This window comes from Nerophis ophidion, linkage group LG17 (assembly GCF_033978795.1).
Source record: "Nerophis ophidion isolate RoL-2023_Sa linkage group LG17, RoL_Noph_v1.0, whole genome shotgun sequence".
Taxonomy (NCBI): domain Eukaryota; kingdom Metazoa; phylum Chordata; class Actinopteri; order Syngnathiformes; family Syngnathidae; genus Nerophis; species Nerophis ophidion.
In genome coordinates this window covers 47,284,078-47,409,560 of record NC_084627.1, presented here as the reverse complement: position 1 = coordinate 47,409,560, position 125,483 = coordinate 47,284,078, and the positions used below count along the sequence as shown (strand labels likewise).

General features: G+C 39.8%; 4 protein-coding genes across 7 annotated transcripts; 2 read left to right on the top strand and 2 right to left on the bottom strand.

Moving 5' to 3' along the window:
• Positions 1 to 3,894: 3,894 nt before the first annotated feature.
• LOC133536499 (retinoic acid receptor RXR-alpha-A-like) lies at positions 3,895 to 31,929 on the top strand. The gene is made up of 3 exons (XM_061877077.1): positions 3,895 to 3,992; positions 22,356 to 22,461; positions 25,811 to 31,929. Exons 1-3 carry the CDS (start codon positions 3,926 to 3,928, stop codon positions 25,956 to 25,958), a joined length of 321 nt encoding a protein of 106 aa, XP_061733061.1. The 5' UTR covers positions 3,895 to 3,925; the 3' UTR covers positions 25,959 to 31,929.
• Positions 31,930 to 33,243: 1,314 nt separating this feature from the next.
• On the bottom strand, positions 33,244 to 58,312 carry LOC133536498 (WD repeat-containing protein 5). Its single transcript, XM_061877076.1, has 14 exons — positions 57,908 to 58,312; positions 55,737 to 55,841; positions 52,744 to 52,852; positions 52,602 to 52,675; positions 52,269 to 52,358; positions 48,060 to 48,149; positions 47,882 to 47,965; positions 44,080 to 44,135; positions 43,947 to 43,993; positions 43,366 to 43,441; positions 38,065 to 38,098; positions 37,916 to 37,990; positions 37,758 to 37,845; positions 33,244 to 33,677 (listed from the first exon to the last, which is right to left on the bottom strand). Exons 2-14 carry the CDS (start codon positions 55,812 to 55,814, stop codon positions 33,577 to 33,579), a joined length of 1,002 nt encoding a protein of 333 aa, XP_061733060.1. The 5' UTR covers positions 55,815 to 55,841; positions 57,908 to 58,312; the 3' UTR covers positions 33,244 to 33,576.
• A 6,145-nt stretch (positions 58,313 to 64,457) lies between these two features.
• On the bottom strand, positions 64,458 to 86,739 carry LOC133536627 (uncharacterized). The gene is made up of 10 exons (XM_061877249.1): positions 86,708 to 86,739; positions 86,526 to 86,617; positions 80,233 to 80,614; positions 73,087 to 73,148; positions 72,945 to 73,013; positions 72,804 to 72,872; positions 69,008 to 69,167; positions 68,815 to 68,922; positions 68,689 to 68,737; positions 64,458 to 65,035 (listed from the first exon to the last, which is right to left on the bottom strand). The coding sequence occupies exons 3-10, from the start codon at positions 80,545 to 80,547 to the stop codon at positions 64,938 to 64,940; spliced, it is 930 nt and encodes a 309-aa protein (XP_061733233.1). The 5' UTR covers positions 80,548 to 80,614; positions 86,526 to 86,617; positions 86,708 to 86,739; the 3' UTR covers positions 64,458 to 64,937.
• A 6,138-nt stretch (positions 86,740 to 92,877) lies between these two features.
• LOC133536497 (bromodomain-containing protein 2-like) lies at positions 92,878 to 113,358 on the top strand. 4 transcript variants are annotated; one of them, XM_061877073.1, is made up of 12 exons: positions 92,906 to 93,032; positions 93,775 to 94,016; positions 101,529 to 101,846; positions 104,486 to 104,623; positions 104,692 to 104,824; positions 108,313 to 108,374; positions 108,465 to 108,770; positions 109,709 to 109,837; positions 109,924 to 110,067; positions 112,527 to 112,648; positions 112,718 to 112,977; positions 113,064 to 113,358. In XM_061877073.1, the coding sequence occupies exons 3-12, from the start codon at positions 101,652 to 101,654 to the stop codon at positions 113,162 to 113,164; spliced, it is 1,590 nt and encodes a 529-aa protein (XP_061733057.1). In that variant the 5' UTR covers positions 92,906 to 93,032; positions 93,775 to 94,016; positions 101,529 to 101,651; the 3' UTR covers positions 113,165 to 113,358. The 4 variants fall into 4 exon arrangements, with proteins under 4 accessions (XP_061733058.1, XP_061733059.1, XP_061733056.1 ...); XM_061877074.1 differs by lacking the exon at positions 93,775 to 94,016 and having other exon boundaries at positions 92,878 to 93,032; positions 112,530 to 112,648; XM_061877075.1 differs by lacking the exon at positions 93,775 to 94,016 and having other exon boundaries at positions 92,878 to 93,032; positions 113,069 to 113,358.
• Positions 113,359 to 125,483: the final 12,125 nt, after the last annotated feature.

Genomic DNA, 125,483 nt, shown 5'->3' with positions numbered 1-125,483 from the left:
CTCCGCCTTTTTCTTTTTTTTTTTTTTTTTTTTTTTTTGTCAGCCGTGTTGTTCCTTGTAGCAAATTGAATTACAATGAGCCGAAAGTCACAATTGACTCTATTCAGAATGAGACCTGGAGGAAATGGAATGCAATGCAATGGAACTTGCAAGCACAGGATGGCTCTGTGGCTTTAAAGCGACCGAATGCACCAAATTTTAGACGAAAAACCTATTTTTACATATAGTACAAGCCAAAAGTTTGGACACACCTTCTAATTTCAATGCGTTTTCTTTATTTTCATGACTATTTACATTGCAGATTGTCAGTAAAGGCATCAAAACTATAAACCAAACAACCTTCCCTAGTCATGTTGCAGGAATAAACAAAAATGTAACAAGCACAAAAATTCGACAAACATGGTCACACGTAACACAACCTGCTCACTGAACTTTGTTGATATTATAAAAATCAAAAATAAACGTCCTATCACCATAAAAAATCCAAAATACACTATTTTAAATCCATACAAGGGACTATAGGAAAAATGCACAACACTCTCTCCACAGTTGTCCATTTTTGGTGCATTTTAGCCGCTTGATATTTCTGATTGATTACCAAACTTTAAGAAGGTCATCGCACTAGTAAACTCGGTTGCATTTTCACATTCTCTTAATAACCAGTTATAAATTAATTATTTATCCATTATATTATTATAATATGTACACATATAAAGTACAAGCCAAAAGTTTGGACACACCTTCTCATTTCAATGCGTTTTCTTTATTTTCATGACTATTTACATTGTAGATTGTCAGTAAAGGCATCAAAACTATAAACCAAACAACCTCCCTAGTCATGTTGCAGGAATAAACAAAAATGTAACAAGCACAAAAATTCGACAAACATGGTCACACGTAACACAACCTGCTCACTGAACTTTATGGATATTATAAAAATCAAAAATAAACGTCCTATCACCATAAAAAATCCAAAATACACAATTTTAAATCCATACAAGGGACTATAGGAAAAATGCACAACACTCTCTCCACAGTTGTCCATTTTTGGTGCATTTTAGCCGCTTGATATTTCTGATTGATTACCAAACTTTAAGAAGGTCATCGCACTAGTAAACTCGGTTGAACTTTCCCGTTCTCTTAATAACCAGTTATAAATTCATTATTTATTGAATATATTATTATAATATGTACACATATATAGTACAAGCCAAAAGTTTGGACACACCTTCTCATTTCAATGCGTTTTCTTTATTTTCATGACTATTTACATTGTAGATTGTCAGTAAAGGCATCAAAACTGTAAACCAAACAACCTTCCCTAGTCATGTTGCAGGAATAAAAAAATGTAACCAGCACAAAAATTTGACAAACATGGTCACACATTACACAACCTGCTCACTGAACTTTGTGGATATCATGAAAAATAAAAAATGTGTCCTATCACCATTAAAAAAAAAAAAATCAAAAAATACACAATTTAAATCCATACCAAGGATGATAGGAAAAATGTAAAACACTCTCCACAGTTTTCCATGTTTGGTGCATTTTAGCTGCTTGATATTGCTGATTGATTGTAAAACTAGGTAGGCATTGAACTTTCACATTCTCTAATAACCAATTATAAATTCATTATTTATCCATTATGTTATTATAATATGTACACATATACAGTACAAGCCAAAAGTTTGGACACACCTTCTCATTTCAATGCCTTTTCTTTATTTTCATGACTATTTACATTGTAGATTGTCACTGAAGGCATCAAAACTATAAACCAAACAACCTTCCCTAGTCATGTTTCAGGGCGAAAAAAAATGCAACCAGCACAAAATTCGACAAACATGGTCACACATAACACAACCTGCTCACTGAACTTTGTGGACATTATAATTTAAAAAATGTTATATCACCATAAAACTAATCAAAAGTACACTATTTTAAATCCATAAAAGGGATAATCGGAAAATTTAAGCTGCTTGATATTTCTGATTGATTACAAAACTTTAAGAAGGTCATCGCACTAGTAAACTCGGTGAACTTTCACATTCTCTTAATAACCAGTTATAAATTAATTATTTATCCTTTATATTATTATAATATGTACACATATACAGTACAAGCCAAAAGTTTGGACACACCTTCTCATTTCAATGCGTTTTCTTTATTTCATGACTATTTACATTGTAGATTGTCAGTAAAGGCATCAAAACTATAAACCAAACAACCTTCCCTAGTCATGTTGCAGGGGGGAAAAAATGCAACCAGCACAAAAATTCGACAAACATGTCACACATTACACAACCTGCTCACTGAACTTGTGGATATCATAAAAAATAAACGTCCTATCACCATAAAAAAATCAAAAATACACTATTTTAAATCCATACAAGGGATGATAGGAAAATGCAAAACACTCCCTCCACAGTTGTCCATTTTGGTGCATTTTAGCCGCTTGATATTTCTGATTGATTAGAAAACTTTAAGAAGGTCATCACACTAGTAAACTCGGTAAACTTTCACATTCTCTTAATAACCAGTTATAAATTAATTATTTATCCATTATGTTATTATAATATGTACACATATACAGTACAAGCCAAACGTTTGGACACACCTTCTCATTTCAATGCGTTTTCTTTATTTTCATGACTATTTATATTGTAGATTGTCACTGAAGGCATCAAAACTATAAACTAAACAACCTTCCCTAGTCATGTTGCAGGGGGGAAAAAAATGCAACCAGCACAAAAATTCGACAAACATGGTCACACATTACACAACCTGCTCACTGAACTTTGTGGATCTTATGAAAATAAAAAATGTGTCCTATCACCATTAAAAAAAAAAAAAATCAAAATATACACAATTTAAATCCATACCAAGGATGATAGGAAAAATGTAAAACACTCTCCACAGTTGTCCATGTTTGGTGCATTTTAGCTGCTTGATATTTCTGATTGATTATAAAACTAGTTAGGCATTGAACGTTCACATTCTCTTAATAACCAATTATAAATAATTATATATCCATTACATTGTTATAATATGTACACATATGCAGTACAGGCCAAAAGTTTGGACACACTTCTCATTAATGTGTTTTCTTTATTTTCATGACTATTTACATTGTAGATTGTCACTGAAGGCATCAAAACTATAAACTAAACAACCTTCCCTAGTCATGTTGCAGGGGGAAAAAAATGCAAAAAGCACAAAAGTATGTATGAAACAGAAAATACATGTTGAATATGAACTCGTCCTGAAGATCTAGCCAATTATAAATTAATTATATATCCATTACATTGTTATAATATGTACACATATGCAGTACAGGCCAAAAGTTTGGACACACCTTCTCATTTCAATGCGTTTTCTTTATTTCCATGACTATTTATATTGTAGATTGTCACTGAAGGCATCAAAGCTATAAACCAAACCAACCTTCCCTAGTCATGTTGCAGGGGGAAAAAAATGCAAAAAGCACAAACATATGTATGAAACAGAAAATACATGTTGAATATGAACTCGTCCTGAAGATCTAGCCATAAAACAAACCATGAAACACCCTTTCAGTGCCTCTGTCGATATAATATGAAAAAGATTATATAATATTTATATTATACATTATGGCTGTTAGCGAGGAAAATTCTATAAATTATCTGAACCATTTTATAAGCCGGGGGAGTCAAAGCGTTGGAAAAAAAGTAGCGGTGAATACAGAACTCAACGTAATTGCAGTGATTATTTATCTCAACATTGATTTTGGAGTGATTGTGTTTCCCTCAGGCACTCATTGTTGGAAAACATAAGCATTATGGAAAAAAAACATTCAAATCGCGTTTATTGACTGAAGCGCATTTTCTTCATCTCCGTCTTTTTTTTGTGTCTTTTGTGCAGAGTGCTCACGGAACTGGTGTCTAAGATGCGGGATATGCAGATGGATAAGACAGAACTGGGGTGCCTTCGAGCCATTGTCCTATTCAACCCAGGTAACCATGACAGAGGATCTTTGAACAAACTGTAGATAATAACGTGCTTCACTGTCAACGTGCTGTATTCCTCATGCTTGTTCCTTTGAAACCTGTTGGACGACGCAGCTGGGAACTAGAAATGACTACAGACCGTCTGTTTGCTCAAATGAAATCAGGGAAATTATTAGAAAAAGTCTAAAAAAATGTGACGGATGAGTAAAAATATATAGGGAAATACAGTAGTACCTCAATTTATGGGATCGTCTTTTAATTTGCACAAGTAAAGGACATGTTAGAGCACAGGTGTCAAACTCAAGGCCCAGGGACCAGTTCTATATGTGGCCCTGGAAAATAAATGTGTCAATAAGCAACCGTATACAATGCTTACTAATATATGCTATGTTTTTGTTCTTTCCGTTTTGACGGGAAAAAAATTGTGCGTACTGCATTAAAAATGCACATTTTTTCAACTTTGATATTAATCAATATTGCAGCAAATATTGTATCGTCAATCAATCAATCAAAGTCATACTTTCCAAACAAGTTTTGGGGTTAAAGTTACAACAAATGCTGGAAAATATCTGCTTGAACTAGGATTTCAAAGCAAGTTAACCATCACATTGATCACTGTAGATTTTAGGGGTTAAATACATTGTGTTTTTACAGCATATTAACTTTAAATTAAAAAAAAAAAAAAAAAGTATTAACCTTATGGCCCAAGCTATTCGTTTACATGCTTTTTTTGTATATTTCTTTGCTATTTGGGCTTATTGGACCCTAATTAGAATAAAAACTAAGAATCATCTTTTGATATGATGTACTCAGTCCATACGTACACAAACGTGTACTTCATGTTTAGTGACATGCTAATTCTTATTTTTACACATTTTTCCCCCAAATTCCATTGTATGTTATACTCATCTGACACCACCAGATGGCAGTATAAGTGTCCACATAAGTGGCCATAAGGCCCCAATTCTGTAGTGTACACAATTTTGGAAATAATAGCTAAAAGGTGCTGTCCACGCATGTGGCCACTAAGCCTTTTAGAGTACAATTCTGTCAAATGAGCGTTTTTTTCATCGTAAAATCTACGCTCGTTGTTTTTAAACGTTTGATTGATTGATTGATTGATTGATTGATTGATTGATTGAAAACTTTTATTAGTAGTTTGCATATTTTCTGTACAATTGACCCCTAAATGGTAACACCCGAATAAGTTTTTCAACTTGTTTAAGTCAGAGTCCACGTTAATCAATTCATGGTAGTAGTAACCGTGTGATATACTTCCATATCAGTAGTGGCAGCCGGTAGCTAATTGCTTGGTAGATGTCGGAAACAGCGGGAGGCAGTGTGCAGGTAAAAAGTTGTCTAATGCTTAAACCAAAAATAGACAAAAGGTGAGTGCTCCTAAGAAAAGGCATTGAAGCTTAGGGAAGGCTACGAAGAAAAAAAACTAAAACTGAACTGGCTACAAAGTAAACAAAAACGGAATGCTGGACGACAGCAAAGACTTACTGCGGAGCAAAGACGGCGTCCACAATTTTTTGAACTTGTTTAAGTCGGGGTCCACGTTAATCAATCAATATGGTAACATGTATTATTGTAAACGGAAAAAGGCTTGCACATTTTTTGACAATAAAAAACTGGCAAAATTTTAACAAAAAATAACAGTGGGGCGGTTTTTTCCATTTACAGTAAGACGTTACAGGATATTTTACAGTGAAACGTTTTAAAAAAAAACAACAAAAAACTTTTTACTGCTATAAATTCCGGTGAGTGAGTTGCCTTTTTTTACTGTAAAATACAGTTTTTTTTTTTTTTACAGTGTGCTTAAACGATAAAAACAATATTCAAATGTATAGGCAAATTCATATATTATTCACCGTGACAAGCCTAACTGCAATGTGACCCTTGACGGAAAAAATGTGTGACACCCTTGTGTTAGAGAGAGGAATAGCACGATAGACGAAAAATGAATAATAAAATATTTTTTTAAACTTCAAACCACCGTTAACTTCGGGCTCATAGATACAGTAATATACATATGTATATATATGGATGTATGTATATACATATGCATAATTGTAATTTTGAAGAATTTATCTGAATGTGCATGAACTATTTCTGTTCAAAATTGTTTGAAATGTCACATATTTAAATATTAACTGTCAGTTTAATGTACTATTGTTTCATTGAAAATAAAACAGCAAAGTCCATATGGCTGTCATCTGTTTTAATTATGAGACACAATTGTGTCAAAGTCACAATTTTTTATATTTCATGCTTGAAATAAGAAATTATTACTCTGAAAAAGCAGTTTTTATAATTGTTAATGTTGATGACACAGCTTTGCAACAACTGATATTCTAGTTTCAAACATGTTTTTACTCAACATAGGTCATCAAATTCTTGGACCAACACATTTAAAACAAGTAAAACACTCTACATAAAATCTGCTTAGTGAAAAGAAGTATCTTATCAGACAGAAAATAAGCAAATATCTCAATATTTGAGATATTTAATCCAACATAGATTTCAGTTTTTGCATTGCAAAGCTGCTAATCGTCAACTCCCGGTTTTAATAACATGACATGTTCGTCGTGGCGTGTTTTTGAGGTGGAACAAAGGCGGACACGGAACTTGTCTGACCTGAGCTCCATGATACAAACTCACAACATGCTGACGCTGCACAAAGTCACTCATTAAAGCAAACCACCAACATGACCCAGTGTGGGACTCTGGGTTCTCTCTGCGTCCGACTTAAGACCACCACCACACACACATGGATGAGACCACCACCACACACACATGGATGAGACCACCACCACACACACATGGATGAGACCACCACCACACACACATGGATGAGACCACCACCACACACACATGGATGAGACCACCACCACACACACATGGATGAGACCACCACCACACACACATGGATGTGACCACCACCACACACACATGGATGAGACCACCACCACACACACATGGATGAGACCACCACCACACACACATGCATGAGACCACCACCACACACACATGGATGAGACCACCACCACACACACATGCATGAGACCACCACCACACACACATGGATGAGACCACCACCACACACACATGGATGAGACCACCACCACACACACATGCATGAGACCACCACCACACACACATGGATGAGACCACCACCACACACACATGGATGAGACCACCACCACACACACATGCATGAGACCACCACCACACACACATGGATGAGACCACCACCACACACACATGCATGAGACCACCACCACACACACATGGATGAGACCACCACCACACACACATGCATGAGACCACCACCACACACACATGGATGAGACCACCACCACACACACATGCATGAGACCACCACCACACACACATGATGAGACACCACCACACACACATGGATGAGACCACCACCACACACACATGATGAGACCACCACCACACAACATGGATGGACCACCACCACACACACTGGATGTGACCACCACCACACACACATGATGAGACACCACCACACACACATGGATGAGACCACCACCACACACACATGCATGAGACCACCACCACACACACATGATGAGACCACCACCACACACACACATGGATGAGACCCACCACACCAACCACATGCATGAGACCACCACACACACACATGCATGAGACCACCACCACACACACATGGATGAGACCACCACCACACACACATGCATGAGACCACCACCACACACACATGGATGAGACCACCACCACACACACATGAATGAGACACCACCACACACACATGGATGAGACCACCACCACACACACATGATGAGACCACCACCACACACACATGGATGAGACCACCACCACACACACATGGATGAGACCACCACCACACACACATGGATGAGACCACCACCACACACACATGATGAGACCACCACCACACACAGGATGAGACCACCACCACACACACATGATGAGACCACCACCACACACACTTGGATGAGACCACCACCACACACACATGGATGTGACCACCACCACACACACATGGATGAGACCACCACCACACACACATGGATGAGACCACCACCACACAACACATGCATGAGACCACCACCACACACACACATGCATGAGACCACCCACCACACACACATGATACACATCTTGTGCATGAGACCACCACCACACACACATGCATGAGGACCACCACCACACACACATGGATGAGACCACACCACACACACATGGATGAGACCACCACCACACACACATGGATGAGACCACCACCCACACACACATGGATGAGACCACCACCACACACACATGGATGTGACACCACACACACACATGGATGAGACCACCACCACACACACATGATGAGACCACCACCCACACACACACATGCATGAGACCACCACACACACACACATGCATGAGACCACCACCACACACACACATGATGAGACCACACACCACACACACATGCATGAGACCACCACACACACACATGGATGAGACCACCACCACACACACATGGATGAGACCACCACCACACACACATGGATGAGACCACCACCACACACACTGCATGAGACCACCACCACACACACATGGATGAGACCACCACCACCACACACACATGGATGAGACCACCACCACACACACATGCATGAGACCACCACCACACACACATGATGAGACCACCACACACACACATGGATGAGACCACCACCACACACACATGGCTGTGACCACCACCACACACACATGGATGAGACCACACCACACACACATGGATGAGACCACCACCACACACACACATGCATGAGACCACCACCACACACACACATGCATGAGACCACCACACACACACACATGGATGAGACCACACCACACACACATGATGAGACACCACACACACACATGGATGAGACCACCACCACACACATGGATGAGGACCACACCACACACACATGGATGAGACCACCACCACACACACATGCATGAGACCACCACCACACACAATGGATGAGACCACCACCACACACACATGCATGAGACCACCACCACACACACATGGATGAGACCACCACCACACACACATGCATGAGACCACCACCACACACACATGGATGAGACCACCACCACACACACATGCATGAGACCACCACCACACACACATGGATGAGACCACCACCACACACACATGAATGAGACCACCACCACACAACATGGATGAGACCACCACCACACACACATGGATGAGACACACCACACACACATGGATGAGACCACCACCACACACACATGGATGTGACCACCACCACACACACATGGATGAGACCACCACCACACACACATGGATGTGACCACCACCACACACACATGGATGAGACCACCACCACACACACATGGATGAGACCCACCACCACACACACATGCATGAGACCACCACCACACACACATGGATGAGACCACCACCACACACACATGGATGAGACCACCACCACACACACATGGATGAGACCACACCACACACACATGGATGAGACCACCACCACACACACATGGATGAGACCACCACCACACACCACACATGCATGAGACCACCACCACACACACACATGCATGAGACCACCACCACACACACACACACATGGATGAGACCACCACCACACACACATGCATGAGACCACCGCCACACACACATGGATGAGACCACACCACACACACATGGATGAGACCACCACCACACACACATGCATGAGACCACCACCACACCACACATGGATGAGACCACCACCACACACACATGCATGAGACCACCACCACACACACATGGATGAGACCACCACCACACACACATGAATGAGACCACCACCACACACACATGGATGAGACCACCACCACACACACATGGATGAGACCACCACCACACACACATGGATGAGACCACCACACACACATGGATGAGACCACCACACACACACATGGATGAGACCACCACCACACACACATGGATGAGACCACCACCACACACACATGCATGAGACCACCACCACACACACATGGATGAGACCACCACCACACACACACATGCATGAGACCACCACCACACACACATGGATGAGACCACCACCACACACACACATGCATGAGACCACCACCACACACACATGGATGAGACCACCCACCACACACACACATGCATGAGACCACCACCACACACACATGCATGAGACCACCACCACACACACATGGATGAGACCACCACACACACATGGATGACACCACCACCACACACACATGGATGAGACCACCCCACACACACATGCATGAGACCACCACCACACACACATGGATGAGACCACCACCACACACACATGGATGAGACCACCACCACACACACATGGATGAGACCACCACCACACACACATGGATGAGACCACCACACACACACATGATGAGACCACCACCACACACACATGCATGAGACCACCACCACACACACATGGATGAGACCACCACCACACACACATGGATGAGACCACCCACCACACACACATGGATGTGACCACCACCACACACACATGGATGAGACCACCACCACACACACATGGATGAGACCACCACCACACACACATGGATGAGACCACCACCACACACACATTGCATGAGACCACCACCACACACACATGGATGAGACCACCACCACACACACATGGATGAGACCACCACCACACACACATGGATGTGACCACCACCACACACACATGGATGAGACCACCACCACACACACATGGATGACACCACCACCACACACACATGGATGAGACCACCACCACACACACATGCATGAGACCACCACCACACACACATGGATGAGACCACCACCACACACACATGGATGAGACCACCACCACACACACATGGATGAGACCACCACCACACACACATGGATGAGACCACCACCACACACACATGGATGAGACCACCACCACACACACATGCATGAGACCACCACCACACACACATGGATGAGACCACCACCACACACACATGGATGAGACCACCACCACACACACATGGATGAGACCACCACCACACACACATGGATGAGACCACCACCACACACACATGGATGAGACCACCACCACACACACATGGATGAGACCACCACCACACACACACATGGATGAGACCACCACCACACACACATGGATGAGACCACCACCACACACACATGCATGAGACCACCACACACACACATGCATGAGACCACCACCACACACACATGGATGAGACCACCACCACACACACATGGATGAGACCACCACCACACACACATGGATGAGACCACCACCACACACACATGGATGAGACCACCACCACACACACATGGATGAGACCACCACCACACACACATGATGAGACCACCACCACACACACACATGGATGAGACCACCACCACACACACATGGATGAGACCACCACCACACACACATGCATGAGACCACCACCACACACACATGGATGAGACCACCACCACACACACATGGATGAGACCACCACCACACACACATGGATGAGACCACCACCACACACACATGGATGAGACCACCACCACACACACATGGATGAGACCACCACCACACACACATGGATGAGACCACCACCACACACACATGGATGAGACCACCACCACACACACATGGATGAGACCACCACCACACACACATGGATGAGACCACCACCACACACACATGCATGAGACCACCACCACACACACATGGATGAGACCACCACCACACACACACATGCATGAGACCACCACCACACACACATGGATGAGACCACCACCACACACACACATGCATGAGACCACCACCACACACACATGCATGAGACCACCACCACACACACATGGATGAGACCACCACACACACATGGATGAGACCACCACACACACATGATGACACCACCACCACACACACATGGATGAGACCACCACCACACACACATGCATGAGACCACCACCACACACACATGGATGAGACCACCACCACACGCACACATGCATGAGACCACCACCACACACACATGGATGAGACCACCACCACACACACACATGCATGAGACCACCACCACACACACGTGGATGAGACCACCACCACACACACACATGCATGAGACCACCACCACACACACATGGATGAGACACCACCACACACACATGGATGAGACCACCACCACACACACATGGATGAGACCACCACCACACACACATGGATGAGACCACCACACACACATGGATGAGACCACCACCACACACACATGGATGAGACCACCACCACACACCCACATGGATGAGACCACCACCACACACACATGCATGAGACCACCACCACACACACATGATGAGACCACCACCACACACACATGCATGAGACCACCACCACACACACATGGATGAGACCACCACCACACACACACATGCATGAGACCACCACCACACACACATGGATGAGACCACCACCACACACACATGCATGAGACCACCACCACACACACATGGATGAGACCACCACCACACACACATGGATGAGACCACCACCACACACACATGCATGAGACCACCACCACACACACATGGATGAGACCACCACCACACACACATGCATGAGACCACCACCACACGCACACATGCATGAGACCACCACCACACACACATGGATGAGACCACCACACACACATGGATGTGACCACCACCACACACACATGGATGAGACCACCACCACACACACATGCATGAGACCACCACCACACACACATGGATGAGACCACCACCACACACACATGCATGAGACCACCACCACACACACATGGATGAGACCACCACCACACACACATGCATGAGACCACCACCACACACACATGCATGAGACCACCACCACACACACATGGATGAGACCACCACCACACACACATGCATGAGACCACCACCACACACACATGGATGAGACCACCACCACACACACATGCATGAGACCACCACCACACACACATGGATGAGACCACCACCACACACACATGCATGAGACCACCACCACACACACATGGATGAGACCACCACCACACACACATGAATGAGACCACACCACACACACATGGATGAGACCACCACCACACACACATGGATGAGACCACCACCACACACACATGGATGAGACCACCACCACACACACATGGATGAGACCACCACCACACACACATGGATGAGACCACCACCACACACACATGGATGTGACCACCACCACACACACATGGATGAGACCACCACCACACACACATGGATGAGACCACCACCACACACACATGCATGAGACCACCACCACACACACATGGATGAGACCACCACCACACACACATGGATGAGACCACCACCACACACACATGGATGAGACCACCACCACACACACATGATGAGACCACCACCACACACACATGGATGAGACCACCACCCACACACACATGCATGAGACCACCACCACACACACACATGCATGAGACCACCACCACACACACACACACATGGATGAGACCACCACCACACACACATGCATGAGACCACCGCCACACACACATGGATGAGACCACCACCACACACACATGGATGAGACCACCACCACACACACATGCATGAGACCACCACCACACACACATGGATGAGACCACCACCACACACACATGCATGAGACCACCACCACACACACATGGATGAGACCACCACCACACACACATGAATGAGACCACCACCACACACACATGGATGAGACACCACCACACACACATGGATGAGACCACCACCACACACACAGGATGAGACCACCACACACACATGGATGAGACCACCACCACACACACATGGATGAGACCACCACCACACACACATGGATGAGACCACCACCACACACACATGCATGAGACCACCACCACACACACATGGATGAGACCACCACCACACACACACATGCATGAGACCACCACCACACACACATGGATGAGACCACCACCACACACACACATGCATGAGACCACCACCACACACACATGGATGAGACCACCACCACACACACACATGCATGAGACCACCACCACACACACATGCATGAGACCACCACCACACACACATGGATGAGACCACCACACACACATGGATGACACCACCACCACACACACATGGATGAGACCACCACCACACACACATGCATGAGACCACCACCACACACACATGGATGAGACCACCACCACACACACATGGATGAGACCACCACCACACACACATGGATGAGACCACCACCACACACACATGGATGAGACCACCACCACACACACATGGATGAGACCACCACCACACACACATGCATGAGACCACCACCACACACACATGGATGAGACCACCACCACACACACATGGATGAGACCACACCACACACACATGGATGTGACCACCACCACACACACATGGATGAGACCACCACCACACACACATGGATGAGACCACCACCACACACACATGGATGAGACCACCACCACACACACATGCATGAGACCACCACCACACACACATGGATGAGACCACCACCACACACACATGGATGAGACCACCACCACACACACATGGATGTGACCACCACCACACACACATGGATGAGACCACCACCACACACACATGGATGACACCACCACCACACACACATGGATGAGACCACCACCACACACACATGCATGAGACCACCACCACACACACATGGATGAGACCACCACCACACACACATGGATGAGACCACCACCACACACACATGGATGAGACCACCACCACACACACATGGATGAGACCACCACCACACACACATGGATGAGACCACCACCACACACACATGCATGAGACCACCACCACACACACATGGATGAGACCACCACCACACACACATGGATGAGACCACCACCACACACACATGGATGAGACCACCACCACACACACATGGATGAGACCACCACCACACACACATGGATGAGACCACCACCACACACACATGGATGAGACCACCACCACACACACACATGGATGAGACCACCACCACACACACATGGATGAGACCACCACCACACACACATGGATGAGACCACCACCACACACACATGGATGAGACCACCACCACACACACATGGATGAGACCACCACCACACACACATGGATGAGACCACCACCACACACACATGCATGAGACCACCACCACACACACATGGATGAGACCACCACCACACACACATGGATGAGACCACCACCACACACACATGGATGAGACCACCACCACACACACATGGATGAGACCACCACCACACACACATGGATGAGACCACCACCACACACACATGGATGAGACCACCACCACACACACATGGATGAGACCACCACCACACACACACATGGATGAGACCACCACCACACACACACATGGATGAGACCACCACCACACACACATGGATGAGACCACCACCACACACACATGCATGAGACCACCACCACACACACATGGATGAGACCACCACCACACACACATGGATGAGACCACCACCACACACACATGGATGAGACCACCACCACACACACATGGATGAGACCACCACCACACACACATGGATGAGACCACCACCACACACACATGGATGAGACCACCACCACACACACATGGATGAGACCACCACCACACACACATGGATGAGACCACCACCACACACACATGGATGAGACCACCACCACACACACATGCATGAGACCACCACCACACACACATGGATGAGACCACCACCACACACACACATGCATGAGACCACCACCACACACACATGGATGAGACCACCACCACACACACACATGCATGAGACCACCACCACACACACATGCATGAGACCACCACCACACACACATGGATGAGACCACCACACACACATGGATGAGACCACCACACACACATGGATGACACCACCACCACACACACATGGATGAGACCACCACCACACACACATGCATGAGACCACCACCACACACACATGGATGAGACCACCACCACACGCACACATGCATGAGACCACCACCACACACACATGGATGAGACCACCACCACACACACACATGCATGAGACCACCACCACACACACGTGGATGAGACCACCACCACACACACACATGCATGAGACCACCACCACACACACATGGATGAGACCACCACCACACACACATGGATGAGACCACCACCACACACACATGGATGAGACCACCACCACACACACATGGATGAGACCACCACACACACATGGATGAGACCACCACCACACACACATGGATGAGACCACCACCACACACCCACATGGATGAGACCACCACCACACACACATGCATGAGACCACCACCACACACACATGGATGAGACCACCACCACACACACATGCATGAGACCACCACCACACACACATGGATGAGACCACCACCACACACACGCATGCATGAGACCACCACCACACACACATGGATGAGACCACCACCACACACACATGCATGAGACCACCACCACACACACATGGATGAGACCACCACCACACACACATGGATGAGACCACCACCACACACACATGCATGAGACCACCACCACACACACATGGATGAGACCACCACCACACACACATGCATGAGACCACCACCACACGCACACATGCATGAGACCACCACCACACACACATGGATGAGACCACCACACACACATGGATGTGACCACCACCACACACACATGGATGAGACCACCACCACACACACATGGATGAGACCACCACCACACACACACATGCATGAGACCACCACCACACACACATGGATGAGACCACCACCACACACACACATGCATGAGACCACCACCACACACACATGGATGAGACCACCACCACACACACACATGCATGAGACCACCACCACACACACATGGATGAGACCACCACCACACACACACATGCATGAGACCACCACCACACACACATGGATGAGACCACCACACACACACATGCATGAGACCACCACCACACACACATGGATGAGACCACCACCACACACACATGGATGACACCACCACCACACACACATGGATGAGACCACCACCACACACACATGGATGAGACCACCACCACACACACATGCATGAGACCACCACCACACACACATGGATGAGACCACCACCACACACACATGGATGAGACCACCACCACACACACATGGATGAGACCACCACCACACACACATGGATGAGACCACCACCACACACACACATGCATGAGACCACCACCACACACACATGCATGAGACCACCACCACACACACATGGATGAGACCACCACACACACATGGATGAGACCACCACACACACATGGATGACACCACCACCACACACACATGGATGAGACCACCACCACACACACATGCATGAGACCACCACCACACACACATGGATGAGACCACCACCACACGCACACATGCATGAGACCACCACCACACACACATGGATGAGACCACCACCACACACACACATGCATGAGACCACCACCACACACACGTGGATGAGACCACCACCACACACACACATGCATGAGACCACCACCACACACACATGGATGAGACCACCACCACACACACATGGATGAGACCACCACCACACACACATGGATGAGACCACCACCACACACACATGGATGAGACCACCACACACACATGGATGAGACCACCACCACACACACATGGATGAGACCACCACCACACACCCACATGGATGAGACCACCACCACACACACATGCATGAGACCACCACCACACACACATGGATGAGACCACCACCACACACACATGCATGAGACCACCACCACACACACATGGATGAGACCACCACCACACGCACACATGCATGAGACCACCACCACACACACATGGATGAGACCACCACCACACACACATGCATGAGACCACCACCACACACACATGGATGAGACCACCACCACACGCACACATGCATGAGACCACCACCACACACACATGGATGAGACCACCACACACACATGGATGTGACCACCACCACACACACATGGATGAGACCACCACCACACACACATGGATGAGACCACCACCACACACACACATGCATGAGACCACCACCACACACACATGGATGAGACCACCACCACACACACACATGCATGAGACCACCACCACACACACATGGATGAGACCACCACCACACACACATGGATGAGACCACCACCACACACACACATGCATGAGACCACCACCACACACACATGGATGAGACCACCACCACACACACACATGCATGAGACCACCACCACACACACATGGATGAGACCACCACACACACACATGCATGAGACCACCACCACACACACATGGATGAGACCACCACCACACACACATGGATGACACCACCACCACACACACATGGATGAGACCACCACCACACACACATGGATGAGACCACCACCACACACACATGCATGAGACCACCACCACACACACATGGATGAGACCACCACCACACACACATGCATGAGACCACCACCACACACACATGGATGAGACCACCACCACACACACACATGCATGAGACCACCACCACACACACATGGATGAGACCACCACCACACACACACATGCATGAGACCACCACCACACACACATGGATGAGACCACCACCACACACACACATGCATGAGACCACCACCACACACACATGGATGAGACCACCACCACACACACACATGGATGAGACCACCACCACACACACATGGATGAGACCACCACCACACACACATGGATGAGACCACCACCACACACACATGGATGAGACCACCACCACACACACATGGATGAGACCACCACCACACACACATGGATGAGACCACCACCACACACACATGGATGAGACCACCACACACACATGGATGAGACCACCACACACACATGGATGACACCACCACCACACACACATGGATGAGACCACCACCACACACACACATGGATGAGACCACCACCACACACACATGGATGAGACCACCACCACACACACATGGATGAGACCACCACCACACACACATGCATGAGACCACCACCACACACACATTGATTCTCTGTGTTTCACTTTTGTTCGTTGTTCGGGCCTCCATTGGACCAACTGGCCTTGCTTCTCTCTCCCTGCCCGAGTCTTTGTTAATTAGAGTCCAGCAGATTGTTCTGACGGAACCATTCTCGCTGTGTGTCATCTCGAGTTCAAGCATAATTGTGTTTTGTTCATGGCCAAAGTTATTAAGTGACGTCATCAAAGAGGGCGCGCTAATTGCACCAATCTTGAATGCGGTAGCACAAAAGTCCTCAACGGGCCAGCGAGGTTAAAGCTCAACTTGTTTATTACAAACTCCCGCCTCCACGTCAAGTATTCGCTTGAACGCAGTTCCCTTGCCTTGGTACGGTACCTGAAACCATACTTGCCAACCCTCTTGGATTTTCCGGGAGACTCCCGAAATTCAGCGCCTCTCCCGAAAACCTCCCGGGGCAAATTTTCTCCCGAAACTCAGGCGGAGCTGGAGGCCACGCCCCCTCCAGCTCCATGCGGACCTGAGTGACGTGTCGACAGCTTGTTTTCACGTCCGCTTTCCCACAATATAAACAGCAAGCCTGCCCAAGGACGATATAACTGTAGAATGAGTTCTTAGGCAGTTTCATTAAAGGCCTACTGAAATGAGATGTTCTTATTTAAACGGGGATAGCAGGTCCATTCTATGTGTCATACTTGATCATTTTGCGATATTGCCATATTTTTGCTGAAAGGATTTAGTAGAGAACATCGACGATAAAGTTTGCAACTTTTGGTTGCTAATAAAAAAGCCTTGCCTGTACCGGAAGTAGCAGACGATATGCACGTGACGTCACGGGTTGTGGAGCTCCTCACATCTGAACATTGTTTATAATCATGGCCACCAGCAGCGAGAGCGATTCGGACTGAAAAAGCGACGATTTCCCCATTAATTAGAGCAAGGATGAAAGATTCGTGGATAAGGACTTTTAGAATGAAAAAAAAAAAAATAAAAGGCGACGGCTCCAGGCGGCGTTTCAGATGTAATTAGACACATTTACTAGGATAATTCTGGAAGATCCCTTATCTGCTTATTGTTTTAATGGTGTTTTATTGAGATTGTAAAGTCATACCTGAAAGTCGGATGGCTGCGGAGAGAAGCCGAGGAGCTAAGATCACAGCTGCCTTTTTGAGCTGCCTTTTTGACAGCTACAGGAGGAGGTCGCATAATCCACTGAAGTCTCCGGTAAGAGACAACTTAATATCACAATTTTCCCATCCAAAAACTTGCTGGTTGATGTAGAGAAACATGTTCGCTTGACCGCTCCGTGTTAAAGCTTCACAACAAACAAACACCGGCTATGTTTCGGTGCTAAAGGAAGCTGCAATCCACCGCTTTCCACCAACAGCATTCTTCTTTGATGTCTCCATTATTAATTGAACAAATTGCAAAATATTCAGCAACACAGATGTCCAAATTACTGTGTAATTATGTGATGAAAAGAGACTACTTTTATCCGTGTGTGGTGCTGGGTTAAAATGTCCCCTCCAACCAATAACGTCACAAACACACGTCATCATTCCGCGACGTTTTCAACAAGAAACTCAGCGAGAAATGTAAAATTGTAATTTAGTAAACTAAACCGGCCGTATTGGCATGTGTTGCAATGTTAATATTTCATCATTGATGTATAAACTATCAGACTACGTGGTCGGTAGTAGTGGCTTTCAGTAGGCCTTTAACGTCCTCCCAGCGCGGTAACAACACACAACAACAGCAGTCACGTTTTAGTCTACCGTAAAGCTGTTCGTCCGCCGTAAACAGCAATGTTGTGACACTCTTAAACAGGGCAATACTGCCATCTACTGTACACGCATATGTGACAATAACAACTACAGCTTTTCGAGAGTGCAGAAGAATGAGGAAGATACAGCCATTGCGACGCCGACGACGAGTAAGACGAAGAAATACGCTTGTAAGTTCCAAGCCGCAGCTGCGATTGGACCTGGATAGCCCCCGTGAAGAAGTAGTGGACTACCAATTGTTTGGCAGTGAAGATCTTCCTCAGGAAGCAAAATATTGACCGGTTTTGGGCCATACTAGGGAGAGATGGAAGATTCCAGACTCTAGTACATTTGATGAAAGCACTTTTGTGCGTGCCACACAGCAATGCATCGTCAGAGAGGGTGTTCAGCATGGTTAGAAAAAATAGTTACGGAGAATAGAACAAGGATGGACAATTCAACCCTTAACTCAACAATGAGTACATGAGTGTTATGTGTGTGTTTCAACAATAAACTCCGCGAGATATGTAAAATTGTAATTTAGTAAACTAAAGCGGCGGTATTGGCATGTGTTGCAATGTTAATATTTCATCATTGATATATAAACTATCAGACTACGTGGTCGGTAGTAGTGGCTTTCAGTAGGCCTTTAACGTCCTCCCAGCGCGGGTAACAACACACAACAACAGCAGTCACGTTTTAGTCTACCGTAAAGCAGTTCGTCCGCCGTAAACAGCAATGTTGTGACACTCTTAAACAGGGCAATACTGCCATCTACTGTACACACATATGTGACAATAACAACTACGGCTTTTCGAGAGCGCAGAAGAACGAGGAAGATACTGCCATTGCGACGCCGACGACGAGTAAGACGAAGAAATACGCTTGTAAGTTTCAAGCCGCAGCTGCGATTGGACCTGGATAGCCTCCGGGAAGAATTAGTGCTTGGCAGTGAAGATCTTCCTCAGGAAGCAAAATATTGACCGGTTTTGGGCCATGCTAGGGAGAGATGGAAGATTCCAGACTCTAGTGCATTTGATGAAAGCACTTTTGTGCGTGCCTCACAGCAATGCATCGTCAGAGAGGGTGTTCAGCATGGTTAGAAAAATAGTGACGGGGAATAGAACAAGGATGGACCATTCAACCCTTAACTCAACAATGAGTAGATGAGTGTTATGTGTGTGTATACTGTATGTATGTATGTGAAATACTTGACTTGAAGTCTAGCTATATACTCCTCCCCTCTTAACCACGCCCCCCCCGACCACGCCCCCCCCACACCTCCCAAAATCGGAGGTCTCAAGGTTGGCAAGTATGCCTGAAACCCCCGTTCAAGTGCATGTTACCATCATTCCTGACTGTGTGTGTTTGTGTGTGTTCCCAGACTCCAAGGGTCTGTCAAACCCAGGCGAGGTGGAAGCTCTGAGAGAGAAAGTCTACGCGTCTTTAGAAGCGTACTGCAAACAGAAGTACCCTGAGCAGCCCGGCAGGTATGCAAACAAGCGTCACCTTCCACCAAAATAGACTGAGCCTTGGTTAGTTCACTCAGTTTCTTTGAAGTTACAAAAAAAGCAGCACTTTTTGTGAGACCTCTTCATCCACAAGATAATTGTGCCTCGCCTACAGTTAAGCATAGTGGTGGTAGCATCATGGTCTGGGGTTGCACGAGGGCTGCCGTCACTGGGGATCTGCATACAGATTCAGATTAGGCCGCCTGTAATTTTTCCCAATTTAATATTGTCCCCAAACGCACCCCAAAGCTGAAGGTGATTGAGTGGCCAGGTGAATCGAATAAAGAGCCTTGATCATTGGTACTTTAACTTTGACTGTGCAGAAGACCACAACATGTACGACTTGCTTTCCAACGAATACCGGAAGTCAACCAACAGGAAGTAATTTAGCGGAAGTGACATCATCTAACTGCTGTTTACCGATTATAGCAGGGGTGTCCAAACTTTTTCCACAGAGGGCCACACACGGAAAAATTATATTTTTCATTTTAAAACCATAACAAAATATATGGATTTTTGTTTTAATCCTTAGGGCTCCTGGGGAGCATAGAGTGTCTCAGTCACTAAATTGTTAAAAATAAGTCAAATTATTATTATTATTTTTTATTTAATGCTTACAGTAAATCTCTATATCAACTTGAGGTTGATATAAAGTAAAACATATAAGGTTTTATGTCTTTTCTGTCAAAGATAACTTTGTTTTTTTATAGTAAAACTGAAATATGGAGTATTTAGATAGATAGATGGATGGATGGATGGATGGATGGATAGATAGATAGATAGATAGATAGATAGATAGATAGATAGATAGATAGATAGATAGATAGATAGATAGATAGATAGATAGATAGATAGATAGATAGATAGTACTTTATTGATTCCTTCAGGAAAGTTCCTTTATTTAACAATTAAAGCCCTCAAAGATCAATAATGCAGGACACCATTGATTTTAATTATTTAATATTTTTGAGTAATCACAGTGAAAAGTTAAATAAAATCCTACTAAATATATTTGAGATCCGAAAGGTTCACCACTCATAAAGTGATGCATTTTTATTAGTTTTTTTTACTTTTAACACTTAAATTTCAAGATGAACTTCCGATATATCTGTCGATTTTAAGTTTGAACTATTATTTTGTTTGTTTTATGCTCTTTTGTCAAAACTTTGATGTTTTTATATGGCAACCACACAACATCCGTCCATCCATTTTCTACCGCTTATTCCCTTTCGGGGTCGCGGGGGGCGCTGGCCCCTATCTCAGCTACAATCGGGCGGAAGGCGGGGTACACCCTGGACAAGTCGCCACCTCATCGCAGGGCACCACACAACATATGCAATATTTTTTCCACATAAAACATTTTAAGTGATAATTCATTATGACATAGATTTTTTTGGGTCTTTTTTTTCCATTGCTCAAAAAAAAATAAAAAATAAAGACAAAAGGAAAGAAAATTGCCTGCATGGCAACTTTTTGTCAACATTGCCACTTTTTCTCATTAAATTTCACCTCATTCCGCTATATTTTTAATGTTTACAATACTATACATTTTGCAATTTTTACAGAAAGTGTGGCGGGCCGGTAAACGATTAGCTGCGGGCCACAAATGGCACCCCGGCCGCACTTTGGACACCACTGCATTATATTATATAATAAATAAAAACAACTTTAGCTCCAAATTAAAGCATTGCAGTCACTAAAACAAAAGTATTATCAAGTTATTATATAAATAAGTTTTTATTTACATACATAAATATGGAGAGGAGCCAGATGAGGTGGTTCGGGCATCCGGTCAGGATGCCACCCGAACGCCAACATCCTGGGGGAAGTACAGAGCGCCAATACACCTTAAAGGTACTGCCTTTGGGTGTCGGCCCAATCACATAATACCACACACACGAGTGAATGCAAGGCATACTTGGTCAACAGCCATACAGGTCACACTGAGGGTGGCCGTGTAAACAACTTTAACACTGTTACAAATATGCGCCACACTGTGAACCCACACCAAACAAGAATGACAAAAAAAATTCGGGAGAACATCTGCACCGTAACACAACATAAAGACAACAGAACAAACACCCGGAACCCCTTGCAGCACTAACTCTTCCAGGACACTACAATATACCAATATACACCCCCCCCCCCCCCCCCCCCCCCCCCGCTACCAACATCCCCCCCCGGCCCCCATCTCCCGAATTCAGAGGTCTGAAGGTTGGCAAGTATGTTTGATGAGCATTCCTCAACTTTCTCAGTCTTTTTTGCCACTTGTGCCAGCTCATCAAATTCAAAATGAGCTAGTATTTGCAAAAAAATAACAAAAAGTTGCAGTTCGAACGTTAATGATCTTGTCTTTGCAGTCTATTCAATTGTTTTTATTTGAAAAGGATTTGCAAAAATTTTGGGAGAACATCCGCACCGTAACATGACACAAACACAACAGAACAAATACCAGGAACTCCTTGCAGCACTAACTCTTCCAGGACACTACAATATACACCCCCCCCCCCCCCCCCGCTACCAACATCCCCCCATCTCCCGAATTCGGAGGTCTCAAGGTTGGCAAGTATGTTTGATGAGCATTCCTCAACTTTCTCAGTCTTTTTTGCCACTTGTGCCAGCTCATCAAATTCAAAATGAGCTAATATTTGCAAAAAAATAACAAAAAGTTGCAGTTCGAACGTTAATGATCTTGTCTTTGCAGTCTATTCAATTGAATATAAGTTGAATAGGATTTGCAAAAAATTCGGGAGAACATCCGCACCGTAACACAACACAAACACAACAGAACAAACACCCGGAACCCCTTGCAGCACTAACTCTTCCGGGATGCTACAATATAAGCCCCTGAATTCGGTAAGGTTGGCAAGTATGGTGCCAACATCACTGGGGGAAGTACAGAGCGCCAATAAACCTTAAAGGTACTGCCTTTGGGTGTCGGCCCAATCACATAATACCACACACACGAGTGAATGCAAGGCATACTTGGTCAACAGCTACACTGAGGGTGGCCATATAAACAACTTTAACACTGTTACAAATATGCGCCACACTGTGAACCCACACCAAACAAGAATGACAAAAAAATTCAGGAGAACATCTGCACCGTAACACAACAGAACAAACACCCGGAACCCCTTGCAGCACTAACTCTTCCGGGATGCTACAATATAAACCCCTGAATACAGTAAGGTTGGCAAGTATGGTGCCAACATCACTGGTTTCGGGCGTTTTGCAAGTATTTTTGTCCCAGTTGACCCCGGCGTGGAACTGATCCACTCGTCCCGCCTCCTGCTGACTCTGCAACTTTTCCACCGCTGTGACACAGATTCGCCAAGCTGCTGCTGAGGCTGCCGGCGCTGCGCTCCATCGGCCTGAAGTGTCTGGAGCACTTGTTCTTCTTCAAGCTCATCGGCGACACGCCCATCGACACTTTCCTCATGGAGATGCTGGAAGCGCCTCACCAAATGACATAACGAGCGCGGGCGGGACTCCTCTTATCCGGTCCGAAGCAGCAGGGTCCTTTTTGGTTTTGACGCATCCAGACTTTTACCCTGGCTTCACCCCTAAAACATCAAGACCACGGGTGTGTTTTTATACCTTGTACAGTTCTATAAATAAGAAATATATATATATATATATATATATATATATATATGAGATGTGGTCGCCGGAAGACAAACGCAATGTACTGAGCCAGCATCTCCAGCGGACCATTCCCAAGTCTGGGTGTGTGTGCAAACTCAGCGGCAGCGGGGGGGGGGGCTTCTTGCACTAAAATTCCGGAAGCGACTCGACAGACTGCAAGTGACGAGAACCTCAGGTGGTCCGAAGCAATCCAACCAGGTCTTACTGTATCAACACTGTGCAACAACGGCAGCGAGGGTGAGTCCATAACTGCGCTCAATCAGGAAAAAAAAATGTGGAGAAGGGGTCTTAGGTCTTATTACGTAAGTACAATCTGCACACAGTTTGTGCACACAGGAGGAAGCCAGGCTGGTGTCAGTCCACCGACAACCCGCATTACAACATTCTGCCTTTTTATTTTGCTTTTCAACCAACCTCTCCGCGCGTCTTTACGACCATCTGCAGTATTTCGTCCGTTTCAGAGCACCGTTACCTCAACACCGTGACCAGTATTCGTTGCTTACTTTGCACTTAACCTCGAGACGGAGCGCAATCAACCTCCCCCGGCTGGGAATCTGGCCCGATCATCTTTATTTTCCTCCCAGCCGGACAAACAATCACTCTCTAAAGATAATATAACAAACAGTCGCTATCAAAAGTAAAGAACATAATAGATAGTACTTTATTATAATAATATAATGTCATGGCTGGCTTGAGTTTCCAATAATTTCTACATTTCTTAAGTTTTTTTGTGATAAAGTGATCGGAGTTCATACTTGTCGGTCACAAAAAACATTCATAAAATTTGCTGAGTCTTCTAAAAATGTAAGCAAATCGGCTGGATCTTGAAAAAAAAAATGGTGCAGTTCTAGCTCGGTTGGTAGAGCGGCCGTACCAGCAACTTGAGGGTTGCAGGTTCGATTCCCGCTTCCGCCATCCTAGTCACTGCCGCTGTGTCTTTGGGCAAGACACTTTACCCACCTGCTCCCAGTGCCACCCACGCTGGTTTAAATGTAACTTAGATATTGGGTTTCTCTATGTAAAAGCGCTTTGAGTCACTAGAGAAAAGCGCTATATAAATATAATTCACAAAATATAATTCACAGTTCAGCTAAATGTGTTGGTTTTCTGACGTGGACTTGTTTCTTCAGCATTGTCCACACTAAGGGGAGGGAACCTACGGCTCTTTTAAAGAGACATTGCTTAGCACGATAAGCAATGAATAATTACGCTGGTAATCACGGTGTTAAAAATAACGTTCACAATATAAAACATTCTCATGCATTTGAATCCATCCATCCGTTTTCCTACCGCACCTGTTCAAGAAGTCGCATTAAATTCCTACTGAAAGCCACTACTAGCGACCACGCAGTCTGATAGTTTATATATCAATGATGAAATATTAACATTGCAACACATGCCAATACGGCCGCTTTAGTTTACTAAATTGCAACTTTAAATTTCGCACAGAAGTATCATTCTGAAACGTCATCTGTTTTCATCGCATAATTCCACAGTATTCTGGACTCTGTGTTGCTGGATCTTTTGCAATTTGTTCAATGAATAATGGAGACGTCAAAGAAGAAAGCTGTAAGTGGGAAGCGGTGTATTGCGGCCGTCTTTAGCGACACAAACACAGCCGGTGTTTCATTGTTTACATTCCCGAAAGACGACGGTGAAGCTTTACTATGGACTGGACTCTTGCGACTGTGTTGGATCCATTATGGATTGAACTCTCACAGTATCATGTTAGACCCGCTCGACATCCATTGGTTTCCTCCTCTCCAAGGTTCTCATAGTCATCATTGTCACCGACGTCCCACTGGGTGTGAGTTTTCTTTGCCCTTATGTGGGCCTACCGAGGATGTGGTAGTGGTTTGTGCAGCCCTTTGAGACACTAGTGATTTACGGCTATATAAGTAAACATTGATTGATTGATTGAACACAGCGGTCAAGCGAACATGGTTCCCTACCACATCTCAACCGGCAGGTTTCGGTGACAAAATGGTGGTAATAAGTCGGCTCTTACCGTAGACATGAGCGGAGAGCTTGCGTCGTTTTTCCTGCACCTGTCAAAGAGGCAGCTGCGGACTCTCTTGCCTCCTCCCACCGGCTGTCCCCGACCGTCGGATGCTTCCAACGTGGAAGAAGCATCGGCTGCCTTCGCCTCGTCCAGAAACGTGGTTTCCCTTGGAGACACTGGCAGTCACCACACCCCTCCGGCTTTCAGGTTGTACAGGTACAACCATATAATATTACTAAAACACTAATAACACAATGGACAGATAAGGGATTTTCCAGAATTATCCTAGTAAATTTGTCTAATAACATCTGAATCGTTCTGCCGTCTAGTTCTTTTTTTTCTTCTAGTCCTTCACTCTCACTTTCCTCATCCACAAATATTTCATCCTCGCTCAAATTAATGGGGAAATTGTCGCTTTCTCGGTCCGAATCGCTCTCGCTGCTGGTGGCCATGATTGTAAATAATGTTCAGATGTGAGGAGCTCCACAACCAATTCAATTTACCTTTAATAAATAAATCTATGTATATATAAAAATGGGTATTTCTGCCATACATTTGTTTCCTTTTACGGAAGGTTTTTTGTAGAGAATAAATGATGAATAAAACACTTAATTGAACGGTTTAAAAGAGGAGAAAACAGGAAAAATTTGAAAATTTTATATTTTAACATAGTTTGTCTTCAATTTCAACTCTTTAAAATTCAAAATTCAACGGAAAAAAAGAAGAGAAAAACTAGCTATTTCGAATCTTTTTGAACAAATTTAAAAAATAATTTATGGAACATCATTAGTAGTTTTTCCTGATTAAGATTATTTTTAGAATTTTGATGACATGTTTTAAATAGGTTAAAATCCAATCTGCACTTTTATTAGAATATATAACAAATTGGACCAAGCTATATTTCTAACAAAGACAAATCATTATTTCTTCTAGATCTTTCAGAACAAAATTTTTAAAAGAAACTAAAAAGACTTTGAAATAAGATTTAAATTTGATTTTACAGATTTTATAGATTTGCCAGAATATTTTTTTTTAATTTTAATCATAATAAGTTTGAAGAAGTATTTCACAAATATTCTTCGTCAAAAAAACAGAAGCTAAAATGAAGAATTAAATTAAAATGTATTCATATTCCTTACAATAAAAAAAATAAAAAAACTTAGGGGAAGGAATTTAAAAGGTAAAAAGGTGTTTAAAAATCCTAAAATCATTTTTAAAGTTGTATTTTTTCTCTAAAATTGTCTTTCTGAAAGTTATAAGAAGCAAAGTTAAAAAAATAAATGAATTTATTTAAACAAGTGAAGACCAAGTCTTTAAAATATTTTCTTGGATTTTCAAATTCTATTTGAGTTTTGTCTCTCTTAGAATTAAAAATGTCGAGCAAAGTGAGACCAGCTTGCTAGTAAATAAATACAATTTAAAAAATAGAGGCAGCTCACTGGTAAGTGCTGCTATTTGAGCTATTTTTAGAACAGGCCAGCGGGCGACTCATCTGGTCCTTTTGGGCGACCACGTTGGTGACCCCTGACCTACAGTATAAACACTTTGTAGGACTCAACAAAAGACATTCAACTTAAAGACAACATATTCTACACACCATGCAGCGTCCACTTTCTAGTGGAGTATAATACCTGCAAATGAGACACAGAAGTGTAAGAAAACCAACAAAAATTTGTTAACACATTTGAACACACACAAAAGAACCGACGGTTGGTGTTTGGGATCGATTCCCATTTGGTGTTGCATGGATTCCAATGTGAAGGGTACCCATCCTTGGTGAGAACCACCGTCATCTTTGGGAATGTAAACAATGAAACACCGGCTGTGTTTGTGTTGCTTAAGGCGGCCGCAATACACCGCTTCCCACCTGCAGCTTTCTTCTTTGACGTCTCCATTATTCATTGAACAAATTGCAAAAGATTCAGCAACACAGAAGTCCAGAATACTGTGGAATTATGCGATGGAAACAGATGACTTATAGCTCTACAATAATCATACCGTGACGTTTCAGCAGGATACTTCTGCATGAAATTTAAAATTACAATTTAATAAACTTATTGGCAAGTGTTGCAATGTTAATATTTCATCATTGATATATAAACTATCAGACTGTGTGGTTGCTAGTAGTGAGTTTTAGTAGGCCTTTAAATCTAAAGGTAAAGTGTGTAAAAATGCACACAATTGCAGGAAATGTCGATGCAAAATGTTCTTTTAGGGTCAACACTTGGTGTCGATAGAAATGTTCCACCGCCTGAAAAGTCTATTTTGGTTTTGTTTAGAGGAGTTGACTCTATGTTGGGATAAATACTTGGATCCTGTACCATCCCCAGACTAAACCTGCAGAGATCAGAGGCGACACAAACTCACCCAGTTGCAATTGCTTCAATAAGAAGAGACTCAAAAGCAGTTTTGTTTTTAAGTTTCATTCTAAAAAAGGCTCAACTGCACTGAAAATTAATATCAATTACTGAATATCCCGGTCTGCTTTTATAAGAAGGCCTTGGTTGAGCATATCTGGAGGAGTTTTTTCCCCCCAACCCTCCAACAAGTAAACATCTGTCATGGTGTAAAACAAGAAGTGATGCACCAGCTCCCTCTAGCGGAGGTGATTCGGTACTGCAACACCATTTCAACATGCTTTTTGTTTTTTTTGAAAGAAAAGGCACTTTTTCACAGTTTTTGTTTTTAATTCAAACTCCCAAACCGTGCTTTGTGTTGCCAAACAAGAGAAATAGCAATAATTATTCATGACTTACTGGCCTGTGTGATTATAATTCTTAATACAAACTATCCAGGTGACAGTATTGACTGCCGGGGGTGAGCTTAGTTTACAGTATTTATATGATAAAAGTATATATATATATATATATATATATATATATATATATATATATATACATATATATATATATATATATACATATATATATATATATATATATATATATATATATATACATATATATAAAAGGGTCATTTGTAGTTCAAACTAACTTGAAATTTGAAACTTGTTTATTTTCCCTCTGAAATCATATCTAAAGAAAAATTTTCATGTTGACTGTCATCGGGTGTTTTGAAGCCATAAAATGTGGATGATGTGTAAGCTCAGATAAAAAAACAAAACATCAACAGAATGATAAAACTTCATGGATGCTTTAGAAAGTAAAGCTATATTTTGTTAATATGTATATGTGTATATATTTCTAAATAAATATATGGGAAAATGTGTTTCTTGAGTATTTGGAAGGAGGAGTTTTATGGGGGTCTTTACACAATTATTAGAAGGTTTTATGCCTTTTTCAAAAATCATTAAACAACAAGAAAAAAAAAAAGGAACCAACCAGCATAATAACCCCAGTAGCTCTGAATGTGCAGTTTATGGGACCTCAGTGTGAAAGAGAGAGAAATAAAATGTTTGCTTAACTTGGCAATTGTTTAAAAAAAAAAATGTAATCAGGAAAAAAAGCTACGCTTGTGACACAATCACTGCTTTTTGTTGTTGTTGCGTAAACAGAAAAAAATATTCAAGTAAAAATGTTGAAAAAAGATCTATTTTTGTACAAAAGTAATTCCCTGGTTTATGGATTTATTTCCTGTTCTTGTTGTTGTTGGAGAATGTCAGCAAGGAGTGTTGGCACTTTTTTTTTTTTTTTTTTTGTTAAAGTGTCCATTTTACTTTGCGCCTCTTGTCGTGTTTACTTTCTAAGTGGATGGAATTGTTTGTCATCTGTTCTCTGTGTTCTTTGTGGACACACTTTAAAAAAAAAAAAAACATTAAAAAAACAAAGTGAACATGACCTGTGTGTAATGTTGGAAAAGTGTGATAACTTTATTGAGAAAAATCATATAAGGGGTTTCTAAATTCAATGAAGGAAGGTGTGCTTTTATTTTGACACGCAGCGGAAACGGGTGGCGTGACTGAACGACACTAACTTCACGCACTAACCCAAACACGAACTTTAAACACATAAATGTGTCAGTAAAGTAATGTAAAATTGTATTCAATCATGGAATTATTTATTTCATTGGTTAATGATCTGGTTAATTCACCATGTATTTAATTATTTAAATATATATTCGTTTCGTGTCCTTCATGAATTATTTCGATCAGCCAACACACCCATTAATGTCAGTGGGCGGGGCTACATGAATCTAGTCCAATCAAGTTAAAGTGCCGGGGAACCAATCAGATGTTAGCCCCGCCCACCGCCTTTGACTGAATTAAAGGACCCAAATTAAGAAAATCTTCTAATTACTTAAATGCGTCATTAATTAAAACAAAGAAACAAATTAAGAACTATTGTAATCGGTATTTAAATTGTGGAATAATTGTATACTAAATAAATGTATTATTTTCATTAAATAAATTACATATATTTGATTCCAATTATAACTAATTAATGACACATGAGTGACTATCCAAAATGTATTTAATTATGTCCCATTTGGACCTCCAGGTTCATAAAATAAGAATTTAAATCATTAAGAAAAATAAGACACTCGTAATTAACGACTATGAAAATATATGATTGATTGGTGAAATCGCTAATTACATGATTAAATAATTATTTAAATCATTATTGAAATGTAGTTTTACAGTATGTTAAACGATGTATTAAAAAAAACAATATTGACACATTGAAATATTTAGTGATTTATTTATCTGTGTTCTGTTGGACCCTCCAAATAGTAAGAAGTCTAATGCTAATAATTACCATGTGAGTAAACCATTATTTACACCATGTCGCAAGGCATGCTGGGAAAACCAATTACCACTCCCAACGTTACCGTATATAAAATATGAAATATCCCCACAATATACACTCATGGTTTTCTTGGGTGTGCATCTGGATCATTGAAGCACTGTGTTGCCTTCACTGTCTATGTGATGAGGCGTTCAAGTGCACCACGTAACCCCAAGAGCATTTTATGGGTTGTTATAAATAAGCCACCGATGAAACTTATGAGTACCAGCAATTACAAAAAGGTGAGAAACACTTTTGAATTCAACAAATAACTCACTGGAAAGTAAAAAAGTGACGTCTTCGAACTCTTCCTTGGCCAACAAGTCTTCAATAAAATATTTTTAAGTAAACACTAAGCCAAGAAGGTTCCATTGATACCTTTTTTAATAAAAAACAAAAAAAAAACAAGCTTGACATCATTTGGACATGACTACACAATCACAGACATAACAAGCAAAAGTGACCTTTTATTTTTTGTACAAGACCATATTTGAACTTCCGGGTGAGGATGACACATGAAGCACTAAAACCAGGTCGTGAAGACCCACAATACCCACAATTGACTGTCAGGGTGAAGATCTGAATTGAGTTTATTCCGTCCGACACAAGCTCACTGGTCCACAAAAAAAAAAAAGACAAGTCATTTTTGTTTTATACAAAATAGAAAACAAGTTCAAAAAAATGATGGAAGTCGGGTTTTTAGCAATCACTTTTCCAAAGTTTGATAGTTTTGTCGTTTTCTAGCGCCGCAGAAGCGATGATGTTCTCTGTCGGGTGGCAGGCGGTCGAAATGACCACGTCTGGAATAGGATTGGAGAAAAACAATATTATATTCCAATATGGATTTGTAAGCACACACGTAATCATAATCTGGCCTCTCCTACGACTTCAGGGTCTGTGCAGGTTTAACAAGTCAAATTCCTAATACTTAAAGACCATAATGAATAGAATTTAAGACCATTTCACATCCATACGGGGGATAAAGTACAAAGATATAAAGGAAAATCAGAATGGATTGTACCGGTAAGCACCGTATTTTCTGCACTATAAGGCGCACCTAAAAACCTCAAATGTTCTAAAAGCTGAAAGTTAAGTTAAGATTTAGGGCTATATAAGTAAACATTGATTGATTGATTGATTAAGTTAAAAAGTAGCAATGATTGTCACACATACTAGATGTGGCGTAATTATTCTCTGCATTTGACCCATCACCCTTGATCACCCCCTGGCAGGTGAGGGGAGCAGTGAGCAGCAGCGGCGACACGCCCGGGAATCATTTCTGGTGATTTAACCCCCAATTCCAACCCTTGTTGCTGAGTGCCAAGCAGGGAGGTTATGGCTCCCATTTGTATAGTCTTTGCTATGACTCGGCCGGGATTTGAACTAACGACCTACCCATCTCAGGGCGGACACTCTAACCACTAGTACAGTGGTTCTCAACCTTATTTCAGTGATGTACCCCCTGTGAACATTTTTTTAATTCAAGTACCCCCTAATCAGAGCAAAGCATTTTTGGTTGAGGAAAAGAGATAAAGAAGTAAAATACAGCACTATGTCATCAGTTTCTGATTTATTAAATTGTATAACAGTGCAAAATATTGCTCATTTGTAGTGGTCTTTCTTGAACTATTTGGAAAAAAAGATATAAAAATAACTAAAAACTTGTTGAAAAATAAACAAGTGATTCAATTATAAATAAAGATTTCTCCACATAGAAGTAATCATCAACTTAAAGTGCCCTCTTTGGGGATTGTAATAAAGATCCATCTGGATTCATCAACTTCCTTCTAAACATTTCTTCACAAAAAAAAGAAATCTTTAACATCAATATTTATGGAACATTTCCACAAAAAATGTAGCGGTCAGTGTTGTAAGCACAATACCAATGGCGCGCATTTTGCAAAATGCGCAACTGCATTTTGCAAATTTAATGTCAAATCAAATCAAATGTTTATTGGATTCATCACAATACAGTGTACATCCACGACTAAACTACTAAGAAGTGTGGATTCAGGCCGGGTGGCCTACTTCAAGTTCCAGGTAACCCTACATTATTATATTTTATAAATAGTAAACCAAGTTGTGGTAGTCATTTAGTCAGTAGTTCTGTCGTGGATGTACACTGTATAGTGATGAATCCAAAAAACATTTGATTTGATCTGATTTGACATTAAAATTGCAAAATGCGGTTGCGCATTGTGTGAATTGCTCCCATTGGTATTGTGCTTACAACATCAACACTAAATATCGCATTGTTGCATTTCTTTTCACAGTTTATGAACTTACATTCATATTTTGTTGAAGTATTATTCAATAAACATATTTATCGAGGATTTTTGAATTGTTGCTATTTTTAGAATATCTAAAAAAAATCTCACGTACCCCTTGGCATACCTTCAAGTACCCCCAGGGGTACGCGTACCCCCATTTGAGAACCACTGCACTAGGCTACTGATTAGGTTATCAGTGTGCCTTATAATCCGCCTTATAATATATGTGGACCAATATTGAGCCACAACATGTCTCACAACTACGGTAAGCAGCCGCCGACTTCATTTTCCCCCGTAGGAGAAGAAGCGCGCGGTGCATGCTGGGATATATGACAGCGCCAGGTGTGCCGTTTCATTTCCATTTGTGTGTTTAAGTAAAGACCCCAAAATGGCTCCTATTGAGAGACATGATTTCAGGAAAGCAGGAATTGTCACTGAACTGCTAGAACACTGACTCCATTAATGACGTCCCGAAATAGTGCAAAGCAATAATATATCAATAACTCAACGTTGCTCAAAGGTTAATGTCTCACAACACAACACACAAAATAAACATGTAAAGCTCACTTTATTAAGTTATTCCTCGTCCACGAATCCCTCAAATTCTTCTTCTTCTGTCCGAAATATCAAATATGACTATTTATCTCATCTGCGTGAACGACGAAGAAATTGTCCGCAATCGTCACACACACGCCAGCAATCGTCACTCACACGCCAGCAATCGTCAATCACACGCCGACCAATAAGAATTTGGCGGGAGCGGGTCATGGCAGAAGTGCATTGTGGGTCTTGATATGCTAACTGCTATACGCTACTGCTGGAGCTATTAAAATGGATCACATCAACATTGGCGGTAACTTATAAAAACTAAGAAGGACTGAACTAAAATGGCACCGAAAAGGAAATCATGTACTGCAGATTACAAGCTGGACGTAGTGAAATATGCAGCAGAGAACAGCAATCGAGCAGCAGAAAGAAAGGAGGCTAACGGGGCACATACCAGAGGCGACACCGAGGAAGAAGATCTCTTAGGATTTAACGATCGGGAGTGACAGATAGTTTGGTAAACATATAGCATGTTCTATATGTTATAGTTATTTGGATGACTCTTACCATAATATGTTAAGTTAACTCAGCAGGCACCTTCTCAGTTGGTTATTTATGCCTCATATAACGTACACTTATTCAGCCTGTCGTTCACTAATATTTATTTATTTTAAATTGCCTTTCAAATGTCTATTATTAGTGTTGGGTTTTATCAAATACATTTCACCCAAAAAATGTGACTTATACTCCAGTGCGACATATATGTGTTTTTTCCTTCTTTATTATGCATTTTTGGCCGGTGCGACGTATACTCCGGAGCAGTGACGTGCAGTCAGGCGAGGCAGGTGAGGCTTGGCCTCACGTGCCATCATGGAAAGAAATAAAAATGTAAAAACAAAAAAAAATTAAAAATTGTTAGATGTATCCAGTGATTTTACTTTATAAAGTGTTTTTCCATTTAACTTCACCAGTGTTAGATCATTTTTATTCAAAATCGCTGAATTTTCACATTTGCCGTTTAAATACTGAGAAGAGACTTGCGGTGAGGCAGCAGCCAGTTGAGCCTCACCATGGTTTGCGCAATGATTCGGCTAACTGCTGTGCAGTGAGACCTTATTGCTATATGAATGATATTATACATTTCCACAGTTTAGTTAGCTGAGGTATATAATGTACAGTGTATTTTGTCAACAACTGTATGTGCGTAACGTATTTCTTGTGCTAAAGAATCATAAAATGGCTGCAAAGATACACTGTGTGAGGCACCTGTTCTCCCGCCTCATGGTGGTAGAGGGCGCTAGTGATCCCAGGGATCATTCTTGCCATTACTCGGCTGCAGAATAAGTGACAACAAGCTACAGTTAGCAAGTCAAGTGCAGCGGCAGCGATCGTTTATTTTTTACTCTCCTCTGGACTTTTAACATGGAGGATTACATACCGGTATCTAAAATAAAACAGTTTTCTAAACTGGACTTTCAATCGAAGCAGGAGGTAACAAATTAAAGGAAGACCAACGCCGGAGCTAAAAGGTTTGCTTCAGACAGTCATCTCCATTTAGACAGAGACTTTTAAAACTGAAGAAAGATAAGGGAGACTTCTATAAACAAGTTATTGATGCTTTTGATCAGAAGGAGCTGCGCATGGACTTCATTTATAAGTAAAGGTAAGACCATAATGTTCTTTTATTAATTGTGCTTTTTTGTGTGCTACAGTTTGTATGTGTAAAGAATGCTGGTATGAGATTTTAAACATAACCCGTTAACTGCTGCCAATCAAATGGTGAATAAGATACTCTTTAGGGTTCATATGTTTGTAAATCTGACTGTGATGAAGTCAGTCCCTCAACCGCACGTCACTGCTCCGGAGTGACTTATAGTCCAAAAAATACGGTACTTTACTTTAATGGCTATAATGAAACACACAATTAAACATATAAAGTCCACTAGTTTTTTCACTCTACTGGTACTTTAATTCAAATTGTGTGAGTTAAGACTTTTAAAGACCCTGTGGTTAGCCTGTACTTCTACTTTGAATAAAGTGTGGGCTGCATGGAGGGTGACATACCTGTGTGGCCCTGCAGTTTCTGCACAATCTCCTTTGTCTGCAGGTTCCAGATGTACACCATGTTGTCCTCAGAGCCCGACACGATCCACTGCAAGAAAGCATTTTTTTTTTTTTAACACAAACAAAAAACACTTATATATGACCTCGCTCCAACTTACTTTCCCACCCGTGACTGAGAAGTTGGCAAATATGCAGTACTTCTCGTTTTTATGGCCCGTGTACGTTTTCAAACACTGCAGTGTTGGAGAAACAAAGAGTGTGAGAGAGTTCAAAAGTTGGTAGAGGAAGAATTAAAAATCAGTCTCACCTTTCCCTTGCTGTAGTCCCACAGCTTCAGAGTGCTGAGGAGCAAAAAAATGCAACAAATGTTAAACTTGAGTACACATTCTGCCAAAAATGTATTTCTGCAGGTGTGGGGCGCCCTCTGCTGGTCATTATGGACAACAGCCTGGCAGGAGTTTCCAATCAAGTCCGTGGGACTTCACTTTTTAAAATTATTTAGGGCCACAACCACTCGGAGGGCACATGATCACGACTTGGGTTTTCGTCATGATTGTTTTTCTTTCATTTAAAATCTGTCAGGTATAAAATAAGACATGATAAAAGTTAAGGTAACATTTCATTTGTATTTTGCCGTCAAAGGTTTAATGAAAAGGTTGTTTGAATCAAATTAGGAATGTGTAACACTACTTACACACCCTTGCAAAAACTCAAAATAGTTCAATCCTTCTGGTAGCAGCAAACATAGCAGGAACATTTTGCTGTTCAGTCAACACAGACGCCATAAAGTCAACAAAGCTCACATTTATGCATTCACGCACAGCGCCAACATTTTGCTACCTTGATGAGGTGATAGAAAAACATGTATACATATCACACGTGTGCTTAGTCAACACATGTTTATAATAACGCAGGAGGCTTAAAGGGAAACTTAACTTTTTTGGGAATTTTGCCTATCGTTCACAATAATGAGACATGACAGATGGATTTTTTTTCATCCATCCATCCATTTTTTTGCGGCTCTCTTTGATGATCCCAGAAACTTATTTCTGACGCTTGTATTCACCACTTTGTTGTTTCAGTCATTACCCAAGGTTTATGACCATAGGAACCTAGACCGACCTGTAAACCGAGAGCTTCGCCTTCTGGCTCAGCTCAGACGCTTCACCAATCCGTCCGTCAATCTCGCGTTCTATTCTTCCCTCACTCGTGAACAAGACCCCGAGATACTTGAACTCCTCGACTAGAGGCATAACTTCCTTCAATCCCGACCCAAAGGGTGCAGTCCACCCTTTTTCCGGCACAGAACCATGGCCTCAGATTTGTAGGTGCTGATCCTCATCCCAGCAGCTTCACACTCGGTTGCAAACCGCCCTAGTGAACACAGAAGGTCGCAGCCCGATGAAGCAAACAGGACCACATCATCTGCAAAAAGCAGGGATGCCATCCTCTGGCCACCAAACTGGAAACCCTCCACACCCAAACATAATGAACAGGACCGCTGACCAAAGGAATCCCTGGCAGAGTCCAACGTCCACTTGGAACATGTCTGACTTATTACCGGCAATGCGAACCAGACTCCTTGCACAGGGACCGTATGGCCCTTAGCATAGGATCCTGGACCCCGTACTCCTGGAGCACTCCCCACAGGACACCGCAAGGAGTTTTTTTCAATGCATTTTAACTCATAAATGTAGATAAAGACTAGGGATGCACTGAAATGAAAATTTGTGGCCGAAGCCGAAGCCCAATAAAAATTAAACGCTTGGCCGAAGTCCGAATACCGAATAATGAATGCAGTTTTTTATAATTTTTTTAATATTGCATAAATAGCCTAGAATAAATATTTAGAAATGTTTTTTAAATAAAGTAATTTTTTATTGAATATTGACATTTTTTTAATATTCCAGTAGCCTTTGCTTTTCAAAAAAAGCACAAAGTTTTTCATTTATATTAGGCCTTCAAACAAATCATGCATTCCAAAAAAAAATAAAGTGCATTAAAGTGGATAAACCCACAACAAATGAATTATTGTCCTTTTGGCAAAAGTCTGCTTAGCCACAGTAGATATGCTAATAATGTAAACAGAAGGCTCAAGTAAATCTCAATTAAGTGTGTGCTTGTAACCTCATACACTTATACAGGTAGCCTACACAACAGGCTAATAATGTAAACAGAGGCCCCACTAAATCTCAATAAGTGTGTGCTTGTAACCTCATACACTTATACAGGTAGCCTACACAACAGGCTAATAATGTAAACAGAGGCCCCACTAAATCTCAATAAGTGTGTGCTTGTAACCTCATACACTTATACAGGTAGCCTACACAACAGGCTAATAATGTAAACAGAAGGCTCAAGTAAATCTCAATAAGTGTGTGCTTGTAACCTCATACACTTATACAGGTAGCCTACACAACAGGCTAATAATGTAAACAGAGGCCCCACTAAATCTCAATAAGTGTGTGCTTGTAACCTCATACACTTATACAGGTAGCCTACACAACAGGCTAATAATGTAAACAGAGGCCCCACTAAATCTCAATAAGTGTGTGCTTGTAACCTCATACACTTATACAGGTAGCCTACACAACAGGCTAATAATGTAAACAGAGGCCCCACTAAATCTCAATAAGTGTGTGCTTGTAACCTCATACACTTATACAGGTACACAACATATTCCAACGTCACCGCGTCAAAAAATTGCGTCACACGCCACTATTTGGTCTTATTTTTAACTCATTCCACCGAAGGCCGAATGTGGCTTTTTTTGCCATATCCGGCCGAATATATTCGGTTACCGATTAATCGGTGCATTCCTAATAAAGCCCGCTTATAACGGAGCCAATGCGAGGTCCTCTATTCCGCCCACAAAACCCAATGAACAAAACATCCAAAAAGCGCCAACATTACTCCACTTACATTTCCTGACTTGAATAATAACCAAGTATTAGTGATATTGTTATTATAAGCGCCACCACAGATGGATTACAAGCAGATTAGATTACTAGTAATAGCCATTTTCTAGTTTTTGTCAGCTAATGATAACAATATTAAGGCTATGTATCCTCTGTGCTGGCAAAGTCCTCACATCAGCTATTCATCTTAGTCTAGTCAGGGAGGTGACCATGAACCCAATAGTCACTCTGTCAGAATTGCAGCATTCTTCTGTAGAGAGAGAACCTTCTAGAAGGACAATCATCTCTGCATCAATCCACCTATCAGTCCTGCATAGTAAGAGTGGCCAGACGGAAGCCATTTTTTAGGAAAAAAGCTTGCCAACATGCACCTGAAACACTCTCAGGCTATGGGAAACAAAATGATCTGGTCTGATGTGACAAAGGTTGAGAGCAGAAATTAATGATATCATAAATAATATCGTGACTGCACGCTGACATGCTTTCCGTAAGTCCATCACGACAAAAGGCAGCAGCACAGTGCACTTATTCTTGCATCCAACCCAGTGGGAGAAATGGTGATCTTTAGGAAGTAAATAGACTACAGCCAACAAACTCCCACAAAAAAGCTAATGACTTCATCATTTTTACAAAAGACGTGTAAAATAAGAGAGGGGCATGTAGGGATGATGTTCGTTAAGAAATTATCGAAGTCGATTCCATTATCGAATCCTCTTATCAAACTGATTCTTTATCGAATCTCTTATCGAATCCAGATAGGTTGTTGTGTGTGCACTCTCCAAAAGCCGTAGATGTTATGTTATGCTGTTTATATGGAGGAAAAGCGGACGTGACTGAGGACAGCATGCGGACAATAAAGGGAGAAGGTTTCAGGTGAGAGGACGCTAAAGGCACGCCCCCAGTGAGCATGTAGTGCTGCTATGTGCGTTGTAAATACAAAATTGACGACAAACGCATCACCAACATGGATGATGTGCCGCTCACTTTCGACATACCGGTGGAGCACACTGTGGAGAAGAAGGGGACCAGCAGGGTAGAAAATCGATACACACAACGGGGCGAGAGAAGTCGGCATTTACTGGACAACGAGACTGACTTTGAAAATGAAGAGAAGGAATCTGCCGTGTTTAAAGGAGAACTTGCCCACCAGCTGTTCATTTCGGACACAGAAAATGAAGACTGATGGATTTGTGGATGAGGATTGATCAAAAAATAATGTGAGTACATTGATAAATATGTCAATAAAGTACAACCCAACTCAGCTTAGCTCCTGTTGCCTTTTTAAAACAGTGTCCATGCATGCTAGCGTACGTTTAACCTTGCCTGTGCCCAAAAATACGCTGCGCATTATTTATGCGTTAAATACAGCACGGCGCCTTTTAATATGGTGCGCCCTATGGTCGCAAAAATACGGTATGGTGGCTTCGATAAGGGGACCAAGATCTCAAAAAGGGATTTGAATCCATGGAATCGGGTTTTTTTCTTATCAAAGCATCGGGAGAACCGGTTTTCGAACATCATCATCATCCCTAGGGCCATGATGGTAATCGCTTTACATCCTTGTTAGTTGTGAAGTTTGTAATTTTTTAATAAATGCAGCTGACACTAGAGGGGTTACTTTTGTTGAGTTTTTTGATCAAGTAAAAGCACAACTTTGATTTCTTTTTTTTGTCCTGTCCAGCTTCTCAGGCATCTCACACAGTTGATGTAGATGCCCATATCAGCTGTTCAGATGTACTTTACAAAAGAGAAGTGTAGGATACTTCTCTTGTTGTCTTATTTGAATGTGACTTTATTAAATGTATCTATATTATCATTTGGTGCAGCCGGGCCGGAGCAGGAGGGGATAGAAAGAGAAAAAAAGGAAGACAGAGGGGGAAATTGTGGGGATAAGAGGGGGATTAGACAGAGAGACAAAAACAACAACAGCAAATACAACAACAACAATAGAACAACACCAGCACATACATAATATGTACAAATATGATCGTAAAAGTGATAGCAAATAAGCAGTTAGTGAAATAAATAATATAGTAATGACAATGAGCACTTTTACACTAAAACTGGAGCAATACAAATACCAATAGAAAAAGCGCTATTGATCATGAACAAAACCAATAGTTTACCTCTATTATCAACAATAAAGTTGTTCAAATGCAACGATACGTATACATAATGATAGTTAGAAAGATAATAAAAAATAAATAAATAAATTAAAACATTTTTTTACAAAAATTAAAAAATACATAAATAAAAAAAGAAGAAGAAGGAATACCGAAAGATGAAAGGGAAGAGAGAGAGGCAACCTATATTAATCTTGTAGATTGTTATAGTAACAATGGTTTAAGCTCTGTCAATATGCCTTGTGTTACCCAGTTTACCCTAGGGCAACAGCGTTAATATATGTTTGATGAAACAACTTTGATTTCAATGATCTCATTTTAATATTTCCTTATTGGTTTCTTTTGAAAATAGTAGGGAGTTTTTCAATGTGAAAAAAGTAAATTCAATTGTTTAATGGAAAAAAATTGGAGATCTTATTTTCAGGCGATATCAATCAGCTTGATTCGACACTGTGCTTAAACAAGTGGATATTTTAGTCTGCTTAAGATCAGTAACCAACAACATTGGGAGGCAGAGTCAGCAGTCACACTTCACAAACTCAGAATGGAAGTAATTTGGTTACTTACTTGTCGAGTGTCGCAGCCAGGATGTATTTTCCGTTGGGGGAAAACTTGACAAACGACACAGGTGGGTTGTCATCGTCTGCCATAAACAAAATACAAGTTAGACCTTTTTTTTTTGCTCGCCACAATGACACATTTGCTGCAAATGCTACTAAATTAACCGCCGTCTACGAGGGTCAACAACAAACTGGGTCTAAAAACTAACAGCTGTGGCTGTAAGCATTCTCATTGATGAACTGACTCCCCAAGATGGAAGCACCTTTATCTAACTCTGTTTGGTATGAAATCCATGCTTTATGCCATACTGCTGTTTACAATGAACTCATTACCAGCATAAATGTTGACTGAGAAGTTTGCGCCTCCATGTCATGCTGCTGCCGTGCTGTACGATATACTTTCACCTTTCCACATTCCCACACACCTCTAATCAGCATTTAAGTGAAACAATTAAGCTGTCATATTACTACCACCTGCTTCCATTTAACTCCTCGTCCTCTTTGCTGTGTAGCTACGCCCAGACTATAATTAAAGCATTTATGTTGACATCTCCTAATCACTTCAGAAACATTAAAACAATTGTGTACCTATGAGTGTTTTTAAGCACTGCCCAGATGCTGTGTCCCAAATTCGGCTGGTGAAGAAAAAAAAAAAAAAAAGCTATTAGTTCGTAGCAAATGTGACAAATGTGCAATAATAATTAACACATTGTGTTCTTACCAAAGTCCGTCGTAGCTGCTGGACACAATCAGTGAGCCGTCTCTGTTGAAATGGACCTGGAGTAGAAACACATGGTCCATCACTCATTTCCCACTCTTGGCTCAATATCCAAAGTTGCACAAATTACAACATGATCACACACAAAATGTGGTTATAAAAAATCCGCCGATCACACAACCGTTGACTGAAAAAAAAAAAAAATTTTTAGGAAAAAAGGAAATCTAATTTTAGTATTTATCACATTGATGGATTGTGTTTACAGGCTAATTCAACCAATAGGAATCAAGCCGCACTTTTTTTAGATGCAAGAAAACAAATCCGCCAGAAGTGTGTATTAAGGATGTGACAATCGTTTGGCCATATTTCAATATTGCCTGATTTTCAAGAAAAAGTACGTGATTACCATTGATGATTAATGATTTTTTTAAAGCCAATCACAAACGGCGATCCCATCGAGCTGACACTGTATTTTTAGTCATCTGGCTGACAGCAGTTAATTGTGTGTCTCCATACACAGTGTGGAGCCGTTCCCCTAAGCCAGAGGGTGTCCAAACTTTTTCCACTAAGGGCCACCCACAGAAATATTAAGACATGCAGAGGCCATTTTGATATATTTCATTTTCAAACCATAACAAAATATATGGATTATTTTTTTTACCCTTAGGGCTCCCGGGGGCCATAAAGGGTCTAAGTCACTAAAATGCTAAAAACAAGTCAAATTATTATTTGTTTTTTAATTATTTAACGCTTACAGTAAATCTCTACAATATATAGACTTTGGGTTGATATTATGCCTTTTTTTGTCAAAGACAACTTTGTTTTTTAATAATAAAACTGAAATATGCAGTATTTCCCCCACTGCCCAAAACATTCAGAAAGCAATGTTGGATGTGAAGTAATTACAGTCTCAAAAATATCAATAATGCAGGACACCATTGATTTCAATTCATTAATATTTATGAGTAATCTCAGTCAAAAGATAAATAAAATTCATTAAATATATTTGGGATCCAAAAGGTGCCCCACTCAAAATGATACATTTTTATTAGTTTTTTTGACTTAAATTACAAGATCAACTTCAGATATCTCTGTCGATTTCACGTCTTAACTTTTATTTTGTTTGTTTTTATGCTCTTTTGTCAAAGAAAACAATGTTTTGTACGGCAACTACACAATATATGCAATATTTTCCACATTAAACATTTTAAAGTAAAATATTTGAAATAATTGGAGCCTTGAATAGGTCAATAATTCATTATTAGTGTTAGATTTTTTTGATTTTTTTTGGGCGCAATGGCAAAAAAAAAAGAAAAAAACAGCTAACTTTTTGTAGTTAAATTGCACCTTATTCCACTTTTAATGTTTTTTTTTATTTTTGCAATAGCATTTCCAGAAAGTGTGGCGGGCCGGTAAACAATTAACTGCAGGCCACAAATGGCCCCCGGTCCGCACTTTGGATACTCCTGCTCAAAGCTAATAATAATCACTAACACGGCAAATAAACTTGCATTTCTTAGTATCTTAAGGATTTAGCCTTGTCTGGAGGATCCTTGTAGTTCGCTGAGCTCCACACAAGGATCTGGGCTCGAGGGCATTGCAAACTGCTTCAAGATAGCAAAAAATAATGAACCAATCAGGATCGCCGGGCGGGATTTCATAGATGTGACGCAGCGCTGAAGCGACTCTTTGATTCAAACAACGAAGGCGGTGCTGATATTGATTCTGCCATTGCAACTGTTTTATGGAATCTATCGAATATCAGGTTAACTTTTCACTCTGTCGTTATCCAATGTCGGCTGTTCTGTTTTGGATTTCCCAGCCTCGCTCTCATCAGCGTCACGGGTTTATTTCGATGTGAATGGTTGAAGTAGCACGTCATTCAAGATAATGGACAAGTGGTTTATCCAATCACATACAATGATTTGTTTACAAGGCCCCGCTTTCTGAAATATGTCTCCTATTGAGAAGTCCCAGATCCTTGTGTGGAGCTCTGCAAACTACAAGGATCTGGCGAGAGTCAGTTTGGGAGAAGGCTAAATATTTTACACATCAAGGAGCAGGCAAAAATAATAACTATGGTAACAGCTAAGCTATTACAACACCGAGAAATAAGTGTAAATTTAGTAGAGTTTAAGAAGTGTAGGTGGAAGCAAGCAGCTAATAACAGAAAATTAACAGGTGGATAAATACGTCTGGAGAGAGGATGATATAACAGCAACTGTCAGTGTATCAGTACTCAACATGTAAAGTTTTTACCGTATTTTTCAGACTGTAAGTCGCAGTTTTTTTTCATAGTCTGGCCGGGGGTGCGACTTATACTCAGGAGCGACTTATGTGTGAAATTATTAACACATTACCGTAAAATATCAAATAATATTATTTAGCTCATTCACATAAGAGACTAGACATATACGATTTCATGGGATTTATGGATTAGGAGTGAGAGATTGTTTGGTAAAGGTATAGCATGTTCTATGTTATAGTTATTTGAATGACTCTTACCATAATATGTTAGGTTAACATAGCAGTTGGTTATTTATGCCTCATATAACGTACATTTATTTAGCCTGTTGTTTACTATTCTTTATTTATTTTAAATTGCCTTTCAAATGTATATTCTTGGTGTTGGCTTTTATCAAATACATTTCCCCAAAAAATTCGACTTATACTCCAGTGCGACTTATATATGTTTTTCCTTCTTTATTATGCATTTTCAGCAGGTGCGACTTACACTCCGGAGCAACTTATACTCTGAAAAATACGGTAAGTTATCCAAGGGTAGTATCAGTACATGATCAAAAGTAAGTAAAGTGATAAGGTCAATGTTTTTATTTTCCCAAAATGTTGTTCACAAATTCAGGGAGTACTTCCTTGGTGTCAGACAGACTGAGGGGAAAGACCAAAATGATTTTAAAGTGTAGTAGATAGTGGTTTTGGCTTGTCTAGTTCTTGTGTACTGACGAGTTAGGACTAGACGTTTATGGCAGAAATAATAGTCATGATTATTTTGAGTGATATTGCAATCACGATTAATTCCATGATTTTTCATTTGAAAACATGAGTATTTTTTTGTACCACCAAAACTTAACTTTAAATCAATAAAAATATATATAAAAAACCTGGATATGAATTACTTTTGAATAAACTACAAGTAAAATAATAATAGCAATAACAATATATTGAAACAACAGCAATATAAACAATAAAATAAATGTATCCATTTTAACTGTTTTTAATTCAGTTTTTTTTACCTTTTACACTTATTTTACCATCCGAGAGTCTGTGCTTTTTGTGTAAAACCAAATTGAATTAAAAGTGTGTTGACTAAATGCAAAAATCCTCACTTTTAGAGGTACATTACATCTTTGACCAGTATTTTAGGTCAAAGCATAATCATTGTGTGAATGCATTAATAAGTGCTTTGAGTGCTTGTGAAAGGTACTTTTTTGAAACCTTTATTTTAGTAGTCCAGTAATTTTATTGTGGGGGAGGCGGCACACATGTGAAGTGAAAACCCTTTCAGGTGACTATCTCCTGAAGCCCATCGAGAGAATGCCAAGACTGTGCAAAGCAGTAATCAGAGCAAAGGGTGCTTATTTTGAATAGAATATAAAACATGTTTTCAGTTATTTCACCTTTTTTTGTTAAGTATATAACTCCACATGTGTTCATTCAAAGTTTTGATGCCTTCAGTGACAACGTACAATGTAAAAGTCATGACAATAAAGAAAAACACATTGAATGAGGTGTGTCCTAACTTTTGGCCTGCACTGTATGTTCCTTTCTTGTTTACTTTACTTACAGCAGAGACCGGGTCTGAATGAGCTGGCAAAGTTTTCAAACACTTGCCGGTCTTTACATCCCATATTCGGACACTCTCATCAAACTAGGAGGAAGAAAGAAATGCAATAATAACAAATAAATACATCAAAATGCTTTAAATGACTATTTCTATAGTTTACAAGCCACAACAAGCTCACCGATCCTGAAACGATCAGATTGGACTGCGGGTTGAAGTTGCAGCAGAAGACGTAGTTGCTATGACCTTTTAGGGTCTTCAGGCATTTTCCCTGCATACATGAAGAAGGAAGAGCGTTAATTATTAATCCATCATGCGAGATAGATAAACCACACCTTGGATCAAAGTATGTAAAAAACTGAAATAAAGGCAGAGAAGTCCAACTGACATTCCTTATTCAGCAGAATGATATCAAGCGAAGCCACAGCAGTAAAATAAGTGCTTTAGTGTACAAAATATTGCAGAGACAACACTTTCAAACTATTAAGACCAGTGTGACTACAAACACTAGATATTTGTACTCTACAGTTATGTGATAAAGTCTGGATTGTTTTGTTTAACCAATACATAGAATACAGGGGTAAGTATGAAAAGTACTTTTTAACGAGGGGTGGGAATCAAAATTCAATTCGCTTTGATTCAATAAGTGATTATCATTGCAGATGGATAACTTTAAAGGGGAACATTATCAGCAGACCTATGTAAGCGTCAATATATACCTTGATGGTGCAGAAAAAAGACCATCTATTTTTTTAACCGATTTCCGAACTCTAAATGGGTGAATTTTGGCAAATTAAACACCTTTCTGTTTATCGCGCTGGAGGCGATGACGTCAGAATGTGACGTCGCCGAGGTAACACAGCCGCCATTTTCATTTTCAACACATCACAAACACCGGGTCTCAGCTCTGTTATTTTCCGTTTTTTTGACTATTTTTTGGAACCTTGGAGACATCATGCCTCGTCGGTGTGTTGTCGGACGGTGTAACAACACTAACAGGGAGGGATTCAAGTTGCACCACTGGCCCGAAGATGCCAAAGAGTCTGCCGCCAGACCCCCGTTGAATGTGCTGGAGTGTCTCCACATTTTACCGGCGATGCTAAGGCAGACATGGCACAGAGATGTATGGATAACCTGCAGATGCATTTGCAACGATAGTCAACGAAATCACAAAGTTGAGTTTTGTTGATGTTGACTGCCAGCTAATTGATGCTAACATGCTACGCTAATCGATGCTAACATGCTATTTACCGGTGGGGCTAAAGCAGACATGACACAGAGATGTATGAATAACCTGCAGATGCATTTGCAACTATATTAAGTTTCCTTCCACCCACATTTAATGCGAAAAAAAAAATTACCAATCGACGGATTTAGGTTGCTCCAGTGTCAAAAGATGCAAAAGTCCTGATCGTTTGGTCCGCACATTTTACCGGCGATGCTAACGCAGCTATTTAATCGATGCTAACATGCTATTTACCGGTGGGGCTAAAGCAGACATGACACAGAGATGTATGAATAACCTGCAGATGCATTTGCAACTATATTAAGTTCCCTTCCACCCACATTTAATGCGAAAAAAAAAATTACCAATCGACGGATTTAAGTTGCTCCAGTGTCAAAAGATGCAAAAGTCCTGATCGTTTGGTCCGCACATTTTACCGGCGATGCTAACGCAGCTATTTGGCCATGCTATGGCTATGAATAGCGTCAATAGCTATTCGCTCAATAGCTTCACTTTCTTCTTCAATACTTTCATACTCCAACCATCTGTTTCAATACATGCGTAATCTGTTGAATTGCTTAAGTCGCTGAAATCCGAGCTAATGTCGCTATATCTTGCTGTGGTATTCCCATTGTTTGTTTACATTGGCAGCACTGTGTGACGTCACAGGGAAATGGCCAGTGTCTTCGCAGAGAGCGAAAATAAGGCACTTTAAAGCTTTATTTAGGGATATTCCGAGACCGGTAAAATTTTGAAAAAAACTTCAAAAAATACAACAAGCCACTGGGAACTGATTTTTATTGTTTTTAACACTTTTGAAATTGTGATAATGTTCCCCTTTAAGAAGCAAATTCTTTGTAGTATCCTGGATTAAGTTTAGAATCATCCTAGGTCCCAGTCAACCATACTTGAAACACCTTCAAAGTGAAGTTTGCCGAATTAAATCAATTATGAATGTTTCACATTTTGGACATTTTTAGAAGATGCGCGATTAAAAAACATGCGTAACAAATAAATTGTTGCCCGTTAAACTGATGTTTAGATTTGTTAATTAAATTGTTCCAACTTCAGCGGGAACACTTGAGCTTTTTTTTCTTTCTTTAAATACAGAACAAGAAACACGTTTTTAAAGTACCATTGCCATTTACAAAAAATGCAACTTCTCTACAAGGGTGTTGTTTTTGTTCTTCCAAAGTGTAACTTGTAAGAATGTTTTACCCTTAAGCAGGGGTCTGCAACCTTTACTACAAAAAGAGCTACTTTGCCTCCTCTCCCATTCATACTTAATATAAGTAGATTTTCTTTGAAGACTTTTTCATTTTTGGGACGTATTCACAAATTAGTTTACCTACCCAAAAAGCCAGGGGTGCCCACACTTTTTCTGCAGGCGAGTTACTTTTCAATTGATCAAGTAGAGGGGATCTACCTCATTCATATATATCATTTATATTGATTTATTTATGAAAGAGATGTTTTTGTTAACAAGTTAAAGGCGTTTATTGATAATACAAGCTTGTTTAAGACATATAGATTCCTTTCTTTCATTACGACAAGAATATAAGTTGGTGTATTACCTGATTCGGATGACTTGCATTGATTAGAATCAGACAGTTGTGATGATAACGTCCACATTTTCAAATGGAGAAAAAAAAAGTCCTCCTTTCTGTCCAATACCACATGAAAGTGCTTGCTTTTTGGCATCTTATATATCCAACTTTCATACTCGTTTTATACACTTACAAGAAATACATTGGTGGAAAAATCTGTAGCTTGCCAGCTTCTGTGCGCTAGCTTCCTGAGACTCTTATTTTGTTAGCGCAGGCAGGATGAAGCAGCACTTTTATTGTGAAGATAGGAACAGTGCAGTCAGTCTTTGGAGTTTGATGACAGGTAGAGAGTCTGTTGTAATAAAAAGTGTTTCTCGCATTCCTGTCGATCATTTTTTTCTTAAAAATAATCTGGCAGCAGCCAGCGTCATCTAACAAGACTCTTGGGTGCTGTGAATGTCAATCAAGTGACGTCTTAGTGAAGATTGATGATCGCTAATTTTTAGGTCTAGTTTTCTTTAATGCCTGGTTGGCGATGGACTGACACACCCCCGGCTATCGACCGGTAGCTTGCGAGCCACGTAATGGGCACCCCTGCAAAAACCCAGTTCAAGACACATTCACAGACTCACAGACAGTCGGAAATTACAGAATGTTTAAAAAAATGGGTATTTTTCCAATGCCGTTGTTTTAAAACAAATCGACATCAACGAGGCTGAAGAGCCGTTTGTGTTTCCGGAGCCATCGGTTGCCATCACTTGTGATTAGAGATGTCCGATACTGTCGGACTGACGATATCATCGGCAGATAGATGCTTTGAAATGTAATATCGGAAATGATCGGTATCGGTTTCAAAAAGTAAAATGTATGACTTTTTAAAACGCCGCTGTACGGAGTGGTACACGGACATAGAGAGAAATACAGAGCACCAATAAACCTAAAATATCTACGGCTTTTCACACACACAAGTGAATGCAAGCCAACTTGGTCAACAGCCATACAGGTCACACTGAGAGTGGCCGTATAAACAACCTGTAACACTGCTACAAATATGCGCCACACTCTGAACCCACACCAAACAAAAATGACTAACACATTTTGGGAGAACATCTGCACCGTAACACAACACAAACACAACAGAACAAATATCCAGAACCCCTTGCAGCACTAACTCTTCCGGGACACTACAATACACACACCCCTCCTCCCAAACCCACCCACCTCGCCCTCCTCATGCTCTCTCTGGGAGAGCATATCCCAAATTCCAAGCTGCTGTTTTGAGGCATGTTAAAAAAAAATAATGCACTTTGTGACTTCAATAATAAATATGGCAGTGCCATGTTGGTATTTTTTTCAATAACTTGAGTTGATTTATTTTGGACAACCTTGCTACATTGTTTAATGCATCCAGCGGGGCATCATAAAAAATTAGGCATAATAATGTGTTCATTCCACGACTGTATATATTCGTATGGGTTGATATCGGAATCGGTAATTAAGAGTTGGACAATATCAGAACATTGTCAGAAAAGCCATTATCTGACATCTCTACTTGTGATATAAGGCCACACACGCACACAAACACACACGCACACACACCAGAAATTGAGTAATTTACCGAGCTGACGTCCCAGATCTTCAAAGTCTTATCGTCAGACGCAGACACCAGGAGGTTGGAGTCAGACGACCACGCTACGTCAGATATGCCCTGCAGATTTGTAGGAAATTAAAGAATAAAGCAGACAGTACTCACAATAAAACATCTCTAAGTATAAAACCATGCAGTTCAACACAACTGCAAAAACATTTAGAAACAACTCTTATATCGAACCTCATTAGGTCAAACTGGATTATCTAATGTTGCATTTTGTTTTTTTAAAAAGGTCCACATACGGGGGTAACTAACAATCTCTGTACCGAGCAGGAATATCTTATTGACGTCTCAACTTACAAGCTTGTGTCCGGAAATGGTTTTCTCAAACTTGCCGTCGTATGCTCCCCAGATTTTAATGAGTTTATCAGCAGCTGCGGAGATAAAATACATGAACATCCGTCCAAACAATAAAGGGGAAAAAAGAGGATGAGGAACTTACAGGAGCTGGCGAGCCACTCTCCACTGGGACTGAACTTGACAGAGGACACGGCTTTAGTGTGGCCCGCTAGTGTGAACTTCAGGCTGTAGTTGGGCTTGGCAGGAGCGGACTGGAAGTGAAAGTGCAAGAAATGTTACTAAAACAGGCAGTGATTGGATTATTCAATTAGGGCTGGGCGATATATCACAGGTTTGTCTCTGTGCGGTATAGAAAATGACTATATCTTGATATTCGAGTATACGTTCTCACGCAGTTGCTTTTAGGTGCTGGCATTACACTACAGGCTCTTCCCACTCTTTCTTGTCTCTCCTTCTCACATACGTCACATACGTATACGCCCTCGCGTAGCAGAGAGGTAGCAGCATGGGTAACATTAGCCGTGGTGCGAGTGGCAATACGAGAGAAAGAAGCTGCGAGTCTGGTATCAAATGAAGGAAGAATTAAATCCCAAGAAAAACAGCAGGGATGGTTTGGCTTCAAGTGGGAATATGTCGAACAGACAACCATAATTCGTCAAGTGTGGGGCAAAAGCGTTGCTACAAAAAGTAGCATTACTGGTAATATGTAGCATCTTTTGAAAAGTCACCTGCTAAAGAATGAAGAGTGATTATTCCGCATGTCAACATCTCCATTCGGTGCCACACCAACAAAATGCCGAGGCAAGCATTTCCACATCAACACCGTATGAAAAAAAAATAGTCAACAACATAAGGAGATAATGTCCGCAGTAACCTGCTACATAGTGATTTAATTTCGTATTATGCAGCTCATTTTATTTGACACTTATTGAAATATCTTGTGTGACATCCTGCACAAAAGTGCACTTTATTTGTTTTAAACTATTGTAGTGGCGTTCTGTTCAGAAAGTGCACTTTAATTGAGTGTTGTTTTGATATGTCATCTTGGTGACATCATGCACAAAAGTGCACTCATAGCTTGTTTTAAAATATCTCTGAAAATCTCGCACTTTCTGTTTTGAAATTAAATGAATGTGTGTGCCACTGCTTAATAACTGTTTCATAAATACACTTTTGCTGAATTGACTTAGTTGTGATTTCCTTCTCTGCATGAAAGTTTAAAATGAGCATATATTAATGCAGTATGAAGACTGGTTTAATGTAGACACATAGAATCATCATACTGCTGTGATTATATGCATCAAGTGTTCATTCAAGGCTAAGGCAAAACATTGAGATATATATCCTAAAAATATAGAGATATTAAAAAATTATATACTGAAGGTCTTAAGTGTTGTACGTGCATAAATAAATGATAAATGGGTTGTACTTGTATAGCGCTTTTCTCCCTTCAAGGTACTCAAAGCGCTTTGACACTACTTCCACATTTAACCATTCACACACACTGATGGAGGGAGCTGCCATGCAAGGCGCTAACCAGCAACCATCAGGAGCAAGGGTGAATTGTCTTATTCAGGACACAACGGACGTGACACGGTTGGTACTAGGTTGGAATTGAACCAGTGACCCTCGGATTGCGCGCGGCCACTCCCCCACTGCGCCTTACAAATGTTTTAAATTATATTTTCCTCTAAGATTATTTTCTCTTTTTTGAGAATTGTTGAATATTCTTGAGTAGCAGTTTATAGTTTGTTTTGTGTACAATTTTAGCTGTTTGCAAATCCACTATGTCGTGGAATTTCAGTATTTTTGATTCAATAAATAAAAGGGTTTATATGTTCTCTGTATACAACATTATGTATTATTTTAACTGATCTTTTTTGTAACACCATTAGTGAATGAAGTGTATTTTTGTAGTTATTTCCCCATATTTCTACACAATAACTCAGATATGGTAACACCAGCGAGCAGTAGAGAATAGGAAGTGATTTTTGGTCTAGAACATGGGTGTCAAACTCTGGCCCGCCGTGTAATTTAATTTGGCCCTTGAGGCAATATCAATTTAGCATTAGAGCTGGAACGCCGGTGTTATACATGGTCGGTGCCGCTGTGTAACACCGCATTCACCGCTAATACTCATACTTGCCAAACCTCCTAATTTTCCCGGTAGACTCCCGAAGTTCAGTGCCCCTACCGAAAATCTCCCGGGGCAACAATTCTCCCGAATTTCTACCGATTTCCACCTGGACAACTATATTGGGGGCGTGCATTTAAGGCACTGCCTTTAGCGTTCTCTACAACCTGTCGTCACGTCCGCTTTTCCTACATACTAACAGCGTGTCTCATAATATTTGTGGCTTTTACACTCACACACACGCACAAGTGAATGCAAGGCATACTTGGTCAACAGCCATACAGGTCACACTGAGGGTGGCCGTATAAACAACTTTAGCACTGTTACAAATATGCGCCACACTGTGAACCCACACCAAACAAGAATGACAAACACATTTTGGGTGAACATCCGCACCGTAACACAACAGAACAAATACCCAGGACCCCTTGCAGCACTAACTCTTCCGGGAAACTTCCAGCAAACTGACCAATAATTAACGTTTTATTCATGCATTTTTTCTTGCTGCTTCAAGGCTTGAATGTTTGGTTCATTCATTATTGTTATTTTATTTTCAAATGTATTATTAGCCAGTGGAAAAAAAATTATGTTTACCTCAGAAGATTGCAAATAGAAAAAAAGGCATAACATTTTTATTTAAATTTTATTTGATATGCCATTGATATTTTTTTAATTATAATTATTATTATTTGAAAATGGATTTTGAATGTCACTAAAGTTATATAAGCCTTGCTTGTTCAATATTTAATGCAAAACTTGTTTGGGTCCCTATTAAAAGGTTAATTTGTTCAACCTTGGCCCGCGGCTTTGTTCCGTTTAAAATTTTGGCCCACTCTGTATTTGAGTTTGACACCCCTGGTCTAGAACATGTTTTGCTTTATTCATTATTGACGTGTTTCTTGCTACTTTATGTTGTCTATTTTTTACATGAAGACTATGAACAAGAGTTCAGAAAAAGCACATGTTAAAAAGGCAATCTACAGTTCAAGAGTATGGCCAACCTTGCTCTGACTGGCGGATGCTGACGGCGCCACTGGAGGTTTTGTGTCCGTCTCTGGTTTCTTGTCTTCTGTTGCCATGGCGATGAAGTGAGCATCAACTGGACACTGCCAATAAGTGTTCAATAGTTAATACAATTCGTTGAAATCAATGTTTTGGCATGTCTATTAAATTCTTCCAAAACTGACGCTGATGGTCGACAACTTGGAAATTGACAATCACAGTACAATATGAAAAATAACAATCCATCCATCCATTTTCTACCACTTCTCCCTTTTAGGGCAGCGGGGGGTGCTGGAGCCTGCCTATCTTTAATAAATTGAAAACATTTTACAAAAAAAAAAGAAGATGCCACCAAACCAGACGGCCAAGATCGGTTCGCAGCAGAGTGTCAAGCGACTGGGACGGGGATCAGCACCTCCAAGTCCGAGTCCATGGTTCTCACCCGGAAAAGGGTGGAGTGCCATCTCCGGGTTGTGGAGCGGATCTTAAAATATCTCAGCCTGGTTCACAAGTGACGGAAGAGTGGATCGTGGGATCGGTGCAGCGTCGTCAATAATGCGGACGCTGCATCGATCTGTTGTGGTGAAGACGGAGCTGAGCCGGAAGGCAAAGCTCTCAATTTACCAGTCGATCAACCTTCCCATCCTCACCTATGGTCATGAGCTATGGGTTATGACTGAAAGGACAAGATCATGGGTACAAGTTGCCGAAATAAGCTTCCTCCACCCTTAAAGGCCTACTGAAAGGATATTTTCTTATTCAAACAGGGATAGCAGGTCCATTCTATGTGTCATACTTGATCATTTCGCGATATTGCCATATTTTTGCTGAACGGACTTAGTAGAGAACATCGACGATAAAGTTCGCAACTTTTGGTGGCTAATAAAAAAGCCTTGCCTGTACCGGAAGTAGCAGACGATGTGCGCGTGACGTCACGGGTTGTGGAGCTCCTCACATCTGAACATTGTTTACAATCATGGCCACCAGCAGCGAGAGCGATTCGGACCGAGAAAGCGACAATTTCCCCATTAATTTGAGCGAGGATGAAAGATTTGTGGATGAGGAAAGTGAGCGTGAAGGACAAGAAAAAAAAAGAGAAGGCAGTGGGAGCGATTCGGATGTTATTAGACACATTTACTAGGATAATTCTGGAAAATCCATTATCTGCTTACTGTGTTACTAGTGTTTTAGTGAGATTATATGGTCGTACCTGAAAGTCGGAGGGGTGTGGTAACGGGTGTGGTGACCGCCAGTGTCTCTGAAGGAAGCTACGGAGGAGGCAAGAGATGACAGCAGGAGGAACAACACAAGGTCCGCTCACGTTTACGGTAAGAGCCGACTTATTACCAAAATTTTCTCGCCGAAACCTGTCGGTTGACATGTGGTAGAGAACCATGTTCGCTTGACCGCTCTGTTCCATATTAAAGCAGACATTTTAAGCCGTGATCGGTGCTGGAAGAACATGTCCGCTACATCATCATTCTGTGACGTTTTCAACAGGATACTTCGCGGGAAATTTAAAATTGGAATTGGGTAAACTAACCCGGCCGTATTGGCATGTGTTGCAATGTTAAAATTTCATCATTGATGTATAAACTATCAGACTGCTTGGTCGCTAGTAGTGGCTTTCAGTAGGCTTTTAAGAGATGGAGTGAGAAGCTCTGCCATCCGGGAAGAAGCCGCTGCTCCTCCACATGGAGAGGAGCCAGATGAGTTGGTTCGGGCATCTGGTCAGGATGACACCCGAACGCCTCTCTAGGGAAGTGTTTCGGGAACGTCCGACTGGTTAGAGGCCACGGGGAAGAACCCAGGACACAATGGGAAGACTATGTCTCCCGGCTGGCCTGGGAACACCTCGGGATCCCCTGGGAGGAGCTGGACGAAGCAGCTGGGAAAAAGGGCAGTCTGGGCTTCCCTGCTTAGGCTGCAGCCCCCGCGACCCGTCCTCGGATAAGCTGTGTAATGACGTTTAGCCTGTCTTACGTTAGCTAACGAGCTAGCACCCCCAGCAAAGTTAAAACTCAATCATTTCCAGCATTTAGGTGAATGAAAATACGGAATATACATGTTAAAGGTTATAAAATGACATGAAAGGTGTGGTGATGTTGACAATCTGCGTCCGCGGCCTTGCATTCACACAATGAGGCGTCGCTCACTAGTCCATACTCACGGGGATTTAATGGAGTTTCGAAGCCTTCTTGTTGCTCTTCATAAATATTGTTAAAAGCCGCTCATGTGAGATTTAGTCAGCGGGTTAGAGGGAGCCGAGCAGGCTTGCTGTTGAGGTCTTGTCGCGGAGGAACTGCGAGGAGAAGCGGGGAATGTGGCGCAGTGGCGGCCAACGCGCATGCGCGATTTCCATATTAGGTACGGAGAGAGAGGAGGGATAAAACGCTAAACACGTTTTTTTCGGCAAAAAAGTGGTCTTATGCTGATTAAAAACCCATAATCATACGCAGCTCATGTAACCGAGAATCCAGCGAGAAGGAGCGAAAGCACAGAAGAACCGAAGGCAGGAATTTGAGGCACGTCATTATATACGACGGACTCGTTTTCTCCTCAAACGTGGGTTACACACTTCCGCCCTTCACAATAAGAGCGCACGCGTCACATTCTGTCCGGTTGCGCTTACGGAAACGTTGAAAGAGAAAATATAAAAATACAAAGAAAAAAAAATCTGGAGCTGCAAAAAAATAAAAAGCCTTGTATAAGTGTTATAATGAAGGCAACACGTGATCTAAGTGTCTACATTAGCCTAGAAATTATATCCATCCATTTTGTAAAAAAACACACACTTCCGCCCTTCACAATAAGAGCGCACGCGTCACATTCTGTCCTGTTGCACTAACGGAAACGTTGAAAGAGAAAATATAAAAATACCAAGAAAAAAAAAATCTGGAGCTGCAAAAAAAATAAAAGTCTTGTATAAGTGTTATATTGAAGGCAAGGCGTGATCTAAGTGTCTATATTAGCCTAGAAATGATATCCATTCATTTTCCAAAACACACACACTTCCGCCCTTCACAATAAGAGCGCACACGTCACATTATGTCCTATTGCGCTAACGCAAATGTTGAAAGACTAAAAATACAAAAATAAAAAATGTTGGGGGCTGCTAAAAATTAAAATACTTATAAAAGTGTTATAATAAAGGAAACACGTGATCTAAGTGTCTATATTAGTCAAGAAATTATATCCATCCATTTTCTAAAAAACATAAACACACGCAGCTCATGCAACCAAGAATCCAGTGAGAAATAGCGAAAGCGCAGAAGAACGGAAGGCAGAAATTTGAGGCATGTCCTTATTTGCGACGGACTCGTTTTCTCATCAAAACTAGGTTACACACTTCCGCCCCTTCACAATAAGAGCGCACGCGTCACATTCTGTCCGGTTGCGCTAACGGAGACGTTGAAAGAGAAAATATGAAAATACAAAGAAAAACAAAATCTGGAGCTGCAAAAAATTAAAAGCCCTATATAAGCGTTATAATGAAGGCAACACGTGATCTAAATGTCTATATTAGCCTAGAAATTCATCCATTTTCCAAAAAACACACTTCCGCCCTTCACAATAAGAGCGCACGCGTCACATTCTGTCCTATTGCGCTAACGCAAATGTTGAAAGACCAAAAAAACAAAAATAAAAAATGTTGGGGGCTGCAAAAAATTAAAAGACTTATGTAAGTGTCATAATGAAGGAAACAAGTGATCAAAGTTTCAATATTAGCGTAGAAATTATATCCATCTATTTTGTAAAAAATCATAAACACACGCAGCTCATGTAACCAAGAATTTAGGTGAGAAATAGCGATAGCGCAGAAGAACGGAAGGCAGAAATTTTGAGGCACGTCCTTATTTGCGACGGACTCGTTTTCTCATCAAAACTAGGTTACACACTTCCGCCCTTCACAATAAGAGCGCACGCGTCACATTCTGTTCAATTGCGCTTACAGGGGTGTCCAAAGTGCTACCCGGGGGCCATTTGCGGCCCGCAGCTAATCATTTACCGGCCTGCCACACATTCTGCAAAAATTGCAAAATTGATAGTATTGCAAAAATTAAAAAAAAAAAAAAAAAAAAAATTAAAGTGGAATGAGGTGAAATTTAATGAGACAAAGCAGCAATGTTGACACAAAGCTGCCATGCAGGCCGTTTTTTCCCTGTCTTTATTTTCTTTTTCACATTGCTAAAAAAAAAGGACAAAAAAATCTATGTTATAATGAATTATTACTTAAAAATTATCACTTTAAAATTTTTTATGTGGAAAAAATATTACATATGTTGTGTGGTTGCCATATAAAAACATCAAAGTTTTGACAAAAGAGCATAAAACAAACAAAATAATAGTTCAAACTTAAAATCGACAGATATATCGTAAGTTGAGCTTGAAATTTAAGTGTTAAAAGTAAAAAAAACTAATAAAAATGTATCACTTTATGAGTGGGGAACCTTTCGGATCTCAAATATATTTAGTAGGATTTTATTTAACTTTTCACTGTGATTACTCAAAAATATTAAATTATTAAAATCAATGGTGTCCTTTATTATTGATCTTTGAGGGCTTTGATTGCTAAATAAAGGAACTCTCCTGAAGGAATCAATAAATTGCTATCTCTCTAAATACTGCATATTCCTTTTTTACTATAAAAACAAAGTTGTCTTTGACAGAAAAAGGCATAAAACTTTATCTGTTTTACTTTATATCAACCTCAAGTTGATATACAGATTTACTGTAAGCATTAAATAAAAAAAAATAATAATTTGACTTATTTTTAACATCTTAGTGACTGAGACCCTCTATGCTCCCCAGGAGCCCTAAGGATTAAAAAACAATCCATATATTTTATTATGGTTTGAAAATGAAAAATATCAAAATGGCCCCAGCATGCTTAAATTTTTCCGTGTGCGGCCCTCTGTGGAAAAAGTTTGGACACCCCTGCGCTAATGCAAATGTTGAAAGACGCATATTGGACCAAATATACAAAAAAATAAAAATCTGGAGCTGCAAAATATTAAAAGCCTTATATAAGTGTTAATAATGAAGGCAACACGTGATCTAAGTGTCTATATTGGCCTAGAATTTATATCCATCCATTTCCTACCACTTATTCCCTTTGGGGTCGCTGGTGCCTATCTCAGCTACAATCAGGCGGAAGGTGGTGTACACCCTGGACAAGTCACCCTTTTCGCAGGGCCAACATAGATAGACAACATTCACACTCACATTCACACACTAGGAACGATTTAGTGTTGCCAATCAACTTATCCATTATGTGTCAATAAAATAGTTATTTTCTCACTAAATGTAATGGCGTACACATTTTTATACTTTATATTACTTAATTCAGGTCAATAATGTTGTAAAGATTATCTCTTAAAAAAATCAAACAAAATAAGAAACGATGTGAAGCTGCAGTATCGCAAGTGTGATGTGGCTGAAGACTAACAATCTGACAGTATTGGAAATAAGCGGTAAAAAATGGATGGATGTTTTTATACTTGCTCAACCGATTGATTTTTGGGAAATTTACCATTTTCTGTCACAGTGGTAAATATTTGTCATGATCACAATATAGTATAACTTCACATTAAGGCAATATATTACATCCATCCATCCATTTTTTACCTATTTCAGCTGCATTCGGGCGGTAGGCGGGGTACACCCTGGACAAGTCGCCTCTCCTCATCGCAGATATAGGGTTGGTAAAAAAACAATTAATTTCAATTAAACGATTCCCAAGTACAAAAAACAAATGTCTTCAATTAAACAAAAACAATTTTCTACAAACTATTTGCATGTAAACAGAAAAATCTATTTTCTTTAATAAAAAAGATTTCCAAGCAAAAAAAAGTGCTGCAAGTAAACAAAAAAAAGATTCGCTGGTCTGTAAAAATTTACTTTAAAGATCCATCCATCCATTTTCTACCGCTTATTCCCTTTTGGGGTTGCGGGGGGCGCTGGCGCCTATCTCAGCTACAATCGGGCAGAAGGCGGGGTACACCCTGGACAAGTCGCCCCCTCATCGCAGATATAGGGTTAGTATAAAAACAATAAATTTCAATTAAACGATTCCCAAGTACAAAAAACAAATGTCTTCAAAGATTTGCAAGCAAACAAAAACAATTTTCTACAAACTATTTGCATGTAAACAAAAAAATGTATTTTCTTTAATAAAAAAGATTTCCAAGCAAAAAAAGTGCTGCAAGTAAACAAAAAAAAGATTCGCTCGTCTGTAAAAATGTACTTTAAATTAACGATTCCCTACCAAAAAACTTTATATTAAGTGAACAGTTAAAAAAAAAAAAAACTTTTAAGCTGTAACGTGTAAAGCACCAATACGTATTACTCTGGAAATGTTTTTAAAATCCATCCATCCATCCGTTTTCTACCCCTTATTCCCTTTTGGGGTCGCGGGGGGCGCTGGCGCCTATCTCAGCTACAGTCGGGCGGTAGGCGGGGTACACCCTGGACAAGTCGCCCCCTCATCGCAGATATAGGGTTGGTAAAAAAACAATTAATTTCAATTAAATGATTCCCAAGTACAAAAAACAAATGTCTTCAATTAAAGATTCGCAAGCAATCAAAAACAATTTTCTACAAACTGTGTATAAACAAAAAATCAGTTTTCTTTAATAAAAAAGATTTCCAAGCAAAAAAAAGTGCTGTAAGTAAACAAAAAAAAGATTCGCTGGTCTGTAAAAATTTACTTTAAAGATCCATCCATCCATTTTCTACCGCTTATTCCCTTTTGGGGTTGCGGGGGGCGCTGGCGCCTATCTCAGCTACAATCGGGCAGAAGGCGGGGTACACCCTGGACAAGTCGCCCCCTCATCGCAGATATAGGGTTAGTATAAAAACAATACATTTCAATTAAACGATTCCCAAGTACAAAAAACAAATGTTTTCAATTAAAGATTCGCAAGCAAACAAAAACAATTTTCCTCAAACTATTTGCATGTAAACAAAAAAAAACAATTTTCTTTAATAAAAAAATTTCCAAGCAAAAAAAGTGCTGCAAGTAAACAAAAAAAAGATTCGCTCGTCTATAAAAATGTGTAAAGTATCAATACGTATTACTCTGAAAATGTTTTTGAAATCCTACCATGCAAACATTTGCATGCATCGAGTACCAATATTTGAAGCCTCCAGAATAAGTCTAAAAATAGCCTGCATCATTCTTCAAGTCACAATATTTGACAGAGGTGTATGCCTCCAAAAATTTGCATTAAAAAATATATATTAAAAAAATTGGATAGGATGAATAAAATCCATCCATCCATCTTCTTCCGCTTATCCGAGGTCGGGTCGCGGGGGCAACAGCCTAAGCAGGGAAACCCAGACTTCCCTCTCCCCAGCCACTTCGTCTAGCTCTTCCCGGGGGATCCCGAGGCGTTCCCAGGCCAGCCGGGAGACATAGTCTTCCCAACGTGTCCTGGGTCTTCCCCGTGGCCTCCTACCGGTTGGACGTGCCCTAAACACCTCCCTAGGGAGGCGTTCGGGTGGCATCCTGACCAGATGCCCGAACCACCTCATCTGGCTCCTCTCCATGTGGAGGAGCAGCGGCTTTACTTTGAGTTCCTCCCGGATGGCAGCGCTTCTCACCCTATCTCTAAGGGAGAGCCCCGCCACACGGTGGAGGAAACTCATTTCGGCCGCTTGTACCCGTGATCTTATCCTTTCGGTCATGACCCAAAGCTCATGACCATAGGTGAGGATGGGAACGTAGATCGACCGGTAAATTGAGAGCTTTGCCTTCCGGCTCAGCTCCTTCTTCACCACAACGGATCGGTACAACGTCCGCATTACTGAAGACGCCGCACCGATCCGCCTGTCGATCTCACGATCCACTCTTCCCCCACTCGTGAACAAGACTCCTAGGTACTTGAACTCCTCCACTTGGGGCAGGGTCTCCTCCCCAACCCGGAGATGGCATTCCACCCTTTTCCGGGCGAGAACCATGGACTCGGGACTTGGAGGTGCTGATTCTCATTCCGGTCACTTCACACTCGGCTGCGAACCGATCCAGTGAGAGCTGAAGATCCCGGTCAGATGAAGCCATCAGGACCACATCATCTGCAAAAAGCAGAGACCTAATCCTGCGGTCACCAAACCGGAACCCCTCACCGCCTTGACTGCGCCTACAAATTCTGTCCATAAAAGTTATGAACAGAATCGGTGACAAAGGACAGCCTTGGCGGAGTCCAACCTTCACTGGAAACGTGTCCGACTTACTGCCGGCAATGCGGACCAAGGTCTGACACTGATCATACAGGGAGTGGACCGCCACAATAAGACAGTCCGATACCCCATACTCTCTGAGCACTCCCCACAGGACTTCCCGAGGGACACGGTCGAATGCCTTCTCCAAGTCCACTGGTTGGGCAAACTCCCATGCACCCTCAAGAACCCTGCCCAGAGTATAGAGCTGGTCCACAGTTCCACAAGCAGGACGAAAACCACACTGTTCCTCCTGAATCCGAGGTTGGACTATCCGGCGTAGCCTCCTCTCCAGTACACCTGAATAGACCTCACTGGGAAGGTGTGATCCCACGATAGTTGGAACACACCCTCCGGTCCCCCTTCTTAAAGAGAGGAACCACCACCCCGGTCTGCCAATCCAGAGGTACCGCCCCCTATTAATAAAATATCCCATCATGCCAAAACGTGCACAAGCAAGATAACGAACACAGTCCTTGGTAACAGTTTTATTAAGCATTTTATTAATTATAGGCCACACCGTAAGTGTCATTTGCCATCAGCATTGTTGCAACTAAAGTCACATACATTATGTCACTAAGACACAAAGGCCAACAGTAGTTGGACCAGATTGGTATTTTGAAGCCTGTTCTTGACTCAGTTCCATTCACTTTGTGAATATTCAGCATCCCACAGGGATACATTGGCTTTATAGTCACTTCTTTTCCCGATGTGTGCAGAACATCTTCACACATTTGATTATTTTTGCCTGCGTATTGGAATGCATGGGGAAATCCAGATGTCTGGTTGAATACATCGTGGTTGTCTTTGACAACATATTTCTAATTACTGCATTGTAGTTTTTAATCGAAGCTCCAAATTCAGTGGCTTGATTTGAGTTAAAATACTTATTTACAGTATTTATAACTATATACAGAACTTGAAATCATTTACATTCATCTTGTCGTGGACTCGGTGATGCAAGAGGACCGCCTCAGGGACTAGGCGCACCCGAGCATGTGCAGGACCTTGTCCGCTATACGCATCTTTTCAGACTCCTCGCTGGTCTTTGGTGTTGGAGTTTCATCTGGAGAGTCCTCTGCAACAGGAGCAAGCAAAAGACACGGGTCAATATTCCATTCTGCAAAGCAGCCTGGTGGTAACAGGGGCTGTATATTGTAGCGTGCTGGAAGAGTTAGTGCTGCAAGGGGATCTGGGTAGTTGTTATGTTGTGTTACGGTGCGGATGTTCTCCCAAAATGTGTATCATTCTTGTTTGGTGCGGGTTCACAGTGTGGCGCATATTTGTAACGAGTGTTAAAGTTGGTTATACGGCCACCTTCAGTGTGACCTGTAAGGCTGTTGACCAAGTATGCCTTGCTGGCACATGCACACATAGGGCCCTATGGGTGCTTGAGCCCCTGACCTTTTTTGCCTCATCTTAAAAAGTGCCCTCTGCCTGTGTGTTTTTTTTTTGTTTTTTTTAAACAACATTGATAAATTCCTGTTAGGGATGTAAAAAAAATAATAATAATAATAATACCGGGTTGTTTGAGCCTGCCGCTTCCGACAGAGAGAGAGAGGGAGTGAGTGAGAGAGAGGAGAGAGAGCCAACTGCGCCCCTGAGGAGACGTGACAGTGGAGCAACTTGAACCTGTGAGTTATGGTCTAGTCGCCGTCCACTTATTCAGCATCTAATATGGGTAATATTTCAGAAAAACGCTGTATTATTCTATCATTCAACGTGTAAGTTTCTGTTTTTGCCGGACGTCGGAGCACGGCGCATCAATTGAGCACAGAGCAAAGCGGATCGTGCGGGACAGGAAGTAGTGTACAAAATACAAAATAAAACACCGGGTTAATTTTCAAAATATCAATCAATCAATCAATCAATCAATCAATGTTTACTTATATAGCCCTAAATCACTGGTGTCTCAAAGGGCTGCACAAACCACTACGACATCCTCGGTAGGCCCCCATAAGGGCAAGGAAAACTCACAAAATAAAATTCATTGTGTTTACGGCGGATCACATTTCTCTCACAGTAGAGGTTTAGATATAAAGTTGTATTGCGTTTCAGTTGTTAAGTCTGAGCATTAAGTGAGAAAGACCATAAGTTACAACTTGATGGTGTTTTCATCAAGTTAAAGGAAGAAGGACAGATTTTCACAGAGCGGTCAAGCAAACATGGATCCCGACTACATGTCAACCGGCAGTTTTCGGTGAAAAAATTGTGGTAATAAGTCGCCTCTTATCGGAGACATCAGCGGAGCTTCCGTCCTGCTGCAGCTGCCGTGACTTCCCTCAGAGACTCTGGCGTCAACACACCGACTTTCAGGTACTATGCAATCTCACTAAAACACTAGTAACACAATAGGCAGATAATGTATTTTCCATAATTATCCTAGTAAATGTGTCTAATAATATTTGAATCGCTCCCACTGCAATCGCCTTTTTTTTTTCTCTCTAGTCCTTCACTCTAAATTTCCTCATCCACAAATCTTTCATCCTCGCTCAAATTAATGGGGAAATTGTCGCTTTCTCGGTCTGAATCGCCCTCGCTGCTGGTGGCCTTGATTGTAAACAATGTTCAGATGTGAGGAGCTCCACAACCCGTGACGTTACGCGCACATCGTCTGCTACTTCCGGTACAGGCAAGGCTTTTTTATTAGCGACCAAAAGCTACGAACTTTATCTTCGATGTTCTCTACTAAATCTTTTCAGCAAAAATATGGCAATATCGCGAAATGATCAAGTATGACACATAGAATGGACCTGCTATCCCCGTTTGAATAAGAAAATCTCATTTCAGTAGGCCTTTAAATACTGGTTCAGTTCAGTAAAGTTCTGTACTAACATAGGTTAAATTGTAAACAATACTTATCCCAGACTCTTGTGCAAGGGATGCATATAGAGTAGGGATGCACCGAAATTAAAATTTGTGGCCGAATATGAAGCCGAATAAAATTTAAACGCTTGGCCGAAGGCCGAATACCGAATAATGAATGCAGTTTTTCACAATTTTTTTATATTGCATAAATAGCCTAGAATAAATATTTAGACATGTTTTTCAAATAAAGTATTTTTTTTATTGAATATTGACATTTTTTTAATATTCCAGTAGCCTTTGCTTCTCAAAAAAAGCACAACGTTTTTCCATTTATATTAGGCCTTCAAACAAAACATGCATTCCAAAAAAAAATAAAGTGCATTAAAGTGGATAAACCCACAACAAATGAATTATTGTCCTTTTGGCAAAAGTCTGCTTAGCCACAGTAGATATGCTAATAATGTAAACAGAAGGCTCAAGTAAATCTCAATTAAGTGTGTGCTTGTAACCTCATACACTTATACAGGTAGCCTACACAACAGGCTAATAATGTAAACAGAGGCCCCACTAAATCTCAATAAGTGTGTGCTTGTAAATAGGGATGCACCGACTAATCGGTAACCGAATATATTCGGCCGAATATGGCGAAAAAAGCCACATTCGGCCTTCGGTGGAATGAGTTAAAAAAAAGGCCGAATAGTGGCGTGTGACGCAAGTTTTTGACGCGGTGACGCAATCAACCAACGTGCAGTGACGTTGAGATATGTTGTGTACCTGTATAAGTGTATGAGGTTACAAGCACACACTTATTGAGATTTAGTGGGGCCTCTGTTTACATTATTAGCCTGTTGTGTAGGCTACCTGTATAAGTGTATGAGGTTACAAGCACACACTTATTGAGATTTACTTGAGCCTTCTGTTTACATTATTAGCATATCTACTGTGGCTAAGCAGACTTTTGCCAAAAGGACAATAATTCATTTGTTGTGGGTTTATCCACTTTAATGCACTATATTTTTGTTTGGACTGCATGTTTTGTTTGAAGGCCTAATATAAATGAAAAACTTTGTGCTTTTTTTGAAAAGCAAAGGCTACTGGAATATTAAAAAAATGTCAATATTCAATAAAAAAAATACTTTATTTGAAAAACATGTCTAAATATTTATTCTAGGCTATTTATGCAATATAAAAAAAATTGTGAAAAACTGCATTCATTATTTGGTATTCGGTTTTCGGCCTTTGGCCAAGCGTTTAAATTTTATTCGGCTTCGGCCACAAATTTTCATTTCGATGCATCCCTACTTGTAACCTCATACACTTATACAGGTAGCCTACACAACAGGCTAATAATGTAAACAGAGGCCCCACTAAATCTCAATAAGTGTGTGCTTGTAACCTCATACACTTATACAGGTAGCCTACACAACAGGCTAATAATGTAAACAGAGAACCCACTAAATCTCAATAAGTGTGTGCTTGTAACCTCATACACTTATACAGGTAGCCTACACAACAGGCTAATAATGTAAACAGAGGCCCCACTAAATCTCAATAAGTGTGTGCTTGTAACCTCATACACTTATACAGGTAGCCTACACAACAGGTTAATAATTTAAACAGAGGCCCCACTAAATCTCAATAAGTGTGTGCTTGTAACCTCATACACTTATACAGGTACACAACATATCCCAACGTCACTGCACGTTGGTTGATTGCGTCACCGCGTCAAAAACTTGCGTCACACGCCACTATTCGGCCTTGTTTTTAACTCATTCCACCGAAGGCCGAATGTGGCTTTTTTTGCCATATTCGGCCGAATATATTCGGTTACCGATTAATCGGTGCATCCCTAATATAGAGTACACTTTTTGGAACATGACACAATAATAATAATAGTAATGTGAAATAATTTAGCAGGCATACCTGTAACACCGCTGGTGGCTGTGAAGCTGCGCCTTCTCCTCTTGTTGCCCTGCACCAAACACATTTTATACTTATTATATAGGATAACAACATCTGAATTCTTGTTAAATTAGAAGTGGGCCTCACATAGTTGTCACTGCTGGACCATTCAGGATACATCTGGGAATGGAGTTTTTTCTCTGCATCAGCGATTTTATAATATTTCGCCTGTCCCTCGTCAGTCAGCAACTTCCACTGCACAACACAAACATGGGAGTTAAAAAAAAAATCAAAAAAATCAAGCAGATTAGAACTAGACTGAAATCTGAAGCAAACTCACCATATGTCCTAGGACAGTATTGACGGACGCACTGTCCTTTAAATTCATCTGCGCCTTCACGTGTTGCCGCTGCTCCTTCAGGAAGCACATGAAGGCGTTGGGCGGCTTCTTCACATACGGCTGGTCTACGTCCCGGATGCGCCGACGCCTTCGTTTTCTTCTGATATACACAGGAAAACACATAGAAAAAGTCAAGTTTATCTTAGTGTGAAACTGGGAGGGGAAATGAAAGAAAGTCATTCAGGCTTCGGCAAAGAAAAACAACTTTAACTCCTGTCTTTTTTCGAAAAGTCAAAAAAGGTACGCTTACAGAACACAGAGATATTGAAAGAAATGAGCTTCAGAGGAGCATGACACACCAATGTAGTGTGTAGGGGGATCAGTGGGAGTGGACACAATGGTGATGGAGCACAGGGCCAAAAGCGGGTAAAGAACATGATTAACTGAACCTTGACCTCCCCTTCACAACATTATTTTATAAAGCTTGATGAGTAAGATGATGTATTAAACTTGTGGTGTTGAATGACACATTCCATTTTTTTTTTTCAACAAAAGTGCACCATAACTAAAAAAAAAAAAAAAAAAAGCCCAAAACTACTTTTGGTCTCCATTTAAATTAATTTCTGCATACAGAGACTCAATCCCTCGGTTTGTAAATGGTAACAAAAACAACCACAAATTATTTTGTAATTTAAAAAAAATAAAAAAAATCACTTTAATTATTGTTTACAGGGCATCTGAAATGTATTCACAGCGCTTCATTTTTTTCAACATTTTGTTATATTACAGCCTTATTCCAAAAACGGAATATATGTATTTTTGTCCTGAAAGTTCTAGACAAAATACCCCATAATTAGTATTAAACTTGTGGTGTTGAATGACAAACACATTTTTTTTAATCAAAAGTGCACAATAACTAAAAAAAAAGGCCAAAACTAACCTTGGCCTCCATTTAAATCATTTTTCTGCATCCAGAGACTCAATCCCTTGGTTTGTAAACGGTAACAAAAACAACCACAAATTATTTTGTAATTTAAAAAAAATATAAAAAATCACTTTAATTATTGTTTACAGGGCATCTGAAATGTATTCACAGCGCTTCATTTCTTTCAACATTTTGTTATGTTACAGCCTTATTCCATAATGGAATAAATGTATGTTTGTCCTGAAAATTCTACACAAAATACCCCATAATTAGCATTAAATATGTGGTGTTGAATGACACACCTTTTTTTTTAACAAACGTGCGCAATAACTAAAAAAAAAAAAAAAAAAGGCCAAAACTACTTTTGGTCTCCATTTAAATTAATTTCTGCATCCAGAGACTCAATCCCTCGGTTTGTAAACGGTAACAAAAACAACCACAAATTATTTTGTAATTTAAAAAAAAGAAAAAAAATCACTTTAATTATTGTTTACAGGGCATCTGGGATGTATTCACAGCGCTTCATTTTTTTCAACATTTTGTTATGTCACAGCCTTATTACAAAAACGGAATATATGTATTTTTGTCCTGAAAATTCTGCACAAAATACCTCATAATTAGTATTAAACTTGTGGTGTTGAATGACGAACACATTTTTTTTTAATCAAAAGTGCACAATAACTATTAAAAAAAAGGCCCAAACTACCTTTGGCCTCCATTTAAATAATTTTTATGCATCCAGAGACTCAATCCCTTGGTTTGTAAACGATAACAAAAACAACAAATTATTTTGTGATTAAAAAACAAAATAGAAATAAATTATTGTTTACAGGGCATCTGGGATGTATTCACAGCGCTTCACTTTTTCTACATTTTGTTATCTTACACCCTTATTCCAAAATGGAATATATGTATTTTTGTCCTGAAAATTCTACACAAAATACCCCAAAATTTGCATTTGTGACCGGCATTTAAAGCGATGAATTGGCAACGGCGATCCCATACTTTTCCACAAAATTCGGCTGATACTGATCGGCTTTCTCAGCAAAAGGTATTGAGAACCATCGAGCATGGCACTCAGTAACCGCCTAGTCCGGCCTCTGAGTCCTTGCTCGAACTTTGGTCCACCGGATGAGAGTGAGAGTGCTAGGCACCGAGCTAAAAGCCAGAGCTGTCAACTCGATGTCTAGCACAAACAAGAAAATCTGAAACTTGGTAAACAAGACTGTTTTTTTTTTTTAAACTACTCTGGTCATGACAGCTCCTGTGATAGTTTTTACTAATATGTCTCCTCTGTACTCAGCCATGCAATCCATATAGTTAGTTGCATGTGTGTATGTTGTGTGTGTGTTTGTGCCTGGTATCTGTGTCGATGTGTACGTATGTGAAAATGGAGGATATAACTTACCGTGTCGCCTTGTTTAATTGTTTGGTTTTCAAATGTTAGAGTTGTATTATTAAATAGAGGTCGGTGTCTAGCAGGACCGATAATCAGCATTTCCGTTTTTTTGGCGTTGAGTTGCAAAAAGTTAGCGGACATCCATTGTTTAATTTCATTAAGACACGCCTCCAGCTGACTACAATCCGGCATGTTGGTCAGCTTTAGGGGCATGTAGAGTTGGGTGTCATCAGCATAACAGTGAAAGCTAACACCGTATTTGCGTATGATGTCACCTAGCGGCAGCATGCAGATGCTGAAGAGTGCAGGGCCAAGGACCGAACCCTGGGGAACTCCACACGTTACCTTAACGTAGTCCGAGGTCACATTGTTATGGGAGACGCACTGCATCCTATCAGTAAGATAAGAGTTAAACCAAGACAGGGCTAAGTCTGACATACCAATTCGTGTTATGATACGTTCTAATAAAATATTATGATCGACGGTATCGAAAGCAGCGCTAAGATCGAGGAGCAGCAACATAGATGACGCATCAGAATCCATCGTTAGCAATAGATCATTAGTCATTTTTGCGAGGGCTGTCTCCGTGGAGTGATTTGCCCTGAAACCGGATTGAAAGGTTTCACATAGATTGTTAGACGCTAAGTGTTCATTTAACTGCTCCGCAACAATTTTTTCGAGGATTTTTGAAATAAAGGGAAGGTGAGACACCGGTCGGTAGTTTACCATGAGGTCAGGATCGAGGTTAGGTCTTTTAAGAAGAGGATGAATAACCGCTTTTTTGAATGCTAGGGGAACAGTGCCCGAGGAAAGTGATAAGTTTATAATATTTAGCACTGATGGACCTAATAATACAAAGAGCTCCTTGATCAGTTTCCCAGGAAGTGGGTCAAGTAAACATGTTGTTTGTTTTATTCCATTTACACGTTGTAACAATCCTTCTAATGTTATTTCATCAAAACAAGAGAAACTATTTTGGAGGGCAGTATCCGCCGTATATACAATCGTGTCAGTGTTGATAGGACCCAGTTGTAGCTGGGACGCATTGTCTTTAATCTCCTTTCTAATGACTTCAATGTTCTTACTAAAGAATTGCATAAAGTCATCAGCTGAGTGGGTTGGATCCGCTTTGGACTGGACTCTCGCGACTGTGTTGGATCCATTATGGATTGAACTTTCACAGTATCATGTTAGACCCGCTCGACATCCATTGCTTTCCTCCTCTCCAAGGTTCTCATAGTCATCATTGTCACCGACGTCCTACTGGGTGTGAGTTTTTCCTTGCCCTTATGCAGCCCTTTGAGACACTAGTGATTTAGGGCTATATAAGTAAACATTGATTGATTGATTGATAACGTAAAGCACTTTACGTTGCATTTCTTTTATGTATGAAAAGCGCTTTATAAATAAAAGTTTGATTGATTGATTGATTGATTGATGACAGTCACTAAATCCAAGCCAATCAATCTTACTTTGTGGCCGTTATTGGTGGAGCAGCAAAGACGGGCGTGCCTGCAATGTGGTAAACCACGCCTCCATTCCTACATGAATAAAAAGAGACAACATTAACAAGACGACAATGGGAAAGTCGCTGATTTGAAGAGATCTCATACTTGGACGTGGACGTTACTGGAGTGGTGAAGACAGGAGGTCCTGTCATCTGATAGACGTCGCTCCCGTTCCTGAAATATAAAACTACAAGTTAAGAACTGCATATTAAAATCTCTTTATGAGCGTGTATGAGTATTTTCTTACATCATCCCAGCTGGACACCAACTTGAGTTTTCCAGGTGTGTTCTCCCAGGTACTGATATATTCTGAGGATGCAAATACGCAAAGCTGTAAGACAGGTTGCAGGCATGTCATCATTCCACAAGGGGGCAGCAAGCACCCTCACATTTACACTCGGAACACCCAATTGCCCCCAAGACCCGACCTCCGGGCTGATAATTTTAGGTTGTCCTGAATAATTTGGAGGTACGTAAACCTTCTTTTTCATTGTCCCATTTACTCTCTGTAAAGCACCAGTTTCATTGGCAGCAAAACAGGCTCAGAGCATAATACTACCACCACCATACTTGACGGTAGGAGTAGTGTTCCTGGGATTAGTGAAGTGAAGTGAATTATTTTTATATAGCGCTTTTCTCTAGTGACTCAAAGCACTTTACATAGTGAAACCCAATATCTAAGTTACATTTAAACCAGTGAACGGGTCATGATGGGCCAATTAAAAAAACTTCACATTAAATCAAACCCACACACGCAATCATTTCGTAAGCCATTTAGCGCCATATGGACTCACCGTTATCATTAGCAGAAAAGACAAAATGCACAAGACGCGGCCCCACATCCTAAGCCGATCAACCGGGCTATCGAAAAAGGAGACAGACAAACAACACAAAGAATGGAAATCCACCACCACTAACGGACCACAAAAGGCAGCGGCGTGGGACAAATACTGCGCTCAATGACTTTTACAGTAGACGCCTGTGTAAATATTTCATTTTTCAATGTGTACACCTGCGGCTTACAGACTTGTCTGGGAACAAAAATATTCGTCCAAAAATAATTATTACAATGTTATCAATTTTGCACAAATAAAATGTGCTAGTTTTCTCATTTTGGGCAATATTTTTTTTAGCTCAGTTATTACAGTAAACACACATGCTAACTAACATTAGCGTACCCTGTTGCCATACCTCATTTCTGTCCGCTACGGTAACATACTCCACAGTTCATACTTTGCTGCAGTGGCCCTCAATCTCCTCTTGAATAAATGTAGTTTTTAAAAATAATAATAATAATTAGAAAAATAAACTAACAATATTTGTTTTCAAATTATTTATTTACTGTAGTTAACAGCCAGATGTTGGGAAAAAATAAATAAATTGAAAAACCACCCAAAGTAACTGGAGCCAAGTTAAAACGAGTACTACATAGTAAGAAAGCGTTCGTCCCTGCCCTTATTTGTGTATTCTATATGGGCTGCAAATGTTGAGAAATGACATTTATATGCATTTGTGTGAGTGCTTGACTACCTCAGAATTCAATAAATTACTGCAAAAACATTCAACTCTGCATAAAGGAATGCCTAGAAAAGACACAGAGGAGAGTATCGCTGATATTGGTAGAAATGGTGTGGGAGAAACCCAAACTGTACCCAATTATTGCACTAGGACACCTGGAACTATTCTATTGCTTCTTAAAGGCCTCACCTTTTCTCCTCCAAACATATTGCTGGGTATTATGGCCAAACAGCTCAACTTTTGTTTCATCTGACATCACATGGACGAAGATAAGATCTTCCAGCTCGTGGTGCCCAAGACCAGACTTAAGACCAGGGGAGACAGGGCCTTCTCTGTGGTCGGCCCTAAGCTCTGGAACACTCTGCCCCTCCATGTTCAAACTGCTTCCACAGTGGAGTGTTTTAAGTTTCGTCTTAAGACCCACTTTTATTCTTTGGCTTTTAACACTACGTGAGTTGTGTGGTCCTCTGTTCTCTGTTGTTCTCTGTGTTTTTTATACACTTTGATTTCTATTTTACTGTTTAATTGAGTTTACCATTTAAAATAGTTTTTAATCATATTTGTTTTTATTGGTTTTATATTTATTTATTTTTTGTTTTTATTCAGTCATTGGTGGAGCATAATATAGATATATTTTTTTCTTTTATTTTATTTTTTTAAATTTTATTTATTTATTTTACAATTGTTTTTAACATGGCTGTGCAGCACTTTGGAAACGTTATTGTTGTTTAAATGTGCTATATAAATAAAGTGGATTGGATTGGATTTTGGAAGTAAGTTCTGTGGTCAGATTGGTTGGGTCTTGGGCACAGTTGGGTGTTCCAACAGGACAATGACCCCAAACGCACGTCAAAAGTGGTAAAGGAATGGCTGAATCAGGCTAGAATGAATGTTTTGGAATGGCCTTCCCATAGTCCTGACTTAAACGTGTGGACAATGCAGCAACTGGAGGGTTCCAGGTTCGATTCCTGCTTCCGCCATCCTAGTCACTGCCGCTGTGTCCTTGGGCAAGACACTTTACCCACCTGCTCCCAGTGCCACCCACACTGGTTTAAATCCATTTTAGATATTGGGTTTCACTATGTAAAGTGCTTTGAGTCGCTGGAGAATAGCGCTATATAAATAACGTAAAATCATCAGGCCGGATGTTCATCATCATCATCATCATCATCAATTTTTATTCCTTTCATTAAAATGCATATTTACAAGCCACGTACAATTGACACTTTCATTGTAATTTTTGTTTTTTTTCTTATACATTTCCATGATCAGAAAGGAGCAGATGGAAGAATTATATTCTTATATTTATCTGCCCCTTTTTTTTTAACACAAATTACAGTATTTTAGATGACTTTATAACTGTTCCCTCCACCAACACCCAAACTCCAACATACTTTTCCATTTTCCTTTAAGCACTTTCACAATGACACGTCCAATCTAAATCAAAACTCAGTTTGATATAATTTCAGTTTTCTCTTTTTATAAATCTTTTTAAATACAAAGATATTCTTACAGCTTTTTAAGTATTTGTTTAGAGAATTCCATGCTTTCACACCAACAACAGACAAGCACATTTGTCTCAAATTTGTTCGCGCGCTTGGATGTTTAAAGTCATACGGCCTTCTGTGGTTCTCATCTTCAGATGTGAACACAAATAACTTTTGCATGTCCTTCGGAAGAATTTTATTTCTCGCTTTGAACATCATTAATAGGGTATTCAATTCAACAATGACTTTTAGTTTTAGTAGTCCTGACCTAATGAAGAGTGGATTTGTGTGGTCTCTATATCCTACTTTAAATATGAGTCGAATTGCTCTTTTCTGTGAAAGAAATAAAGGCATTATGTTGCTGTGATATGTATTTCCCCATATTTCTGCACAATAATTGAAATAAGGTAGAATAATTGAGCAATATAACATTCTCATTGTGTTGTATGGAAAACTGTATTTAACCTTGTTCAAAATAAATAAGCTTTTAGATACCTTATTTTTCACATGCATTATATGAGCTTTCCATGTCAGGTTGAGGTGAGGCCTTTAATCCCAGGAACACCAGACCTACAGTCAAGCATGGTGGTGGTAGTATTATGCTCTGGGCTCGTTTTGCTGCCAATGGAACTGGTGCTTTACAGAGAGTAAACGGGACAATGAAAAAGGAGGATTACCTCCAAATTCTTCAGGTCAACCTAAAATCATCAGCCCGGAGGTTGGGTGTTGGGCGCAGTTGGGTGTTCCAACAGGACAATGACCCCAAACACAGGTCCAAAGTGGTAAAGGAATGGCTAAATCAGGCTTGAGTGAAGGTTTTAGAATGGCCTTCCCAAAGTCCTGACTTAAACGTCTGGACAATGCTGAAGAAACAAGTCCAAGTAAGAAAACCAACACCAATTTTGTCAAGAGTGGTCAAAAATTCACGCAGAAGCTTGTGGATGGCTACCAAAAGCGCCTTATTGCAATGAAACTTGCCAAGGGACATGTTAGCAAACATTAACATTGCTGTATGTATACTTTTGACCCAGCAAATTTGCTCACATTTTCATCCATCCATCTTCTTCCGCTTATCCGAGGTCGGGTCGCGGGGGCAACAGCCTAAGCAGGGAAACCCAGACTTCCCTCTCCCCAGCCACTTCGTCTAGCTCTTCCCGGGGGATCCCGAGGCGTTCCCAGGCCAGCCGGGAGACATAGTCTTCCCAACGTGTCCTGGGTCTTCCCCGTGGCCTCCTACCGGTTGGACGTGCCCTAAACACCTCCCTAGGGAGGCGTTCGGGTGGCATCCTGACCAGATGCCCGAACCACCTCATCTGGCTCCTCTCCATGTGGAGGAGCAGCGGCTTTACTTTGAGTTCCTCCCGGATGACAGAGCTTCTCACCGTATCTCTAAGGGAGAGACCCGCCACCCGGTGGAGGAAACTCATTTGGGCCGCTTGCACCCGTGATCTTATCCTTTCGGTCATGACCCAAAGCTCATGACCATAGGTGAGGATGGGAACGTAGATCGACCGGTAAATTGAGAGCTTTGCCTTCCGGCTCAGCTCTTTCTTCAATCCAATCCAATCCACTTTATTTATATAGCACATTTAAACAACAATAACGTTTCCAAAATGATGATGATGATGAACCTCCGGCCTGATGATTTTACGTTATCCTGAAGTAAGTGAACTATATTTATATAGCGCTGTTCTCCAGTGACTCAAAGCACTTTACATAGTGAAACCCTATATCTAAAATGGATTTAAACCAGTGTGGGTGGCACTGGGAGCAGGTGGGTAAAGTGTCTTGCCCAAGGACTAGGATAGCGGAAGCAGGAATCGAACCTGGAACCCTCCAGTTGCTGCATTGTCCACACGTTTAAGTCAGGACTTTGGGAAAGCCATTCTAAAACCTTCATTCTAGCCTGATTGAGCCATTCCTTTACCACTTTTGACGTGCGTTTGGGGTCATTGTCCTGTTGGAACACCCAACTGTGCCCAAGACCCAACCAATCTGACCACAGAACTTACTTCCAAAATCCAATCCAATCCACTTTATTTATATAGCACATTTAAACAACAATAACGTTTCCAAAGTGCTGCCCAGCCATGTTAAAAACAATTGTAAAATAAATAAATAAAATAGGGTGGAGTGCCATCTCCGGGTTGGGGAGGAGACCCTGCCCCAAGTGGAGGAGTTCAAGTACCTAGGAGTCTTGTTCACGAGTGGGGGAAGAGTGGATCGTGAGATCGACAGGCGGATCGGTGCGGCGTCTTCAGTAATGCGGACGTTGTATCGATCCGTTGTGGTGAAGAAGGAGCTGAGCCGGAAGGCAAAGCTCTCAATTTACCGGTCGATCTACGTTCCCATCCTCACCTATGGTCATGAGCTTTGGGTCAAGACCGAAAGGATAAGATCACGGGTACAAGCGGCCGAAATGAGTTTCCTCCCTTAGAGATAGGGTGAGAAGCTCTGCCATCCGGGAGGAGCTCAACGTAAAGCCGCTACTCCTCCACATCGAGAGGAGCCAGATGAGGTGGTTCGGGCATCTGGTCAGGATGCCACCCGAACGCCTCCCTAGGGATGTGTTTAGGGCACGTCCAGCTGGTAGGAGGCCACGGGGAAGACCCAGGAACCGTTGGAAAGACTATGTCTCCCGGCTGGCCTGGGAACGCCTCGGGATCCCCCGGGAAGAGCTAGACGAAGTGGCTGGAGATAGGGAAGTCTGGGCTTCCCTGCTTAGGCTGCTGCCCCCGCGACCCGACCTCGGATAAGCGGAAGATGATGGATGGATGGATGGATAAATAAAATAAAATAAAATAAAATAAATACAAAATATATATATATTATGCTCCACCAATGACTGAATAAAAACAAAAAATAAATAAATATAAAACCAATAAAAACAATATAAAAACAAATATGATTAAAAACTATTTTAAATGGTAAACTCAATTAAAACAGTAAAATAGAAATCAAAGTGTATAAAAAACACAGAGAACAACAGAGAACAGAGGACCACACAACTCACATAGTGTTAAAAGCCAAAGAATAAAAGTGGGTCTTAAGACCAGACTTAAAAGACTCCACTGTGGAAGCAGTTTGAACATGGAGGGGCAGAGTGTTCCAGAGCTTAGGGCCGACCACAGAGAAGGCTCTGTCTCCCCTGGTCTTAAGTCTGGTCTTGGGCACCACGAGCTGGAACTGGCTCTCGGACCTCAGAGCGCGCGCAGGAATGTAAATTTGGATGAGGTCCGAGATATATTGAGGTGCCAGTCCATGTAAAGATTTAAAAACAAACAGCAATGTTTTAAAATCAATTATAAAATGAACAGGGAGCCAGTGCAAACTCTGAAGAATTGGGGTTATATGCTGGCGTTTCCTGGCCCCTGTTAAAAGTCCTGCTGCCGCCTTCTGGACTAACTGCAACCGGGAGAGAGCTTTTTGGCTAATGCCAGCATAAAGTGCATTGCAGTAGTCCAGGCCACTTGAAATAAAAGCATGCACCACTTCTTCAAAAAGGTTAAAATATAAAAACGGTTTAACCTTTACTAAAAGACGAAGGTGATAAAAACACGATTTTAAAACGCCATTGACTTGTTTGTCTAGTTTAAAATGGCTGTCTATAGTGACGCCAAGGCTGGTGACTTTGGGACGCACATCATTTTGCAATGGTCCCAAGTCAGTGAGGGCCGGACCAAAAACTAAAATTTCCGTTTTTCCCTCATTCATTATTTAAAAATTCTGGGCTAACCAAGCCTTGACGTCACATAGACAGTTAAGAAGGGGTGTCAGGGGGCCGTGGCTTTTTGAAATCGGCATATAAATTTGGCAGTCATCTGCATAAAAGTGATAAAACACTCCATGTTTCTTAAAAATATCTCCAAGAGGGAGGAGATAAAGAGCGAACAGGATGGGGCCTAAAATAAATCTTGTCCTTTCTGTCATGACCATAGGTGAGGATGGGAACGTAGATCGACCGGTAAATTGAGAGCTTTGCCTTCCGGCTCAGCTCCTTCTTCACCACAACGGATCGATACAACGTCTGCATTACTGAAGACGCCGCACGGATCTGCCTGTCGATCTCACCATCCACTCTTCCCTCAGTAGATCCATAATTAATCCATACAAGAACCAAACTTCAGGAATGTTTTTTGTGACCAACAAGTATGTGCTCCTATCACGCTATCACCAAAAAATAAAAAAGTTATTATTGGGAACTCAAGACAGCCATGATATTATGTTTTTTTACAAGTGTATGTAAACTTTTAACCACGACTGTATCTTTGAGACGGAAACCATGTTTTGCTCTGTTATGCTATTAAAAGCTCACATCTGGCCTCAAACTTGCTGGACCTTTCACATGCAACTACTACAAACGACATCATCCTCCGTCATGCACTTACCTGCGAAGCACCTGCCTGACTTTTGATGTCATATGCGTTCATGTCGTACGGATTAGACTGAAGTCCTGCCATCATCTGCCCTGGCTGCGCAAAAGGCGGGCTGGTGGGAACGCACCCACCGTAACCTCTGCTTTGAACTGAGACTTGCTGACAATGGCCGTCGAACCTGAGCCCCTGAGGCACCGGGGGGTTCGGAGGTGGAGAAGTGGCTGAGGTACACAACATGCTGCTGACCACCTCCATGAGAGTGGAGACAACTTCCTCCCACTTGAGCTCTGCTATAACTTTCTCAAACTCTGCCCTGAGCTGCTCCATGCTGGAAGAAGTAGCTGCCTCTGACCCTACAGTCTGCTCTCACTCCTGACTGAAGACTACTGGGCTCCTGCGACACACATTGATAAGAAGCTGCTTTTCAGACATTTAGGGAAGTAAAGCCATTGAGAACACAAATGATTACTTTTGACGCTAAACGCTTATTGCAAACTAGGGCTGGGCGATATATCGATGCAAGCGATATAGAAAATGACTATATCGTAATATTCGAGTATACGTTCTCACGCAGTTGTATTTAGCTGCAGATATTACACTAAATACTTTTCCCACTCCTTGTGTCTCCTCACAGACAGCAAGCGAACAAACTTACACATGTCACATACAGTGGGGCAAAAAAGTATTTAGTCAGCCAGCGATTGTGCAAGTTCTCCCACTTAAAATGATAACAGAGGTCTGTCATTTTCATCATAAGTACACTTCAACTGTGAGAGACAGAATGTGGAAAAAAAATCCAGGAATTCACATTGTAGGAATTTTAAAGAATTTATTTATTTGTCAACCATTCAAAGCTCTCACTGATGGAAGGAGGTTTTGGCTCCAAATCTCACGATACATGGCCCCATTCATTCTTTCCTTAACACGGATCAATCGTCCTGTCCCCTTAGCGGAAAAACAGCCCCAAAGCATGATGTCTCCACCCCCATGCTTCACAGTAGGTGTGGTGTTCTTGGGATGCAACTCAGTATTCTTCTTCCTCCAAACACGACGAGTTGAGTTTATACCAAAAAGTTCTATTTTAGTTTCATCTGACCACATGACCTTCTCCCAATCCTCTGCTGTATCGTCCATGTATCCATTTTGGTATAAACTCAACTCGTCGTGTTTGGAGGAAGAAGAATACTGAGTTGCATCCCAAGAACACCATACCTACTGTATCATTCTTTCCTTAACACGGATCAATCGTCCTGTCCCCTTAGCAGAAAAACAGCCCAAAAGCATGATGTTTCCACCCCCATGCTTCACAGTAGGTGTGGTGTTCTTGGGATGCAACTCAGCATTCTTCTTCCTCCAAACACGACGAGTTGAGTTTATACCAAAAAGTTCTATTTTGGTTTCATCTGACCACATGACATTCTCCCAATCCTCTGCTGTATCATCCATGTATCCATGGATCTAACATAATAGTGAGAGTCCAGTCCATAGTGGATCTAACATAATAGTGAGAGTCCAGTCCATAGTGGATCTAACATAATGGTGAGAGTCCAGTCCATAGTGGATCTAACATAATAATGAGTGTCCAGTCCATAGTGGATCTAACATAATAGTGAGAGTCCAGTCCATAGTGGATCTAACATAATAATGAGTGTCCAGTCCATAGTGGATCTAACATAATAGTGAGAGTCCATAGTGGATCTAACATAATAGTGAGAGTCCAGTCCATAGTGGATCTAGCATAATAGTGAGAGTCCAGTCCATAGTGGATCCAACATAATATTGTGAGAGTCCAGTCCATAGTGGATCCAACATAATAGTGAGAGTTCAGTCCATAGTGGATCTAACATAATAGTGAGAGTCCAGTCCATAGTGGATCTGACATAATAGTGAGAATTTATTTATTTGTCAACCATTCAAAGCTCTCACTGATGGAAGGAGGTTTTGGCTCCAAATCTCACGATACATGGCCCCATTCATTCTTTCCTCAACACGGATCAATCGTCCTGTCCCCTTAGCAGAAAAACAGCGCCAAAGGCATGATGTTTCCACCCCCATGCTTCACAGTAGGTATGGTGTTCTTGGGATGCAACTCAGTATTCTTCTTCCTCCAAACACGGCGAGTTGAGTTTATACCAAAATGGATACATGGATGATACAGCAGAGGATTGGGAGAATGTCATGTGGTCAGATGAAACCAAAATACAACTTTTTGGTATAAACTCAACTGGTCGTGTTTGGAGGAAGAAGAATACTGAGTTGCATCCCAAGAACACCACACCTACTGTGAAGCATGGGGGTGGAAACATCATGCTTTGGGGCTGTTTTTCTGCTAAGGGGACAGGACGATTGATCCGTGTTAAGGAAAGAATGAATGGGGCCATGTATCGTGAGATTTTGAGCCAAAACCTCCTTCCATCAGTGAGAGCTTTGAATGGTTGACCAAATACTTATTTTCCACCATAATTTACAAATAAATTCTTTAAAATTCCTACAATGTGAATTCCTGGATTTTTTTTCCACATTCTGTCTCTCACAGTTGAAGTGTACCTATGATGAAAATTACAGACCTCTGTCATCATTTTAAGTAGGAGAACTTGCACAATCTGTGGCTGACTAAATACTTTTTTGCCCCACTGTACTTGACTTGGTGAATCTAGCTGTAAATATACTCCTCCCCTCTTAACCACGCCCCCGCCCCGCCCCCCCAAATCGGCGGTCTCAACGTTGGGAAGTGTGAATCAGTTCCATAATTAAATTTGACATACTGATATAATAAAGGTTTTAAGTGTTGTACGAGCATACACATGTTTTAAATTAGATTTTCCCCTAAGGTTGTATTTCTCCTCTTCTGTTGGGAGGAATTGTTGTACATTCTTGGGTAAGCAGGTTGTAGTTTGCTTTGTACATCATTTTAGCTGTTTGCAAATGCACTGAATCATTGAATTTCAATAATTGTGATTTTATAAATAAAGGGTTTGTATGTTCTCTATATCCAACATTATGTATTATTCTAATTGATCTTTTTTAATATAAAGGAAGTTACTGAATCGCAAGTGTAGTTCTTTCCTCATATTTCTGCTCAATAACTCAGATATAGTAACACTAGTGCAATTGGACAGAATGTGACGTGTGTGCTCTTATTTTGAAGGGCGGAAGTGTGTGACCTAGTTTTGATGAGAAACCGACGTGTCCGTTGCAAATAAAGAAGTGTCTCAAGATCATTGGTTACATTAGCTGCATGTGTTTATGTTTTAATCAGCGTAAGATGTACAACAAAAAAACTATTTCTAGCTTCGTATCCCTCTTTTTTAGCATTAATTGATTAAAGGCCTACTGAAATGAGATGTTCTTATTTAAACGGGGATAGCAGGTCCATTCTATGTGTCATACTTGATCATTTCACAATATTGCCATATTTTAGCTGAAAGGATTTAGTAGAGAACATCGACGATAAAGTTTGCAACTTTTGGTGCTGATAAAAAAAAGCCTTGCATGTACCGGAAGTAGCAGACGATGTGCGCGTGACGTCACGGGTTGTGGAGCTCCTCACATCTGAACATTGTTTACAATCATGGCCACCAGCAGCGAGAGCGATTCGGACCGAGAAAACGACAATTTCCCCATTAATTTGAGCGAGGATTAAAGATTTGTGGATGAGGAAAGTGAGAGTGAAGGACTAGGAAGGGAAAAAAAAGACTATACAGTGGGAGCAATTCAGATGTTATTAAGACACATTTACGACGTGGTTCGGGCATCTTGTCAGGATGCCACCCGAACGCCTTTCGAGGGAGATGTTTAGGGCACGTCCAACCGGTAGGAGGCCACGGGGAAGACCCAGGAAGCGTTGGGAAGACTATGTCTCCCGGCTGGCCTGGGAACGCCTCGGGATCCCCCGGGAAGAGCTAGATGAAGTGGCTGGGGAGAGGGAAGTCTGGGCTTCCCTGCTTAGGCTGCTACCCCCGCGACCCGACCTCGGATAAGCGGAAGATGGATGGATGGATGGAATTCTGGAAAATGTATTATCTGCTTATTGTGTTATTAGTGTTTTAGTGAGATTATATAGTCGTAGGGCTTCACGGTGGCAGAAGGGTTAGTGCGTCTGCCTCACAATACGAAGGTCCTGCAGTCCTGGGTTCAATCCCAGGCTCGGGATCTTTCTGTGTGCAGTTTGCATGTTCTCCCCATGAATGCGTGGGTTCCCTCCGGGTACTCCGGCTTCCTCCCACCTCCAAAGACATGCACCTGGGGATAGGTTGATTGGCAACACTAAATGGACCCTAGTGTGTGAATGTGAGTGTGAATGTTGTCTGTCTATCTGTGTTGGCCCTGCAATGAGGTGGCGACTTGTCCAGGGTGTACCCCGCCTTCCGCCCGATTGTAGCTGAGATAGGCGCCAGCCCCCCCCCGCGACCCCGAAAGGGAATAAGCGGTAGAAAATGGATGGATATATAGTCGTACTTGAAAGTCAGAGGGGTCTGGCCACGGGTGTGGTGACCGCCAGTGTCTCTGAGGGGGAGCCACGTTTCTCGATGAGGCAAAGCGAAGGCAGGCGGTCGGGCCGGGCTGAGGTTTTTTTTCCCCCTCCTCGACGGTGGAAGCATCCCACGTTCGGGGGCGGCCGGTCGGAGGAGGCAAAAGAGTCGCAGCTGCCTCTTTGACAGGTGCACAAGGAACGACGCAAGCTCCCCTCATAACTACGGTTAGAGCCGACTTATTACCACAATTTTCAGTTGACATGTGGTAGAGAACCGTGTTCGCTTGACCGCTCTGTTCCATAGTAAAACTTCGCCTTCGGGAATGTAAACAAAGAAACACCGGCTGTGTGTGTGTTGCTACAGCCGGCCGTAAATTACACCGCTTCCCACCTACATCTTTCTTCTTTGATGTCTCCGTTATTAATTGGACGAATTTGCGAAAGATTCAGCAACACAGATGTCCGGAATACTGTGTAATTATGCGATTAAAGCAGACGACTTATAGCCGTGATCGGTGACGTCACGCACACGCGTCATCATTCCGCGACGTTTTCAACAGAATACTACGCGGGAAATTTAAAATTGCAATTTGGTAAACTAAAGCGGCCGTATTGGCATGTGTTGCAATGTTAATATTTCATCATTGATATATAAACTATCAGACTGCGTGGTCGCTAGTAGTGGATTTCATTCAGTAGGCCTTTAAATTGGACTTAAACGAGTTGGAAAAATGTATTGGGGTGTTACCATTTAGTGGTCAATTGTACGGAATATGTACTATAGTGCAATCTATTAATAAAAATTTCAATCAATCAAAAAAAAAAATCCTCTCTTTCTGTACCAAATGTGGAAGTTGAGCATGCGCGTTGAATTATTATATGGGCCTACCGAGGATGTCGTAGTGGTTGGTGTTGTGGTTTGTGCAGCCCTTTGAGACACTAGTGATTTAGGGCTATATAAATGAACATTGATTAATTGATTGATCGACATGCAGAGTACACCACAGTGAAATGCTTTTTTTCCATGCTCCCCAGATATTGCGTACAGTGGGATCCAAACACTAGTTGCAGAATCTAATACACTAAATATAAAAAATACAAACAATTGAATAGCTCTGATGTGCATTAATTACAAGACAATTAAGTTGCACATTAAGTCACAAAAGTTATGGTAGTAGTATCAGTACAAGTAGAAGTACAGTAGTCAAATACAGTACCAGTGTAACATCAAATAGTGTAACAGTATGTTGAAGCAACAAATATTAAGGTGTCTACAGTTCCTTGGCAGTAGTACGAACAAAGGTAATGAAACAGTATGACTTCTTTATACACTTGTTTTTACATTATTTTTACATTGTTTACAATCATTGAATGAAAAGTATTGTAGTCCGGTATTTACAGTGGAAAATAAAGTATTAAAATTGACATCCATTTTCTACCGCTTGTCCTTTTCGGGGGTGCTGGAGCTTATGTCCGCTGCATTCGGCAAAATTATTAAAGTTATTATTTATTATCATTATTATTAAAAATTGAAGTTATTGAATGGGAGGTGGAGGGGGGGGGGGGTTTAAATGCAGTCGTGACGAGAGATCAAAGCCAACTAAATTCCCGGAAGCCTTTTTTGCTAAAATACCACGACGAAACTTCAAATCTGTATTTGGGGACACGTTTAAGAAGTAAAAGGCCAATTTCGAATGAATTGTGAAAATCACAGTAATGTAGTGATCGCCACTATTAGTAACAGTGGGAAACCGGAAGTAGAGAACAACTAGTTATTACAAAATAAAATCCCAATAAATAAAATACATTTAAAATAAAAACACCTACTTACCACCAGGCATCTTGTTCTTTTTAAAGCTGTCGCACATCTTTATGTGACAATTATTCCCTGGTTTCTGGTGGGGTTCCGCCTGCCAAGTGTTGCTGAAATGAGACGGCAGACAGAAAAGTTGTCATATGAAAGGCAAGAACGTGTCACATAGAAATGAGACGTTGCGTGGCAACCACACACACCACGAACGATTCCGTGGGTCCACCCGTTTGTGTTTTTCGCGACTTTTCTACATATTGTTCATATTTATTATCACCTCTCTGATGTACGGGCGGAAGTAGTCGGATTGTGCGTGATTTGATCATTTGAGGGGCATGCAAGCGTTGCCAGATGGGAAAGGCCACATGTGCCAGACGCTTAAACGGTCGTTTTGATTTTAAATGATTTAATATAGGTGATTTAACCATGTATTTAACGATTCGAATGATCTTATAGTATGGGATTTGAATTATTCATTTAATATAATTTATTTAACCAGGAGATTAAATCTATTTTTCAAGAGTGACCTCAATGGATCGTACATCGTACAGAGTGAATTCATATCACAAAGTCGGTCATTCTCATACGTCTGGCAACCCTGTTCCATGCAAAACTAACGAGTTGTGTTTTTGTCTGAGCCGCTAAGAGGCGCTGTTTCTCTTTTAATTTATTAAACATTTAACCAAGGGTGGGTGATACTGCTGATTCTGGTACCGATATAGCAGACAGTGATACTTTTTATTTGAACGTTTTATAATGAATTACAAAATGATTGTGCGTGTGGTGGCGAGATTGTTGCCTTTGAATTGTCGATCATGATTAAAAACAAAACTTTGGGGTAAAAAAAAAGTGGGCTCTCAATTTTTATTGATCATTTGCAGGGAATTACTTATTTTGCTGCAGCAGCCACATTTTCTGGCAAACAAAAATAAAATAGTATACAACAAATATTTTAACAGAATAAAAAAAATGTGTATTGTCAATACTTGTGTTGTGTCATCATTATTATGTATAAATGTAAATGTACAGGGTTGAAATGCGCAAAAAATAAATGTATACTGTGTATAATATATTTTATAATTTATCATTAATAATGTTCACGACTTTTCTACATATTGTTCATATTTATTATCACCTCTCTGATGTACGAGCGGAAGTAGTCGGATTGTGCGTGATTTGAGGGGCATGGAAGCGTTGCCAGATGGAAAAAGCCACATGTGCCAGACACTTAAAGGGTCGTTTTGATTCCAAATGATTGAATATATGTGATTTTCAACGATTCAAATGATCTTATACTATTGGATTTGGGTTATTCATTTAATATCCCTTATTTAACTAGGTAAATCCTCATTGAGATTAAATCTCTTTTTCAAAAGTGACCTCAATCGACCGTACATCGTACAGAGTGAAATTATATCACAGAGTCGGTCATTTTCATACGTCTGGCAACCCTGCTCCATGCAAAATTAATGGATGTGTTTTTCTCCGAGTCGCTGAAAGGCGCTGTTTCTCTTCTAATCTATTAAATATTATATCCAAGGGTTGGTGATACTGCTGATTCTGGTACCGATATTGCCTATAGTGATACTTTTTATTTTGAAAATGTTATAATGAATGATACAAATATTGTGCGTGTGGTGGCGAGATTGTTGCATTTGATTCGTCGATTATGATTAAAAACAAACATTTTGGGGGAAAAAAATATTTGTATTGATCATGTGCAGGGAATTATTTATTTTGCTGCAGCAGCCACACTTTCAGGAAAACAAAAATAAAATACAATACAAAAAATATAAGAACAGGATTTAAAAAAAACTGTATTGTCAATACTTGTGTCATGATTATTGCATTTACATATTAATGTGCAGGGTTGAAATGTGCAAAAAAGAGATGTATACTGTAAATCCATCCATCCATTTTTTTTATACCGCTTATTCCCTTTGGGGTCTGTATATAATATATTTTATAATTCATAATTCATAATTTTAACGAGTGTTCTACATGATGTTCATATTATTATCCCTCTCTGATGTAAAAATATAGAAACAGTATTTAAAAAACACAGACCTGGTGTACTTTGTGTATTATCAGTACTTTTGTCATCATTAATGTGTGTAAATGTAAATGTGCAGGGTTGAAATGTGCAAAAAAAAGATGAATACTGTATATAATATATTTTATAGTTTATAATTCATAATTTTCACGAGTTTTCTACATGATGTTCATATTATTATCCCTCTCTGATGTAAAAATATAGAAACAATAAAAAAACACAGACCTGGTGTACTTTGTGTATTATCAGTACTTTTGTCATCATTATTGTGTATAAATTTAAATGTGCAGGGTTGAAATGTGCAAAAAAGAGATGAATACTGTATATAATATATTTTACAATTTTTAATTAATAATTTTCATGAGTTTTCTACATGATGTTCATATTATTATCCCTCTCTGATGTAAAAGTATAGAAACAGTATTTAAAAAACACAGACCTGGTGTACTTTGTGTATTATCAGTACTTTTGTGATCATTAATGTGTATAAATGTAAATATGCAGGGTTGAAATGTGCAAAAAAGAGATTTATACTGTATATAATATATTTTATCATTTTTAATTCATAATTTTCACAAGTTTTCTACATGATGTTCACATTATTATCCCTCTCTGATGTAAAAATATAGAAACAGAATTAAAAAAAAAAACACAGACCTGGTGTACTTTGTGTATTATCAGAACTTTTGTCATCATCAATGTGTATAAATGTAAATGTGCAGGGTTGAAATGTGCAAAAAAGAGATGTATACTGTCTATAATATATTTTATAATTTTTAATTCATAATTTTCACGAGTTTTCTACAAGATATTCACATTATTATCCCTCTCTGATGTAAAAATAACAGAATAAAAAAACAGACCTTGTGTACTTTGTGTATTATCAGTACTTTTGTCATCATTATTGTGTATAAATGTAAATGTGCAGGTTTGAAATGTGCAAAAAAAAAAGTATACTGTATATAATATATTCCAATGCTTGTACCAGCTCATAATAAAACATGTCTCCACAAAATACCACCATAATGACCGTCATTAAAATACAGTGGCATAGTAGAGCTAGGTATTCATTAAGTACATTGCATATAATACATGCCAATGGTTGTCAAGCTTTTTCCCCCCCAGTACCAGCTCAGAATAAAACTTGGCTCTCCAAAAACCACCATAATGGCGGACATTAAAATACAGTAGCGTAGTAGGGCTAGGTATTCATCAAATACAAGGCAGAGGTTTTATTTGACAAGCATATTTAATATTTACACAGAGTTTGAACAGTAACACTATGTTTGAATATAGGAAAATAAAAGGCTGTACTTTAATCAAGTGATTATTTGGCGTACCACATACGACTGTTTGAGAATATCTGAATATATACAATTTACAACATCTAATTTATATAAATACTACACAATACTTAATTTTGTAAGCACATGCACACAAAATACTATATTATATGACAATATTAACAAAACAACTATTTCATTATTACCTCTTATTACGCAGAATTGTTTACACCAATTATTGCTAGAGTTATATATCATCATACATGTATCACAATGTTAACATGCAACAATATGAACAAAACAACAACAAAACCCATATTTGTTCAAAGCACATGCAGGAGCGAAACAAATATCAATCTAATAATCTGGTATACACAAACTACGGAAATTATATCAATAGAAAAAAACTGCATTTATTTCGGATAATAATGATGCATATTAATAGTTTAATTTTAACTATTAAATCAACCTAAAATATGACATATTTTATCTTTGTGTAAAATATTGGACACAATGTGTAGTCAAATTCATGAGATGCGATGCAAGTGTAAGTAAGCCACTATGACACTATTGTTCTTTATTTTATTTTTTTCAATAAATGGCTGTGATGATAATGTCAATGAGGGATTTCTAATCATTGCTATGTTGGAATTTTTATTAATATTGATGCCATCCATCCCATCCATTGTCTACCGCTTATTCCCTTTTGGGGTCGCGGGGGGCACTGGCGCCTATCTCAGCTACAATCGGGCGGAAGGCGGCGTACACCCTGGACAAGTCGCCACCTCATCGCAGAGCCAACACAGATAGACAGACAACATTCACACTCACATTCACACACTAGGGCCAATTCAGTGTTGCCAATCAACTTATCCCCAGGTGCATGTCTTTGGAAGTGGGAGGAAGCCGGATTACCCGGAGGGAACCCACGCATTCACGGGGAGAACATGCAAACTCCACACAGAAATATCCCGAGCCTGGGATTGAACCCAAGACTGCAGGACCTTCGTATTGTGAGGCAGACGTGAGAGGGATTTTTGTTGATATTATTCATTTTTACAGTGACACTCCTAAACAGGACAATACGGCCATCTACTGTACATACATATGGTTAGAAAAATAGTGACAGAGAATCGAACAAGGATGGACAATTCAACCCTTAACTCAACAATGAATAGATGAGTGTTATGTGTGTGTATATGTGTAAATTAATGAACACTGACATTCAAGTATATATATGTGTGTGTGTATATATATATATATATATATATATATATATATATATATATATATATATATATATATATATATAAAACATGCACCTGGGGATAGGTTGATTGGCAACACTAAATTTGGCCCTAGTGTGTCAATGTGAGTGTGAATGTTGTCTGTCTATCTGTGTTGGCCCTGCGATAAGGTGGCGACTTGTCCAGGGTGTACCCCGCCTTCCGCCCGATTGTAGCTGAGATAGGCGCCAGCACCCCCCGCAATCGCAAAAGGGAATAAGCGGAAGAAAATGGATGGATGGATATATATATTAGGAGTGTGGGGAAAAATCGATTCAAATACGAATCGGGATTCTCACGTTGTGCGATTCAGAACCTATTCTCATTTTTTTTAACAATCGATTTTTATTTTTATTTTTTTTCATCAATCCAATAAACCACTACACAGCAATACCATAACAATGCAATCCAATTCCAAAACCGAACCTGACCCAGCAACACTCAGAACTGCAATAAACAGAGCAATTGAGAGGAGACACAAACACCACACAGAACAAACCAATAGTAGTGAAACAAAAATGAATATTATCAACAACGGCATCAATATTAGTTATAATTCCAGCATAGCAGTGATTAAAAATCCCTCATTGACATTATCATTAGACATTTATAAAAATTTTAAAAATGTGTCACAGTGGCTTACACTTGCATGGCATCTCATAAGCTTGACAACACACTGTCCAATGTTTTCACAAAGATAAAATAAGTCATATTTTTGGTTCGTTTAATAGTTAAAACAAATTTACATTATTGCAATCAGTTGATAAAACATTGTCCTTTACAATTATAATAGCTTTTTTTTTTTTTTTTAAATATACTACTCTGCTAACATGTCAGTAGACTGGGGTAGATCCTGCTGAAATCCCAAGTATTGAATGAATACAGGATCGTTTTGAATCGGAAAAATATCGTTTTTGAATCGAGAATCGAAAAAATCGATATACAATCGCGACCCTAAGAATCGATATTGAATCGAATCGTGGGACACCCAAAGATTCGCAGCCCTAATATATATATATCCATCCATCCATCCATTTTCTACCGCTTATTCCCTTTCGGGGTCACGGGGGCGCTGGCACCTATCTCAGCTACAATCGGGCGGGAGGCGGGGTACACCCTGGACAAGTCGCCACCTCATCGCAGGGCCAACACAGATAGACAGACAACATTCACACTTACATAATATATATATATATATATATATATATATATATATATATATATATATATATATATATATATACACATACATATATATGCCTAGAATTCACTGAAAGTCAAGTATTTCATATATATATATATATATATATATATATATATATATGATGAGTGGCGACTTGTCCAGGGTGTACCCCGCCTTCTGCCCGATTGTAGCTGAGATAGGCGCCAGCGCCCCCCGCGACCCCAAAAGGGAATAAGCGGTAGGAAATGGATGGATGGATATATATGGTGAATTGTAGCTGTAAATATACTCCTCCCCTTTCAACCACGCCCCGCCCCCAACCACGCCCCCCCCACCTCCCGAAATCGGAGGTCTCAAGGTTGGCAAGCATGTTTGACTACCTTTGGATTGTTTTGTGTCATGTTTGTGTGTCCTCTTAATTGCTCTGTTAATTGTTGTTCTGAGTGTTGCTGGGGTTGGAATTGTATTATTATTACTATTATTATTATTATTTTGTCGGATTGATTAATAAAAAATTAAAAATAATAAATCTGATACCGATACCACCCATGGTAGGACCGGTATCCGTATCGTTCAGCAATCCCGAGTACGGTACCAACTTCCGCCGGAAGTGGAGCTAAAGAACTTTGCCGTTTGAAGTTGACAAGGCGATGTTTTTCTTTTGTTTTCGACGCGTTGTTATGGAATGAAATCAGCTGACAGCTTCATAAACCTGCTTGCAAGGTAACGTCATATAAATCCTTCAAAACACGTTTTGCGTCTTGTTCTCCAGTTGTGTGTGGGCGGCGGGGAACACACGTGCCTAAGTTGATGGCCCCTCATGTTTTGTTATCGTCGACGTCTTTCTTCTTTCATGTCGACTCTTATTTGAATAGTTTCCGTATCGACTCCCACAGCCCAGCTTTATTAGCAATGACTTGGCAAGTTCGCCCTACTTCTTTCATGTTTACGCCTCAAATGACTCATTTTTACGCGTTCCTCACGCTAATAAGAGAGTTATGTGAAATTAGCAACATATTTGATTAAAGGCCTACTGAAATGAGATTATCTCATTTAAACGGGGATAACAGGTCCATTTTATGTGTCATACTTGATAATTTCGCGACATTGCCATATTTTTGCTGAAAGGATTTAGTAGAGAACATCCACATCAACTTTTGGTCTCAAATATAAAAGCCTTGCCTGTACCGGAAGTGTGCGTGACGTCACGGGTTGTGGAGCTCCTCACATCTGAACATTATTTACAATCATAGCCACCAGCAGCTACAGCGATTCGGACCGAGAAAGCGACGATTTCCCCATTAATTTGAGCGAGATTGAAAGAATTGTGGATGAGGATAGTGAGAGTGAAGGACTAGGAAAAAAAATGACAGGGCAGTGGGAGTGATTCAGATGTTATTAGACACATTTACGAGAATAATTCTGGAAAATCCCTTATCTGTTTATTGTCTTACTAATGTTTTAGTGAGATTATATAGTCGTACCTGAAAGTCGGAGGGGTGTGGTGACCGCCAGTGTCTCTGAGGGAAGCCACGTTTCTCGGCGAAGCGAAGGCAGCCGGTCGGGCCGGGCTGAGCTTTTTTCCCCTCTCCTCCACGGTGGAAGCATTCCACTTTTGGGGGCGGCCGGTCGGAGGAGACAAGACAGTCTGCTGCTGCCTCTTTGACAGGTGCACGAGGAACGACGCAAGCTCCGCTCATGTCTACGGTAAGAGCCGACTTATTACCACAATTTTCTCTCTGAAACCTGCCGGGTGACATGTAGTCGGGAACCATGTTCGCTTGACCGCTCTGTTCCATAGTAAAGCTTCAACTTCGGGAATGTAAACAATGAAACACCGGCTGTGTTTGTGTTGCTAAATGTGGCCACAATACACGGCTTCCCACCTACATCTTTCTTCTTTGACGTCTCCATTATTAATTGAACAAATTGCAAAAGATTCAGCAACACAGATGTCCAGAATACTGTGGAATTATGCGATTAAAGCAGACTACTTGTAGCTGGGATCGGGCTGGAAAAAAATGTCTGCTACAATCTGACACGTCACGCACACACGTCATCATATGCGTCATCAACAGGATACTTAGCGCGGAATTTAAAATTGCGATTTAATTAAGTAAAAAGGCCGTATTGGCATGTATTGCAATGTTAATATTTCGTCATTGATATATAAACTATCAGACTGCGTGGTCGGTGGTAGTGAGTTTTAGTAGGCCTTTAATGTACAACTTGACCCTAAATTCAATGATTTGCAACAATTGCTGTGCCACTGTTTAAAATGTACTTCCGGTGGTTTTTGTTAGTAATTAGTTTCAAAACGCCAGTTGAATAAATAATGAAACAAATTATTCCAATTAAACCCAAAACTATTAACACAAACTTCATTTTAAAATGTCAAATTAGCAACATATTTGATTAATGTACAGTTTTACCCAAATTCAATCGAATCGTAAATCTTTTTTTTCTTTTTTTTTACTGATTTACAACAATCGCTGTGCCACTTTTAGAAATGTACTTCCGGTGGTTTTTGTTAGTAATCAGTTCCAAAACGCCAGTTGAATAAAGATTGAAACAACATATTCCCATTAAACCCCAAACTATTAACACAAAACTCATTTTACACTGTCAAATTAGCAACATTATTTGATTAATGTACAACTATACCCAAATTCAATGATTTGCAACAATTGTTGTGCCACTTTTAAAAATGTATTTCCGGTGGTTTTTGTTAGTAATCAGTTCCAAAACGCCAGTTGAATAAAGATTGAAACAACATAGTCCCATTAAACCCCAAACTATTAACACAAAACTCATTTTACAATGTCAAATTATAAACATTATTTGATTAATGTACAACTATACCCAAATTCAATGATTTGCAAGAATTGCTGTGCCACTTTTAAAAATGTATTTCCGGTGGTTTTTGTTAGTAATCAGTTCCAAAACGCCAGTTGAATAAAGATTGAAACAACATATTCCCATTAAACCCCAAACTATTAACACAAAAAAATCATTTTACACCGTCAAATTAGAAACATTATTTGATTAATTTACAACTATACCCAAATTCAATGATTTGCAACAGTTGGTGTGCCACTTTTAAAAATGTATTTCCTGTGGTTTTTGTTAGAAATTGGTTCCAAAACGCCAGTTTAATAAAAAAAAAAATGTATTCCCATTAAACCCCAAACTATTAACACAAAACTCATTTTACACTGTCAAATTAGCAACATTATTTGATTAATGTACAACTATACCCAAATTCAATGATTTGCAACAATTGCTGTGCTTCTTTCAAAAATCTACTTCCGGTGGTTTTTGTTAATAATCAGGTCCAAAACGCCAGTTGAATAAAGAATAAAACAACATATTCCTATTAACACAAAACTAATTTTATAATGTCAAATTAGCAACATATTTGATTAATGTATGACATTACCCAAATTTAGTGGAATCTTTGGTGTTTTTAAGGGTTTGCAACATTTGCTGTGCCACTTTTAAAAATGTATTTCCGGTGAGTGGTTGTTATTAATCAGGTCTAAAACGCCAGTTGAATAAAGAATAAAACAACATATTCCTATTAAACCAAAAACTATTAACACAAAACTTATTTTACATGGAATTATTATATATTTACATGTGTAATACATACACATGACTATTGGTAGATAACCATGAGTTGATTAACGTGGACCCCGACTTAAACAAGTTGAAAAACTTATTCGGGTGTTACCATTTAGTGGTCAGTTGTACGGAGTATGTACTTTACTGTGCAATCTACTAATAAAAGTTTCAATCGATCAATCAAAAAATATTTAAATAACAGTGGCGGGCCGTGCGTTTCCCACTTAGGCCTTCAGTGATGTCATACTTCAACGATTACCTCTCAAAATCCCATCATGTATGTTACCACATGACCATTGCTGGAGAAATACTATTCAGGAACACATTTACGCACTACTATCATATCAACAGTGTACAAAACGGGTTATTTTCTGGCGCATTTAAAAAAATCAATAAACCTGCATCAGCAATTAAAACATATCCTACGTGGTACTGTCAAAATTAAAATGGCAACAAAACATTTTAAACATGAAAACATTAAGAAATAAAATATCTGAACTCACATTTTAATCGACAGCTGAGCTAGTTTCCGGGGGTTGGCCGCCATTGTCGCACAAGATGTAGTTTCTCTCTAAATATCCTTCTTGAAAATGGACTTGCAAATATCTGTGTTGTCTTGTCAAATCATAAAAGATGCAGACAAGGCGTGTTGGCTGACTTCTTAGTGGTTACTCCACAGCATGCTCATCAAAAACATCCCGCTGCTGGCATGTCTACATTAAAACGGGGCTACTGTGCATGCGCTTCACTACTGTGGCATGCTGGGTAATGGAATTCTTCTGTTACCTGGCTCATAACATCACTATATATATCTATATCTGCCATCTAGAAGGCCTTACTGACAACAACTCGGAATATGATTGGCTATCGCAATAATCTATCAACTGTATGTTCCTGTTCACTTACAGTGCACAAACGCCCGCATTGTTGAATCTGAAGGCTTCTGGCAGATTTGGTACAGCATGGCAACAAAAGCTAGCTGAATTCTGATTGGATAAAAACTCTATGAACTAAAAACAACAGCACCAATATGACATGAGGAGAATGTGAATACTTTTAGATATTTAGGGAAAGTAAATGAAAAAAATACTATTATCTTTAATTATGATCATGATTTCTGGTTATGTTAGGCCAGCAGAGAAAGCATTGCTGACCCTGACGGCACGCCACTGTTAAATAACCATTTAATATCACGTTTACCTTTTAGTGAAGACCCCTGTAGGCGAAGATGGCGATGAGGGGAGGGAAGAGCTTCACAGACTTTTGTCCCATCGTACTTTGCTGCAAGTTATTCAATAGTGTTCCTCACCTTCTTTTTCAAAGAGCTGTCTGGCACTCGGTGTACTAAATGGTGCGATGTGATACAGACAAAAATATATATATATCTGTCTGTGTACTAGAGTTGTACGGTATACCGGTACTAGTATAGTATCGCGGTACTAATGAATCAAGAATGGTACTATACTCTGAAAAGTACCGGATTGTAATTTATTTTTAACGGGCATGACAGCGTGTTGTCGTCACGTCGTGAAATTGCTGGTTTTACGAGCAGCGGAGCATGTTCGGCAGCGCACAATCACAGAGTACTGACAAGCAGACAAAGTGTGTAGACAGAAAAGGGAGAATGGACACATTCTGGCCTAAATACTAAAGATAAAGGGGAAGCTATGACACTAAAACACCCTCAGGAAGAGGTGCTTTAAGACGTGGCTAGCTAGCTAGCAGCAAACATCCCTCTGCAGTGTTTTAGCTACTTCTAAATCACTAATCCTCACCTCCATGGGAAATAAAGTGAGTTGTTTCACAAGTATCATCCCTGCAGGACGAGGAATAGTTAAACATGCTTCACTAGACACTGTAAGAGGATACAACAGCTCACCGGCGTCTCAATGTAAAAAAATGCCATAGGTGGATCTACACCTGACATCCACTGTAATGATACCAAGTACAAGAGCGTAAGGAGTCGATACTACTATGATTACATCAATATTTATTATCATGACATTTTTTTAAAATTAATATTATGTTCATAAACTCAGGAAATAATTCCCTGGACACATGAGAACTTAAATTATGACCAGAATCAGAATCAGCTTTATTGTCATCACGTAGGGTAACGAGATTGAGGCCATACCATACAGTACGATGTGTGCATGCAAGAAAACAATGTGTAAATATATAAAAAAAATATAGAAGTGCAAAGAAAGGTGTGGAAAAGAACAGTGTACACTCTATACTCTCTGTACAATGTACACTCTGTGCAAATTTTGACCCTATACACTCTGTACAAATGTGACTCCATACACTCTGTACAAATGTGACTCTATACACTCTGTACAAATGTGACTCTGTACAAATGTGACTGTATACACTCTGTACAAATGTAACTATACACTCTGTACAAATGTGACTGTATACACTCTGTACAAATGTGACTGTATACACTCTGTACAAATGTAACTATACACTCTGTACAAATGTAACCATACACTCTGTACAAATGTAACTATACACTCTGTACGAATGTGACTGTATACACTCTGTACAAATGTAACTATACACTCCGTAGAAATGTGACTGTATACACTCTGTACAAATGTGACTGTATACACTCTGTACAAATGTGACTCTATACACCCTGTACAAATGTGACTGTATAAACTCTGTACACATGTAACTATACACTGTACAAATGTGACTGTATACACTCTGTACAAATGTAACTATACACTCTGTACAAATGTGACAGTATACACTCTGTACAACTGTGACTGTATACACTCTGTACAAATGTAACTATACACTCTGTACAAATGTGACAGTATACACTCTGTACAACTGTGACTGTATACACTCTGTACAAATGTAACTATACGCTCTGTACAAATGTGACTCTCTACACTCTGTACAAATATAACTATACACTCTGTACAAATGTGACTCTATACACTCTGTACAAATGTGACTGTATACACTCTGTACAAATGTAACTATACACTCTGTACAAATGTGACTGTATACACTCTGTACAAATGTGACTGTATACACTCTGTACAAATGTGACTCTATACACTCTGTACAAATGTGACTGTATACACTCTGTACAAATGTGACTCTATACACCCTGTACAAATGTGACTGTATACACTCTGTACAAATGTAACTATACACTCTGTACAAATGTAACTATACACTCTGTACAAATGTGACTCTATACACTCTGTACAAATGTAACTATAGACTCGGTACAAATGTGACTCTATACACTCTGTACAAATGTGACTGTATACACTCTGTACAAATGTGACTGTATACACTGTACAGATGTGACTCTATACACTCTGTACAAATGTAACTATACACTCTGTACAAATGTAACTATACACTCTGTACAAATGTGACTCTATACACTCTGTACAAATGTACACCAGTGTATGATCCTGTAACTACTTAGTATTTTTGTGGTGTCATCCAAAACTAATGTAAAGTATCAAACAACAGAAGAATAAGTGATTATTGCATTTTAACAGAAGTGTAGACAGAACATGTTAAAAGAGAAAGTAAGCAGATAACAGTAAATGAACAAGTAGGTTAATAATAAATTTTTACAGCTTGTCCTTTATAATTTTGACGAAATAATAGAATGGGGAATGACGCAATAAGTTACTGAATAGGTCAGCAGACTAATTAGAAGCTTTTGTTTGTTTACTTACTACTAAAAGACAACTTGTCCATTATGTTCACTTTTTTTTTAAGGACAAACTTGCAATACGAAACATATGTTTAACGTACCATAAGATTTTTTGTTAAAATAAAGCAGTATTTTTACTATTTTATTTAAGGAGAAATTTGCAATACGAAACATATGTTTAACGTACCGTAATACTTTTTGTTAAAGTAAAGCCAATAATGCCATTTTTTTGGTCCCCTTTTATTTAGAAAAGTATGGAAATACATTTTGGTACTGATACCAAAAGATGGATATCAGTCACTAGTTGCGTGGACGTGGTGTTTTCATTATAGGAAGCGCATTAACCTGTGGATAATGGGGGCAGGTTGACCCGAAAAGTGTGGTGTTCAAAAACTTATTCCACTGTGTATTTGTTTTAGGCCTGGGGTGCACATTGCGTCGATCGCGCGGGGTTATCACTCGATCGCCAGCCAGGCATTAAAAAAACAGACCTAAAAATTAGTGATCATCAATATTCACCAAGACGTCACTTTCGTGACTTAATTGACATTTACGGCACCCGAGGGTCTTGTGAGATGATGTTCGACAAGCTCATTATTAAGGAAAATTGACCGTCAGGAAGGCGAGAAACACTTAATTTCAACAGACTCTCGCAGTGTACCCGCCGTCAACACTCTAAAAAACGACTGCACAGTTCCTGTCTTCACAACAAAAGCGCTGCTTCATCCTGCCTGCACTAACAAAATATTAGTCTCAGAAAGCTGACGTGCCGAAGCTGGCAAGCTACGGAGTTGGCCGCCAATGTATTTCTTGTAAAGTGTATAAAAAGGAGTATGGAAGCTGGACAAATTAAATGCCCAAAACCAACCACTTTCATGTGGTATTGGACAGAAATAAGGAGTTTTTTTCTCCTCCATTCAGAAATGTGGACTTTATCATTACTACTGTCTGATTCCAAACAATCAGGTAATACACCAACTTATATTCTTGTCTTCACGAAAGAAAGGAATCTATATGTGTTAAACATGCTTGTATTATAATTTTAAACACCTTTAACTTGTTTAAAGAAACGTCTTTTTCATAAATAAATAAATATAAATTAAAAATATGAATGAGGTAGATCCCCTCGACTTGGTCAATTGAAAAGTAGCTCGCCTGCAGAAAAAGTGTGGCCACCCCTGTTTCAGGCAGTATTCACACTTCATATTTGTGGTACGGCTAACAAAGACAAGAGGCCGTTTGTTTGACTGGTATAGTTTTTTTTTGATCAAGCATGAACACGACCCAGGATTATTACAGGACTGGAACAAACAACAGAAAGATTGTATTTGGTCCGTCCATCAGTGGGCTCTATACTCCTTAGAAAGGCGAGCGCCAACAGATCAAAACAGTGCATATGATGTCACTAAATGCAATTGTAACCATAGCAACACTCAACAACAAGCTCATTTAAAAAAAATCATAAACAAATAACAGTTAAAAGTAAGCCCAGAGGAGCAAACAGTACAGTAATTAAACATACTTGGGCCTTTTCAACAAAGGGGTCAGTTTCTAATCACAGTTGGTTGATGTTTTTAGAAACGTTGTCTCTGTGCAGACTATCCTGTGGTACCTTTTTGACATTTTCATGCAATTTATACCTTTTTGTTACATCAAACGATCTGTCCTATAGAAAGGAAAGTGCTATGAGTGTATTTCAAGATGTTTGAAGGCAAACCAGTCGACACTTTCGAGACCCAGAGCAATGAACGCAGGTGTAACTGTAATGTACTCATTTGCAGAGTATCGTGGCAAGTGTGATTTCTGACACAAACTGGTATGCAGTCCTTCAGAGGGCCTTTGTTATTGTCGGAGCTATTTATCCTTCAGTTCACACTGACCTTAGCATGTTTTCATTCCAACAGGTCTTGGGAAGAACGCAGCAACTACTTGGCTCCACTTCCCTTCCATTCCCCTGAAAACTACAGCTGCAGGATTTGCAGAGGATAATTTAAACCAGCTTGTTTTCTGACCCTGCATCGGTGATCATGCCGGCGGACACAGACCAATCTATGCCGCGTTTTGAGAACCCTCCACCTCCTGAGGTCATGAATGCCAACAAGATAGGCCGAAAGACCAACCAGCTGCAGTTCATGCAGAATGTAGTGGTCAGGGGTGTGTGGAGGCACTATTTTGCCTGGCCTTTCTATCATCCTGTCGATGCTGTGGCTCTTCAACTACCAGTGAGTACCAACTGTGTGTAGTGAGAAGTAAAGGTTGTGTTGCGTTGTGCTGTCAATTTAATTTTTGGAGTTGACCAATTAGCTTTTTTTTGCACTAAGTGGACTTAAAATGCCAGTTTAGAACGGCAACTTATTTCTCTCCAATGGATCTGTTTTCCCTTATCTATTGGAATTAAATAGCAAGGAATGTTAAACCAGGGAAGTTGTAGTAATCTAACGTTACTAGGGATGGGTACCAAGTTCGTTACTTTTATAGGTACCGACAAAAATCTGTATTACTGATTGACCTAAAATCGAAAGGTGACATATTTTGAGACATTTGCTGCACATTCACACTCAAAATGGATTTCACACTATGATTAATTGATTGATTTGAAAAAATGCTAAGTTATTTTGATAACCCAATTTATGAGCTGCGAGCTTTGGGTTAAATTTTGGAGTTATTTGTATGAAGAGCAATCCATTATTTGAGTTATAAGGGTATTATATTTACTCGATTCCAAATTATGAACCATTGGGTTGTTTTTCAATGAATAACGCATTTTTGGGTAAAAACCTTTTGTTATTAAAAAGTAACTTTTCTTGAAGGGAATTTTATTAAGGATTAATCTCATTAACATTATTTACAATCACACATCTTATGTACACAAACATATTTGAGCATGCTGTATAGGACTACTATGACCATACACAGCAATTGTTGTAAAAAAATAAATGTCACTGATATCTTGCTTTTGAGTATATTTTAATGGAATAAAAATAATTTTGATCAGTAGTTGGGAAGGAGTTGGACAAACCAGCAGTAAAATTTCTAATTTTTAACCAACTATTGTGTTTAGGAGTGCTAAATTGCTGCGCAACCCAATTGTTGGGTTGGGAATAACTCAACATTGTAGTGTGCATAACTCAGTTGGGTTATGATTCAACCAACATTAAGTTAGAATAACTAAATTTTGGGTTAAATAATTTAACGCTGAAGTTGGGTTGAAAAGATTAACCCAAAATGTTGGTTAAAATAACTCAAATAAGAGGCATGTCCTTTTTTGAACCAGCAATTAGGTTAAAATTGGGTTATTTTTTAACCCAAAATTTTTTAGTGTAAACGTCATGTCTGGTTGCAGACTCTGCACCGGCTCAAGCTCTTAATTTTTTAAAGACGTATTTATTTTTTATCTCAAGCACTTAAAACGAGCGGTCACACACTCAGATTAAGCCGGACTGCCTTTTGGTAATGTTACAATTCCCCATGACAACAAAGCAAGAAGAAGTCGTTCAAAAAGTACAGTAAAGCGCCAGTTTTCAAAATCGGCCAGCTTGACGCTAATTTACATGGCATTTTCTATGTGACCGATTAGCATTAGCAATTTTACATGTTGATTTCAACACCTCCAAATTTGGTGAGCAAAAATACAACTAAGGTGCACGTTATAATCAGATAGCTTGTGCGTAATAAATACAAGACTTACAGTTTAACCACTTTTTAGGACTCCACATAAAAAGCCTGGCACTTTTAACTTGATGGCAAAAACTACTACTTGACTAAGTTTACTATATAATAGGGATGCACCGATTAATCGGTAACCGAATATGGCAAAAAAAGCCACATTCGGCCTTCGGTGGAATGAGTTAAAAACAAGGCCGAATCGTGGCGTGTGACGCAATTTTTTGACGCGTTGACGCAATCAACCAACGTGCAGTGACGTGGTGACGTTGGGATATGTTGTGTACCTGTATAAGTGTATGAGGTTACAAGCACACACTTAATGAGATTTAGTGGGGCCTCTGTTTACATTATTAGCCTGTTGTGTAGGCTGCCTGTATAAGTGTAAGAGGTTACAAGCACACACTTAATTGAGATTTACTTAAGCCTTCTGTTTACATTATTAGCATATCTACTGTGGCTAAGCAGACTTTTGCTAAAAGGACAATAATTCATTTGTTGTGGGTTTATTCACTTTAATGCACTTCATTTTTTTTTGGAATGCATATTACAAATGAAAAATGTGCTTTTTTTGAAAAGCAAAGACTACTGGAATATTAAAAAAGGTCGATATTCAATAAAAAAATACTTTATTTGAAAAACATGTGTAAATATTTATTCTAGGCTATTTATGCAATATTAAAAAAATTGTGAAAAACTGCATTCATTATTTGGTATTCGGCCTTCGGCCAAGCGTTTAAATTTTATTCGGCTTTGGCTTTGGCCACAAATTTTCATTTTGGTGCATCCCTACTATATAATAAAGCGCAGTGAGACACATTTGAACACAGATAGAAAAAAAGTACCACAAATGTGTACCATTGAGTACCATTATTGATTCCTAGATAGGGGTAACCGGTATCGTATCAATTCTAATGTGAAAGGTACCCAAACTAAATGTTACTGTTATCTACCAATGTATTGAAATCAAAGAATAACACAATATCAATTTAAAACACATAAAAGGAATATTAACACACCATCAGTGAATTGATGTTGTAGTATTTTTTGGAACCTCTTTCATACACAATACATTGAAATCAACCTTTGGATGTTTACAGTTGTTAAAGAATGACTTTGATTTCCACTAATAATTTTGCTGCTGTGTAACCCCGAAGAACATTGTTGATATAACATGGGCATTCTTTCTATGGATTAGGATTATCACACCGTGATAACCAACCCTATGGATTTGGGGACCATCAAGCAACGGCTGGAGAACAACTACTATTGGAGTGCAAGTGAATGTTTGCAAGACTTCAACACCATGTTCACCAACTGCTACGTCTACAACAAGGTATGACACGTGCAGGCCGATATGGATGGCTGCTGGTCGATATCCCCTGACCACGTCCACTCCTCTAGCCCACAGATGATATCGTGCTGATGGCGCTGGCGGTGGAGAAGGTTTACTTGCAAAAAGTCGCGCAGATGCCTCAGAAAGAAGTGGAGCTGTTACCTAATGCAGCCAAAGGAAAACGCAAAAGTAGAATTTCAGGTAACAAAGCGTTGCTGAGAAACTACTTGACTGGGCCGGTAAAAACAAACTAATTACGTAATCGTGAAAAATATAGACAATTGTCAAGCAAACATGGTGCTGTTCGTGTTATATTTTTTGAAATGAAAAATGTTACTGTGAGGAAGTTGCAAATAGTACCTTTAAAGGCCTACTGAAAGCCACTACTACTGACTATGCAGTCTGATAGTTTATATATCAATGATGAAATATTAACATCTCAACACATGCCAATACGGCCTTTTTAGTTTACTAAATTGCAATTTTAAATTTTCCGCGAAGTGTCCTGTTGAAAACGTCGCGGAATGCTGATGTGTACGCGTGACGTCACGGACTGTGAGGAAATATTAGCGCTGCGCACACACAGAGCTAAAAGTCGTCTGCTTTAACCGTATAATTAGACAGTATTTTGGACATCTGTGTTGCTGAATCTTTTGTAATTTGTTCAATTAATAATGGAGAATTCAAAGTAGAAAGATGGAGTTGGGAAGCTTTAGCCTTTAGCCACACAAACACACGGTGATTCCTTGTTTAAAATTCCCGGAGGTGAAACTTTACTATGGATCAGAGCAGTCAAGCAAACATGGTTCTCGGCCAAATGTCGACCAGCAGTTTTTGGTGAGAAAATTGTGGTAAAAAGTCGCCACTTACTGGAGATCAGCTGAGCTTGTGCCGTCTGTACAGCTGCCGTCGACTTCCATCAGACACTGGCTTCAAGACACCTGTGGATACACCCTTCCGACTATCAGGTACTATTAAACTCACTAAAACACTAGCAACACAATAGAAAGATAAGGGATTTCCCAGAATTATCCTAGTAAATGTGTCTAAAAACATTGAATCCGTCCTAATGCAATCGCGTTTTTTATTTTAACTTGAATTTTTTTTTTTTTTTTCCTAGTCCGTCGCTATCAACATCCTCAAACACAAATCTTTCATCCTCGCTCAAATTAATGGGGAAATTGTCGTTTTCTCGGTGCGAATAGCTTTTTGTTGGGGGCTCCCATTAAAAATAATGTGAGGATGTGAGGAGCCATCAACATGTGACGTCATCGTCTGCGACTTCCGGAACAGGCGAGGCTTTTCTGTTAGCGACCAAAAGTAGCAAACTTTATCGTCGATTTTCTCTGCTAAATCCTTTCAGCAAAAATATGGCAATAACGCAAAATGATCAAGTATGACCCAGAGAATGTACCTGCTATCCTCGTTTAAATAAGAAAATCTCATTTCAGTAGGCCTTTAACTTCTCTTTACTCTCACTAGCTTTTTGAACTGCTGCTCTCGGGCAGGAAATACAGGACAATAAAATGCCGGACTAACAGATTGAAGAACATTTTTTACCCGAGAACAATAGTGTCACTGAACACAAGACAAGAATGAATGTGAGCTGTGTGCTGGGTATTTTCATGTATTTTCATCTATGTTCTTATGTCTTTATGTGTTATTACGAATTTGCACTAAATTAGTTTTGTGTACAATTTCGTTGTACAATGACAATAAACACATTCTATTCTATTCTTTAGTATTCATGAGGGACTGCAGATGCAGATTTTCCTATGCCAGGATACAAAGTATTAATTGGATCAGCCAATAAAGTCCGAAGTGCTCAGTAAAGATGTAAGATGTTTACAAATTTGTGGCTGAAACCTTGTGTACAGCACAGTGATGTTGCGTGGGTTGCCAGCGCCTCCACACCAGCATTGAGCCTTTTTTACCCTGTAGGGCAGACCCGGAAAAATTAAGGCCCGTTGATCTTTTAAATCTGGCCCGCCGGGATTCCCAAATAATTTTTTTAGATCTTTAAAAAAGTTTGAAGCTGTAGCTGCCATTATGATGTGCAGTGATGTTTTCAAATTACCGCAAATCTTGCACTGTATAAAGTATTTCAGTGGTTGAGATCTGGGCTTTTGCGTATTATACTAGTTAATATGGTCATCTAATTAGTTACTATGGTAATCTAAGTCACAGCAGCTCAGACCAGGCACCAAGCAGTGTGGGTGGGGAGCGTTTCCACAGAGTGTTTCCAGAGCGGCCAGCCTGAAATGCGGGTGTGAGGGACCGACGTGGAAAGAGATTTTTACAGCAAAGTTTTAAAGCTTAGTGGTATATCAGATTATAGGTGTTTTTTTTTTTTTTTTACCCTCTGTGTTTATATTTTGCTGTGTTTGTTGAATTTTTCGCTTGATTGTAAAATATGTCGATCGAGAGTGTGAGTGACGCCCACATGCACAATTAGCTTAAGAGCTAGCATAAAACTTTGTTATGGTAAAATCAGAGATGTTAGCATACTTCTACGATGGCGCCAAGTATCAAAATGCATGATTTTTAGGTTTAAACATTCAAATATAGCATAAAACATTAGCATGACGACATAGGACAGATTGGCTTACTTCAAAGATAGCGGCTAAATGCTAAAATGCACAATTTTGGGCTGTAAACATCAGCTGAACAGCTAGCATTAAACGTTAGCATGCTAATATCAGAGACGTTAGCATACTTCCAAGGTGGCGCCAATTATAAAAATCCATGATTTTTAAAGGCCTCCTGAAATGAGATTTTCTTATTTAAACGGGGATAGCAGGTCCATTCTATGTGTCATACTTGATCATTTTGCGATATTGCCATATTTTTGCTGAATGGATTTAGTAGAGAACAACCACGATAAAGTTCGCAACTTTTGGTCGCTAATAAAAAAGCCTTGCCTGTACCTGAAATAGCTGGTTGTAGGGCTCCTCACATCTAAACATTCTTTATAATCATAGTCACCAGCAGCAAGTGCAATTAGGACAGAGAAAGCGACGAGTTCCCCATTAATTTGAGCGAGGATGAACGAATTGTGGATGATGAAAGTTAGAGTGAAGCACTAAAAAAAAAAGAAAAGGCGGCGGCTCCAGGTGACGGCAGTGTGAGCGATACAGATGTTATTAGACACATTTACTAGGATAATTCTGGAAAATCCCTTATCTGCTTATTGTGTTAATAGTGTTTTAGTGAGATTATAAAGTCATACCTGAAAGTCGGAGGGCTGCGGTGAACGCCAGTGTCTGTCAGAGAAGCCAATGGAGGAGCCAAGATCACAGCAGCTTTTTTGACTGCTACAGGAGGAGGTCGCATAATCCACTCAAGTCTGCGGTAAGAGCCGACTTAATATCACAATTTTCCCATCCAATATGTCGATCGAGAGTGTGAGTGACGTCCACATGTTGTCAATATTCAGTGTTTTATCGGTCATAGTTAAGATTGTAAATCCCACATTCTGGGTGTCTTATTCAGTAAAAAAACCCCCGTAAAATTCCAGGTTTTGTATTAGTCTTCCTAAAAATCAGATACACCAGCCCCCAGACACATTTTCTCTCTAAATTTGGCCCTCTGAGTCCTAATAATGGCCCAGGCCTTTTTGTAGGGTCATTACATTTTGTTCAGCAATGCAAATGTGACCCAAACCAAGGTTTCACCTACATTTCTTTCAGATACAACCCCCGATGTGAAGTCATTTGTCACTCCCAAAGAGCAGTCCCAGCAGGCCAACACTGTATGTGTTCTCAATCCTGCATCATATATTGATGATTTCTAGATGGAATTTACTGAAATGACTCCGTCATTTATTTTCCTGTTAATGAAGAAGACGGGCCCGAAGAGGAAAATCGGCGCCGCCACTGACACAACCTGTCTGAACCAGTCGCCGGAAAGCAAGAGAAGACGCGACGTCTTCAACCGAGCTGACGCAAAGGAATTAGTGTCCCAAGTCGGCGAGGCGGACAAGCAGCGTAAACCGCTTAAGTACTGCCAGGACATCTTGAAGGAAATGTTCTTAAAGAAGCATTGGGGGTACGCATGGCCTTTCTACAAGCCTCTGGATGCTGAAGCTTTGGGGCTGCATGATTATCACAACATCATCAAATACCCCATGGATCTCAGTACTGTCAAGGTATTAATGGTCATGTGTGAATGTCTATCTGTGTTGGCCCTGCGATGAAGTGGTGGAAATAGGATGAATGGACTTTATTTTTGCTACTAAATAGTAGAGATGCACCGAAATGAAAATTTGTGGCCGAAGCCGAATAAAATCTAAACGCTTGGCCGAAGGCCGAATACCGAATAATGAATGCAGTTTTTCACAATTTTTTTTATATTGCATAAATAGCCTAGAATAAATATTTAGACATGTTTTTCAAAATAAAGTATTTTTTTTATTGAATATTGACATTTTTTAAATAATCCAGTAGCCTTTGCTTTTCAAAAAAAAGCACAAAGTTTTTCATTTATATTAGGCCTTCAAACAAAACATGCATTCCAAAAAAAAATAAAGTGCATTAAAGTGGATAAACCCACAACAAATGAATTGTCCTTTTGGCAAAAGTCTGATTAGCCACAGTAGATATGCTAATAATGTAAACAGAAGGCTCAAGTAAATCTCAATTAAGTGTGTGGTTGTAACCTCTTACACTTATACAGGTAGCCTACACAACAGGCTAATAATGTAAACAGAGGCCCCACTAAATCTCAATAAGTGTGTGCTTGTAACCTCATACACTTATACAGGTAGCCTACACAACAGGCTAATAATGTAAACAGAGGCCCCACTAAATCTCAATAAGTGTGCGCTTGTAACCTCATACACTTATACAGGTACACAACATATCCCAACGTCACCGCATGTTCGTTGATTGCGTCACCGCGTCCAAAAATTGCGTCACACGCCACTATTCGGCCTTGTTTTTAACTCATTCCACCGAAGGCCGATTGTGGCTTTTTTTGCCATATTCGACCGAATATATTCGGTTACCGATTAATCGGTGCATCCCTACTAAATAGTAACATGCATTCCGCTAAAGGACGCTCCCTTTGACTTGTTGCGTTTTGTAGACAAAAATGGAGAAAGGGGAGTACCAAGATGTGCAAAGTTTCGCCGCAGACGTCAGGTTAATTTTCTCCAACTGCTACAAATACAACCACCCGGGCCACAGTGTCGTCGCCCTGGCCAAGAAACTTCAGGTGTGTTCGGGGGAAGAAGGTAATGGAGCAGCTGAACATGCAAGTATTTCAACTTGTGGGATTGTATCCATTTTTATTTCCTCAAGGGTTTGTTTGAGAGGTTGTTTGCAAAGGTTCCAGACCAGCCTGTGACTTCAACGGTGGGCTCCGGCCGGGCTACTGGTGGCCTGAGTGCCATTTTGGACAAACGTGATCAAAAAGACCTCCGACTTGTAGAGTTGCCAAAACAGGTGGGCATATGATATAGTCAAGCAAAGTCTATTTACTTCTACAATCAGATGTACAGTACAGGACAAAAGTTTGAACACACCTTCTCATTCAATGGCTTTTCTGTATTTTCATGACTATTTACATTGTAGATTGTCACTGAAGGCATCAAAACTACGCTACTTAACAAAAAAAAAGGGAATACCTGAAAATATGTTTTATATTCTAGTTTCTTCAAAATAGGCACCTTTTGCTGTGATTACTGCTTTGCACACTCTTGGCATTTTCTCGATGAACTTCAAGCACACCTGTGAAGTGAAAACCATTTCAGGTGACTACTTCTTGAAGCTCATGGAGAGATTGCCAAGAGTGTGCAAACCCTTGATGCTGAGTGTCAAGCAGGGAGTTAATGAGTCCCATTTTTATAGTCTTTAGTATGACTCGGCCGGGGTTTGAATTCACAACCTACCGATCTCAGAGCGGACACTATAACAACTAGGCCACTGAATATATATATATATATATATATATATATATATATATATATATATATATATATATATATATATATATATATATATGTATGTGTGTATAAGTATATATTTATATATGTACATATATATGTATATATGCATATATATATGTATATATGTGTATATATATATGTTTATGTATGTGTATAAATCTATATATTTATGTACTTATGTTTATATATGTATATAAACATGTATATGTATATATATATATGTTTATGTATGTGTATACATCTATATATATGTACTTATGTTTATATATGTATATAAACATGTATATGTATATATATGTATGTATATATACATATATATGTATATATGTATTTATATATATAAATGTGTGTATATAGGTATTTATATAAATATATATGTATATATATATGTGTGTGTGTGTGTATATATATATATATATATATATATGTATGTATGTGTGTGTGTGTTTACATGTATGTATATATGTGTGTGTGTGTGTATATATATATATATATATATATATATATATATACAATGGGGCAAAAAAGTATTTAGTCAGCCACCGATTGTGCAAGTTCTCCCAGAGATAGAATGTGAAAAAAAAATCCAGGAATTCACATTGTATACATTTTAAAGAATTTATTTGTAAATTATGGTGGAAAATAAGTATTTGGTCAACCATTCAAAGCTCTCACTGATGGAAGGAGGTTTTGGCTCAAAATCTCACGATACATGTCCCCATTAATTTTTTTCCTCAACACGGATCAATCGTCCTGTCCCCTTAGCAGAAAAACAGCCCCAAAGCATGATGTTTCCACCCCCATGCTTCACAGTAGGTCTGGTGTTCTTGGGATGCAACTCAGTATTCTTCTTCCTCCAAACACGACGAGTTGAGTTTATACCAAAAAGTTCTATTTTGGTTTCATCTGACCACATGACATTCTCCCAATCCTCTGCTGTATCATCCATGTATCCATTTTGGTATAAACTCAACTCGTGTTTGGAGGAAGAAGAATACTGAGTTGCATCCCAAGAACACCATACCTACTGTGAAGCATGGGGGTGGAAACATCATGCTTTGGGGCGGTTTTTCTGCTATGGGGACAAGACGATTGATCCGTGTTAAGGAAAGAATGAATGGGGCCATGTATCGTGAGATTTTGAGCCAAAACCTCCTTCCATCAGTGAGAGCTTTGAATGGTTGACCAAATACTTATTTTCCACCATAATTTACAAATAAATTCTTTAAAATTCCTACAATGTGAATTCCTGGATATTTTTGATCACATTCTGTCTCTCACAGTTGAAGTGTACCTATGATGAAAATTACAGACCTCCGTCATCATTTTAAGTGGGAGAACTTGCACAATCTGTGGCTGACTAAATACTTTTTTGCCCCACTGTATATGCCTCGAAAGAAAATAATGTTTGCCTTGGTGCCCTAAAATATGAGCCGTCCTTAATGGCAATACTTGCCTTGAACTTTAAAAAGTTAAAATTTGAGGCCTGCAGTTATTTCCATATAGACCTATAGCGAGTTAGACCAAATGTTACGGGATTCTCCAGCTAATAACGGGGATGCCTCTGACTCAAATTTTTGCTTGCAACTTAAAGCCTAACAATTATCTGAGAGACAGCTCTTATCCCGAAACACTCTTAAGTTGAGGTACCACTGTAATGCCATTAAAAATGCCACAATAGTCGTTTTAGCTGTTATTTACCATCGCACTGTGATCATAAAGTATATCCACTGGCCACTAAAACATTTTAGTGAGCAGTTTTAAGTTGTTTTTATTATCACAATTCCACTTGTATTTGACACGTTACTGAATATTGAGAGGTATCTTCAATATTTTCACTATTTGATCTCCTTTATTGTATTGAATGTCATTGAGTGTACATAGCAACATGTTAACATTACTTTTGTAGCTTTCCACTCAAACAAAAAATCAGATGTGTTTACACTTGTTCACCAGCAGATCACAACATTCTCCGAAGCGCCTCCAAATAATCCGATGACGAAAAATCTGACCGAAATGAAAGAAGAAAGTCGGATAAGCAGAGGGAGCAGCGAAAGCAGTCAGACTGTCAGCTTTAGGTATGACGACCACTTTGTTTTTTTCCGGGGGAAAATGATCAAGGTATTGTCCAAACTCTTCATTTCCAGTCATCCAAGGAACGTCTGTGACGAAGAAGCCCTGCAGATGACGTACGACGAGAAGCACCAACTTAGCCTCGACATCAACCGACTGTCCGGCGTAAAACTCGGCCATGTGGTGCGCATCATCCAGTCACGAGAGCCATCGATGTGCGACGCCGACCAAGACGAGCTGGAGATCGACTTTGAGATAATGAAGCCATCGACTCTACGTAAACTGCAACGATACGTCCGGTCTTGTCTGTGCAAGAAGTACAAGAGATTTCAAAGTAAGTTGTAAAATAATCATTGAGCTTTAAAAAATGGTTTTCACCACTATCTGTTGCACCTAATCCTCTTTTTTCATTCAACCCAGAGAAGATGAGTCAAGTTGGGTCTCATCGGATAGAAAGCAGCACCTCGGACTCAGTCAGTAGTTCTGAAGACTCCATTTCAGACAACAGTGACTCATGTTAGGTATTTGTTCCTCACTCTCTAAATGATAAAGACGTATGTTCGGTGTATTTTGCTCTTTTGTTGAATATTAAGAAGTATTTTCTTGAATTCAATAGTCTTTCTCACCTTATCTCCTACTGGCACTCGCAACTTTCTTGACCTCACGTGACTTATTTTGGAGTCTTGCACAATAATAAAAATGCAAACCGAGTAAACGACATTTGGAATTCTTCGTTTGGGCACTGGATTCATGAGTAAATGGACTAATGGCGCCACATGGCAGAAGCCATTTCAGTCAAAGAAAGCTCCCATGTTTTACAAAAATTGTGTTTTTGGAGTCACTTTCAGCATTTCTCCGCCTCCAAGCAAGACTGTCTTCTAAGGTAAGGATACTCAACTGCCGGCCCAAGTTCTAACATTTTTGCTGCAAATTCCAAAAAAGAGTGTTCATTTTGTAGAGCAGGGGTCGGCAACCCGCGTCTCTTTAGCAATTCTGATGCGGCTCAGCTGCACAATCGCCGACCCCCCAGATTGTTGCGGGGAGATTCCGGAATTCAATGCCTCTCCCGGACATCACCCGGAGTCAAAGTTCTCCAATTTTCACTCGGACTACAATATTAAGGGCGTGCCGTGATGATATTACTCTTAACGTCCCCTTGAGCGTCATAGCGCCCGCCATTCAAGGAATGCTATTTGCGTCCTCTTGAACGTCATCACGCCCGCCATTCACGGAATGCTATTTGCGTGCCGACCGGACACATGCATTTCGCTGCTTCCATCGGCACATGTATGAGATTGCAAGGCATACTGGGTGACAGAGTACACTGACAGTTGTGATATAAACAACTTTAACACTCCTACTGATGTGCGCCACATTGTGAACCCACACAAAAGAAGAATGACAAACACATTTCGGGAGAAAATCCTCACAGTGACACAACATAAACGCAACACAACAAATACCCAGAATCCTTTGCATCCATGACAATTCCTGACTATGTTATACACCCCGCGAGCGTCGGTGCCGCTGTATAACACCGCATTCACAGCTAATACTCATACTTGCCAAACCTCCTAATTTTCCCGATAGACTCCCGAAGTTCAGTGCCCCTACCGAAAATCTCCCGGGGCAACCATTCTCCCGAATTTCCACCGATTTCCACCTGGACAACTATATTGGGGGCGTGCATTTAAGGCACTGCCTTTAGCGTTCTCTACAACCTGTCGTCACGTCCGCTTTTCCTCCATACTAACAGCGTGTCACATAATATTTGTGGCTTTTACACTCACACACACACACAAGTGAATGCAAGGCATACTTGGTCAACAGCTATACAGGTCACACTGAGGGTGGCCGTATAAACAACTTTAGCACTGTTACAAATATGCGCCACACTGTGAACCCACACCAAACAAGAATGACAAACACATTTCGGGTGAACATCCGCACCGTAACACAACAGAACAAATACCCAGAACCCCTTGCAGCGGTAACTCTTCCGGGAAACTTCCAGCAAACTGACCAATAATTAACGTTTTATTCGTGCATTTTCTCTTGCTGCGTCAAAGCTTGAATGTTTGGTTCATTCATTATTGTTATTTTATTTTCAAATGTATTATTAGCCTGTGGAAAAAAAATGATATTTACCTCAGAAGATTGCAAACAGAAAAAAAGGCATACAATTTTTAGTTAATGCCATTGATATTTTTTTAATTATTATTATTAGTATTTGAAACTGGATTTTGCATGTCACTAAAGTTATATAAGCCTCGCTTGTTCAATTTTTAATGCTAAACTTGTTTGGGTCCCTGTTAAAAGGTTAATTTGTTCAACCTTGGCCCGCGGCTTTGTTCCGTTTAAAATTTTGGCCCACTCTGTATTTGAGTTTGACACCCCTGACATAGAGAAACATGTTCGCTTGACCGCTCTGTGTTAAAGCTTCACAACAAACAAAGAAACACCAGCTATGTTTCGGTGCAAAAGGCAGCTGCAATCCCCCGCTTTCCACCAACAGCCTTCTTCTTTGACGTCTCCATTATTAATTGAACAAATTGCAAAATATTCAGCAACACAGATGTCCAAAATATTGTGTAATAATGCGATGAAAAGAGACGACTTTTAGCCGTAAGTGGTGCTGGGCTAAAATGTCCCCTCTAACAAATAACGTCACAAACACGTGTCGTCATTCCGCGACGTTTTTTAACAGGACACTTCGCCGGAAATTTAAAATTGCAATTTAGTAAACTAAACCGGCCGTATTGGCATGTGTTGCAATGTTAATATTTCATCATTGATGTATAAACTATCAGACTGCGTGGTGGCTAGTAGTGGCTTTCAGTAGACCTTTAACTTTAAACATAAACAATTTGCTAAAAAGCCAGCATAAAACGTCAGCATGTTAATATAAGAAATGTTAGCATACTTATAAGATCAATATAGCCCTTAATCACATGTGTCTCAAAGGGCTGCACAAGCCACAATGACATGAAGAAGGCTCCAAGTATCAAAATGTATCATTTTTCTGTATAAAACATTTGCATTTAGCTAAACAGCTAGCATAAAACATTAGCATGCTATTATCAGCGACGTTAGCATACTTCTAAGATGGCACCAAGTATCACAATTCATAATTATTATGTTTAAACATTCAAATCTAGCACAACACATGAGCATGTTGACATAGGACGGATTAGCGTACTTCTAAGATAGCGCTTAATATTAAAATGCACAATTTTTGGCTGTAAGCATAGAAAATTAGCTGAACAGGTAGCCTAACGTGTTAGCATGCTAATATCAGAGACGTTGGCATACTTCTAAGATGGCGCCAAGCATCAAAAACCATTATTTTTATGTTTAAACATTCAAGTCTAGCAAAAAAGCTGGCATAAAACAAAGTTAGCGTCCTTCTCCTTTAAAAACTGTGTAACTCAGACAAAATAAAGACGCCAAGTTCAAATGTCTACTGTAGAGGACGCCGGTTCTCCGGAATATACCCCCCCAAAAATTTTGCTTTCTGGAAATGTGGCCCCCAAAACGACTTAGTTGAATATCCCTGGTCTAAGACTTAGAAGAGAATAGAATAGTCAGTACTTTATTGATCCCTGGGGGAGATTCAGCACCACAGTTCGCTCACAATAGACTCTATAAACACCTAGGTATTTTGTTACATGTGAATAATATAAATACAGTCTATTATACAGCATTATTCTCATGTGAATAATATAAATACAGTCTATTATACAGCATTATTCACATGTGTATAACTTAATTACAGTCTATTATACAGCATTATTCACATGTAAATAACAAATACAGTCTATTACACAGCATTATTCATATGTGAATAATATAAATACAGTCTATTATACAGCATTATTCACATGTGAATAATAAAAATGCAGTCTAAAATACCGCATTATTCACATGTGAATAATATAAATAGTCTATTATACAGCCTTATTCACATGTGAATAATATAGTCCATTATACAGCATTATTCACATGTAAATAATATAGTGTATTATACAGCATTATTCACATGTATATAAGTAAACATTGATTGATTGACATGTAAATAATATAAATACAGTCTAATATACAGCATTATTCACATGTGAGTAACATAAATACAGTCTAATATACAGCATTATTCACACGTGAACCACATAAATACAGTCTATTATATAGCATTATTCACATGTGAATAATATAAATACAGTCTATTATACAGCATTATTCATATGTGAATAATAAAAATACAGTCTATTATACAGCATTATTCACGTCTGAATAATATAAATACATTCTATCACACATTATTATTCACATTTGAATAACATAAATATAGTCTATTATACAGTATTATTCACGTCTGAATAATATAAATACATTCTATTGTACGGCATTATTCACATGAGAATAATATAAGTACAGTCTATTATACAGCATTATTCACATGTGAATAATATAAATACAGTCTATTATACAGCATTATTCACATGTGAATAATATAAATACAGTCTATTATACAGCCTTATTCACATGTGAATAATATAACCCATTATACAGCATTATTCACATGTAAATAATATAGTGTATTATACAGCATTATTCACATGTATATAAGTAAACATTGATTGATTGACATGTAAATAATATAAATACAGTCTAATATACAGCATTATTCACATGTGAGTAACATAAATACAGTCTAATATACAGCATTATTCACACGTGAACCACATAAATACAGTCTATTATATAGCATTATTCACATGTGAATAATAAAAATACAGTCTATTATACAGCATTATTCACGTCTGAATAATATAAATACATTCTATCACACATTATTATTCACATTTGAATAACATAAATATAGTATATTATACAGTATTATTCACGTCTGAATAATATAAATACATTCTATTGTACGGCATTATTCACATGAGAATAATATAAGTACAGTCTATTATACAGCATTATTCACATGTGAATAATATAAATACAGTCTATTATACAGCATTATTCACATGTGAATAATATAAATACAGTCTATTATACAGCATTATTCATATGTGAATAATAAAAATACAGTCTATTATACAGCATTATTCACGTCTGAATAATATAAATACATTCTATCACACATTATTATTCACATTTGAATAACATAAATATAGTCTATTATACAGTATTATTCCCGTCTGAATAATATAAATACATTCTATTGTACGGCATTATTCACATGAGAATAATATAAGTACAGTCTATTATACAGCGTTATTCACATGTGAATAATATAAATACAGTCTATTATACAGCATTATTCACATATGAATAATATAAATACAGTCTATTATACAGCCTTATTCACATGTGAATAATATAATCCATTATACAGCATTATTCACATGTAAATAATATAGTGTATTATACAGCATTATTCACATGTATATAAGTAAACATTGATTGATTGACATGTAAATAATATAAATACAGTCTAATATACAGCATTATTCACATGTGAGTAACATAAATACAGTCTAATATACAGCATTATTCACACGTGAACCACATAAATACAGTCTATTATATAGCATTATTCACATGTGAATAATAAAAATACAGTCTATTATACAGCATTATTCACGTCTGAATAATATAAATACATTCTATCACACATTATTATTCACATTTGAATAACATAAATATAGTATATTATACAGTATTATTCACGTCTGAATAATATAAATACATTCTATTGTACGGCATTATTCACATGAGAATAATATAAGTACAGTCTATTATACAGCATTATTCACATGTGAATAATATAAATACAGTCTATTATACAGCATTATTCACATGTGTATAACATAATTACAGTCTATTATACAGTATTGTTCACATGTGAGTAGTTTAGATACAGTATTATACAGCAATATTCACGTGAGTAATATAAATACAGTCTATACAGCATTATTCACATGTAAATAACAAATTCAGTCTATTATACAGCATTAGTAATATGTGAATAATATAAAACAGTCTATTATACAGCATTATTCTAATGTGAATAATATAAATGGTCTATTATACAGCATTATTCACAGGTGAATAATAAAAATGCAGTCTAAAATACAGCATTATTCACATGTGAATGATATAAATACAGTCTATTATACAGCCTTATTCACATGTGAATAATATAATCTACTATACAGCATTATTCACATGTGAATAATATAGTCTACTATACAGCATTATTCACATGTACATAATATAGTGTATAATACAGCATTATTCACATGTATAGAAGTAAACATTGATTGATTGATTGAGTGATTGACATGTAAATAATATAAATACAGTCTAATATACAGCATTATTCACATGTGAATAACAAATACAGTCTATTATACAGCATTATTCACATGTGAATAATATAAATACAGTCTATTATACAGCATTATTCACATGTGAATAATATAAATACAGTCTATTATACAGCATTATTCACATGTGAATAATACAGTCTATTATACAGCATTATTCACATGTGAATAATAAAAATACAGTCTAATAAACAGCATTATTCACATGTGAATAATATAAATACAGTCTATTATACAGCCTTATTCACATGTGAATAATATAGTCCATTATACAGCATTATTCACATGTAAATAATACAGTGTATTATACAGCATTATTCACATGTAAATAAGTAAACATTGATTGATTGATTGAGTGATTGACATGTATATAACATAAATACAGTCTAATATACAGCATTATTCACACGTGAACAACATAAATACAGTCTATTGTATAGCATTATTCACATGTGAATAATATTTACAGTCTATTATACAGCATTATTCATATGTGAATAATATAAATGGTCTATTATACAGCATTATTCACGTGTGAATAATACAGTCTATTATACAGCATTATTCACATGTGAATAATATAAATGGTCTATTATACAGCATTATTCACATGTGAATAATAAAAATACAGTCTAATATACAGCATTATTCACATGTGAATATAAATACAGTCGATTATACAGCCTTATTCACATGTGAATAATATAGTCTATTATACAGCATTATTCACATGTGAATAATATAGTGTATTATACACCATTATTCACATGTATATAAGTAAACATTGATTGATTGATTGATTGACATGTAAATAATATAAATACAGTCTAATATACAGCATTATTTACATGTGAATAACAAAAATACAGTCTAATATACAGCATTATTCACACGTGAATAACATAAATAGTCTATTATGCAGCATTATTCACATGTGAATAATATAAATGGTCTATTATACAGCATTATTCACATGTAAATAATACAGTCTGTTGTACAGCCTTATTCACTTGTGAATAATATAGTCCATTATACAGCATTATTCACATGTAAATAATATAGTGTATTATACAGCATTATTCACATGTATATAAGTAAACATTGATTGAGTGATTGATTGACATGTAAATAATATAAATACAGTCTAATATACAGCATTATTCACATGTGAATAACAAAAATACAGACTAATATACAGTATTATTCACACGTGAACAACATAAATACAGTCTATTATATAGCATTATTCACATGTGAATAATATAAATACAGTCTATTATACAGCATTATTCACATGTGAATAATATAAATGGTCTATTATACAGCATTATTCACATGTGAATAATATAGTCTATTATACAGCCTTATTCACATGTAAATAATATAGTGTATTATACAGCATTATTCACATGTATATAAGTAAACATTGATTGATTGATTGATTGACATGTAAATAATATAAATACAATCTAATATACAGCATTATTCACATTCGAATAATACAGTCTATTATACAGCCTTATTCACATGTAAATAATATAGTGTATTATACAGCATTATTCAAATGTATATAAGTAAACATTGATTGATTGATTGATTGACATGTAAATAATATAAATACAATCTAATATACAGCATTATTCACATGTGAATAATACAGTCTATTATACAGCCTTATTCACATGTAAATAATATAGTGTATTATACAGCATTATTCACATGTATATAAGTAAACATTGATTGATTGATTGATTGACATGTAAATAATATAAATACAATATAATATACAGCATTATTCACATGTGAATAACAAAAATACAGTCTAATATACAGCATTATTCACACATGAACACTATAAATACAGTCTATTATACAGCATTATTATTCACATGTGAATAATATAAATGGTCTAATATACAGCATTATTCACATGTGAATAATATAGTCTGTTGTACAGCATTATTCACATGTGAATAACATAAATACATTTACAGTACATGTACAGTCAAAATAAACATGCATTATAAAGTCTGATGTCTGTCGGTATGAAGGACCAGTTTCCTAGTGTCTCCTGTTCTCTGCAGCTCAGCTGTAGTTCCTGAGTCTTCCAGAAAGTGGCAATCATGCACCCTCTCTTCTATGGATCCACTTTGTCAGTTTTTACCAGAAGCATTCCTGTTGGAATAGTCCATAGCCTATCCTGCATTTGTTTTACATCCACATCTCTGGTAGTATATTAGCATTTTCTACTTTTTATCAAATGTGTTGTAAATCAACTGTTGCCACAAAGGCATTCATCATTGACTCTTTCCAGGCCAGACTGTGTGACCTGCATCCCCTTCATGCAGCATGGACATTCCCACCTGCCGTAGCAGCCCCACTCCCCCAACACCCTGGCGGGCGTGATCGATCAGTGCCACAACTGCCGTGACAAGCTATCATTACTGGTACCTGTGGCCATCACTCTCACAACACAAATGCAATTCCAGAACAAGACCACAGTGGTGTAACCTCCCACTCTTCATTTGCTTTACGTTGCAAAGGAAGAGAAAATAAGTTCCCAAAACGTGGGTTCACAATGTCAATCTGAATCAAAGCGACGGGAGATGTGCACGCTTGCACTTTTGTTCTGCAAATCATACAGAGTATGCTAAGAAGGTTTTTTTTTTTTAGCAACATACTTTATGGTGCTTATTAATATGTTTTAGAACAATTACTCACATGGAGAAGAAAATGTGCTGAGCTCGAACTCTTGCAGAACCATTTGCATAAAGTCGAGTAAGAGAATATTTACGCCCTATAGATTTTTCTCACATTAGTCATATTGCAAAAGTTTGGACACACCTTCTCATTCGATACGTTTTCTTTATTTTCATGACTATTTACATTGTAGATTGTCACTGAAGGGCAATGGACTTCACAAAAAAAGGTGAAATAACTGAAAACAACTTTAAAGTAGCCACCCTTTGCTCTGATTACTGCTTTGCACACTCTTGGCTTTCTCTCGATGAGCTTCAAGTGCACATGTGAAGTGAAAATCATTTCAGGTCATACTTGGGGGGGGTAGCAGGGGGTGTATATTTTTTCAAGTACTTCATATATAAATATATATATATATAATATATACACATATATACCGTAGTTCCTTGAATTGCTGCCAGGGGGCTAATTAATTCAAAACTTCTTCTCACTCCTGCGCTTACCAAAGGCATGCGGTAAAAGTAAGCATGCGCTAATTATTTTAAAACCTTTTGTCACTCCGGCACTCACCAAAGGCATGCAGTAAAAATTTGAGTGTGACGTAAGCTTGGACCTTAAATCCTACTGAATAGCTCGTAATCTTCTTCCCTTTTATGCAATTTCAAATTACCGGTATTGAAATCAGCCTCCTCCATTTTGAAAATGATAACAGGGGAAGCGTCACTCGTAACGTCACGAGTTTGACCAGACGGTAATACTAAGCATGCGCTAATTATTTTGGGAAGCGAGTTTGACCCGGCAGTCATTTATCTACCTATTATTTTGTCCACATTATAAAGGACAAACTGTAAAAAAATTATCATTTAATCCACTTGTTCATTTACTGTTAATGTATGCTTATTTTCAGTTCTCACTCCTGCGCTTACCAAAGGCATGCGGTAAAAGTAAGCATGCGCTAATTATTTTAAAACCTTTTGTCACTCCGGCACTTACCAAAGGCATGCAGTAAAAATTGGAGTGTGACGTAAGCATGGACCTTAAATCCTACTGAATAGCTCTTAATCTTCTTCCCTTTTATGCAATTTCAAATTACCGGTATTGAAATCAGCCTCCTCCATTTTGAAAATGAAAACAGGGGAAGTGTCACGAGTTTGACGAGACGGTAATACTAAGCATGCGCTAATTATTTTGGGAAGCAAGTTTGACCCGGCAGTCATTTATCTACCTATTATTTTGTCCACATTATAAAGGACAAACTGTAAAAATTTATTATTTAATCCACTTGTTCATTTACTGTTAATGTATGCTTATTTTCAGTTTCAGCATCTACACTTCTGTTAAAATGTAATAATCACTTATTTTTCTGTTGATTGGATACTTTACGCTAGTTTTGGATGATTCCACACATATAGGTATCGATCCGATACTAAGTAGTTCCAGGATCATATATTGGTCATAATTTAAGTCCTCATGTGTCCAGGGACGTATGGTTATAAACATAATATGAAAAAGGATTTTGTTACGATAAAAAAAAGTAGTATCGCCTAGACATGCTCTTGTACTTGGTATCATTACAGTGGATGTCAGGTGTAGATCCACCCATGGCGTTTGCCGGTGAGCTATTGTATCCTCCTACATAGTGTAGTGAAACATGTTTAGTTAAAATGATACTTGTAAGAAACTCACTTTATTTGTCGCCATGGAGACGAGGATTGGACATTAGCCGCTAACTAGCTAGCCATGTCTGAAAGCACCTCTTCCTGAGGGCGTTTCAGTGTTATAACTAAACCTTTATCGTCAGTTTTAAGCCAAAATGCGTCCGTTCTCCCTTTTCTGTCTACACACTGTGTCTGCTTGTAAGTACTCTGTGATTATGTGCTGCCGAACATGCTCCTCTGCTCCTAAAACCAGCAATGTCATGACTTGACCAGGCGCTGTCATGCCTGTAAAAAATAAATAATATGGCGAACCGGTACTTTTCAGGGTATAGTACCGTTTTTGATTCATAGTAGGACCTGTTATATGTTTACACTGATTAGAGGAGTCTTCTGCTCCCTGACCTTCTCCTTACAAACTGTACTTAGTACCACATGGTGACCTATGAGAAGATTAGAAAGTGTTAATGACCACTGCAAGCAAGGCTCGACATGCCACTAACTCGCACATCATTTTTTTGCTTCTTTGTACGTGTCCTGCGTCCGGCATCAGCACGCCATTCAGTTAGGGCCCCACAAGACCGGAATAATACGCCATATTTTATCTCCAAAATGTCTTTGAAAGGTTACGTGATCTCATGGCTCCATCAGCCACTCCCAAGGAACATTTACACATTTTATTGCATTATGTACTCTGCATAAGTCATCGTCAGCTGCTCCCCTCTTCTCTCACATTTTCATCTGCACGTTTTGTTCCGCCTTATGGGGCTCTGGCTGCTTAGGTGGTGTTTTTGTCAGAACCAGTAAAAAGGTAAATGGAGGAAATATCCTTGGTCAGTAGGCCACTACATTCATCATTAAAGGGGAACATTATCACAATTTCAAAAGGGTTAAAAACAATAAAAATCAGTTCCCAGTGGCATGTTGTATTTTTTGAAGTTTTTGTCAAAATTTTACCGGTCTCCGAATATCCTTAAAAAAAGCTTTAAAGTGCTTGATTTTCGTTATTTGCGATGCTACTATCCATTTCCCTGTGACGTCACACAGTGCTGCCAATGTAAACAAATAATGGCGAATAGCACAGCAAGATATAGCGACATTAGCTCGGATTCAGACTCGGATTTCAGCGGCTTAAGCGATTCAACAGATTACACATGTATTGAAACAGATGGTTGGAATATGAAAGTATTGAAGAAGAAACTGAAGCTATTGACGCTATTCATAGCCATAGCATGGCCGAATAGCTGCGTTAGCATCGCCGGTAAAATGTGCGGACCAAACGATCAGGACTTTCGCATCTTGTGACACTGGAGCAACTTAAATCCTTCGATTGCTAAGTGTTTGTTTCGCATTAAATGTGGGTGGAAGGAAACGTAATATAGTTGCAAATGCATCTGCAGGTTATCCACACATCTCTGTGCCACGTCTGCTTTAGCACCGCCGGTAAATAGGATGTTAGCATCGATTAGCGTAGCATGTTAGCATCGATTAGCTGGCAGTCAACACCAACAAAACTCACCTTTGTGATTTCTGTGACTTTATCGTTGCAAATGCATCTGCAGGTTATCCATACATCTCTGTGCCATGTCTGCTTTAGCACCGCCGGTAAATAGCATGTTAGCGTCGATTAGCGTAGCATGTTAGCATCGATTAGCTGGCAGTCACGCCGCGACCAAATATGTCTGATTAGCACATAAGTCAACATCAACAAAACTCACCTTTGTGATTTTGTTGACTTTATCGTTGCAAATGCATCTGCAGGTTATCCATACATCTCTGTGCCATGTCTGTCATCGCCGGTAAAATGTGGAGACACTCCAGCACATTCAATGGGGGTCTGGCGGCAGACACTTTGGCATCTTCGGGCCAGTGGTGCAACTTGAATCCCTCCCTGTTAGTGTTGTTACACCCTCCGACAACACACCGACGAGGCATGATGTGTCCAAGGTTCCAAAAAAATAGTCAAAAAAACAGAAAATAACAGAGCTGAGACCTAATGTTTACAATGTGTTGAAAATGAAAATGGCGGCTGTATTACCTCGGCGACGTCACATTCTGACGTCATCGCAAAAAGAGCGATAAACAGA

Coding starts and splice junctions, on each gene's coding strand:
- LOC133536499 (XM_061877077.1), top strand. CDS start 3,926: ATGCGGGATATGCAGATGGATAAGACAGAACTGGGGTGCCTTCGAGCC. Junction 3,993..22,355: donor CATTGTCCTATTCAACCCAG/GTAACCATGACA, acceptor GTGTGTTCCCAG/ACTCCAAGGGTCTGTCAAAC. Junction 22,462..25,810: donor TACCCTGAGCAGCCCGGCAG/GTATGCAAACAA, acceptor GCTGTGACACAG/ATTCGCCAAGCTGCTGCTGA.
- LOC133536498 (XM_061877076.1), bottom strand. CDS start 55,814: ATGGCAACAGAAGACAAGAAACCAGAGACGGACACAAAACCTCCAGTG. Junction 43,442..43,946: donor GTGCTTAAAAACACTCATAG/GTACACAATTGT, acceptor TGTTTATGGCAG/ACGATGACAACCCACCTGTG. Junction 37,991..38,064: donor GGGACTACAGCAAGGGAAAG/GTGAGACTGATT, acceptor CCAACACTGCAG/TGTTTGAAAACGTACACGGG.
- LOC133536627 (XM_061877249.1), bottom strand. CDS start 80,547: ATGGAGCAGCTCAGGGCAGAGTTTGAGAAAGTTATAGCAGAGCTCAAG. Junction 68,923..69,007: donor ATACTGTCCTAGGACATATG/GTGAGTTTGCTT, acceptor TGTGTTGTGCAG/TGGAAGTTGCTGACTGACGA. Junction 68,738..68,814: donor GGTCCAGCAGTGACAACTAT/GTGAGGCCCACT, acceptor TGTTTGGTGCAG/GGCAACAAGAGGAGAAGGCG.
- LOC133536497 (XM_061877072.1), top strand. CDS start 101,652: ATGCCGGCGGACACAGACCAATCTATGCCGCGTTTTGAGAACCCTCCA. Junction 109,838..109,923: donor CCCTGGCCAAGAAACTTCAG/GTGTGTTCGGGG, acceptor TATTTCCTCAAG/GGTTTGTTTGAGAGGTTGTT. Junction 110,068..112,526: donor TTGTAGAGTTGCCAAAACAG/GTGGGCATATGA, acceptor CTTGTTCACCAG/CAGATCACAACATTCTCCGA.